Source organism: Rhinolophus ferrumequinum, chromosome 3 (assembly GCF_004115265.2).
Source record: "Rhinolophus ferrumequinum isolate MPI-CBG mRhiFer1 chromosome 3, mRhiFer1_v1.p, whole genome shotgun sequence".
Lineage (NCBI taxonomy): Eukaryota > Metazoa > Chordata > Mammalia > Chiroptera > Rhinolophidae > Rhinolophus > Rhinolophus ferrumequinum.
This window is the reverse complement of record NC_046286.1, coordinates 17,705,604-17,849,782: the sequence shown is the minus strand read 5'-3', so window position 1 is coordinate 17,849,782 and position 144,179 is coordinate 17,705,604. Positions and strand designations below refer to the sequence as shown.

The 144,179-nt window shown below is 38.6% G+C and overlaps 4 protein-coding genes across 10 annotated transcripts; 1 reads left to right on the top strand and 3 right to left on the bottom strand.

Moving 5' to 3' along the window:
• Positions 1-15,224: 15,224 nt before the first annotated feature.
• C3H6orf141 (chromosome 3 C6orf141 homolog) lies at positions 15,225-18,743 on the bottom strand. Of its 4 annotated transcripts, none has more exons than XM_033094964.1 (2): positions 17,388-18,743; positions 15,225-15,583 (listed from the first exon to the last, which is right to left on the bottom strand). In XM_033094964.1, the coding sequence occupies exon 1, from the start codon at positions 18,349-18,351 to the stop codon at positions 17,758-17,760; it is 594 nt and encodes a 197-aa protein (XP_032950855.1). In that variant the 5' UTR covers positions 18,352-18,743; the 3' UTR covers positions 15,225-15,583; positions 17,388-17,757. The 4 variants fall into 4 exon arrangements, with proteins under 4 accessions (XP_032950855.1, XP_032950881.1, XP_032950863.1 ...); XM_033094990.1 differs by having other exon boundaries at positions 15,225-15,519; XM_033094972.1 differs by having other exon boundaries at positions 17,455-18,743.
• Positions 18,744-33,431: 14,688 nt separating this feature from the next.
• GLYATL3 (glycine-N-acyltransferase like 3) lies at positions 33,432-48,630 on the bottom strand. Its single transcript, XM_033103460.1, has 6 exons — positions 48,534-48,630; positions 46,862-46,978; positions 42,570-42,677; positions 41,670-41,796; positions 37,433-37,559; positions 33,432-33,886 (listed from the first exon to the last, which is right to left on the bottom strand). The coding sequence occupies exons 2-6, from the start codon at positions 46,937-46,939 to the stop codon at positions 33,460-33,462; spliced, it is 867 nt and encodes a 288-aa protein (XP_032959351.1). The 5' UTR covers positions 46,940-46,978; positions 48,534-48,630; the 3' UTR covers positions 33,432-33,459.
• Positions 48,631-55,184: 6,554 nt separating this feature from the next.
• CENPQ (centromere protein Q) lies at positions 55,185-71,731 on the bottom strand. Of its 2 annotated transcripts, XM_033094182.1 has the most exons (11): positions 71,668-71,731; positions 71,307-71,406; positions 69,261-69,336; positions 67,418-67,559; positions 66,595-66,649; positions 65,415-65,541; positions 64,763-64,831; positions 61,188-61,317; positions 57,436-57,555; positions 57,224-57,298; positions 55,185-56,133 (listed from the first exon to the last, which is right to left on the bottom strand). In XM_033094182.1, exons 4-11 carry the CDS (start codon positions 67,517-67,519, stop codon positions 56,002-56,004), a joined length of 810 nt encoding a protein of 269 aa, XP_032950073.1. In that variant the 5' UTR covers positions 67,520-67,559; positions 69,261-69,336; positions 71,307-71,406; positions 71,668-71,731; the 3' UTR covers positions 55,185-56,001. The 2 variants fall into 2 exon arrangements, with proteins under 2 accessions (XP_032950073.1, XP_032950072.1); XM_033094181.1 differs by lacking the exon at positions 69,261-69,336 and having other exon boundaries at positions 55,186-56,133.
• Positions 71,732-71,842: 111 nt separating this feature from the next.
• Positions 71,843-112,141, top strand: MMUT (methylmalonyl-CoA mutase). 3 transcript variants are annotated; one of them, XM_033102720.1, is made up of 13 exons: positions 71,843-71,991; positions 75,520-75,944; positions 76,950-77,317; positions 82,548-82,705; positions 85,630-85,801; positions 87,043-87,291; positions 89,984-90,095; positions 91,212-91,327; positions 92,694-92,809; positions 102,229-102,360; positions 103,411-103,558; positions 107,117-107,284; positions 111,598-112,141. In XM_033102720.1, exons 2-13 carry the CDS (start codon positions 75,560-75,562, stop codon positions 111,724-111,726), a joined length of 2,253 nt encoding a protein of 750 aa, XP_032958611.1. In that variant the 5' UTR covers positions 71,843-71,991; positions 75,520-75,559; the 3' UTR covers positions 111,727-112,141. The 3 variants fall into 3 exon arrangements, with proteins under 3 accessions (XP_032958611.1, XP_032958614.1, XP_032958612.1); XM_033102723.1 differs by lacking the exon at positions 71,843-71,991 and adding an exon at positions 71,998-72,187; XM_033102721.1 differs by lacking the exon at positions 71,843-71,991 and adding an exon at positions 71,998-72,410.
• Positions 112,142-144,179: the final 32,038 nt, after the last annotated feature.

The window sequence follows — 144,179 nt, the reverse complement described above, 5'->3', positions numbered from 1 at the left end:
CATGTGTTAGTAAAATTACATAGATTTCAGGTGTACAATTCTGTATTACATCATCTATAAATCCCATTGTGTGTTCACCACCCAGAGTCAGTTCTCCTTCCATCACCATATATTTGATCCCCCTCACCCTCATCTCCCACCCCCCACCCCCCTTACCCTCTGGTAACCACTAAACTATTGTCTGTGTCTATGAGTTTTTGTTTCTCATTTGTTTGTCTTGTTCTTTTGTTGTTTTTGGTTTATATACCACATATCAGTGAAATCATATGGTTCTCTGCTTTTTCTGTCTAACTTATTTCGCTTAGCATTATACTCTCAAGATCCATCCATGTTGTCACAAATGGTCCTATTTCATCTTTTCTTACCGACGAATACTTTCCATTGTGTATATATACCACAACTTCTTTATCCATTCATCTATCAAAGGACATTTTGGTTGTTTCCATGTCTTGGCCACCGTAAACAAAGCTGCAACGAACATTGGAGCACACGTATCTTTATAGATAAATGTTTTCAGATTTTTTGGGTAGATACCCAGGAAAGTGATTGCTGGATCATATGGTAATTCTATTCATAATTTTTTGAGTAACCTCCATACTGCCTTCCATAACGAAGTGTTCCTTTTTCTCCACAGCCTCTCCAACACTTGTTACTATTTGTCTTGTTGATGATAGCAATTCTGACTGGGGTGAGGTGATATCTCATTGTGGTTTTTATTTGCATTTCTATGATGATTAGTGATGTTGAGCATTTTTTCATACGTCTATTTGCCATTTGTATGTCCTCTTTGGAGAAATGTCTCTTCAGGTCCTCTGCCCATCTTTTAATTGGGATGTTTGTTTTTTTGTTGTTGATTTTCATGAGTTCCTTGTATATTTTGGATATTAGCCCCTTATCGGAGACACTGTTTGCAAAACTCTTCTCCCATTCGGTTGGTTGCCTCTTTATTTTGTCAATGATTTCTTTTCCTGTGCAGAAGCTTTTAAGTTTCATATAGTCCCATTCGTTTATTTTAGCTTTTACTTCCATTGCCTTTGGAGTCAAATTCATAAAATGCTCTTTGAACCCAAGGTCCAGAAGTTTAGTACCTATGTTTTTTTCTGTGCAGTTTATTGTGTCAGGTCTTATGCTTAAGTCTTTGATCCATTTTGAATTAATTTTGTTACATGGTGACAGATAGCAGTCCAGTTTCATTCTTTTGCACGTGGCTGTCCAATTCTCCCAGCACCATTTATTGAAGAGGCTGTCTTTCCTCCATTGTATGTTTTTAGCTTCTTTTTCAAAAATTATCTGTCCATATTTATGTGGTTTTATTTCTGGGTTCTCAATTCTATTCCATTGGTCTATGTGTCTGTTTTTCTGCCAATACCATGCTGTTTTAATTATTGTAGCCCTGTAGTACAAACTAAAGTCAAGGAGTGTGATACCTCCAGTATTGTTCTTTTTTTTAAGATTGCTTTGGCTATTCGGGGTCTTTTGTGGTTCCAAACAAATCTGATGATTTTTTGTTCTATTTCTTTTAAAAATGCCATTGGGATTTTGATGGGGATTGCATTAAAGCTGTATATTGCTTTGGATAATATGGCCATTTTAACTATGTTGATTCTTCCAATCCATGAGCACGGAATGTCTTTCCATTTCTTTGTGTCTTCAATTTCTTTCAAAAATGTCTTATAGTTTTCAGCATATAGGTCCTTCACATCCTTGGCTAAGTTTATTCCTAGGTATTTTATTCTTTTTGCTGCAATTACAAAAGGAATTGTTTTTTGTATTTCTTTTTCTGAGATTTCATTGTTAGTATATAGGAATGCAATGGACTTTTGTACGTTGATTTTGTAGACAGCAACTTTACTGTATTCGTTGATTGTTTCTAATAGCTTTTTGGTGGAGTCTTTAGGGTTTTCTATATATAGCATCATGTCATCGGCAAAGAGTGATAATTTACCTTCTTCATTCCCAAATTGGATGTCTTTTATTTCTTTCTCTTGCCTGATTCCTCTGGCAAGGACTTCCAACACTATGTTGAAAAGCAGAGGTGATATGGGACAGCCCTGTCGTGTTCCTGAATGTAGAGCAAAGGGCTTCAGTTTTTCACTATTATGAGATTAGCTGACGGCTTATCATATATGGCCTTTATTACATTAAGGTATTTTCCTTCTATACCTATTTTATTAAGTGTTTTAATAATAAATGGATGTTGTATCTTGTCAAATGCTTTTTCTGCATCAATTGATATAATCCTATGATTTTTGTCCTTTATTTTGTTTATGTGATGTATCACATTGATGGATTTGCAGATGTTGAACCACCTTTGTGTCCCGGGGATGAACCCCACTTGGTCGTGATGAATAATCTTTTTAATGCAGTGTTGTATTCTATTTGCTAGAATTTTGTTTAGGATTTTTGCCATCTGTATTCATCAGAGATGTTGGTCTGTAGTTTTCTTTTTCTGTGTTGTCCTTACCAGGTTTTGGTATCAGGGTAATGTTGGCCTGATAAAATGAGTTAGAGAGTACTGTCTCTTCTTCAACTTTTTGGAAGAGTTTGAGCAGGATTGGTATTAGATCCTCTTTAAAGGTTTGGTAGAATTCACTAGTGAAGCCATCTGGTCCCTGACTTTTGCTTTTGGGAGGGTTTTGGATGACTGATTCAATTTCGTTACTGGTGATCAGTCTGTTTAGATTTTTCCAGTTCTTCATGGTTCAGCTTTGGAAGGCTATATGTTTCTAAGAACTTGTCCATTTCTTCTAGGTTATTGAATTTTGTGGCATATAGTCCTTCATAGGATTCTTGGATGATCCTTTGTATTTCTGTTGTGTCCGTGATAACTTCCCCTTTTTCATTTCTGATTTTGTTAATTAGTGTCTTCTCTCTTTTTATCTTAGTGAGTCTAGCCAATGGTTTGTCAATTTTGTTAATTTTTTCAAAGAACAGCTCTTTGTCACATTAATTTTTTCTATTGTCTTTTTGTTCTCTATTTCATTTAGTTCTGCTCTGATTTTTGTTATTTCCTTTCTTCTGCTGACCTTGGGTTTCACTTGTTCTTCTTTTTCTAGTTCTTTAAGGTGTAACATGAAGTTATTTATTTGGGATTTTTCTTGTGTCTTGAGATAGGCCTGTAATGATATAAATTTCCCTCTTAAAACTGCTTTCGCTGCATCCCCAAAATTTTTGTAGGATGTATTTTCATTGTCATTTGTTTCTATGTATCTTTTGATCTCTCCTCTAATTTCTTCTTTGACCCAGTCGTTCTTTAAAAGTATGTTGTTTAATCTCCATGTATTTGTGTTTTTTCCTGCTTTCTTTTTGCAGTTGATATCCAATTTCAAAGCCTTGTGATCAGAGAATATACTTGGTATGATTTCAATCTTCTTAAATTTGCTGAGGCTGATTTTATGTCCCAATATGTGATCTATCCTTGAGAATGTTCCATGTACACTAGAAAAGAATGTATAGTCTGATGGTTTAGGATGAAGTGCTCTATATATGTCAATTATGTTTCATCTAATGTGTCATTTAGGGCTGCTATTTCGTTATTTATTTTCTGTTTGGATGATCTATCCATAGCTGTCAATGATGTATTTAAGTCCCTTAGTATAATTGTGTTTTGGTCAATTTCTCCCTTTAGTTCCGTTAGTAGTTGCTTGGTATATTTCGGTGCTCCCTGATTGGGGGCATAAATATTGATGACTGTTATGTCTTCTTGTTGTATAGTCCCCTTTACCATTATGAAATGTCCATCTTTGTCTCTTGTTATCTTTTTCACCCTGAAGTCTGTTTCATCTGATATCATTATGGCTACATCTGATTTTCTCTGGGTACCATTTGCTTGGAGTGTCAATTTCCACCCTTTCACTTTGAGTCTATGCTTGTCCTTGTAGCTGAGATGTGTCTCTTGGAGACAGTATATGATTGGGTTTAGTTTTTTGATCCAATCTGCCTCTGTGCCTTTTTATTGGTGAGTTCAGTCCATTTACATTTAGGCTGATTATTGATATATGAGGATTTCCTGTCGTTCTATCTTTAGTTTTCTGGTAAGGCTGTGTCTCCATTGTTTCTTTGCCTTTTTGTTCTTGTCTATTATTTCTGTGTGGTGGTATTCTATGATGTTTCTCTCTGTTTCTTCTTTTACTACAGTATATATTTCAGTTCTGGATTTTTTTTGAGTGGTTACCCTTAAGTTTATGTAAAAGTTTGATATTTAGAGTATTCCATTTTCTTCAGCACGCTTACTTTCTCCATTCCCATATTCCAATTCAGGCCTTTACTCTCCCCCTTTTTATGTTTTGGTTGCCACAAATTGTCCCTGGTGATGGTGGTTGAATAGCCTCCTTTAGTATTTCTTGTAGTGCAGGTCATGTATTAGAAAATTCCCTCAACTTCGTATGTCTCGAAAGGTCTTTATTCCTCCTTCATATCTGAAGGATATCTTTGCTGGATATATTATTCTTGGCTCATAATTTCTCTCTTTCAATAGTTTGAATATTTGTTTCCACTCCCTCCTGGCTTGTAGAGTTTCTGCTGAAAAATCTGATGATAATCTAATGGACTTTCCTTTGTAGGTTACCATCTTCTTTTCCCTGGCTGCCTTGAGGATTCTTTCTTTGTCGTTGATTTTAGACAGCTTCAATACAATGTGCCTTGGAGAAGGCCTGTTGGGATTGAGGTAATTAGGTGTTCTATTTGCTTCTTGGATACGAGGATCCAGTTCTGTCCACAAGTTTGGGAAGTTCTCATTGATAATTTGTTTGAATATATTCTCTGTTCCCTTCTCTCTTTCTTCTCCTTCTGGTATGCCCATTGTTCTTATATTGCTCTTTCTGATGGAGTCAGAAAGTTCTTGTAGAGTTCTTTCATTTCTTTTAAGTCTCAAGTCTCTTTCTTCTTCCATCTGTGTAATTTCCAGGTTTCTGTCTTCGATGTCACTGATTCATTCCTCCATCTGGTCAACTCTACTACCTAAGCTGGTTATTTCATTCTTAATTTCTTCTATTGAGTTCTTAATCTCCAGAAATTCTATTTGGTTCTTTTTAAAAATTTCAATCTCTTTCGTAAAATGCTCATGTTGTTCTTTGATTGTGTTTCTGAGTTCTTTAAACTGCCTGTCTATGTTTTCTTGCATCTAGTTGAGTTTTTTCAGAACTGCAATTTTGAATTCTCTGTCATTTAAGTCACATATTTCCATATCTTTAAGTTCCTTTTCTGGAGACTTTTCACTTTCTTTCTGAGCTGTCTTGTTGCCTTGGTTATTCATGGCAATTGCTGATTTATTATTTCTCTTCCTAGACATCTACAGGAATGGCTTCTGCAACAGGTTGATAGGAAGAGGTCTTTCTTTTGTTTTCCAATACTTGTTGGTAGAATGTTTTATTTTCTCTCCGACTGTAGCTTTTTTTCTCTCTCACACAGTAGTGCTATGTTTTCTCTGCACTATTCCGCTTCTCACACAATGGGGGGATTCCGTGGGAGACGGGCTTCTCCTCGGTTAATAGTTTGATGGGTCAAAGGGCGCCGTGTCCGTGTGCGTATGCGGAGAGCTTTTGAAGTTTCAAAGCTCTTCCTGCACCAGATTCAGAGCCCGTATGTTTCAGCATTTCTGTTTACTCCTGCAGCTATCCGCCCAGATAGGTGGGGCCAGGGGCGGGGTGAGTTGTTAGATGTGGCCCAGAGAAATGTTGGCGACCACCACCACAGCTGGTCCTGCTTCCACAGCTCCCTCCCCTTTGCCGGAACTAGTTGGGCTGAGAATCTGTGTCTGTGGTCCACAGTTCTCAGAACAGCAAATATTCTGTTCTTTTGATCTGACACTGCTATTGTTCCGCTTCTAGCACCGGGCAGGTGGGGGCGGGGCGAGCTCTGGGAGGGTAAAGAGAGGGGCGTGGCTAGTCTCATTGCCTAAGGCTTCCGTTCTCTGCTCGGCAGTGAGAGCTTAAACCACCGTTTTCAGCCTTCTTCCCTCAGTCTTTGCTCCAAGGTCTCTGCCATGAGCGTTGGGTTCAGCCGTGTTATATGCTGTCCCCTCAGCCCTGTGGGCCGTAAACGGAGCCCTAGCAGTCCGAGTTCTTCCCTCTCCCGCAGCTCCCAGGATGCAGTGAGCTCGGAGCACTGAGCTAGGTCTGCGTCCTGCGCCGAGCGGCTCCGTCTTCGCACTTCTCCCTTCCCTCCTCCCCCACTCACGCGATTCGCCCACCTTTAGGTGAATTCAGTAGTGGGCCTCTTCGTCTTGCCTGTCTGCTGTGCAGGGAGTCCTTTGTGGAGTTATTGTTGTTCAATTAGTTGTAAATTCCAGGGGAGCTTTAAAGAGGCTCACCTCATGCCGCCATTTTGATGACATCTCTAACATTTCTCTTTAAATAAGATCATTTTCTATGCCTTCACCTACTTATCCTTAAGAGCAAACTAAAATGATACAAGGTTTATCTTGTTGGGTAGCTAGGTAGACTTTTATAATGAAACTAAATAAGGCCAAATATGGTGAGATAACACACCCTAAGTTGCTTTCTTTATTATCCAGTTAGATGACACCACTCAATAATGCATTTCTTCCTTGGCAGGTGGGAAGATCTGACCCAAAAAACTAAATTAGAAATTCCTTCCATGGGCTCCCTCAACACCCTATCATAGTTTGCGACACTACACAGAATGATAGTTACTTATTTCCTTCAGACTCACCTACTAGGTAGTAAGCCCCTTGAAAGCAATAGTTTCAGCCAAGTTCAATACCTGTATCTTGTATTTCAATACCTTTCACCCTAAAAAATCCTTGTTAGTAGGCATAGTGAGAAAATTATGGAGTTAATTTGTTCCCATTTGTGGAGCTAATCTGTTCCCTTGAAATCCTATGCAAATGAAAATGCTACTTTCCCTATGCTGTAAAATATCTACACTTTAATATTTTTCTGAACTTTGAAGTCTTCTGCGACTTAGTACACTTGCGAGTTATCTTCCAAATTAAATAAACTGGACCATCTACAATATTTTACTAGCAGTAAAGCAATACTTAGTTTTAGGATTTAGACTGGAAACAGGAAAGAAAAGAACTTGGTTGGGTTTTCTGAAGGACTGGAAGCAGAAACCTTTAATAATGCTACATCTCCATCAAATATACTACATTTGCTGTATAACACAACTAGAAAATTCATTAAATTGAAGCTGAAAATAAATGTATCACTCACAACACAATGCCTTAAGAAATACATATAATTATTAAGTCCCCTGTTGTTTTCATAAAAACTTACGTAGAAGACTACCTTCCTCTGCCTTACACTGCTTTTCGTATATCTTGACATTTCCCCCAAATAATTGATGTTTCAAAAGTAATACTAACCAAGTTTCTTTTCTTAAAATGCTTCAGCATGATGTAGTTTCCACTCATCCCTCTGGCCCCAGGTCAGATTCCCTACCTCATGCTCTGTGTTCTAGTCGAGTCAACTTTCTTCCAGTCCTCAAATGCATCATGAGCCCTCCATGACTCTAGATCACAGGAAGGAAGAAACTTTTCTATGTGTTCTCACGACACGCTTGACTTTACTCATCAAAACATTTTCCACATTAAAATGTTAATGTTTAATTGCTTGTCTTCCTCTGGGGTGCTCATAAGGTAGAACTGGCAGTACTTAATATCGTATTTCTAGTGCCTAAACTGGGAGACAAAGCCTATGAGGCTCAGAAGTAAGTGACCGACTCACACATTCTACAGTAGGAGAAATCACATGTGGATGGTTTTTCTCTTTATTCAGATTGTTTTTCAGATTTTTGTGCTGATATGTCTCATAATCATCCTCCATGTCCATCTGCCCAGGTCACTGGATGTGTGCTAGCGAGTCATTGGCCAGGATAGAGCTTTTCCTTTTCTTCACAAGCCTCATGCAGAAGTTCACCTTCTAGTCACCCCCCTGGGGTCTCCCATCTGAACCTGGACGACACCTCTGACATTGGTTTCATCACTCAACGAATGCCTCACAAGGTATGTGTTTTGTTCCAGGGCTAGGCTCTGCATGTGTACTGCAGGCTGTTCTTGGTGTTATCTTGTGGCCCTTTAGCACCAACTTCCCTTTTCTGTATTTTGCCAGCCACAATACTCTGCCAAGCACTTCAGCATTACTTAAGCAGTCCAGCCACATCATCGCAAAGGGTTCTCATGTCAGGTCAGACTGAGTTTCTATGCTAATCACTGTTGTAGAAACTTCATTACTGCCATTCTACAAGATAGAACAAATGAACAGAATATTTGACAAATAGAACCTTCATTTCATGCTCTAGTGTTTTGTCTTTCAAACTGAACTGTTCTTTTCCTCCAAGGCAAGTGAGACATCTAAGTAGCACCGATCAATTGGTTGAGACTGGGGGATCTTAGGATGCCCACGAGCATCTTCAAAACTGCATGAAGAACATTGAACTCAAGTGAGGCTCAAACTAAGCATAAGACATTTTGTGACTAATCAAAATAACAGACAGTTGCTTGTGAGTACAGCCAGTTTGAGGAGCTCTGAAAGTGAATGCTCCTGCTCCTGACATAATTGGAACATGAAGACCTCACATTCCTGTGCTCAGTGCTCTGAAGTCCCAGTCCAGACTTATGCCAGGGACCCTGTCACCAGAAAAAAGAAATCAAGTCAGTTCCTCTGAGACACAAAGCATCTATAGCCTTTATGAAGTCAAATCTATCTCCCCATCATCAACAGAAATGCTTCTCCCCTTCTCTTATCTGATCTTCGTCAAAGCAAAAATTGCACTGGACAAAGTTAAACAATCAAGGAAGACTTTATTTAAGGCTATTGCAATAGGGAGACAGGCCAGAACTTAGTCTGAACTCAATGCCACTGAAACAAAGGGGGGAAGAGATTTTAAGTGCAGAGGTGAGCAGATGAAGAAATACTGGAAGATGTTAGTAGGAGATTGATCAATGGGATATAGCCAGCACATAGAGTTACTCCTTAATTTGTGAATGCTTTTATCTGTGATTAGACCATCTGTGCTCTGTGTTTGTTAATTAGTGCCCATTGATCTGCTCACTCCTGCCCTTCCACAGAGACAGGGGTTCTATCTTCCTTGATGATTACATTGGGATGGTTCTCAGGTCCTTGAGAAACACATTCCTGCATTGTAAAACTGGCAAGAGATTTTTTAAAAGATTTACATCTCAAAGTTCAGAGAAAGAATTTACAATTCAAAGTTTTCTCAAGCAAAGGCTCGAAGGGAGCCCAGGGCCTAGCGTCAGGAAGAAGCCTGTCTAAAGTTTAGTGAAGTTGAGAGAATTATTAAAGCCTTCTTGGTCATCCCCAAGCCAGCATTGTCCACAAAGCCTTTTAAAGGGTAAATCAAATGGGGAATACTCAGATTCCCTTACTTCCCAGTTGACCGAAATGAAACCATAAATGATAAAGAAATAGGACCTGCTAATTTTATTGCTTGAACATATTCAAGAGGCAGTTGTATTTTCTGAGCTGCACGTAGTACAGCTCAGATTGAATTGTTGTTCAATCATATATCAGTTAATTCTAAATCCAAAGTCTAAATTAATTAGTGGACTGCTATCTCTTACACAGGGAATAGAAATAGCTTTGATTAGAGATCAGGAAATCTAAGTTTCAATTACAACCCTTTCAGTCCTCCATTTTTCTGACGTTATGACTATATACTGGCGGTGGCATCCTTAGTGAATCTGACACCAAAAGCATGTAATTTTTAACACCAATATGAAAAAGAAAGTTCAGTAATACTCCTAAAGTAAAACAAATAATAACTTTGATCCTTTGGTTAGTCTGATATAATTATGTAAATAATTGTCAAGTAACTAATAAGTAATCTTTACTAAAACTAAAATGTCTGCAAGAGAAACAGAACTACTAAATTGTACCACGCATGTTTTATTTTCTTGATTCATTCTTTAATTTTAAAATAATGAATAAAAAATAGTTTTCATGTTAAATATATTATCCAAGCCCAATAAACTATTTCATGTGTGAACTACATTTGTACTTATCAAGTAAAAAATGTTACATTTTACTGTAAATTTTACACATAAAAACTAACGTCAGAACTGAAGTAACTCAAGTTCTTTTTCTTACTTTTTTTTTAAGAACATTGACTTTTTTTTTTTAAAGAACATGGACTTTTTAAATTTTTATTTGGGGAAGAGGAACAGGACTTTATTGGGGAACAGTGTGTACTTCCAGGGCTATTTTCAAGTTAAGTTGTTGTCCTTTCAATCTTAGTAGTGGAGGGCGCAGCTCAGCTCCACGTCCAGTTGCCATTCTTAGTTGCAGGGGGCACAGCCCACCAGCCTTTGCGGGAGTCGAACCAGCAAACTTTGTGGTTGGGAGGATGCGCTCCAACCAACTGAGCCATCTGAGAGCTCTGTGGCAGCTAAGCTCAAGGTGCTGCGTTCAATCTTAGTTGCAGAGGATGCAGCCCACCACACCTTGCAGGAGTCAAGGAGTCGAACCAGCAACCTTGTGGTTGTCAGCCAACTGAGCCACCCGGCACTGGCCCATGTGGGAATTGAACTGGCAGCCTTCGGCATTGGGAGCACGGAGCTCCAACTGCCTGAGCCACCGGGCCGGCCCTCACGTTCTTTATTTTTAATCACTACAATAGTTATGTTACTGTTTACACTGAATCTACTCTTGAAATGCAAGAATATGTAGAGGTTATAGACACAAAGTACACTCCAAATTTGAAAAATTCTAAAGCTTTAGGAATTGATTCAAAATAAATGTATGTAGCTGATTCTCTCTCTCTCTCTCTCTCTGTGTGTGTGTGTGTGTGTGTGAGAGAGAGAGAGAGAGAGAGAGAGAGAGAAGAGATGGAGATTAGAGAGATTGATAAGGGGGACAACACTGAGAGTTCTTTACATTATTTTCCATATACAAAAAATAGTAACAAAAATGTGCTAAATTTGAAACTTACGGCTGTATTAAAATTCAAACAATAATCAGGTTTTTTTTTAGAATTTAGATCAACAATATTTATGGGGTTTTTTCCCCGAGAGTATTTTATCCCTAAGCACATGGCAAAAACAAGCAGAAAGACTTTTAGTCCATTTTTATCATTGTTTTCAAATTTCTAAAGATGATGTATTGCTTATTTTTCACTCCCGGAGCAAATCCTGCCTGTTGCCTATTCCTTGGCATTCCATTGAATATAGGTCACAGAATCTTTCTTCTACTCCAACATTTTGATTATAAGATTATTTCACTTGTAAGTTTGCACATTTTCCCACTCAGTTGTGTGGGATGAGAAGACTACATGGCCTTGAACCTTAGAACCTCAGGAATCTTTGTCAATATTGAGGTTGGCTTGGGAAGTCCGTAGGCATGCTCAGGGCTTCTCTAAGACATGGGCATCGGTTGTCAGAGAATCTTTACAGACATTGACTGTTCAGAAGCCCTCCCTTAAAGTTCTCTTGGTTTGTTAAAAATTATCTGGTGCCACTTATCTCTCTCTCTCTCTCCCCCAAGTTGAATTCAGGATATTCAACTGTAGCCACTTTTCCATGGACCTAGTAGGCTTTCAAAATAAAGCTTCACAAGATTTTCTGAAAGTAGGACGTGAGCCTAAGGATGACCCAGAGGGCATACAAATTAGCTCTAACACTCAAGGTTTTGTGCCTAGGGCAGTTTGTCCAATAAACCAGCCTTCAGATTAGGCTCATACACTCAGTAACCTCAGTGATCACTGGTTAATACCCCATGTCTAGGTGGACTCTACCCAGTTCTCACTCTACTCTCAGTAAGGTGTTACAAATCTATTTTATAGCATTTGGGTGGCAATAGTCAGGGCTGAACTATGCCAAAGCCTATTTCACCCCCATAAGAAACTACTTGCAATTGTGCATTCTGGATGTTTCTAACAAATAATGTGCTTACCTCCAAAAAATTCTGTGACTGGTTCTTCTAGTTTCTAACTCTGTCTTCAAGATAGTCCTAAAATTAATTACTAGACTGAGTATATAAATGGACCATGTACAGACCACAGATAATAATATACACACACACAAAATAAAAAAAGACAGAAAGGAGTCTTAGTAAAGACCACTGGCTTGCGTTTGATATAATTTATTGTGTTCTATGTCTTCTGCTCCTTTTTTTTTTAAAAAAAAAAAAGACTAAAACCTAGTTAGGATGAAAAGTGAACTAAAGAATAATAACAACAATAATAGCTAATTTTGAATATTGTATGCCAGGCACTGTATTTTGAACTTACTCCTAGGAAAAAAATCCTATGAGTTTGATGTTATTTATCAGATTGTAGAACTCGGACCTACAACATCTGGAGCAACTAGCCTGTGAAGCCAAACTATAACCAAATACAATCAGCCCAGAAAGATCAGAACTTGGTTAACGACTGTTAGCTTTCCTATTTGTTTGTGTGTGTATCCTTCCAACTCAGGACCCACCAAAGAAAGTCCTAAATCAATTATAAAGAAGCCCCTCTAGATAGCCTGCTTCCAGCTTCCAACTCTTCATAAATGAAGCCTTCCTTTTTTTCACTGTTGTCAAAGAAAAATTGCACCAAAGTTAAACAGGCAAGGAAGACTTTATTCAAGACTATTGCAACAGGGGAGACAGATTGAACTCAACTTCTTTGAAACAAAAGGTGGGAGAGTTTTTAAGCATTGGGGTGAGCTAGTGGAAAAGTACTGGAAGACAATGGAGGAGAAGCTGGTCAAAGCCTAAGCCATCTGTTTTTGCTACCTGATGCTTATGAAGTTGGGCTCCTACTCTCTCAGAAACTGCCTGTTAGGAGTCCTGTCTTTCTTGATTACATTTCAAAAGGATGGCTACCAGGACCTTGATAAAGACATTATCTAGGAAGCAGAGATTGAGAGATTTACATCTCAAAGGGCAGTGAAAGAATTTATACTTGCATGTTTTCTCAAGTAAATGCTCTAAGAAAAGGGAGGTCAGGAGCCTACAATTAGGTAGAAACCTGTCAAGTTTAGTCAAGCTGAGGATAACATGAAGGTCATTTTAGTTACCATAAAGCTTCCCCACTGCCCAGCCTGCCTTTGATTCCCAGCCAAGGACAAGTGATGCTGGCTGACTCTCTTCTATACCAAGCACTGAACAAACATCCTGTTGGTCCTATTTTTCTGAAGGCTGCAGTCTACTAAAAGTATTCATTCTGTCTTATACTCGGAATCTGAGTTAAAATTTAATTTCTTGCTTTGAAGCTAACCGAATCTTAGGCTTTGTTAACTATTGGCTATGTAGTGCTCAAGAACTGGTCATAATTCCTTAGTCTTTCCAAAGCAAACTGGACCGTTTCTTTTGTTCATCTACAGAAGTTACAAAGATCTTTGCTCTCCCTAACTAAAGATGAAAGTAGATTAGAGTTACAAAGATGTCCAGATGTTCAGCCTTTGTTTTCTTACCTGAATCAGTTGATTCAAATTCAGGTTCCACCTTTCCCCCCACACCCTTGCAATTCATTACAAGTGACTGACAAGCCCTGACTCCTGCAGAAGTGTTGCAAGTGTGCTTTCTTTAATGACTTCCTGCCTTTCTTCCCTTAGGGGTTTTTAAGACTTTTTTCACATTCTTAGATAAGAAATACATTTCTTAACTATAGTCCTGGGACGCCTAAAGATATTCGATTGAGAGGGACCACACATAAGGTGGTGGTCCCATAAGATTATAATGGAGCAGAGAAATTCCTATCACCAAGTGACTTCATAACTGTCCTAGAGTCATCCTGCAAAGCATTACTCACGTGTTTGTGGTGATGCTGGTGTAAATAAACCTCTTACACGGCCAGTTGTATAAAGGTACAGTACATACAACTATGTACAATACATAATATTTGGTAATGATAATAAACGACTATATAACTGGTTTATAAATTTACTATATTATACTATTATTTTACAGCATACTCTAAGTACAAACAAAAGTTTGCTATGAGACAGTATGCTGTTACGCCAGCAGCAGCCAGCACACATTTCGTGCTTATCATGTCTTGTGATTGCATCATATTTTCCAGTGCTTGATTTAATCTTGTTGTTTTGTAAATGTAGTGTAGCCTAAGTGAACGGAGTCTATAAAGTCAACAGTAGTGTACAGCGATGTCCTAGGCCTTCACATTCACTCCCCACTCACTCACTGACTCACCCAGAACAACTTCCTGTCCTGCAAACTCCACAGGGGTACCATTTTTTATCTTTTATACCATGTTATCACTGCCTTTCCTATATTTAGATACACAAATACTTGCCATTGTGTTATAAGTGCCCACAGTATTCAGTACAGTAACATGCTGGACAGGTTTGTAGCTATGAGCAACAGACTGTACCACATAGCATAGGTGTGTAGGAGGCCATACCGTCTAGGTTCGTGAGTGCACTCTGTGATGTTCGAACAAAGATGAAAACACCTAAAATGCAAAAACGCTTTTCTCAGAACGTATGTATCTGTCTTTAAGGCACCCACGACTATAGTTTTAACTCCAATAATCAATCAAGGTTTTAGTGGGGAAAACTTTAGAATAATAAGGCTTAAAAAAAAATCACAAAGCTTGTTAGCGATCTCTTTGCCAATTCACAAATCAGTATATACTCACTTTCACTCTTGTAATCTCTAAGTGTTTTCATAATTCTCCAAATTATTATTTTCATGGCATCGTTAACAATTAATGGGAAATATAAAAAAAAAAACTTTAGTGTTTGTAAGTGACAAAGTACGATACAGAACTATATACAGTTTACATGTCAATGTTTCTTAGACTTTAATGTGAATCACCCAGGAAACTTGTCAAGGTACAAACTGATTCAGCAGATCTGGGGCGGGGCTGACACTCGGCACGTCTACAAACTTTCTTGGAGATGCCTGTGCTGCTGTTCACAGACTACACCTTGAGTAGCATTGGTGTATTGTTAGTTTATATAAAGGCAATACTCACATTTTATGTATAATTCATGCTCAGAAAAGTGTTATATACGAGTACATATAAAAATAGAATAAAAGAAATAAAACCAGACTGCAAACACCAAATATTAAAAGAGATTTGGGGTTATGGGTGAGGTTTGTTTTTATTCCATTTTTCTTTTCCCTACAAAATAATAGTTCTTCAATTTTTCTGTAGTGAATACAAATTTTTCTTTTAATAGAAAGCTTTTTCTTTTTCTTTTCTTCTTCTTCTTCTTCTTTTTTAATTTTTTTTTTTATTTTTAAAGCAAGAGCCACATCTAGTCCTGGTGACAAACAACAAGAATAAGAGCAGCAAGTCAAATGTAATGAATCTCAAAGTGATGGAGGTTGTGGATAAAAGTTTTAAGAGAGGTTGACACTTGCCTGATCCATGGTGGTTATGTGACTGTGATATTTGTCTTATGGTCACTGGAGTGGCCAGGCGGCTTCTGGAAGTCCTTGCTGCCAATCATCCAACTAAGACAATTTCAGATGAGCACATTTTTCGGTGAGGTGGCGGTGAGACCAAAAAGCCAAGACCCAGCCATGCTCAGAGATTTCTTTGTACTGAGGATGCCCAAGTTTCACTTTTGGATTCACTCCCAGGACACTGTGAAGAGGAAAAGATTCCTCAGGCTCCTCCCACGACAGGGTTCTGCTTGGATCAGGACAATCTGTGAAGCAAATTCCACAGTACTTCAGCTTACTACTTTTCATACCAGTGAGGCATCTGTCTAAAGGAAATCTATGAGCATGTTGCAGGTAGTTAACAGAAAGGTTGGTAAGTGCTTTAAAAAGAATGTTTAAAGGAGATACAATTAAGCCAAACATATTTGGATTAAAGGAGTTAAGCTGACTTGAATAAATACATTTTAAAATAAAGGAGATAAAATGAAAACTATACCCATTCTGCTTTTCTGAGACAACAGGACATTAGATTTAAAATTCTGGAGGGAAAACAAACTACCCTGACAGGTTCTAAAGAAAGTATTCAAAGGTCCTGGGCCAACAAGGGCTAAGCAGAGTGAAACCACTGCAGACTCAGGCCTGGTGCAGGTTAAGCTTTGAACATTAGGCTGAATCTTTGTCACAAGCTCTGAAGGCCATTTCTAAGGAATTTAAGGAATGTATTTACTGATCCATTAAATGTGGGGAAAACTAGAAATAAGTCTTTTCTTTCAGCAATGCAGAAAAAAATAAAAGCCCCAGCTTGAGTTCTATATGGATTTCTTGTATTGTATGCTTTCTGCTGTTTTGGACTTGATGCTCTTGCAGGACTCAGGGACATCAAGGTGATTCTACTACTTCCCATAAACATGAGTCAGAAAAACCAGGAAGCCCTCAGTTATCTTTGACTCCTTAGAAGTCCTTCTAAAAGATATTCCAGTCTTCAGGAGAGATGATCCTATTCCTGTCTATTTAGCAAGCAAATGCCATTACTTGCTGTGTGCCCTACACAAGCCACATGACCTCTAGGTCTCACCTGTAAAATAGGGACATACCTTACCTATCTTGGCTGCTAGGAGGCAAGAAGTGGATTAGACATTTGAAGGCATTTCAAGCTCTAAACTGAAAACAAAGGGCAAAGAGGGAGGAAGAGTGGGGCAGGGGGAGCTGTTGAACAGTTGGGTACTCAAAAGCCAAGCCAAGTCCCATTCATCGCGGTACTTCTTCCAGTAACGGAAGCCTACCCCTTCAGCAGTGCTGTCGGGTCAAGCTGCTCATCTCCAGAGGGACTGCTCTGCTTCTCAGATTTCCAAACCAGACCACGCTACTAAAGGGTTAATAAAGATGGTATTTAATAAAAAAGAGTAAATACAATAAAAATGAGTTGTTTCCATAGCACCAGAAGAAACTTTTTTCAACAACATCAGAAAAGGTGTATTTTCAATCCAGTCTTGACTACAAATCTTACTAATAAAAAACTATGGACAAGAATAAGATATATAGTCATGTCATGGCAAAGTATTCATTTCTATCTATCAGAAGATTTATCTGCAGTGTTTTAAACATTAAAATAATTTAAAAATTCAGATTAAAGGCATTTTTATTGGACTAAATTGAACACTGCGGGTAAAGCCCTTTTAAATGGTATTTTACCGTCAAAGCTCAGTTTTCTGTTCTCTCGCTTTTTTTTCCCTAAGCTCCTCTTTTCCTAACACTTAAATGTGAAAAAAACCAGAAAGAAAAATGTGCACATCAGAAGAGTAAAAAGAAAAAAAAATCTGTTTACTTGCTGCTTCGTTTTAATTTTCCCTTTTCTCTCTTTCTGCTTTCTTTGTCAACTTTTGAAACAAACCTCTCTCCCCATTTACTCCCATTCCTTTTGCAGAGAACAGACCTCAAACTTCATTTCTGCTTTTAGGTCTTAAGAGAAAGTGTGGAGGCAGAAAAGAGATCAGTTGAGAGGTAGTGCAAAATGAGAATTAACAACAGATTTTATTTCGAAACTCCCACGTTCTGCTAACTTCAAAATACCTTTTCTTCCCCTCTTCTGAATGACTTCACAGTATTTAAGCCACAAAAGAGGTATTAGGTTGCTTACAGTTATTCTTCAATTTGTATTTGGTGCCATCATCAGCCTCCCCTAAGCGCCGCGCCAGCTCTTAAAAGGTCCTGGTTGGTGGTTAATTGCAGGTTGGGGTTTCCGGAAGAGCATTTTCTTTTCTAGAGGATTATCGCTCACCCACCACATTCCACCGGCTCCTCCTTCCTGTTTAATCTCCTCGGGGAATCAGGTTCTTGGGGGAAGTGAAAAGAGCGTCTCTGTGCGGCGTCGACACGGGGTGCCTCTCCAGGGTCCCTGCACCCCACAATCTCCAGGGGTCCCTGCACCCCACAATCTACTTCACTCTTTGTTGGTGCGAAAAGAGACGGCGGTAATGGAGTGCTCCTCGGTCCGCGTGGTCATGCAGCCCTTCGTCCACCCGGTCCACTCGACTTCTCGTGTCACATGATAATCTACGACCCGCACGAGCACGGATTTGGATGGGGCTGCGGAGTCCCGCGGCGGATCTCTGGAGGGAGCATCTGCACTGCTGCCAGAAATTCGCTTTTCTCGTGGTAAGAGAGGAGAAGGACAGTCAGATTCCTGGTCGTCTCCGCTAGCCCGGGAAAGGTCCTCCTCACCGGCCACTTCTTCCCGTGCAGGATCCCCTCGATACCCCAAACCCCTCTCTGGGTGAAGAAGAAAGAGCACTTTCTCTCTGACCCAGGACAGATAGTCCTGGTTCTCTCCGGCCCGAAGGTCCTCGTGGGCGCCGCCCGAGCTTCCGCTCGCCCCGGCAGCCGCGGGATTCCGGGTGCCCGCGGCCAGGGGAGCCCTGAGCCCCATCTCGCGCAGACGGGACCCCGCGCGCCCCAGGCGGCCGGCAGAGTCCGTGGTACACGTAGCTCCGCGGGGACCCAGGGCCCCCCGGGTCCTGGTAGGAGGATCATTCATTCGTTGGTGGTTTCACTGGTTCACGCAGCAAACTCCCGCTGAGTTCTCGTAAACGCGGGACGAGCAGCCCTGGGTGTGGTCAGCGCGGCCCCCCGGACGCCCCGCCCGGCGGAGCGGGAGAAGCGAGCAGCTTGCGGCCAATTTGCGGCTGAACCCCGCCCCCTCACTCCTTCCACTCTTTCCGGCCTCCACGGTGCAGCTTTCTAGCCATTTAAAAACAAAAAGCTTGACATCCCTGGATCGCTCCTCCTCTTTTTACTCTGGACCCTAACCCTGCTGCCTTTGTCGTGTTTCTGGTTCTATCCACTCTTACTTCTCAGCTCAGTTTCCACCTTCCGTGTTTCTCCAGAGCTGAGTCGCAAAGCACCCTCGTACTCTAACCTTTGAAATGCCCAACAAGTACGTCTTCCCAAGAACGCTTTTCCAAGTGAAGGAACAAGGAAGGTTAAAAAAATATGTTACCTGACTTAAATTCTTCTGGAAAAGGGTTTAGTGTCCGCGCTGAATCCACCCCCACCGTGCTGCCAAGAGATAATCGAATGTAGATCAAAAGATCAGATTGGGAAAGTTGAAGCCTTTGAGAAAAGACTTTTGGTTTGTTTATTCTTCCTTTGGAATGCGACGAGTTGTAGCACAGTGATTATATTAAATGCTTATCCCAGGAATGGGCCTAGTGCCCTTGATCAAACGGAAATAACAAAATTCTAAATGAACTTCAAGATTTAAAATTTTGTGTTCATGTCTTTTTTACAATTTTCCCCTTCACTCCTCCCACGCCCCTGTTCTTTAACTACAGGTGAAAATAACTGTATCTCTGTGTAGATCTTTGGAATCTACCTATTGGCCAGGCCCTCTGCTACACTCATCTTTGCCAGAGGTTAATGGGGAAAGCTGATACCAGAAAACGGGGAGCTTAGTTTGTGATTTCCAATCCATCCTTGATAAGAGGTGCTTGTTTTATTAGGAAATGCTCACTGCTTTCCCGACTGCTTCAGAAAAGTGGCGACAACAAGTAGAAATTTCTGCCCATAAATGAAAGATCAAGTAATACTGTGAAAGAGAGAACTTCTGATATCAGCCAAGTCATAAAACAAAACAAAAGAATGTTGTAGGAGGTGTGAGGAAACCTTGGTCAAATCTGGCTGATAGATGCCTGACCTTGGCCTGGTTACTGCTAAGTCACAACCCACTAAAGTTTTTGAGTGGTTTAGACTAAAATTGTTCTAAGCCCTCTATATATTTAAACTCATGTATTCTTTACAACAAACTAAGGAAGTAGTACTATTACTATAGTCGCCTTGAGAAGTTTGAAGAACAGGGAGGTTAAGTATTTGCTCAAGGTCAAGCACTGATGAACAGGGGGAGCCAGGATTCTAACACTTTAAAATGCTTGCTCCTATTTTAAAGTACCTTCCTATTTTAAGCCTATGACTTTATGTTCTTTTCTGTTCATTGACTTAAACAGTAATTACTGAGTGTGTGCTAAATGTCAGCCACTGTTCTAGGTGATGGGGATATCTGGGAGAACAAACCAAATTGCCTATCCTCTTGAAGTTTTCATTCTTTATATATAGTAACATACATCAGATCCTCTGTCCAGAAGTAGGAAATCATAAATTAACAGTAATGTGCATGAAAATCACCCGCAGATTAGTGTCCTACTTAATGTCAGATTCTGTTCTTACAGATCTGGAGTAGCGCTTAGAATGTGGATTTTTACCAGCAATTCTGATAGTGGTGATCCATGGTGAACATTATGAGTAACATCACCCAAAATCTGCATAGATAAACTCTGTGCCTTTTTTTGCTGCTTTCAAGTGGCAATAAGAACACCGTATTTTCCTTCCTTGCAGGAATATTGGGAGAATTGCGATGAGGATATCTATATTCTGAGGGAGACCTAATGTAAACCACAAGATTTATTGCCTTCAATATTTCAAAATTCAATATTGCAATGTTGGGAAATAGGGAAAACCTATTTGCTGAGGAATGAGACAGACTCACTGTCATATAGCATCTGAATTTCTAGGTGTCAACAAGTTGTGCATAAATACATACAGAGAAAATGCTAAATAAATTGAACTTCAAAGAGACAAAGTCTAAAAAGAATATAAGCCAGAGAAACAGGTTTATATGCTTCCAGGATAGTGGTGTCTGCTGTGTTTTAATCTCAAAGTACCAAAAAGGCTGATAAAGGTTGCTAAAGTGAACCCATTTTGCTTCCTCTCTGAATTGCCTATTATAGTTGCAAATATGCAGGCCAGTGAGGGATAGTAAAACAATCTGTATCTCTGGGGTCTGAAAAGTGATGGCAGACACTGCCCTGGCAGAATCAAAAAGAAGCCTGTCATTGATAACTCAGTCTGCCAAAGACCAGACCCTCTTATTTTGCCTTTTAGATTCAGAAGTTATTTTAAATTCTTATACTATACTATCATTCTCGGTTATTCTAGTACCTTTGCCTTTAGAAGATTTACCCTCCACTGGCAGAACTCGGGCTTTATTTTATACCCATAGTAATATCTTATCACTCTCTTCTTCTATCCAATTTTAAATTCTTGACCTTAAAAAGTAGTCAAGTAAACAGTTTTTTACTTGTGAAAAAGTAAAAACAACAACAAAAACAGCCCTACTGGCAGCCAGGCCATGTTGGTACCAACTGAACATAATCAATACTTACAAAATATAAACATTGTCCATGTTAAGGACACTCTGTGACCAGAGACAGGGAGGCTACAAAGCCATAAAAAAGATTAACCATCCTCATCTTATGGCTAACATAACTGACTATGGCTGCTTTACCAATGATGCCTCTAGTCTATTCCTGCTTCCTCTCATTGCCGAGATAAAAGTTACCAAGGTTCCCGTTCTCTGAGTAACCCCACTTCTTGACATCATCTAATCAAGCACTAGCTCCTCTTGCTTAGAGTCATCTAGCTTAAGTCCAAATCCTATGAGAAGTTCCTCCCAATTCCACTTAATGAGATGTCCCATAATTTCTCAAGGGCACATTCTTACTTGCTGAAGCAAGACAAATAAAGCTAACTTAATTTTTAGGGCAGGTGTGTTCCTGCTGGTCTTTGGCTTCTGCCACTTAACATTTATCAATTTGGAAAGCACATAGTGCCGTGCCGCCAAATGAAATAGAAATATATGTTGTGGTAGTGGGAGGGCGGGGTGAAAAATGAGGGGCAAACTGGGGCCAGAATGGATTTGTAGTTGTTTGGCTACAAACACCTCGAGGTGGCTCTGGCATTAGGAAATGAATCAATACACCTATGGAATCAATACAATAATCAAATAAAGTAATACATTAATCGTGTTTCACTGTTAAAACTTAAGAGATGCAGAAAGTTGTGGAAAATGGAGTGAGTGATAAAGAAGAATTTTTTTATTTCAGCATATTAGCTACAGTTTGCATTTCAGTATCTGCTTCTAAAGTTAACATGATCCTGTTCTATAGGGATCCTTGGTACATGGGCAAATGAAGAGCCTATTGGTGCCTTTGGCAACAGAATTCACAATTCAGGCAACAGTCATCTTTCAGCAAAGACTCTTAGGCTTACTTACTCTTATGGAGTCTGTTAGTAAATAAATTTGTTCAGATAATGCTTTTCATCTTTAGAAATAAATGAGTCTTCTATTAAGAAAGGTTGTGTTCATGCACACGTATCAATTGTATCAGGAAATAGGTGAATGGTGGTTCTCAGAGATGGCTGTTCATGAAGCTCTGGCCTCTCCTGAAACTGCTTCAGTAAGTCAGATGAGGGAGTTGGGGAAGTGCAAGCAGTAATATTTTTTCAAGCCACCCTGTCTGAAATGATTAATGGACCACTAGATAATGGAGCTTATTTATTGTTTGCTAGGTATGCATCCACCAGGAATAACTACATGAATAATTCTTGCTAAGCAAATGCAAGAATTTCTGTTTCTAGGAATTTGCAATTAGGTTGGGAAGACAAAACTAATAGACATGAAACAGCTAAATTTTCCAATTTGAATGAGATGAACTACATCATTAGTTTTCAAACTTGATTGCACATTAGAATCACCTGGGGAGTGTTACAAATTATGTTATCTGGTCCACCCTAAAAGATTTTGATTCAGTGAGACTGGGGTCGGGGTGGGAGGCAGCTAGGACACTGGGAAGTTGAAAAATAACTTCCCAAATGATTCTAACAGGCCACAAGGTATGGGAACCACTGAATTAGATTATCTTTAAGGCTATGACACTAAGGAAAGAAAAATTAAGCATAAGATGTACTGGGACCACAAATAGCAAAAATAATTTAAAGTGAAGAAATCTAGTAAAGGGATGAAAGGCTTTATGTAATAAGTGGAATTCCATCTGTACTGGTTTGGGTACTTTGGTTGGAAGGTATAGAAACCAACTTCTATGGTCTGAATTGTGTTATCCCCCAAATTCATACATTGAAGCCCTAACTCCCAATATGACTGTATCAGGAGATAGCATCTTTAGGAGGTAATTAAGATTAAATGGAATCGTAAGGGTGGGGCCCTAACCTGACAGGGCTATGGCCTTATTAGAAGAAGAGAGATCCTCTCTCACTACCATGTGAGGACATAGCGAGAAGGTGGCCATGTACAAATCAGGAAGGAAACTCTAACTACCCAACCATGCTGGCACCCTGATCTCAGACTTCAGGCTTCCAGAACTGTGAGAAAAGAAATTTCTGTTGTTTAAGCCACTCAGACTATAGTATTTTGTTATGGCAGCCTGAAGTGGTTGATGCACCAACTCTAATTTAAGGAAAATAGGCTTTATCATAAGGATATTAGGAGTGCACCGATTACCTGGGAAAGCAGGAGTACAAGACTTTAAAATGGGTAGAAATCAAAATTTTTGCAGAGGATAGGAACTTGACACCATAGGAACAGATTCCACTGCTGGGTTGAGTGAACTCCATCTCTCTCACTTGTCCTTGTGGCACTTAGGAGTCAAATTCCCACTCAGAAATATACAACTGGTTGAGTTTAGGCAACCTGCTTACCCCTTGACAATACAGGAAAGTAAAAGAAAATATATACTTTCCCTTTGAAGTCCTAAACCTAAACTGTCTCCCTTTCTTCGTCTACAATGACATAGAAGCCTCAACTACCCAATGTGTCCTAGCATCTCATATTCTAATTGTACCGCCATATGCACATATGCAATACATTGGGACATCTCTCCTGTTAATCTGTCTCATGCTAATTTAATTATTATTCCAGCCAGAAGAACTTAGAAAGGTGGGAGGACATTTTAGTTGCTCCCACAACTGCAAGGGATGACTTAAGTAGCACTCTGAGTAGTCGCAGCTTAAACGAGACTTTACAATTGTAACTCATTCTCAGCTGCTTGCATTATCCAAAGTTTTATCCTCATCCTGTGAGAGATGAGGATATAAGACAGGGCTGTCTCACTGAGTATGACTAAGGAACTGATTAAACAGAAAATTGTATCATTAGTGATGGAGGCAGCATTTAGTGATGAAGCAGATGATAATACACAACCAACATTCTTTACATCAATCTGGAGCATAAACAAAAGTTCAACACCAGCCTGTAGTGTTATTCCAGAGATAATTTTATCTTTGACTCAATATGGGTGAATTCATATTGATTAAATATGTTAAATAAAATAATCACTCGGATTAGTAAAATAAAGGCCATGCTCTTAATACCCAATTGTGATTAGATTATCATAAAGACATTTTAAGGGGCAAGGCAATTTTTCTACCAATTACATTATTATATTAATCAATGGACATGTGATCAAGTTAGGGCGATGACAGCTGTGGAAATCCTTAATAATATTTTACATCCAGAGAGACTTCATTCCCCAAGTAACTAAGCTGTTATAATGGGCTACGTTATATTGACAAAGCCCAGTGGGTGGAAAATACTGAATCTCTTGTTTAGCAAGTTTGCAACAAGTTGATCTGGAATGTCCATGAACTCAAAGAAACTGTTAGTAATAATCCCTCTTTATATCTTACACATATTTCATAATTCCCCCCTCCAGGGCAAGGCGTGGCCAAAATGGTACGAGTTGGTCATTAGTAACGCCATTGCCTATCTTTACGCCCCCCTCTTTCTCAACTTTTATATTAAAGACAATCCTATGTTCTTTTCTCATTTTCTCTCTTTTACATTTTTTTTTTTTTAAATTGGGGAATATTGGGGAACAGTGTGTTTCTCCAGGGCCCATTAGCTCTAAGTTGTTGTCCTTCAGTCTGGTTGTGGAGGGTGCAGCTCATTGGCCCGTGTGGGAATCAAACCGGCGACCTCGGTGTTAAGAGCACAGCACTCCAACCACCTGAGCCACCCGGCCACCCCTGGTTTAATACTTTTGATAGCTATCCTTTCCTCTGACTATGCTTTGTGTCTCTTTTGCCTTTTCTCTGCACCTTTTCCTCCTCCTCCTTTTTCTAAATTCTTTTTTTTTCTTTTATACAGGTCCTTCCTTACTTTCTAATGTGATATAGTGCAGAATTTAAGAGTGTGAATGGCAGAGCCAAACTCCCTGGATTTAATTTCTACCCTTGCTATATATTAGATGCACAACTTGAGGCAGCATACTTACCCTTTCTTGTACCCAGTTTACTCATCTGGAAAGAGGAGGTAAGAATATTACCAATCTCATAAGGTTGTTGAGATGGAGTTACTATATGTAAAGTCCCTAGAATAGTGTCTGCCACATAATAAATGCCATTTCCTCTAGAATGAAGGAAGGGATTTTTGTTTATTTTGTTCACTGAAATGTGAATCATCACTGCTATATCCCCAATACCTAAAACAGTGCCTGACGTCGTGGTTGAATCAATATTATATTTCTACTATATTTATTTTTATGTTTTCTTTTTTTCCTTTAGAGCCCTGCTTTGTCTTTCTTTCCTCTTGACACTGCTTTGTTTCAACTTCTGCATTTTTTTGTCTCTCATGTTTCTATCATCTATTGTTGACCTGAACTGTCTCCTGTCTGGGTTTAAGGTTTTGAGTAGAGTAAAACATAGCACTTCAATATTTATTAATAATTCTTAGTCATGAGGTTACCAATGAAAAGATAAACAAGAAATCTTTAGTCCAGAAAAGTGAAAATAAAATAACATTTTAAATATAATATTTTACATTAAATTTGTGGTGACTTGTTTGTCATTTGTATACAGTTTGAACTGCTGCAAATCTGCAACTTTTTACTAATAGTTTTATTTTGATTCAAACATAAAAAAATGGGTATAATAAACAGCTGTTGTACTTTTTATCTAGATTCACTAATATTAATATTTTATCATATTTGATATCTGTTTCGCTCTCTCTCCACACACACACATACACAACTGTAGTACATACATCTCTTCACTAGGAACCATTTAAAATGGTCCCCAAAAATCTGCATTTTAAATTTTATTCCCCAATCCAGAATTCAATAAATGTTCATGAGTTTCAGTTAGTTGTCTCTTTTAGTCTCGTATAATCTGGAAAGAAGCACTTACATCTTTTCTTTTTTTTCCCGTAACGTTGACTATTTTGAAGACTTCAGTTGTCTGATAGTATGTTCCAAATGTGGATTTTGCTGATTGTTTCCTTATGATTAGATTCAGGTTAAATAGTTTTAGCAAGAATTCTACATGGGTGACATATTGCACTTCTCATTGCATGTCAGAAGGCATATAGTGTTAGGTTGTTCCACATGGCTCACGCTAAGTTTGATCACTTGGTTAAGGTGATGACTACTAGACATCACCACTATAAAGGTACATTTGACCCTTTATAATTAATAAGTAAAACTGTGAGATGAAAATGTGATGCCATGTTATTATCCTGTTTCCCAACAGTCATTCATTCATTGATTTTATCATCCATTAATGATCTTTGCCTGAATCGATTATTAAATTGAATATTGCAAAACAGCAATTTTCTTATTCCTTCTGCATTCCTTAGTAGGTAGTCTTCTGTAAAGAAGGACTTTTACTTGCCACCCTATGCCCACCCTTCATTTTCATATAATTGTGGACTGAAGGATGTTTTAAAAATCCATGTATTATAATCCATTAACATTATTGTTATTTTTGATGGTGTTATATTTGATACCAAATTTGGCAAGTAGGAGGTTTGTTACGGAAGTTCTGTTTCCTTTTGACATAATCACATTTCCTTACTTTCTTGCCCAATAAATTCTTTCCCTGCCACAGACCTGAAATCAACCTTTTCTCCAAGAGTCCTATACCCTGAAAGGTATCTAGAAATTAAGATCTGAGCACTAGGGATGTGCATTGGGCATTCTTGTAGGCCTTTCAGTCAACAGAATGAGGCAAAGATGTTATTCTCTAAATCCCAGGTTTATGCATTATTCAAAAGTCAAAACTATATAACCAGGTTATATTCAGATATCTCCACTACTTCGAGGTCACTTAAAAAAATCAGTTTCTTCCATATCTTGGCTATTGTAAACAATGCTGCAATGAACATAGGGGCACACATATCTTTTCAAATTAGTGTTTTGGATTTCTTTGATAAATACCCAGAAGTGGAATTGCTGGATCATATGATAGTTCTATTTTTAATTTTTTGAAGAACCTCCATACTGTTTTCCATACTGGCTACACCAATTTACAATTCCAATAGCCAAGATATGGAAGAAACCTAAGTGTCTATCAGTAGACAATTGGATAAAGAGGAGGTGGTACATATATCCAAAGGAATATCACTCAGCCATATAAAAGAATGAAATCTTACCATTTGAGACAATATGGATGGACCTAGAGGTATTATGTTAAGAGAAATAAGCCAGACAGAGAAAGACAAATGCCATATGATTTCACTTATATGTGGAATCTAAAAAACAAAATACATGAACAAACAAAACAGAGACAAACATAGATACAGAAGAAAAAATAATAGTTAACAGATGGGAAGTGGGATGGGAAGCTCAGTGAAAAAAGGTAAAAGGATTAAGAAGTATAAATTTCCAATTATAAAAACAGTCATAGGGATGTAAAGTACAGTATAGGGAATATAATCAATAATATTGTGATATCTATGGTGTCAGGTGAGTACTAGACTTATTGGGGTGATCACTTCATAACTAATATAAATGTCTACTCACTATGTTGTACACCTGAAACGAATATAATATTGTATGTCAACTCTAATTGAAAAATTAAAAACAATTTAAAATAATGAAAAAAATTAGTTGCTGGTTTAATTCTTGTTTCTGTTTGCAAAAATAAGCAGAGATCTATGTTGACAGACATTACTATTATCATTTTTTCTTACAAACTCTTGTTATCTACCTTTTTCTTTTTAACCGAAAAATATAGCGTAGAAGTTACTCCAAATTATACCATAGAGAACTTCCTTATTACTATAGGTGCTCCTTTGTGTACATTCGACTAGACCCTCAAGGATGGGAATTCAAGTTATTTCCCAAAGTGTGCTATTAGAATAATGTCAGAATGAATAACCCTGTGCAAACATTTGTTTTATATTTAGGGAGGGATATTAAGGATAAATTCCTAAAAGTATAATTGCTTGAATAAATGCATATATATTTTATTTAGCTAATCCCCTCACTGGAGTTGTAACATTTCCTAATTCCACTATCCATGTATGAGTATACCTGTTTTCTACAGCTTCATCAACTTTGTATTTTGAATATTTTTTTTATGTTTGCCAATCTGATAGGTGAGAAATGGTATCACATAATAGTTTAATGGGATTTTTCTTTTGAGTGAAGTGAAGCATCTTTTCGTATGTTTAAAGGCCATGTTGTTTTCCTGTGAACCAACCATGTTCACATTTTTCTATTGGGTTTGAGTATTTTTTCTCCTCTCAACTCTAAGCACTCTTTACAAGTTACAGAAAATAGCCCTTTATTTGTGACATCAGTTGCAAATAGTTTCTCCTAGTTCTTATTTGTATTTTCACTTTAGATATGGTATTTTGCCATTGAAAAATCACACATATGCATGAATACATATATAATTTATTAAACTTAAAGTTTTTTATTACTTCTGTATTTGGAGTTTCTGAATTTAGAAAGGTATTTCTCATGTCCAGATTATAGAGGAACTAAACTAGTATTTGAATGACTTCTTTTCTTTTTAAAAGGATGAATGTATGTATGTATGTATACATACGTATGTATGTATGTATATCAGATCAGTTTGGAGTTTATTCTTGTATAGGATGTGAGGTATGCATCCAATTTTATTTTACTTTTTTCAAATTGTTACACAGTTGTCTTATTGCCATTTATTTGAAATTCCGTCTTTGACTCCAGGGACTTGAAATGCTACTTTGATTTTATTTCAAACTTTCTAGGTACTTGTTATTTCTGGACCTTTTTACTCCATCTCATTGTACTGTGTAATCATGTACCATTATTACACTTTAAATTATACAATCCTTATAGTATTTTTTAATATTGGTGGGGTTAATCTCCTTTCACCTTGCTTTTCCAGAATTTTATACTGCTATTCTTTGGAATTTTTTCCCCCTTATAAGCTCTGGAATAAACTTGTCTAGCCCTAGGAATCTGCTGAAAGGAAATGGTGCAAAATGTAGCAAAAATTCTAATGAAACAAAAAACAATTCAAGTGCTCTCTGAGAAATAATCTATAATAGAACTAAAATGTGACATCTAGTGTTCACTGCTATAACTGCATGGTACTAACTAAACGTCTGCTAGTCTTGTGATAAGCAATGCCTTTTAACAGTGTTTAAACCCTAGAGCATATTTTGCCTTGGAAAAACATAGATCCGTTAGCTGAAGAGAAAACTGCACATAAATTAGTAAAAGGAATACCTGGATGTTATTCTTATTTATAATTTTTAAATCATACGGGCAGGAATGGGGGAAGTGAAAAAAGTTCACTCAAGGATAAACAAAACAAAACAAAACGTTTACTCAACAAGGGAACAAAACTGGAACAGGGCTGGGAAAATGCATGACACCAGCTCTTCTGAGGTAGGAGGGGGTAAAGAAAAGAGGAGAGGCTGGGAGTGGCTGCCTTCCCTTTTCTATCTCACACATGGTACAATAAGTGTCACGATCAGAAAAAGCAAAGGGCTGCAGCAACTGGGTTTTATAGTTGGGGCTAAGATTTCTACCAGAGATTGAGAAACCTGGGCTATTAGAAATTTGGGGGATGGAAATTAGGCTGTTAATTGTAGCTATACTGATTTAGAAAAATCTCTCCATCTGTATTTTATTTATACTATTTTAATTATTCCCCTCTGAAATAACTTTAATGCAACATTGCAGGCTAGAAGGAAGAAATCGTGTTTGTAGTTGATGCTATGCTATTCTATCTGCTGTGTTTTCCTTTCAGTTTTATTTTTCCCTCCCTCTAGTGTTTACTGAGGTTAGGGCTATGGATATAAAACTTGAGGTATTGTCACGGACAACTTATGGAAATTTAATTCATAACTATTTCATGTTATTTCTCAAAATTCAGATATCAAAAAAATGTGTGATTAAAAATGTAAAATGAAGAAAATCTTGTAATATTAGATAAGATTCTGTTTTAGAGAATATATAAATGCCCACCCCCCACAATTGCACTGCCTCATCCTACTCCAAAAGTTCGAGCAGATTGAATTCTCAGTTGTCCCTCTCTATGTCCCCTTAGCAGATCTAAGGTGGAATGAATACTCACTCTTGCTAAAATGCAGACGCTAGCAAAACCTCGTCACCATCCACCGAGAGCTGAGCATGTTACCTGCACTGAATCCGTTCATCATCATATCAGCACGGCCACACCATGGACTAGTTGGTGTCTCTTACCAAAGGCTCCTCTCTTCCCAGTGAAAGCCATTAAGCTGCTTTCATAATTATTTACCTCTCTGCTCACTTGCTCCATCCTTACCTTCACAGCTGAATTTGAAATAGATGATACATTTCTGTGATTGCTGTGCATTTAGTATTATTATCACATATATAGTTTCTGTATTGGCTATCAGTTTTCTAGTGCCCCATAGAGTTCCATTGAATGGTTGTACTATCTTTAATCAGTGAGTTATTTCAAATGCTTAGTTCATTTTTGAAATCTTTACAAATAAGTCTCTAATGAACACCCTTTTATGTACATCTTTGCATACTTGCTGTTGTATCAGTAGGATACAGTTTGAGAAGTGGAATTGTTGGGTCAAAAGAATACAAGTCTGCCTCCTCCCACCCGGATTCCAGGCCGTTTTCTATTAATGGATATTTCATGTTGCCGTGTAATATACATATAGAGAAGTGCATAAATCATATTAGTATAGCTTGATGAGCTTTCACAAAGTGAACGTACCAGTGCAATCCACCCAGGTCAAGAATCAGGATATTTCCAGAAACCAGAAGCCACTTACATGCTGTCTTCTAGTTAATATCCTTCTGAAGGGTAACACTTCCTGACTTCTAAGGCTGTAGATTACTTTTGCCTGGTTTTGAACTTTATATAAATGGAATCATACAGTGTGTATTGTTTCTGGCTTCTTTTTGGTACACGTCTCTAAAATAGTTGATAGTGCAATGGAACATTTTCATTCCTTATGGGTTCTTGGCCTCATTGTAATTCGACACCCTCAACCATCCCTTAGCTTTGAATTTTTTCTCCTTTCTCTTCTGTGACAGACATCTCCTGGCTTTCCTCCTACCTTCAGGCTGCTCCTACTCTATCCCAGAACCTTCCCCTTCACTCAACTTTAAATCTTTGATGTACTCAAGGTCTAGTACAGGCAATCTCAGCCAAACACATGGCTTCTGTTACTGTCTATATGTCCACGACCCTTACCCTTATATCTCTATCACAGACAATTTCTCTGAGACTCAAATATCTAACTTGATCTCATTACTCATATGTTTCGAAATTCAACGTCCCAACCTGAACTTCCTCTGCTCCCAATTGCCCCAGACCTGGCACTGTTCCAGTGTTTCTATCTCAGTGAAATATACCACCAGGCACAGGTTTTATAACACGGAAATCTAGGAATCATCTTTGACATTCCTGTCTCATCATACCCTATACCCACTGAACCCTGACAACTTTTCCTCCTAAATAGCTCTGGTAAATGGTTCACTTGTCACCATCATCATTGCCAGCATTCAAGTTCAAGCTAAACTTGTCTCATCTCTTACTTAGACTGTTGTGATAGCCTCCCTGTTGATTTCCAAACATATTAATACTCTGCTTGAAACACCTCAACTTCTATATATTATACTGAAGAAGTTCCTTAAATCAGCACTAAGGTGTGATGCTGAGCTAGATCCTTCCTACTCCTTGAGTCTCTCTCTGTTCTCCTTGCCTGTCTCTTATTGCAGAAATTGCTCCACACATTCTTTAAAAGTTTCAGAAATAGGGCTAACCATAGAGCAATTATATCCAACATGGTTATCCGGAAGATAAAAGTAAAAATAATAATAATAATAAAGCTACAGGTGCAATTTGGTAGGAAAAAAAAAATTTCTTTCAAAATATGGAGTCCGTTGTGGGGTGGGGGTGGAAAATTCAGTAAGCAAAGGAATAATTGCCCCCAAAGAGTTCCACGCTGCTTAAGAGGCCAATTAGCATAATGACTAACAGTACAGGCTTCCAGCATCTGACATACCCAGGTTTTGATCATGTCTTGGCCACTTAAAACCTGCATAACTGTTGGAGAGTCATAAGACTTCTGAGCCAGAATTCCCACAATAAGACAATACCTTCTCCTTCACAGGGATCAAGTTATAGATCTCTACTACTTGGCACAATTATTTGCACATAATTAAACTTGAAACAAATGGGAGTCATCTTACTATTAGAAAGAAAATAAGGCTAATATATTACTGCCAGATCCCAGGCAGGAGTAACCCCTGCTTAATTAATGCCAACGATAATGAGCATCCCTGGGGCAGAAAATAGACCATATCCTCCCAAGAGCTCATGGACTTTGGTTACTTGGTGCTCTTCCCTCTGGTGCCAAGGAGACGTTTCCAGGTAACCAGTGGCTCAGGATGATGTAAGCATATATTCACTCACCAGGAATCTTATTTTTTATGAAATCGATGTTCTCCTGCAGCTAATTTGTTTACTTTTCTCAGAATAAACACCTAAAATTTGGATTTCCTCTTATCTTTGTAGGTGGATCTTTTGTGAAACTCTAATGGATAAGTAACTAATGCTTTCGATATGGCTAAGTCAACTTTATCCAGACTAGACAAATCCAACCATTGTGTTTGTGCCTGCTTTTATTGCAAATGGGAGAACACAGATTGTGGATGTTTACCTCTTCCTTTACTGTCCTTGAAAGATATACGTACACAAGCAATTGGAACCCAAATTAAAAAAAATATACTGACAAGGATAAAAGACTAATGAATGTATTGATTTAATTATTTAAGCATTTAAATTTCATTTACAAAAAAGATACATGATCTAGTGAAGAAAAAAAAAAAGATTGAAATCAAAATGACAACATCCTGGCTCAGCCTCCAGCTCAGATTACCTGTGTAATCTTGAAGTCATTTATTTACCTTGGTCCTCAGATTCTTCATATGTAATGAGATAATTAAAGTTTATTATCTTAACAAAATTCAATGTATTTACATACATATAGAAAATATGAAAGTATATCTATGCATGTGTGTTTATATACGTATGTTTATTTGTGCATTTGCATATCACATCTATATATGCATCTTAGTTTCTAATGAGAAAGCAAATTATAAACAAAGAGGCTAGAATAGGTGACAAGTAAGGTGCAGTCCTATGCTGACATCATCTATTTCTAGCATTCAAAACACCCATATCTTCATTCCTCCATCCAACGCAACTGAGTAGTGGGAATTTGTTTGAAATGTAAATTCTCCGGCTCTACCTCAGACTTACTGAATGAGGGACAGCGGGGTAGAGACTCAGCAGTCTGTGTAGCAACCTGCCCTACATACAGTGACTTACTGCGGAAACCTAAGAAAGGGAGAGTTAGGACTTCTCAGGCTGATCCTGCACGTCTTCTTCAGGCCCTTTTCAACAACCCAAGATTCTCCTCATCTGAATTTTAATGTTCTCCTCATTTGCAGCTAAGGAGTATGTGTATGAGTATGTTCAGGGAAAGGAAGAAAATTCCTAGAGTCTCACTGGGCTAGAGGTAAACTCGACCAGAGAAAGCTGCAGGGGTGAGAATAAGCCTATGAAAACGACAAGGCAAGAACTCAGCATGGATACTCTTCAGGAGGCCTATCGATGCCACGTTGTCATCAAGGACATTGCCCTGAGAGGGGAACCCCCGGCTTTGCAACTTCCTGGCCAGGGTGAGGGCCACCAGCCGGCTATAACCTTTTCTGCGATGCTCTGGCAGGGTGTAGCTGTGGCACATGGTGGCAAACTGGTCTGTGATGGACCAAGAGATGGGGTTTCCCTTGTCGTCACGGACACACACACTGGGGAAGCAGGAGATGAGGCTGGCGATGTACCGGAGACACTGCTCGTTGCCACCTCGTGACCACGTCCGGTTGAGCAGATCAGCCTCGGCAACACTCAGGTAGGTTAGTCGTGGGGGAGAACTCTTTCTAGAAGAAAACGGCATGAGCAGAAACGTGAACTGTGAACTCAGGATCGTGTGACTACAAACAACTACTCTTTTTATAGTGATTCAGACTGAGACCCTATCTATGGGGACAGAGCCCCAGAAAGCAGTTTCCAGGCTCTCAGACTCACGTGGAAAGGTGCAGTTTCCAGGCTGTCAGCCACCAGGTAGCAGATGGCCATCAGCTGTGGCTAATTGACCGTCAGCTGTAACCAGTTAGCCAATTAGCCCCTGATATAACTGCTGTGGCTGTGTTGGTTGGTTAGTCGGTTGGTTGGCAGGCAGAGAAGCGGACACAGGTCTCACATCATGTGGCTCCAGCCTCCAGCGAGACCTATAGTGGTACGACTCCCCTACCTATGGCTCCGTGGGTGTTCCTTTTTGGCCTAGCCACATCCTGAGTTCTTATGTGGGGAGCGGGAGCTGAGACCCTGCAGGCCGCCCCGCATGACAAATGGCGGAGGGAGTGAGCAGGGGCTCCCACGTGACACTATCCCAGAGACAGTGCCTAACAATTTTCCATGAATTAGACTTTCCCCACTTACAAACGTCTTTCAGGGCTTCATTTCTGATAGGATGGAATACTCATTATTGCACATTTAAGTCTTTCCTTCTAATTTTATGCCCATTTGTTATTGTCCTCAGTATAGACTAAGGCAACTAAGACAGTTCTTAGAATTCTCTAAGTCCTGAGTCGGCTGAAACCCTCTCTGAAGCCCGGACAAATGGGGCTCCCCACTTTTTCCTTGGCTGAAAAAAATGTTTTAGTATAGAGCTTCTCTCTTTATGTATCCATGGCGAGAAAATACAAATTACTTAACATTCCAGGCATATGTAGATGCTCAAAAGAATGCTACTTCTTCCAGACCTTCCCCTAAAAGGTTTAAGTAAAGAAAAGCACAGGGATTGGTGCAATTTCTAAGAACCGAGATGGATAACCAGCCTATGGGGCTGGTTGAGCTTCAGAATTTGCTTTTGTTCTTGAAATTATCAGGGTGGTGAGACCATCCTCAGTGACTGTTAATGTCATTCTAGCTATGATCTTCTTTTTAAAGCACGCGTTTGTGTTTTCTTTTCATTAGTGGTTCTGTAGGGTTAGCTCACATTCCAGGAATACTGTGGGCTCTGGCACTGGGACAATCAGCTAACCACTAACGGGTAAAGAATAATCAAATACAAGCAATAACTGACATAATAGAATTTTTAATTTAATGAACTTTAAAACAAAGGCAAAGAAACCTCAGGCAGAAATGTCAGTGCAAATAAAAACATTGCTAAGCAAGCATTTCAGGAGTAGTTGTACTAGAGACTGACCTTGTATCTGAAGGGCAGGGTATCCAAAATAAAGTGTACACTTTTGGGTAATGACTTTGTCTAACTTCAGTGAAGAAGGTAGCAACGTAAGTCAAAAACTGATTTTAAAAGGCTTGACTGGGAATAGAGGAAAATTTTAATTAATATCTCAGGAATATGACAGGAAAAAGACTGTGGGAAAACTCTAAATGTCTGAAGGACAAATAGCCTGGCTTCTTTAGCAAAAAGTAATACAAGAAATATAAAAGATGAAAGGGGAACCTATATGTCAAAAGAATCTTAAGAGAGATATTAACCAACTGCAATGTATGAACCTTATTTAGATGCTTATTCAAAACAAATAAACTGCTAAAATATATTATAATAATTTGGGAAATGTGACTACTAACTGGTTATTTTACTTTAAGGAAATATTATTAACAAAATGTTAAAGGGTCATACAGAAAAGAGTTAACACAGCAGGCTTGAGGCCACAATCTTTAGAGAAGCCTGCTTGCCAGGTTGGCCCTTGGCTGGTGTTTGGCAGTTTGAATTTCTGGAGGGTCCCTGCCATTCCCAGAACCGATATGAGTGGCTCACTGTGCTTAACTGTTTGTACAATCAATGTGGTTTTCGCTGAACACCTACTTTCCTCCTGGGGGTCTAGGATAGTGGTATATGCCAGGCAGGGGGTGCCTCCAATAAAAATCCTCATGTGTTGTCACAACTCATTGCTGGCGAAATTAAGAGTGTCCTGTGTGACTCCACTGGGAGAGGACTCTGAGAAGTCTGTGCCTGGTTTCCTCTGGACTTTGTCAATGCACCTTTCCCTTTGCTGATTTTGATTTGTATCCTTTCATTGTAATAAATCACATTACAGTCCTGACTATATATGTTGAGCCCTGTGAGTCCTCCTAGCCACTCACTGAGGTGGTGTCTCAGGGATCTCTATCACAGACATGATATTAGTATTTGTTTTAAGGATCCTTATCTTATGGAGATATATATTAAAATATTTAAGAATAATGGGGTAATGTCTGGTATATCTCCTTCAGAATAACCCAGGAGGTAGAATGAGTACATGGGATATAGATGAAACAAGATAACCCATGTATCGATGGGAGGAGGTTCATTGCAGTAGTCTCTCAACGTTTGTGTTTGAAAATTTTCATAAGTAAAAAATAATAAAGTTTAGTTGCTTTAGGTCACTTACAGTGTCCATTCTTTTTTAGGTTTAGTCTTGTTTTGCTCAATAATTCCTTTAACATATTCTACAGAAGTGAAGAAAACTAACATTCACCAAGGTGGGTACTTTTCAAGTATCATGTTTCATTTATTTACAAAAAAAGATATAGGAACGATATAGGTTAATTTTCAAGAAGAAATTGACTGAGATGCAGAAAGATTAAGCAGAAGGGAAGGTAACTAGTAAATGACAGAGCAGGGGCTCCAAAGTGAGAAGAAAAGAAGAATGCATTCATGAACCAACAAATGTTTTGAAGTATTGGATTCTGGAATCAGGTGTCTTGGGATTTATTTCCTGGCTCTGCAATTTACTCCTCTGTGTTACTTCAACTCTGTTCAAAAAGGGAATGAGTTGGAAGTGGGTAGGATTGAGAAATTGTAGATGTTTTTAGAAAAACTTGTGAATGAAAATGGATTCAAGTGTTTTATGTGAAGATATTGAGCCCTTTCTGTCATGCACTCCTGTCTCATGGCAGAAAATTTTGAAGATTAAATAATAATGAAAAAGGAATGATAATAGCACTACTTTACAGGGATGTGGAAAGGATTCAAAAAGTAATGTATTTAAAACATTTAGTGCCTGGCAGTCACACACCCTCATCTCTAAAACAACAACAAAAATCAATGACAACCACCTTGGGCTCAGACAACAGAGGTTGTTTAGAATTATTTGGGGCAGGAGGATGCCAAGGAATGATTTTTCTGTGTATACTGTGAAAATATAGGACTCCTAAGTTCATTTATTACTATAGAGAATGACTGATTTGATTTTTCAGGGAATTATGAGCAGTCAAGTACAGCAGAAAGGAAACAAACACACACACACACACACACACACACACACACACTCACATACACTCAAATTTAGACTCAATGGCCCAAATTCAAGGTGGCTAAATATCCCTTAATGACACCAAGTACTCGAGGTACGGCTCTTTGTACTTTTATAGCAGTAAGTCCTATCCCAAATGCATAAACTTGATTTACGTACACAATACTGGTGTCTGGCAGACTTGAAGTAGGAGAAAACCGCACAGCCTGGAAGGAAGTTAGCTTTACATCCAACTGCTTTGAGTCGGCAACAGCTTTGGAAACATCATATAACTCACTCTGCAACCCTGTATACAGAAAGACATAATGAAAGATGTGGGCATTTTATTTGAAAGTGTGAAAAGGAAATTTCTTGCACTATTTTTATACTAAGTATCATTAATACCACCAGTCTGCTAAATTGTGTTATCCAAACTACTGTGTATTTATATGTGAATTATTACAGCTATTCCCTATCTGATTTTCAAACTTTGTGTGGGATTTTCAAACTTTCTGTGGGATCTTCAAAGTCTCATCATGTTATCTGTCATGGTCATGATCTTCCAAGGAAATTTCTGATGGGACTATCCCTTAGGAATTTGGAATTTCTTGTGGGACTTTTGATTTTTCTAACTCCTCTGACTGGTCTTAAGCTCCTTAAGGTAAGGGATATTTTATAGCTCTAAAAGTCTACGATCTACCTTACAGCTAGAAGTGTAAAAGCTTAGATTTATTTGGCATGGCATTCTGTCTTTAAAGACTCTTTCAGCCTCTTGCCTAAATGCCCATTACAGAAAGATTAAGGTATAAACTTAGTGAATTTAACTCACCCAGATAGATCCTACTCATTCATCAAAGGTATACTATATTATCTATACAGCTTTATTCAGTACATGTTGTATGAAAGCACTGTGCTGGACGGTGCTTTGCAGTGTGACACAAGAATGGTATGGTCTGTTCTGATACAGCTCACAGCATGGCAGGTTACCTTCTGTTTACTTGGAGCTGATGTTAGGCTTCTCCAAATCCCTATCTGCTCTGTCTTTTCCACTCTGGGTCGTGATTGATTGAATCCTCTGGAAATTAACTTCCCCACTTCCTTCTACATCTAATGGCTTGTTTCCTTCTCTTGGAAGTCATTTTCTCTTGAATATATGAGTGGGAAGTCATGTTCAAAGATCTGATATCTGAGCTTTGGCTCCTCTTTCAAGGAATTAAGTCTAAGAGAAGATAAGGCAGGTTTTCAAATTAATGCTATTAAAATTATAGGTGCTGTGGCTAGCATCCTATATTATAACACTGAATTCTATCTGAGTAATGCAAAAGACTATGAGAGAAAAATAGGTCATGCTAACCAAAGGTACGGATGATAGTTCAAACAGCATTTCTTTCTCCTAAGTCAGACTGCACAATTGTAAAAGTCAGAATCACATTTCTTTAAAAAAAACCTTTTTTTAAATTATAAGATGCAACAGATACAGAACACTGCAAAAAATGCATAGCTTAATTATTATATATTTTAACTACATACTAGTAAAGCCACAAAATAGAAATTGATTAGCCACTTTCTATTTACTACTCTCCCAATCACAATCCCCGCTCTCTCCTTTAAAAATAACCACTATCATCATTTTTTATCATAGTTACTTCCTTGTTTTCTTTATGATTTTACTATCCACGTGTGCATCCTTAAACACCCTAGTTTGATTTTACCCATTTTTTGTCTTGTAAATCTTTTAATCTGCAGGTTTTCTTTTAATTCCCACGTCCCCTTTAAAAAAAATTCTTTCAATTTATTTGTTAAGGAATCCAGTTGTTTGCTGAGTAGCGTTTCCATGGTCGGGATTTTGCTGATTCTCTCTCCACAGTGCTGTTGACTACATTCTCCTGTCCATTGTATGGGTTACTACTTTTAACAAATGACTTTCTCCTTTCTCACTGAAGAAAAGAAATTCCACCTATTGTTCTGTCTTTGTCCACCCTACCTCCTTAGAAAGGGAGAAGTTGCCAGTGGGATAAGCCAGACTCAGGACATTTATTGAACCACGGTTACCAGAGGGTGGGCTTCTGAAACTCACGTCGGTGATCATGCAGACAATTTCTTTCTCACTCACCAGGAGCCTGGCCTGTTTGGGTAGCTGCATACTTTTTCCTTTCCTGCCCTTGCATGGCAAACACAAAGAGTTTGGCTCCTCTGAGTAGGTTAGTGGGTTAACCCTAACTTAATATTGTTTATGGAGGGCTCTTAGATTAAAAATGACAAAGGCACTGCTGTGCAGGGTGCGCTGTTGCTCTGCATACCCTGTGCTGAATGAAGTAGCTCCGTTCTCTCATGCTCCATCTGTCCAGGCAGCCAGCCCAACTAGTAGCTGCCACTAGAGCCTGCACTGTGACTAACTATAAAAGACTGAACATTTACATGGCAGTAGATAGGCTTTGTTCGTGGAATTGTGCATGATTTGGGGATGTCATGGAAACAGCACCTTTTTAGGTGCTCTGATTAAGAATAGTAAAGATACTGATCACCTCTTAGAAGCTATTCAATAGTCCAGGGAGATTACAACGATTACTACAAAAGCCGATAGTCAAGAGACCACATGAGAAGCCACAGGTAATATCTGCCCTGACTTACGTGCTAAACGAGGGTCCTTTACCAGTCCAGCTATCTTAGGTGCTACTAATTATTATCTGTCATCACTAAGCCTTCAGGAAGGACAATTGAGTTAATTGAAATGACTATAATTGACTCATTGCTATCAGCTCAGCCTTCTGAAAAAAAGAACTATTGGCAATTCTGGGGATATTCTCTCTATAATGATGGATTCAGGTGATTTGAGGGTAGTAGGCCTATAGCACCAATATCTGTGACGGGCCAGCCGCCACAAATCGAACAGTACCTGAATGGGGGAGTGGGAATGAAAAAGACACTCACACATGTAATGATGCGATCGATCGGACTCCAGTGATGCTGAAGCACCGCGTTTACTTTTCTTCACCAATTCATACCATCCGTGTACGTGCAGCTTAACATTCACGAGTGTGCATTACCTCATTGAGAGTAAATTTTTAACTTCTACATAGAAACTACAAAATCACTGAAACTTCCCCAAAGTCATTTTCTCAATGACAAAGCCCATCAATTACCCTGATAATCATCAGTCCTCTGTGTCCGGGAACCGGCCACTCCCACCTCATTCCTTAGCAGCTTGTAAGCACCCTCCAGGTGTAGGCAGAGACAATGCCTTAAGAACTAAAACAAGTTAACCATAAACTGAGCCAGTCTGCAAGGCTACAGAATAACAAGAAATTATGGCTCCCCACAAATATCCATCCAATTACTGCCATTTTTCATATCAAGGAAGAGTTATATCTATTTCCATGTTAAAGTAATACTGGTGAGAAAAATTTTCTCAATTGGCTAAGCAAGTGGTAGAACCATGTCTCACTTCTAATTAGCATAACGGGTAAATGTGTAAAGATGAGAGATAGTTTAGAACTTCCACCAAAGGTCTTTTTGAGCATTTGTAAATGGATTTTATACAAGATCCTGCATTTTCAGGTAATGAATATGCATTAGTCATTGTTTGTAGATGGACAGAAGCTTTTCCTTGTGAGAGGGCTTCAGCTGTTTCTGGCTGAAAAATAATACCAGACTTTATATTTCTAACGTGGGAATCCCTTCCTTCCTGTCAAATGATCAAGGGACTCATTTCATTGGGGCAGTCATATAAACGGTAACTTCATTGCGTGTATTAACCCCAGTCATTATGGAAAATTGAAAGAGTAAGTGATACACTGAAGCTGAAACTGTCCATCCAAACTATCAGAAACTCATACTCTGTTTCTGTCTTGGCCTAAAGTTCTTCCACTAGCATTGGTGGCCATTCAGTTATCTCCTTGGAGCTCACATATACTCTTTCCTTATAAAATCATTTCAGGATATCCTATGCAGATCACTTGATTGTCTCTTTCCAGAATTATTTACTTCAGAAAGAAGAAAAACTTACCTATTCTCTTAGTCTTAAATCAGAGTATTGAAAAGACTGTAATAGTAAAGAGTTAAGAGTAATAAGGAAAAATATGCTGTGATATTCAGTGATATCCATATCCATATCACAGTAACAGTTGAAAGAAAAATATCACTTAAAAGCAGCTCCATTTAAATGGTCTCCGCCTACCCCAAAGGTCAACTCTCTTTGGGCGTAAAAAATAAGTGTTCTTACAAAAATGTAAAGCATAAATAGTAAATATATAAAATGTATGGATATGTATTTGTGAATATATATATATATATATATATATACATACACATACACACACACACATACATATATATCATATGAAATGTCATATTTATATAGCGGGTATATATGACAAAAAGGATTTAATGACTGCCTAGATCTTGCACTTGACCTCACCTTGTATTTGAAACACTTGGTCCCAGTTGATAACATCACATTCTTCCAGCAGCCCTCGGAAAGCCTTGACATCCTTGTAGAATACAGCATAGGCATTAGTGTAATGGTCCAGGTCATCTGTCTCAGCCTAGGACAGAAGACACAATCATAAAAACATAAACATGTCCTCTAGAGAACTCCTAGATAGATTAGATACGATTAGCTATGCGTGTCTGAATAATTTCCATTAGCAAAATTAGCCACCTATAAACAATGGCTAACTGGGAATGTAGCTAATATACTCTAGTGAGGGAAAGGACAGAAATTTTGGAGGTTTTGCTTATTTCTTCTCATAGTAGGGAGGTTTTAAGACCCTTATTTCACATTTTTGTAGAGTTTTACTTATTTATAGAAACAAAAAGGGTATAACTCAATGGACCCATGTATAAGACCCAAATAGAACTCTCAGAACTTTCCTAATGTGGTCAGGGAGTGCATCTTTGATGAGCTGAGCCTCTCTTTGGTCTCCGAGGCAGAATGGGATAGAGGTTGTCTTTTTCAGTCTTCTTCCTTATTTACCCACATGACCAAAGTCATTGGTCGTAAGGAATCACCAACCCAGTAAAACACTAGTATGCTTCTAAAGAACATTTACATGGTTATGTAAATGGTTATGTATATTACAAGGTTATGAAACACTACAGAGATCCTTTACTGAATGCACTGAAACTAGAGGTTTTCCATATGTCTGATACTTCAAGGCCAGTGAAATTAGAAGCTAATGGTAAAATATGTAGCTTGTCAAGCTAAAGTATGACTGTGATGGTTATAATAGCACTTTTACCTAATCTTTCCAATTGATGCCAACATTTTATTATTATTATTATTATTATTATTATTATTATTGCCTTTCAAAACTACCTCTTTCTTCTGCCGAGTGATAACAGCTTTGAAGTGTGGCCATGAATCCAATACCACTTCCTTTTGAAAGGGATTTCCACGATTTATGTTCATCACTGCTCCATAAACCTGAATCAGAGAACGCAGAGATACAAGCCAATCATATTACCAGCTGTTTAAGTTGCGCTATTACCCTCTTTACTTTTTGATCTACTGTAGAATTATGGCCACCAGAAGGGAAATTATAAGTATATACACAGCATACACACATACAAACTTCTCTCTTGGCACATGAAAACTGGTAAAAATAAGTCTATGAAAGCCTAAGAAAACTCTCCCTAAACTTATATTTTTAATAGTACAATAGTGAGAGGTACTAAATCAATAGGCTTACCAGATGGGTGCTTGGCACATAGGTCAGCAATAAATACTGAATGAATCAGAATCTTCTGTATGGATTTAGGGCTCATACATCTTTTAAAAGTTCCACAGATAATTTTGATGTTCAGTTGCTTTGGAAGTGTATTATACTATCTGAAAATAATGTGTGAAATGCAACTACTCCTTCAATCCTGAATTACAATTAAACATCACTTGATGGTGACATAGCCCCCTCTCTAAATAAACCAAAAACACCCCCCTGCATTTCAGGTTTGATGGAGCAAGGCTCTGTAAGTATTCCCCTGAGGGTTGTAACTATGTGTTATTCATTATTATATCCATGAAACCTGCCATAGCTGATCAGATACTTTTTGACTAAACAATACTGAAGTAATATTAGAATTCTGTCCTGTGGCCCTTCACATTTATTTCTTTACTAAGAATCAAAGATGTCTGTCCCACAAAATAACCATATTTTGTATGTGTGCTTCTAGAGAAGAGGAAGTTGTGGAAGGAATGAGGAGCGCTGAGCTCTGGGCCAATGTTCATAGCAGCAATTTATAATAGAAAAAAACTGTAAACAATGTAAATGTCAATCAAAAGTGGAAAAAATAGTGGCCTAGTCATACTCTGGATTACAAAACAGCACACAATGTTGAGCAAAAGAAGCTACATTAAAAAGATACTTATTGTGTGATTCAATTGATATTATATACAAAACCACAGAAAGCTACCTTATGGCTTTAGAAGTCAGGATAGTGGTTATTTTTGGGGAGCAGGGAAAGGTATTGATTGGAAAGGAGTGTTGGGGCGGGGAAAGAGTGGCCTCTGAAGTAATGTTCTTTCTTAGAGTGGAGGTTACACAGATACTGGCTTTGTGAAAATTCACTGAGCTGCATAAGTATGTTACATGTACTTTCAAGTAGGTGTTAAATTTCAATGAAAAAAATTCAATTATAAGGACATTGGAACCTACATTTTACCTCCTTCATCACTATCTTAATAAAAATCCACTGGCTTCAATGCCTAGAACATTTCCAACTCTCTTCTGTTTTCCGCAATCTGGAACTCATTCAAGTCTCACAGAATGTGTCTTCCCAATTTAGTCTGGCCGATACCAGTGTAACATGGATCAGTCTTAGTGAAAATCAAGAACTAAAGTAAATTTGAATGGTCGTGGCTTGTTCTGTTAATCATTCAATTCTGGGGCCTGCTGGTCATACATTTACTACAGAGTAATAAATAAGTTTATTAAAATGGTTCCACATGAGGAAACCATACACCCTTATTCAAGAGTGGAGCTTAAATATGATTGGTATGTTTGGACAGTTAAAAGGAAAAAACTCTGTTCAATATTTAGATTCTGAAAGAACAAAACACCTAACTTGTTTGTCCAAGATTTGGAATCAGCTGAAAGATTTGGCATTGGTTGAAAACAAACAAATCCTCCCAATAGCTGTTTATTCAAGGGGTGAGTATTGAGAGCAGGTGGGGAGTGGCTAGGGGAAAGCAAAGATGCTGGAGGCGTGAGCAGTTAGAGCTTGTGAAGGACATTTGGAGAGATGTTTAATCACTTTAACACTAAGATGAAATTATAAAATGCATAGCCATGACTCCAAAGAATGGAAGAGAAATGAACAATAAAACTATCTTTTCTTTATCTTTTTTTTTTTTTTAATTCTTTAAAGGACACAGTGTAAATGGAAGGATATTTTCAAAGTATGGTCAGAGATCCAAAGCCAGGCATCACATAACAATTCAATAACTGAAGTAGGATAAAGATATCCAGGGAAAAAGAGACTCAGTGTATGGAAAATGAGAAACTGGGAGTACCAAGCTAAGCAGCTATTAAAGAGAAGATTATATAAGAAAGACATCGATTTGTGCCTGCCTGTTTCATTTCTTTAATCCTTACTTCAAATGGAGTTATGAGAGGCAAACATTTCAAAACAATGCTCAGTTTGGAATCTGATAAACTGGATTTAAATCTGAACTCTAGCACTTAGTGATGGGGAATTGACTTAGTAACATCATCTGTAAAATTGTAGTATAAATATCGGCTTATTCAGAGGTATTACTATAACACAGGGATTAATATTATAGAGCTATTATTATTAGTTTTGATGAAGCTCAAATGAGATAGCATGCAAGATTTTTTTAAAATTATATATGCTATTCAGATCAAGTCAACTAATCTGAATTCAGAAGCCTTTAAAATAAGATTTGAACAGATAGGGAATAAGTGATTATTGTATAAAGCTTCCAGTGACCAGTCAACATCAGCTTATTGAGTAATTAATATGGGCAAAGCCCATGCCAAGCACTGAAGGAGGAGTAAAAAAAAAAAAAAAAAAAAGAAAAAACATTCAACATCTCCATCTAGGCATCTGGTAGCTAGGTTGCTGTGGGAAAAGCAATAGATATAAAATCAAAGGAACTGAGATTGGACTCTGCTTCTTTACTTGCTGTTATTACGTCTCTGAGCTTCAATTTATTCATTTATAAAATGGGTTAATAAATCTCGTACAAAGTTGTTGGAAGGATAAAAAACTTGCAATTCCCTGTATGCTAAAATACTATGCAAATATACTAACTATAATTTAAGGTCCCATCATTTGTCTTGATGATTATAACATCTTTCATGACCCTGCGAAAAGTCACCAAAACCTTTTTAATTCTCTCGGCAAAAGAGTGAGTCAGACATTGTTAAATAAATGTAGCCGATCATCTCATTCCATCTATTCACCTCAGCTCCAGCATTCAGAATGGGAAAATTTGGGTTAGATTGCCCATTTGGTACTTTTTTAGCTGTATGACCTCAAATTAGCTCTCTGATTTTCCCTACCACATATAGTTTAAGCATAATCAATAAGGCAAGATGACTAGATTTAATCAACCCAGTACAGTGCATTAGGACTTTCTCTAATCATTTTTGGCCAAATTTTAGTGTAAATAAGGATTATCTAAGATATTTATTAAAAATACAGGTCCCTGGTCTCTATCTTCAGAAACTATGATTCATTGTATCTCTTCTAGGTTATTAGCATGCCTGCAACATTTGAAAACCACTGTTGTTGAGCTCTTTGCTCAAGAAACTCAGCCCTCAAAGACAATTTTATTGCATTCTGCATTTTTCTTCCAAGGGCTTAAAACATTTCTAACCTTACATTTAGTTGTAACCTTTGATTGTCATCTTCCACAATAACTGACCGTGTTTCCTTGAAAAAAAGACCTAGCTGGACCATCAGCTCTAATGGGTCTTTTGGAGCAAAAGTTAATATAAGACCCGGTATTTATATTATATTATATTATATTATATTATATTATATTATATTATATTATATTATATTATATTGTATTAAAATAAGACTGGGTCTTATATTAATTTTTGCTCCAAAAGACACATGATGATCCAGCTAGGTCTTATTTTCGGGGAAACACGGTGAGTTACCAGCAAGCGCTCTTAGACTTTTAGAAGATTTGAACAGATAGAAGCTTGAGGACCAATAAAGCCATTGAAAAAGCTTCAAAAATAAAGATTTTGAAATACACAGAAAATAAATTATCACAATCCCTAAACTTCAGTTCTATTGTGTACCTAGATTAAGTTCTTACCAGCAATATCACCCATTAAAAAAAAAAAAACAAAACAGAACTTGAATTTACCTTAGAAATAATCTAGTCTAGCATTAGCAAACTTTTCCCGGGAGTCATCTAGAGTAACTGTCAAAAATATAATTATCTGGGCCATATCCACAATCTGCGGACTCAGTCTCCAACAGGACTGAGAGGCTGTGTGTTTAACAAGGGCTCCCGGATAGTCTTACCACTAGAAAAACCTGAGAAACAGCCATTATTTTGAGACTTGAGTCTGGCAGGATTTTTACAGATTAATAAAATAAAGACATAAAAATAAAACAGAGTTATAGTACCTTGAGTGATTGAGGAAAGAGACTCTTCAACATTTTCTCCAGTATCAGTAATTTGGTAGAACAGTTTAGGACCAACATCTTCTCCAGAGCTCTAGCAATTCCACACCTAAGGAAAAACTTGAAGGTACACATTTAAATTTTGCCTGTGAACATTTGCATCTCCCTAGGAATATCCTTGAAGTCCTGTTTTCACGGGATATAACTCTGAATGCCATTGCTCCGTCTGAAAAGGGAAGACGGAAGAGGGGGAGGCACTGGGATGGTTAAGTCAGAGAAGACACGGAAATGGAGTGCTGATGACCGAATCCCGGGGAAAGAGGTCGGTATCTATCCTGGGTAAGTCTTCCTGTTGTACACATTCGTTGAGCTCTAAGCTCTTCCTTCAGGACACAGTAGCAGTTGTAACTTTACACTTATTCACGTTCCCTTTGATTTAAGTCTCTCTCAAGGAGACAGTGAGCTGCGAAAGGGAAGGGCCCACGTCTGCTTTGTTTTCCACTGTATCCCCAGCACCTATCACAGGGATTGGCACAGAGTAAGAGGCATCCTAAGTAGTCGTTGAATGGATGACATGAGGTTCAGAGTAAGAGTCTGAGGGTTAGATAGGGAAAGTTCTTTCTCACAACGCGGGACAAAGATGAGAGAAAGACTTAAGTGGGTCAGGTGTCGGGTGGTTATGAGAAACAACTTGGAGAGAAATACTAGATTGCACATGGAGAATTTAGTCAGATAAAATTCAGGAACCAAAAAAGTGCCTAAATAGAATGTATGCAACTCCATTCATTCTGATACAATTCTATTTTCTAGGTTTGGGGGCTCCATCTCCCCTGCTTTTTGTTCCCAAGAAAATTACCCCCTCCAACATTCCAATCAGGTCTTGACTAAATTAAAGACAAAAACCTATTTTTCTATATTCAATGTAGTAGAGCTTCCCTACTACTCTTCACAGCCAGGTACTAGGATGGCAAAGGGAACTCAGCTGCACATAAAAACCTAGTGTTTCTGGGATTGTGCTGGATTATTCCTTTACAAGACATTTTCCAGATGGAGAAAGCTACTTGATTTCCTTATGCGGCATCTCTGTGGCTATAAAATACTCAGTGTTCATTTGTGATTTACTTAAAATCCATTGTAAAACATTATCATACAGTTCATGTGAGTTTGAACTTCTAAGAGGCATGTTTCTTATGATCAAGCTCTGTGGGCTCCAGTTCACTGAGTGGCACACCTGAGACATTTGCCTTCTTTATAGGAGTCAGAAGAGAAAATCTGGCTTCTGGATCCCAGTATTCATAGTCTGGCGACGTTAGAAACTTTGAAAAGATCAAGTTTCCAGACTAAAGGTTGAGCAAAGAAAGAAGTATATCCATCAACTCTTCACCCTTGTATCTGCTTGACTTTTCACTCACTCATGTCATCTCTAAATAAAATTTTAACTTCGTAAGAGATCCTCATTGCGGAATTAACCCCTGGTCATTCACAAAAGGTGAAAGCATTCACAAACCCTACAAAGGAAATTTTTATGAAAGTTAGGGCAGAGAGAGAATGCCCACAGCAGTGTCCAAAGATGATGGCTGCCTCAGGGAGGAAGGAGAGAAACACCGGAGGGGGTGGGGGTGGGGGAGATCACTGGGGCCGAGTCCAGAACCTGAGAGTGGACAGCTGCACCTACCTTCAGGTTAGCTTTTTCTTATACGGGAAAGGGGGAGTCAGTCAGGCAGGTTGAGGGCTGACGTCTTCCTGGGGTCTGGTTTGTTTGAAGGTGATGTTATCTCCAGACTCTGGACTCAGACTTGGCCATCGAGGCCTGGGACTTTAATGCATTACCAGTAAAAACTGCAAGAAGTAGTAAATTGGTTGCCAGTGTCCGGGTGCCTGAGGATAAAGAATTTGCTCTTTTCCAGGTTAGGATGTTGTTAATTAACGAGGTATGGGTAGCCTTGAGAAAGGGATCAGAGTTCTTTAGTTAATCAGTGAGAGGAGAAATGAAGAGAAAATGGATGAATATCAGGATGGGTCAAACTGCAAACAAACTAAGACTAATTACTGGTAGCTAGATAGCAAGCTATGCAGTGAGTGCAACTGCCAACTAGCTAAGTCTAACTGAATTATTGATTCCCTGAATTTCATCCTTACACTCACGTTAAACACATTAATTTATTCTGGTCCATATCTGTTGAGAGAAAATGAAATTATTTCAAAGGGAAGCTGATCAGGTATCTCTTACTAGGTTTGATGCCTAGAGATCTTTTTATGTTCTAATAATGGCAAAGTAGCTAGTGCAAAGGGTAGGAATTCTAAGTACTGGGTGATGATTTACTTATTTATTGCCTAGTTGGTTCCCAACAGGATCTAAAACCACTTCGAAACATAGATAAACTGTATCATGAAATATTAAGTTTAAATTAAAATTCAGGCAAGGGGAAAAATAGAGGTACAAAAGTAATAAGGAGTCCAAGTGAGGTCCACACGCAAAGCGTATGGAGTACAATCCTAAACATAGAGTTGATCCTCTTTATGCATGGATTCCATGTTTGTGAATTCACCTACTTGCTAAAATGTATTGGTAACTCCAAAAATCAATACTGGCAGTGCTTTTGCAGTCATTTGTAGACATGCACAGAGCAGTGAAAATTTTGAATCTCCTAACACCACTGTTTTCAGTGTTTTGCATTTTTTGCTTTTTGTTGGTGATTTCACTGTTTAAAATGGCCCCAAAGCATTGTGTTTCAGTGCTGGTTAGTGCAAAAAGGCTGTAACGTGCCTTATGGAAAAAAATACACTTGTTAGATAAGCTTGCTTCAGGCATGAGTTATAATGCTCTTGACTGTGAATCCAGTGATAATCAATCAACAATATATATTAAATAATGTGGCTTTAAACAGAAATACATACGCATAAAACAAGGGTATGTGTTCATGGGCTGATGAAAATGTTGTGACCAGAGGCTTGCAGGAAACTAACCCTGTATTTTCCTTAGGGGTAATGGTTCAGAATTCACTAAGACAGTGTTCTCTGTGACTTTATTGAACATAAGGACCATGAACAATGAGAATCGAATGTACTTGCAAGAGGCGAGAGCTTCATTTTTTACTCTCAGCTTTCTAGCAGCTAACACAGCCAGAAACAAACATGATTAGTTACATGATTCGGTTTGCCCATAGAATTAATTATACTTATGCTCTTGACCATAACATTTGCTTGCCTTTTCACTTGTACCATCTCTAAATGAAGTCCAATTCTCTAACTTGTAAATATTCAAAACCCCACTTGATCTGGCTTTCATATACCTATCTAGACTAAGCAACTCTTTCAACTCACAAAATACTTAGGGTGGCAAATATTTGTGACATTAAAATCAGAGACATTTCTTCCAGGGGTTCACACAGAGAGGATACTATAATTAATGAACAACATTGGAGAGTATCCTTTTAGTAAACAGTGATGAATTTTATAAGGATCTTTCTCTTATTAAATACCAAGATAATTTTTAAAGGCCACAAAACAGGATGTAGAAAATCTCAGGTGCAGAAAGTATTTTTCATTTTTGAATTATATTAGAAAGTCATAATGACAACTATTAATGCTGAAAACTACAAGATCAGAATATCATGTCTTTACCTCTCATTTATAAATTCCCTGTAATTAATATGTGTCCTAGAATTGGAAGGCAAAGGTTTGTAAATCCTTTGATCCTTTACCAAACTATTATCAACAACAGACTCACTAACCGAAGTCTGTCAAAGAAAATTATCATGCTCATAGGACTTTTAGAAACTGAAGTTTCTTTGGGGCAAATGTCCATCAGCACACAATAAGCACCTAAAGTATTTTATTGCTTAATATTAACTAGACAATGAAAGCATGATCCTCTCCTGGGAGACTTTCAATTCTCATAAATAAATAAAACAGAAGATCACTATTTTTGTGGTGTAATACACCATTTGCAATACAATGGTGGATGTTTGTTAATGGAGAAAGTTACTTTTTATTTCTTAAAGCACTTGCAATCCAAAGCTAGCAATTATTTTTCAGATGATAGATTTTCTGCTTAGAGTCATCTCTTATTTGTTTCTCCAGTTGTGCCCATATCATAATGCAAAACATTATATATTTCATCATGCTTATTTTCCCCATATCAAAATTTAAGTTAAAAAACCAAAAGCACCAAACACCAAAACCAAAAAGGAAACATCTTTTCCTCTAAACCTATTAATCTTCCTGTGTAATGCTGAATTTCATCTCTCTACTTCTCCCATTTCTTGATGTTATAACCAATGATTTGAAATTTATTATTTTAATGAATAAATGCTTACCTGCTGTTGAAAGTTCAGCCTGAAACTGAGGTCTTTCACTGTGTAGTAGTGCAGTGGCTCCTTCTCCGTAAATGGTTGTTCTTTAAGCCTACTTCCCTAATTAGTCCTTAGTGGAAAGAGGAGGAATTGAAAAGAAAAAAAAAAAGTGTTCTCCTGTAGAAAGGGCGGAGTTTATGATATCAGGTGAAATTTACCACATATACAGGCCAAGTATTTTCACGCCATCTGTTCTTTTCTATCACATTTAGTCTTGTGGTGTAAAGATAATGAATAGTAATCTTGATTTGAAGATGGACATTTTTTGGACACAAAACCTATTCATCAGGATCTCATGGAAAAGAATAAAAAGGACTGGGACTCAGGCAAATGGGGTACAGTAAAATAATATAGACATTGACCCCTTATATATTTTTATTTAGTCTGAAGAAAATGATTTTGCTGCTCTAAACTTCCAAGGATACAAAGGGGTAATCTCTAGAATATGCTTATGAAGTACAGAGTATTTTTGAGACTTTTAATTCTTTTACCCTATTTTTTTAAATGAAGTTATTCAGAGCTTACTCCTCCCTCAAATGGCTGCAATCCAAGCCCCACAGAAACATTCACATGGACATCTCAGCACACAACACAATACCTGAGTTTTCAGAAATAATAAACAGTACAAATGTCTCAACGGCCTGTGGAGAGTGCTTCAATTTCAATGTGGTCACGTGGGAGGATACTGTTTACCACTGTTAGGTCTCATAAAGTCAAGATCAAATGAAGGGGTAGGTTAGGGCATTCTTTACTTGAAGATGCTGGTTAAAGTAATACAATGGGTAAATGGTAGTTGAAAGCAACTGGAGAAATTATGTTAGATGACAACTACTGGATGTAAAAATAAGAGCGTTTTTTGATCCTGGTATATTGATAACTTTTTTTTTTTTTAAAGATGTTACTGAGGGCAAAATACACCTGTACATGGCCCTAAGGATACTATATAAATCTAAGTCTTTTCTAAATATTATTTGAGGAAAATCAATTAAAAAATGAACATAACACAATGTGATGTACAGATGATGTATTACAGAGTCTTACCCTTGAAACCTACCGTGTTTCCCTGCAAATAAGACCTACCTGGACAATCAGCTCTGATGAATGTGTCTTTTGGAGCAAAAATTAATATAAGACCCGGTCTTATTTTACTAGATCTTAACAGTTACTTAGCCTCCCTATGCCTGATTCTTCACCTGCAGGGTGGGGATACTAGTGACTGGTATGGGGTTTAATCCTTCTAGTATTGTTATTATGATTAAACATTGGCATAAAGGCATGTATACATGTAATGGGTTTAGACTAGTGACTGGCATATAGCACACATCAATAAATGACAGACATTTTTATCAGTATTATTAGATAACCCTATTGTCCCATTTGAAAACCTACATTAACTTAAAAGACCTCCTTGGGGGTATAAAATGGGGTGAAATAGGCTAAGGCACATTAGTTTCTATTAATTAAAAACTGAACAATTTCATTTTAAAAAGGAGTCTATAATTTTATTGAATTTGGAAAACATCTTCTTCTTTGTCCAACTTTAACAACTATAACCAATCTTTAGATATGGCTGTTATAGCAATTTTACAGCCTTGATCACAGCAGAGGTCACTTTAATGAGGAGAGCAAATATGTAGGCCAACAGAAAGTGATTCTATGGTGGTTTAATATCGAAGAACTGCTTTCAATGGCAGCAACTCTTAACAAGAAAAGCCAAGTTATAACACAAAAAGGGCTCAGTCACTTCAGACATGATAAAGTCCAAATGGGAAATTTGATTTTCTCCCTGCTTTTGTTTTCTTTCTTTCTTCTCTCTTCCTTAAAGCTGAATATTTCTTGACAATGAATGAAACATGAGAGGATTTAGAAGACTTATGTTTGGAAACTAAGCTAACCTGAATGATTCAATACTAATTTTGACAGGTGCACCTGCATTTATTTTTGGTAAATAGACAATGCTAGGATTCCATCCAACCAAATAAGAGGAAGTAAATCCCTTAATTTTAGGTTCCAGTGCAGGTGTGTCATATTTAAACAAAACCTGTTTAACATATGCCCAAGTGAGAGTTGAGGAAAATGGAAAGGCTCATATAAAGTCCGAGTTTTAAATGACTGACAGTTCACCGAGGTTCTGCAACGTATCTATCTGTGCGGGCTCCCTTCCCCCAAATTCACACACACACACACACACTACACCCATTTACCTTCCTTCAGCAGCATTGTTGAGGACCCATTTTCCTGTATGTTCAGCAACTTTCCCTTCTAGTCTTTTTCAATCTGATAGGTGAAAACATTTCATTGTTTTGATTTGCGTTAAAGTGTTTTTGTAAGGTTGCACATCTTTCAAATATTTTTGACCATTTAGGTATTTTTGAGACTGACCACCTTCCTACTGCTATTTGTTACTGATATTTTGTTTCTATTTTTATATTTGTTTGGAATCTATTTTGGCATAAAGCAGGAATATAAAACTGCTGTCCCTCTGCCCCCGTTTCTAGTGTGGTTAGCAATTTTCTCAAGGCCATTTAATATTTTTCTGCATTTTATTTGAAATGCTATTTTTACCATATGCTACATTTTTTTTTTTTTAAATTGAGGAATATTGGGGAACAGTGTGTTTCTCCAGGGCCCATCAGCTCCAAGTCACTGTCCTTCATTCTAGTTGTGGAGGGTGGACCTCAGCTACAAGTCGTCGCTGTTTTCAATCTTTAGTTGCAGGAGGCTCAGCCCACCATCCCATGTGGGAATTGAACCGGCAACCTTATTGTTGAGAGATGCACTCTAACCAACTGAGTCATCTGGCCACCCCTCCAGAAGCTCAGCAGCAGCACGTTGTCTTCAATCTAGTTGTGGAGGGCGCAGCTCACTGGCCCAAATGGGAATTGAACTGGCAACCCTGTTGTTCAGAGCTTGTGTTCTAACCAACTGAGCCATCTGGCCGCCCTTATCATATGGACATTTTTACACTATATATCCTCCATTCCAAAGTGTGTATTTTTAGAATTTAAAGTTCCTGGCATTGGCCTTTATCCTCCCCTCACTGGACAGGAATTGTATCCTAGTTGGTATGGTCCATACATGTGAGAACTCAGATGGGTGTGGATACTTGCCACATAGGAAGACGACCATTTGAATTGCTAGAACCATGTGTAGTTGAATTTTAATTTTGAGTCTGTAATTAGAACTATTCATAAACAGTATACCAAAATTCAACCTTTAAAGAAAATATTGTGTATGTTTTGAATTGCCTCTTGCCTGCCAGAAGATACTGTTGATCTCTCAAAATTAGATCACATACTTTTAAAAGCTACAAATGGGTAGTATGGCCAGTTCTTGCATAGTGAAGAACTCTCACTCGGCAACAAAGGGAAGTGAAAATACTGCTTGAAGTTCAATAATCCATTAAACAGATGTTCTGAGAGAAACAGCAGACTTTTATGGACCTCCTCCCTCCCCGCAAAAGCTATTATAAATGTCATGATTAATGATCAAAATCAGTGAGTTAGGCCTGTATTAGTCACTCTAAAAACATGAAGATTTAAGTTTCCAAATCAAGAGTTTTTAAGTTTTAAGACATTTTGCAAAATCTTTTACTTTTAGTTGCTTTGCCTGACATGTAGCAAGTAGTCCAAAATACAGAAAAATGTTTCCGTTAAATGCTGCACTACAGGTTTCCTTTCCTGAATGCTTTCTTTACCTCCAGAATCCATAAATGTCCTTCTTGGCCATCATTTCTTAAGAGGCTATTGCTTTTAACCCCTTTACTGAGCTGCTCAGGGTTCCCACATGGTGTCTGGTCTCCCTCATGGCAATGAACACTAAACTGGATTTTTTAAATTAAAGCTGTGTTCCTGGTGGTCTCTGCCTGGAGGACATTAACAGAATAGTGGTACCTTCTCAATTAACTGATGAAATAGTCTAGGTGAGACAGAAAAATAATTAAATTGCAGTTATTTTATTTTATAAATATATAATATAAAAGCAATCCAGACAATATACTGCAGTTGGTCAGAAATGATTTTTGATATATTTTAGTGATCATTTATTTACATGTATATACATATTATCATCACAACGAGGAAAGGTTTAGAAAGGACTATTTTGTTTTCTCTTTTAAGGGAATAAATATACTTATGTTCCTTTTTCATAATTTTATGAAATTAAAGTATGCTTTGATGACTGGGAAAATAAATATTCAACATCTCTTCACTAACTCAACCAAAGAAATAAAACGTCCATGCTACCTCCCAAAGTTAAAGACACCTGGCAAATCTTAATTACACCACAAAGTCTAGGGAGTTATGTAAAAAAGTAAAGACATTTTTGGGTTTTTCCCAAGTTCCAGATGACCAAATAGAAAACGCAAGTCTTCAGCTAACTAACAACAGTAAACATTTATGAACTACTTTTTATGAACTAGGCACTATAAACACTTTACATACATTAAGCCACAGTATCAAATTTCCTAGGCACTAACCAATAAATAAATGAGCTCGATTCAGCCATTATAAATCATTGGATTGTGGCTGGTCTTATTTTATGGTTTCAGGCAAATAACTGGAAATAGAGCAACATAAATATGAACTCCTTGACCTGGCAACTGCTAAACACGGAGTTTTCAGGACTATATCAGATGCTAATGGTAGATTTACAGAGGCTAATTTTAAACTGCACATGAGGAAATAATAAATCCTGAAGAAGCCCTGGCCTATGCAATATCATCACAGGTTAATAGTTTTACACCTTGATCAACATTAAATTGCTATGGAACGATCTAAAACACACTCTTTAAGAGGCATCCAGTCTCTTATAGGCTTCTTCGATGAAAGTTAACATGTTCTTCATCTGCGATGAATTATGGAGGACATCCAAATCCTTCAGAAGAGGGAGCTGGTTTGGAATCTGTGCCAAAATTTCTTTCTGTGAGTACAGTAGTATAACTAGTTAAAATAGTTTTTATTGAGATATAACTGACATATAGAACTATATTAGTTTTAGGTATATAACATAATGAATCAATATTGGTATATATTGTAAAATGATCAGCATAGTAAGTCTAGTTAACATCCATCATCACACATAGTTACACATTTTCTTTTCCTGTGATGAGAACTTTGGAGATTTACTGTTAGCAACTTTCAAAAATACAATATTATTAACTATACAGTATTAACTATGGTCACCATGCTGTACATTAAATCATCCCCATGACTTATTTTCCAACTGGAAGTTTCTACCTTTTGGTGACCTTTACCTATATAATTAGTTTTTAACCTTTTATTATGAAAAACATTAAATGTGTTATTTAGAGAGAATGGTATAAAAAATCTCATGTACCCATCACTCAACATTAATAACCATCAACTCATTGCTGTTCTCCTTTCAAATCTGTATGATTCTGTTTTCCCTCTGCCCATTCCCTCTCCTTTCACTCTAGGTGAATTATAGGTAGGAAAATTTCAAATTACTTTTTGAGAACACATGAAGATTTTCTACCACTGTAAACATTTACACTATGATATCTACTGGGGTCCTTTGAAAAAAAGATAGATTACCAGTGTAGAGTCTACTACGAATAAGAAGTAGTAGTATTTTATGAAGTGTTTCATGCCATTGTTAGAAGAATAAACAAAAGCAACTGTCAGAATTTACTTCCAGAAATCCATCCTACAGTTATGACTACACAAATGTGTAAAAATATACATGTACAGGGGTTTACTTAGCATTATCTGTAATTGCACACATTATTTATCTCCATCAGTAATTCACAAATTATATTATGGTACATCCATTCAATGGCATATTTTAAGCTATTGATAAGAACAAGACAGATCTGACAAAGAAAAATGTTCATACTCTAATGTCAAATGAGAAAAGTAATTTTGTATAAGTTTATATAATGAATTCCATGTTTTTTTTAAAAACGAAACAGGATATAATAGTTTTATATATGCAATTCATAACTGGTGATACAGTCAGTATAGTAAAAATATAGTAAATTGGTACTTACCTGAAGTGTGGGTGCTTTGAGACTCTTCTGAGAAAGTTCTGGAAGAGAGAGTACCCCACTATCAATTTGAAATGTCTAAAGTAGAAAAAGAAAGCAATAGTTATTTCAAAAAACTGATTTCTCTCATCTTATTATACTAAAAAACTGTTGTGGTAGAATGCAAGCATTAAAAATCACACCCAGAGTCTAGCAATACATTTTTAAACCATTACCTGTTTTACCTTCTCCTCCTCTTCTTCTACCTCACTTGTCAGAATTTGAATTTTGTTCTTCAGGGTCTGAATATTCTCAGTCACCGACTCTGTGGTCTCTACCATTTTATCTATTTCTTCCTGAGTCAGAAAGAGAAAGTTGTTTTAAAATTAAACATTTTATTAAATAAACCCCCCAAAGATATTAATATACATATACATATTTTTAAAATACCTCATGTATTGGAACACTGCTAGAAGACACTGGCAAATATATTTTCATTTTTCTTTCAAAAAACAGGCTTCCTAGAAATGAATTTACCAATGTAATAATGCTTCATAAGGAAACTTAATTTCCCTGGAACAAAATGTACCCCATGTCCTCAAAAACTTAGGAAAGCTGCTAGTATCAGAGATTCTGGAAGACCCGTGTAACTCTAGCAGAGACCAGGGACTAACCACCATTGAAAAATCCTCTGTGTTCTGCCTATTCATCTCTACCCTCACCACACACTCCTGGAAATCACTGATATTTTTATTGTCTCTATAGTTTAGCCTTTTCCAGAATGTCATATAGTTGTAATCATATAGTATGTAGCCTTCTCAGATTGGCTTATTTCACTTAGTATGCATTTAAGTTTCCTTCATGTCTTTTCTGGTCTTCATAGCTCCTTTTAATGTTGAACCATATTCCATTGTCTAGATGGGCCAATTTATCCATCCACCTACTGAAGGACATCTTATCATTTTCCAAGTCTTGGCAATCATGAATAATGTTGCTACAAAATCCACATGTAGTATGCTGTGTGCACACACGTTTTCAGCTCCTTTCAGTAAATACCAAGGAGGATGATTCCGGGACTGTGTGGCAAAAATATGTTTATTTTTTTAAGAAACTGCCAAATTGTCTTCCAACGTGGCTGTTCCATTTTAACCTGTTCCTCAGCCCTAATTTCCTATTAGTTGGTTGTTGGATTTAGAGACTGCTGTTAAATAGAAATATAATGTAAACCGCATGTATTAATTTCCCGTGCCTGCCATGACAAACTCCCACAGACTTGGTAGCTTAAAACAGGAATCAATTCTCACACAGTTCTGGAGGGCAGATGTCCCAAAACAAGGTTGGCAGGCTATGCTTCCCCTGAAGGCTCTGGGGAGAATCGTTTCTTGCCTCTTCCAGCTTCTGAGGGCTGTCAGCATTCCTGGTAGCTACATCACTCCAATTTCTGCATTTGTTTACATATGGTCTTTTCCTTCATGTCTCTGTATCTCTTGTAAGGACACTTCTATCTCTTGAACACTTGTCACTGGATTGAACGCCTACCCAGGGTAATCCAGGATGATGTCATCTCAAGATCCTGAACTTAATCACACCTGGGAAAATCCTCTTTCCAAATAAGATCACATTTTCAGGATTCAGACATATCATTTTGGGGACAACCATTCAACCCATATAGAAGGGAATGAATAACAGCACTGAATGAAGAGTTAATATAATAAGGACTAAATTTTTTCATTATAAACTTCTTAAAATTAATTTTGTTCTGTTGCTTTTGTTATTTTCTTTGGGTATTACTACCATACTCATGTGGTACCTTCTTTGCCAAACTCTTATATTTGTCACTTTTTCTCTATACCTTTAAAAAAATCGTTCTGATCCTTAAAACTTTCTCCTTATTTTACCTTCTATTTATTGTAAGCATTATCTGTTGTGTTTGCTTTAGTACTCCTTCTAATTTATTTGGAGTATCTGAAAGACTTTTCTAATTCTTTCCTGAATTCTGTAACTTTATTTTTTTTAGTACAGCAAGTCCTCGAATAATGTCAGTTCTTTCAATGTCATTTCATTGTAACATTGAGAAAAAAAAAAAAATGATTCCCAGCTGGGGCCACCAAGTGTGTAGCGTTTGCACGCTTTCTCCACGTCTGTGTGGGTCTTCTCTCGGCACTCTCGTTTCTTCCCACGTCCCAGAGATGCGCATGTGAGGTGAACTGGCGTGTCTACATTGTCCCAGTCTGAGTGCGGGTGGGTGTGAGCGTGCCCTGCAATGGAACTGGTGTCTTGTCCTGGGTGGGTTCCGCCTTTTGCCCTGAGCTGCTGGGATGGGCTCCAGCTACCTGGGACACTGAACTGAAATATATGGGTTGGAAAGTAATTATCTTACTCGGTTTTATTAATATTTGTTAAATGTATATATAACTCACATTTATTTCAATGACTTAGAATTGTTTTGGGTCTTTATTTACAAGTCTGGTGATGTTTTTGTGACAAGAAATATGCCGTAGGAACTTAAATCTTGCTTATATCAACTGACGTATAGTAAAATTGGTTTTGTTATATGTAGTTTTGCTTCAAGTCAGTTTCCCAGAACTTACCGACTTACTGTATTTCTAAGAACCCAGAGGCTAAGAGTGGGGGAAATAGGCAGAGGGTGTTAAAAGGGTATAAACGCAGCTGTAAGATGATATGGTCTGATAACCTAATGTAAAATATGGTGATAATAACTGATAACACTGTATTGTGTAATTGAAATTTGCTGAGTCGGACTTAAATGATCTTATTAAAAAAATATATACATATACATACATATAATGTGAGGTGTTGGATGTGCTAATTATGTTAATTAGACAGGAGAATCCTTTTACAAGGAATGCATATATCAAATCACCACAACATACACTTTAAATATCTTACAATTTTGTCTATTATACTTCAATAAAGCTGAAATTAAAAAAATATGTATTACTGTCATCCAACTGTTCATTAAGTATTAGAACTAGTGCCAGTACTGAAAATATCTTTGAAACATAGTAACACTGGGATGAATATTAAACATCTCACATTATAAAGTGAGGCAAACACTGAAAAGTACCATCCTATTTTTTCATAATATAGGTAGATTTGTTGTTCAGAAACTAACCCTTCTAATATTATCTCCATTATATGGAAAAACTGGAATAAATTATTTGTGAATTTTCAATTATTAGAATTCCTTAGGAATGCATTCCTTGTCTAAACTACTACCATCTTGTAGTTACCAAACTGTTAACAAAGACCTACGCACCACATCTACGAACAATTTCGATATACAATCCAATCTGTTTTAGTTTTTGTAATTATTTAATGAGCCCCCTAAGGTTGCTTTTCTTAATTGTTCTAGTGTCCACTAATTAAAATGCTAAAGTTCATCATGATAGCTAATGTTATCCCCCACTAGCTTTCTACAGGATAATGATTAAGAACCATGCCAACATCGGACTGACTAGGTTTGCATTACAACTTAGTTTGTCTAAGGTTCAGCTAGAAATATTAGTATGTTTCTTTTTTACGTTTGTAAAATGAAGATAATACAGTATAGACCTCTTTTAAGTCGCTGAGAGCATTAAGGGGTATAACTATAAGTGCTTAGAATGGTGCCTAGAACAAAGAAAGCCCTGGTGATAAAATACCATACACAGGATGGGGAAACTAATGTTTTGAAATTCTATAGCATTTAGCGATGAGTGCCTGTAATTTGATAATCAAAAATACTAAGATAGTTCAGTTATAAAGTCTGATAGTAAATAATCCTACTACTTAATCACTAATATAATAGAAATACTTTTAACTTTAGAGGACCCAAGTTTAGGCAAAGTTTGTGCTTTAATTAAAAAAAATAAAATAAAAACGTTGTCAAAGATCTAGTATTTATTACTAGAATATCATAATGTAAAAACCTTTGTGGCCTCTCCCCCTCGCCCTTAATTATGGACTCCTTGTTCAAATTTCATACCTGCAACAATGCGAGACCTTCTTCATTAGCTCTGTGCTGTGCCTTTTCCATTTTCAGTAGACTTGACACATTACTTAAATCTTTCTGCTTTTTGGGAGGGACTTTTAGGGTTTCAAACTGTTGTAGCAATCTTTGAGATAGAATAAAAACATAATTATTTTCTTATTTTTTGAGTACCATTAGTACTATTTTTTTGTTTTTTGAAATACTGTTGTCATCTTTTTTTGTCCTATTAGTCCCAAGGGCTATTAATACTCTTTTATGAACAGTGACTAACCTTAGCAGTAAGTCTCCCCAGGAAAGACCCGACAAATCATCATTTAATCTTCCATTTTATTAAGATTTACCTCAAACCGTGGGACACTTGGGCTGCTTCATAAAAGGAAAATTTCCTATTTTACATATTTAACAATTATTTATATACATTTTAAAATCAAAATTTCCTTGTGTCTTCTAAATGTGTTTCCTAGACTATTCCAGCACCTAAGTTTATTATGTACTGTGAATTACTGGGTAAGAGATGGAGCACTACTGTGTAAGTCTCAACTATGACCCTGGACTCTAATCTCAGTTGTTTTAGAGAATTCAACCAAGGAAAGAAAACATCTGCATCAGTCACTAGAACTTAATGATTTTAAAGAAAACTGAGTCCCATTGACTTTAAGGCAAATAAAACACTGAGATTAAAGTGCTTTGTTCTAGAGTATTAACAAAATGAATAGTATTCAGTAGTAAAGGTGAAAAAACCACCTTCAAATTGGGTTGATTAGATCACCAACAGAAACGGAACCATTACTACCCTTCTAGCACAGAGCAATATAGTTTTTCTAGATTTGATTCTTGAATTCCGTAGGAAGAAACAAAGGAGGAAAATAAATCTAAATTTGGTTGCATCTACCTAGGAGCATTTTTGGGTTCTAAAAAGTCCTATTATTTAATTTGAACAATAGTGGAACTTAAGACTTATGTTCCTGGGATCTTATTCAAAATACTAATTTTTGTAAAGAGAAAGTAAGCAATATAAACCCCACCGGTCATAATTTTCATTAAGCTGTTGGGATAAACTGCAGTTATCCAGAAAATCATTAGAGCATCACGGTTAAGCCTAAAAACCTGTCTGTATAATATTCTCAAGAGGGGTAAGTTTTTGATTTCCCTACTAAAATAAAGTTTCAATTTATGAATAGTTTCTACTAAAAGTTTATTAAGTCAATTCTGTGGAAGGGTCATCTACTGTTCCAAATGTTCTAAGTAGTGGTCAAGTTCCAGGATTCTTACAAAATCCAATTAAGCTAAAAGTGTAACATGAATACACCCTCCTATATCTACACCTAATCACCATTTATTATAACTGTTTCTATAGGACAACTTTCTCAAAGTATGTTCCCCTAGAAACTGCAGTGGCTAACCATTTTGTCCGAATAGCAACGCTGTTTGTCCCATCATGGGGGTAGGTATATACCCCACTCTGTATCAACTGTAACAAAACGAATCCAAAGATAGGCACAGCACCCGAGCTGGGCCAATCAGTCCACCTAACTGAAGCTAAGAGGATAAATATTTTCTTTCTTCTCTTCCTTCCCAAGGCTAAAAAGGTAAATAGGGAGCCGTCTGTGCCTACAGTTCTAATGTAGTGAGGACAACCGGTGTAAAAGAATGAAGCCAAAATGCAGACAGAAGCAGAGATGAGACAAGTATATGACAAAAAGAGTTCTTGTGGTAAGTATCACTTTGGGAGATGCTATGTTAAGCAAAGTGAAGTACCTTTACTGCAGGAGTTTTCATGTGCTAATGTGTCCAAAATTATTCACTCTGTATCACTTCTATTCACAGAGCAGTTTTAAGAATAAGTGTTCCAAATACACTTTGAGAAATACTGCTATAGGAAAACTTAGTCAGAGATTCAATTACAATCAGTTTGCTAAGGTTGCACTCTGCTATATTAGTAAAAGTATCTTGAATATTGTTACTTTGGGAACAAAAGAAAGTGAAGTGTGAAGGCAAAAATGAAGAGACAACAGGCAGTATTTGAAATACATTATCTCCATGGGTGCTCATGGAGAGACAGCCGATGTATTCAACAGAATTTAACCATTCTGATGACCCAGGGATCACTGTAGAGAGCAGTTATTATGCACTGTGATAGTCTCATTTACACACCAAACATGATTATCAGCCCTATATTAAAAAGACCATAAATGGCTACCCTTTCATTATGTATTATCGTACTTATTAGCTTTTTCCTGCTAGGCTCCTTGGAGATACCAGGCTATCATTTCTGTAAGCCATTTATAAGCCTGCTTCTAGCAGTCTTTCTTTAATCTCTTCAACCTCCCTCCAAACTCCCAACCCCACCCATCTCATCCCATCCCATCCCACCCTTTCTATTTTGCTACTATCTTTAAGAATTATACTTAAACTAAGCAGAATTTGTGTTCAGCCCTCCCAAGAATAAAGCAGGTCACAAACATTTCCAGGCAAACCTATAACTAAGACACCGAACATAATTTGATGAAAAGAAAAACTTGTGCAAATATTAGAAAAAAATAGTCACTGCAAATCACTGGCAGTGGTGTGACTTTTAAGAACACAGGAAAAGAAACCTCCATTTGTGACTTGCCACAAGATGAAGAGCAGTAATATCCTGGAGAAGTATACCTGTTGCTTGTGCAAATAATGTAGCACAATATGAAGTGAAAAACACAGCAACAGGATAAATATCAGATAAGAGGTGAACTGTTAACTTCAAATTGTTCAAAATGAAGTTGAAAGGAGTTCAAGTTGATAAAATATATATATATATATATATACATATATATATATATATTTTTTTTTTAATTGGGGAAGGGGAACAGGACTTTATTGAGGAACAGTGTGCACTTTCAGGACTTTTTCCCAAGTCAAGTTGTTGTTCTTTCAATCTTAGTTTTCGAGGGTGCCGTTCAGCTTCAAGTTGTTGTCCTTTCAATCTTAGTTGTGGAGGGCGCAGCTCAGCTCCAGGTCCAGTTGCCGTTGCTAGTTGCAGGGGGCACAGCCCACCATCCCTTGTGGGAGTCGAACTGGCAACCTTGTGGTTGAGAGGACGCGCTCCAACCAACTGAGCCATCCGGGAGCTCACGGGCAGCTCAGCTCAAGGTGCCGTGTTCAATCTTAGTTGCAGGGGGCGGAGCCCACTATCCCTTGCGGAACTCAAGGAATTGAACTGGCAGCCTTGTGGTTGAGAGCCCACTGGCCCATGTGGGAATCGAACCAGCAGCCTTTGGATTTAGGAGCATGGAGCTCTTAACCGCCTGAGCCACCGGGGCCAGCCCCTGATAAAATATTTTTAAATTACCAAAACAGAAAAGTGAATTGTGGAAGTAGGCATCTTATCATTTTCAGATTCTTCCTTATATTCTCTTAAACTTAATTCAGAATCGCAGGTAGCAGAAGTTTAGGGTAGTATATTCCTAAATTATTCTTCTTTTTAAAACAACAAAAAACCCACATAAACAACTTTTGTTCTGGAAATACAGGAAGAGATTAGACTTTTACTAAATATATTTTAACTATTTTCTGTTGCATAACTACATTACCTTTTCTTCAGGCAGTTGAGATGATACTGAGTTTGTTCATTTTTAGTACGACTATTACTCAAAATTGTTCTAGGAAAAAAAGGACTGAATCAATATTAGCTTGTATCACAAATAATATAATCTGTTTACTTTCTCTGATTTCTCTCAAGTGTATCTCATTACTAGCCAGGGAGAATCAATCACTCTTCCTTTGATAGTAAACACATTTTAAGCAGATGTATAATCAAAGTCATTTTTATATTATATTGTTGTAACTAATTTATATTCCTGACTCTTCTGATGGGATTTCAGTTCCCTGATGGCAGAATCCTGTCTTATTTTCTTTGTAATCCCTCTGGCATGCTAACTTCCACAAAAAGTGTCAATTTGAACTCAATTTCTTCCTAAAGTGTCTCTCTTGACAGAACATGTCAAAAATTTACAGACAGATCAGGCCACACAGGCTTCATTTTTATTTCACTGATGGAATGATAAGTTTCTGAAATTGACAAAGACTTTTTTGCTAAGGTTAACGTCATTACAAGACGCTAGCTATATCTTCTTTTGAAACACACTCTATCACCATAAAATAGATAACTTTTAAAAGGACACAGTCTATAGGAAATGCTTAAGTAGAAATCAAAAGAGTGAAATGGAAAAAATTCATACTCACATTATTACTGTTTCCATAATAGTTTGCAAATGCTCTGTGCTACTCTTCGAAAGAGGCTGCCAGGTGTTTCTTTTGTTGGATGCTATCTTTACCAGTTTTAGACTAGTACTCTTTGTTTGTCCTGTCTCTGGTGAAATAAGACACTCTGGTCAGTCCAGAAGCTTGTATGTTTTTACTTTATACCTAAGTGATTGAAATATAAATTTATCTAAAAAAGCTAATGGGATTATGAGAACCAAAATATTATAAAGTTGTATAAACTGTTTAATTTCCTTTTTATTGCACAGCCATAACATGCCAGGTGTTGAATATGAATATGCTATCTACTGTTATGTTAACTAAAATATTAACTGATATTGCAGATACAAACCCAAGACAATTTTAAATTAAGAACCAAGCTACAATTATTAGGATTTGACAAAAAAGTTCTGGTTCCAAAAAATGACCTGAATTAAAGAGCTTCATTGGGAAGACTAGAAATGTATTTCTATCAAACATTGGATGACAACTGGAACAAAAGAGATTAACAAAACCACAAATAGATAGTGTTTAGTAGGTTGTTAATTATTCTACGTACAAGGGATAAACAAAGGAGATACACTATTGGTTCACATAAAGATTAGTTTTGGAGAGAAGGTAGGTTAAATAGTTGTAAGAATGCAAAGCATTACAAAAGCAAAAGTACTGTGCACTATGGAAGTATAAAACCAGAGGTTGTAGCCTGGTCTTAGGTGAGGAGAGTAGGGAATTCTTCCACAAAGAAGTGATGTTTAAGTAAAGATGAATAATCAAAACTAATTTACTCCAAACAAAATTAATTCCAAACTAATCTGTACAGTGGTGGCAGAGCAGAAGCATATTAGTCTTAAAGAGAAATCAGTAGGTATGTCTTATGTCACAGGTCAGTGAGAATTCAGACTGTGGGATAGACGTTTTGTTTTTTTCTAGTTCCTATCAATTTAGAACCCGACACAGTATTTTGCTAGAGGTGGTAAATAAAATTTCTTTTCAGTTGACCAAAATACCTGACTAACCAGTACCACTTATTCTTTAAAAAATGAGAATGTAGCTGTTTATTACCATCTTTTGCTTTTGCAGAACTCAAAAACAAGATGCTGATAATTTTTTTATGAATATAGGTAGCTTGAGAAAGGTTAAACCAAATATAGAAAAGCAGTACCTTCAGAAGACGGACGCTTTGGATGATTTTTATTTTTTCTCGCTGGTTTTCTAACCTAGAGGGAAAAACATGCACACATACAGAATTAAACTAAACATCAGATAAAAAGATATTGCTTTTGCAGTACTTTGTCATGTTGAAGGTATATACTTTCTGCTAGATAGAAAAAAGGAATACTGCCAATTCTGCAGAAGGGTATACATGTATCACAGGCAAAGTATATACTAAAGCAGTTCCTGGACAATGGTGATAATGTACAACAATTTCGTATGTTATCAAACAATGTTGTAAAGAAATCATTACTCATTTTGCCATTGAAATAGTGTGGCATACTTAACCTGCAAAACAGATAAAGGCATTGCCTAATACAGGATAAAACACAGAAAAAATTTTTGATTATTTCACTTATTCTTTTATAAGAGATAGGTAAAATCATGATAGGACTACGCTAATTCCTACCAAAATAACTTTTCTCTGTTAATAAAAATCTCCTTCACCAATGGAAAGATTTCCCTTGTATTTTAACATACAAATGCCACAGAATTTGTACACTTTATTCCTATTCTTCTCATTTAAACACCTTAGCAATCAATGCCCTATGACCCACTCTCCCTCAAAGAATTCTGATCAATATTTTCAGAATTGAAGTAAACAAGTTTTATCTGAGAACTTTTACAAATCATGTTGCAACAGCTCCCACATAACAATATCAATTACTATAATTTGCAGTAAAACTCACATTTAGTCTTCACATACTGCTTCATATAAACAGATGATATTTCTAACAAGGAGTTCTGGATGATAAACTAGTTATTTTCATTACCTCTTTCTCTGATGACTCCACTTCTTCATCATCAATTTTTCTTTTTGGATTTCTTTTTAACGGTTGAGACCTTTTCTTGGGAGGATTTGCTTTGCTAGACATCTTGATCTAAACAGAATAATTCTAACAGTGCTTCAAAAATCTGCAAAGATGAAAAGGACACAGAAAAATGCTTAAGACTTGCATAATACATATTTTTAAAAAGTCTACCTATAAATGTTGCAAATTGGCTTTTTAAACATTTAAACATATTTAAAAACAAATAACATTGATTCTTATTAGAGTAAGGATATCCAATTTCATTCCTAGAAATTTCTTCCATTTCTCTGGCTTTAAAAAAATCATTTTTAAAAATGCTTTTGCATCTAACTTTATACTTCCCCATACAACAACACTACTATCTCCATGTTCAAATCCAAGCAAATAGAAATATGCAAACAGTGTTGAATTGTCTTACTTTGGTTACACGTAACTGTGATATCTTGTTACCTTAACAGATACCGCTCAGGTCTCCTTGTTGTAAGCCTAATGGATTTATAATTCAACTTATGCCAAAGATGGAGGGAGATAATTTTTAGGATTATATCATGAATCTCTGTTGTGCAAATTAATGTGGTAAATTCACTCATAAGGATTTAAGCTATAACACTCTCTAGACTATGTACACTTTAACAAGAGCACAGAAGTATACTGATTCCCTTGTTCTGCCACATATTACAAAACAGGCACATGTATGCAGATGGTGATGTATATGACAACATCTTGGATAACTCCTTTTCTCTATCTAATAGTCCTTTATACCAAACTCATTTCTGTTAAAAGGGACAGAGGAATAAAATATATATTCTTGCATTACGTCATAAGGAGAGGTAGCCTTGAAGTTAGGTACAGTGTGAATATGTATATATACATATATATACATATATATATACACGCACACATATATACATATGTGGTATACACAATATACGTACATATTTTTAGGCATATATAGCTAGATACATAGATAAACCAGTCACCAGTTCTTTTCCAAAAATTCTGAGTTAATTATATTAACACAGTTTAAATATATATGCAGGTTTAGACAGACAATAAAGGGGGCACTCTGGATAAACCCATTCCCTCACATTTTAAAAGGAAAAGTTTCAAGCTGTGTCCTCCCTTCCCCGTAAGAAGGACAAAAAAAGTGGGAAAGAATTAGTTGAAAGATCACAAACTACACTTGGGGACTACATGTCAGATCAACTATAAAATGCAGTGGAAGCTAAGATATACTTTACGCTGCTCTTGAAAAACATGGTATCTTACTCTCCACCCAGTCTCTTCTGTGCCATTCCTGAACTGTCTAATTGTTTCAACTTGACATCATGCCCTTATACTTCCACCTATTTAAAAACCAATCCATATGAGAGTTTCACTTGTGGACCTCTTCTGGAAGGGCTGCCATGTACAACAGCTCAGGTTGTTCATTGAAAAAGACTATGCAGGTGAGGGAGCAAATTAGGGCCACAGTTTAGTCCCCATTCCATTTGGCAGATTTAAAATGGTGCAAATACCTTCTCACTCCTGTTACTGAAAGATGAAGTCTATGTCCCCTTGTCTTAAATCTTCACAGACTCTGTGACTATTTGAGCAAAATAGGGTGGAAATAATTCTGTGTCAGTTTGCTGGTCTACACACGAAGAGACTGGCAGCTGCAACCTCAGCTTGCTCAGAATATTTGCTCTTAGAACCCAACTACCATGCTAGGAGGAAGGCCAACATGGACAGGAGCTCCAGGCAAAAGTCCTACCTAAACTCCCTATCAATAGTCAGCACCAGCTTGCCAGCCTGGTGCACGTACCTGCACCAATATGCTGCAGCTGACACTGGGTGGAAAGGACGAGTCAGCCTAACCAAGTCATTTCCAATCCCAAATTCTGGAACAAAATAAGTGACTTTTTTTTTAATTAAAAGAAAAGAAACAAATCCTTCTCCAATACCTACCTTATAACACCCAAACTCTTTACCATGCCATTTACAGTACTTAACAATCTGGCCCTGCCCAACTTTCCATACTTTTCTCCCACTACTCCTTTTGAATCTCCCTCTCTAGCTAGATTTGATGATTTCCTAAACACATTTCAAATAACGCGCACCCTGTACCCTCCACCTGAGCTGCTCTGTCCTGTGTCTCTATCCACCCTCTCTCAGATCACGAGCCCCCTGCTTCTCAAAGCCTTCCTAACCATTTCACTTCATTGCTCTCTAACAGTCTGTGGACTCTTATGGTCTCTAACTCTCAGCTGGCACTTATTTATAGTTTAGTTGTTAATCATTTTTTCTTGATATTTACTCAATAATATAATTCAGTGTTACTCCAAATTTGATTCACAAATTGTTAGTCCTTTTAAGTATAGAAATTGAGAGTACTGATTTAGAAAGTTTTATAGCAATTTGACAATAATTTTGTGTATGTTGAACCCGATCACAAAATAACTGGCTTTGCTTTCCTTTTTCAATTTCATTTTTCTAGTAATTCATTTTTTCCCTAAAAAAATACTTTTGCAGAGCATGTTTTACGTTTACAGCAAAAATTGAGCAGAAAGTACCGAGTTCCCATCTCCCCATACTTCCCCCCAGCCCACCATCCTTCCCCACTATCAACATCCCACACCAGAGTGGCACATTTGCTACAATTTATGAACCTACACTGACACATCATATCACCCAAAGTCTATAGTTCACATCCAGGTTCAATTTTGGTTTTATACAGTCTGTGGGTTTGACTAGTAATTCATTTTTAATTTACAGAAGTGTCACAGTCTGAGAAGCACTGTTTTCATTGATACCTACTTAAAGCAATAAATCGTAATGCAAAAAGTTTCACTTTGGCACTATTAACATTTGGGATGGGACGACTCTTTGCGTGGGGGCTGTCCTGTGCACTACAGGATGTTTAGCAGCATCCATGCCTTTACGCTAAGATGTCAATAGCACCTTCCCCAGCTGTGACAACCAAAATTGTCTCCAGGTATTATCAACTGTCCCCTGCTGCAAAATCACCCCAGGTTGAAAACCACTGCCAAGACGAGCCAGGGGTGAGGATAAACTGCCCAGGATTTGCTATTTAACGAGCTGTATAGCCTTGGACAAATAAATTTGCTCACTTTCCCCACTGGTAAAACTGGCTCATAAAAATACCAACATCAAAGGCTTCTGTAAAGCTAAAATTTTGCGCAGATTACATAAAGTGCCTAGAACACTATTTGGGTCACGGTAAGAACTCAATAAACAAAAGCCATATATTCAATCACTATTGGGCTAGTTATAGCACATACAAAAAGGAATAGAAATTTTGCCCTGTTTTAGATCCACAGAAAACCACTGCCTACTGGTAGTGGGTAGACAGATATGAAAACAATTACTATAAATAATTATATACAATGTGACAAATGTTATAAGAGGCAAATGAGTGAATGACTATCAAAACGGCGTGTGAGTGTGGGCGGAATCTACAGTATTCAGAGAAAAAATTAGTATTTGAATTACATTTTGAAACACTGAGTCAGAGGGGAATGAAGTATTGGACAGAAGACAGCAAAAGCCTGATGGCAGGGCAGCTTGAAAGTAACTGGTGTGTTCAGTGGCAGGAAGAGATCAGCGAGACTTTTACCGTGTATGGGAGAAATGGACAGAAACGACTGGAACAGTAGTTTGCAGCCAGACTATCTACTGCAGTAAAGAATTGATTCTTTCCCGTGTAGGAAACGGGGAGGCATCCTAGGTTGTCTTGTTTTCCTTACCAGCTTGCTAAAACTCGTGGAATCCGAGTATCTCAAACATGACCTCTATGTGGGCAAAAAAGGTGAGCACGACGTCTGGCAAAACACAAATGCACAATGTTTACCTCTTGACACGTGACGCCGCCGGAGAGCGACGCCGCCGACCGCAGCAACCTCAAGGCCAAAGACGCCAATCTCTAAGGCTGCACTTCGCTCCACGACTGACTGCGGGACAGATGAAGGAACACAAGGACCAGTATGATCCGGATAAAGGAGGGAAGAACCATGCGTAGCTCTTCTCCCTTCTCGCGAATCAAGTAATTAAATCCTTGGCCTCGAAGGGCAGACCTGTTCGAATTTCCCTCCCTCCGGAAAAGCACTGCACGCCGCTCAAAAGCAAACCGCGGAGTTGGCCACAAACGCGTTGGCCGCAAAATTGTTTCCGCAACCGGACCCACTGGAAGGTTAAGCGTTTTCACTACTCACCAACCACACGCCTCTTGATTGAGTTCAGGGAGCCGCGCTCAGAGCGATTCGCGCCCAAACAATTGAAGCAGAGGGAACCCGGAAGTGGGCTGGTAGCAACCGGAAATGCCTGTAGCGAGAGGCGGGCAGCTAGCGTCACCCTTGACGTCATCAGGAGCGCGCCCACGAGAGAGAGAGGAGATTGGCTGAAAGGAGGGAGTTGTCGGCCTACGCCCCCAGACTCGTTGCCTGGCAGTTGAACTTGCTCGGTAGGGGGCCCAACTGGGTGCCACTCTGACTCGTAGGGCCGGGAACCCTCCGCCGAGGTCAGAGACAGGCCGGCCAGTGAGTGGGATTGTGCATCTTGGGGCACGCCAGCCTTTCAGATCCTCCCTTCTTCTGGCTCCGCTCTCTCCCGTAACCCTGTGCCCTGAGCTTCTGTCCTGTCCATCCTCTTAACTTCCTCTTTCTTTACCTTCCTACTTCGACGGGATCTCGCTCTCCTCTACCTTATCGTTAGGTTTAGAATCTTCACCGACCGGTAAGATCCTTGGGAATTCGGAGGTACCGTTGGAAAGAAGGTGCTGTTAACGCCTGACAGGCCTGTCGACATTTTCCGTGGTCACCTAAGCACTCCGAAGATCCTCTAGGCAGAGGTCACTTCTTGTACGATTCCAGACGGGTGCATTGGCTCCACATGTCACTGTGAGAGTTTTTTGTAAGAGGTAGCAGTACTGGAAGTGACTTTCAGTATACAGGTGGAGGTAAGGGTAACGGGCCGAATAGGAAAGACTGGTCTAAATTGATGTAAAATTGTAAAGTACTAACTTGTTCTCAGTTTTATTTAGAAAGAACATTCTTTCAGAAGCTCGAAACCGTAGATAGTGTGTGTGAAGTTTTAAACCACTTGATTTTTCTCCCAATATAGTCTTATGTTTAATGATTTATTTATACTAATATTAAATTTAATTTACATGCTTAATGTTATCATTTCTAACCCAAATTGGCTGAATATTGCAGATGGCTAGTTCTTGAAATATTAATGTGGAACTACATGTAAACAGTTTGACAAAACTGGAAAGTTATTTGTTTTGCACGTTGCTTCTTTGGGATGCTTGAAGCCTTTCTAGATGGATCTTCTGAGAAGGTTTAGAAGTCCTGTTGCCATCAGCAGCTGTTGTGTTCTTATCTAAAAACGACGTCTGTTTCCAGCCTTTACCAATTTGCCATGTGATTTTCAGGAAGTCACTTATGTAGGGCTCTTTCCAATCATTTGTCCAGGTTTAGGAAAGCCCTGTGAGTGTTTTGTTTGAAATAAGTGTGATGTTTCCTGTCAACAATATAGTCTCAGGCAGTTTTCAAATTACCTTTTATATCATTATTACCCTAATGGTTTAGTTATAACTTAATTATTTTTCTCATCCATCTTTTAAGCTAGTATATGTAGTGTATGGCTTGCAAGAAGATGGATGACAAATACCCCATGGATTTAAAAGAATAAAAATCATAATAGCTTTAAAAAATAATGGGAATTGTTTTTGTTGTATTTCCATTTACACTTTATTCTATGCACTTTTTACCTAGTTGAACATACTGCATTTATAATTTTTTATCCTGATTCTTTCCCTCAATACTTTTTGAGTCTGTCTCCTTTTTAAAATAAACTATGCATAATATTTTAAATTTTGACTTATATATAATACACTTACAGATAAATGCACATCATAATTGTACAGTTTGATGAATTTCCACAAACTGAATACACATAATATATCTATATATAATCAGCATTCAGATCAAGACCATCAAGACCCCAAAAGCTCCTCTCTTGCTCCCTTTCAGTACTAGCCACCATAAATAACCGTACTTCTGACTTGTAACATTAGATTAGTTTTGTTTATTTTTTAAACATTTTAATAGGCACATAAAATTCTATCATTTGTATATGCTATAATTTACTTACTCATCCTACAGTGTGGATGATGTTTCTAAGCTTTATTACAAGAAAAAAATATAGGGAATGTTTATTTTATATAGTAACGTTCCCCGAAGTGATGTTCCTTAATGGTATAATTATTTCTGAGACTTTTTGTACATATTTCCAATTTGTTTTCTAAAGCGGTTAAGTCAGTTAATACTCCCACCAGTGGTTTATGTCTTGTTTCACAACCCCCTAACAAAAGGTGGGTATTCTTATTTTTTTTTTAAGCTTTACTAAATTGATAGGTAAGAAATGGTATGAGAAATTGAATTTTAAGCTCACATTACTTGTTGACTTAACAATATGGCACGATGACTATGTTAATAAAATTTGCATCTCAAAATGCTTTAAAATACTAGGTTTTAACAACCGTAGAAAATAAACCCCAGTTAAGATTGTCAACCAGATGGACGCATTTAGTACATTATAACGATGTTCTAGAAGAAGATGACATGACTGTGTTTGAATAAATGTAGATTGTTGTACATGAAAAAATACGACATCACCTGAAAATACGCCCTAATGCATCTTTTGGAGCAAAAATTAATATAAGACCTGGTCTTATTTTTGGGGAAATATTGTATAAGATTTGGTCTTATTTTCGGGGAAACACAGAAGTAATTCAGGTGAACAGTTGATTACTTTGCTGTTGGAATTTTAATCAAGCTATTTTATTCTTTATTTCTTGACCTTAATTTCTACATATGTAAAAGGATGAAATTGGGCTTAATTGGACATAGACACCTAGTGTAAGACTCTGCTGGTTATAAGGAATATCCAGCTCTAATGTCAGAGCGGTGTCTAGCTTAGCAGAAATTATATATACGTATATATATACACACACACACACACATATATAGAGAGATGTATACATGATTTTATAAATACATGTATTTTATATAAATATTAAATATATCTTACATAAATACATGTATTTTATATAAGCATAAAAAAAACACTGTTCTAATATGTTGTCCTGTGGGAGACAATAGATGTATAAACAGGGAAACACAATGCTGTAGATTACTGAAGAGGCCTTTTGGCCCCACTGGTGGATTCAGGGAGAGGCTGTGACTGTGTTAGTTAAATGCAAGATCTTTGAAACAGGATTGCTTAGGTTCAAATGCTGGCTCTTCTGTGCCTTGGTTTCCTCATCTGTAAATGGGGATAATATTAGTACCTATCTCTTGGTTTTGTTGTGAAAATTAAAATTGTTACTCTCTATATAAAGTCCTTAGAGCAGTGCCCATAGAAAGCCCTGAATATTGGAGATGATGCCTTAGCTGAATTAGCCAGAGAAGAATATTCTAGGCAGGTGGCAGAGCAAGAGCAAGTCACAGAACTTTGATATATGCAGGGAACTGTAGTAATCCAGTATTTTTATAACACACAATGTGTGAAGGACAAAGGCAGAGGTGAGTCTTACAGGTAAACTGGGATCAGGTCATAGAGGGCTTGAATGCGTCTTGTTTAACTCTTTCTTCTCTAGCACCCAACACAATGACTGTCATAAAGTTAGTGTTAAATGAAAACCTGTTGAATGAAAACAGCAATTAGGAAGCTGTATATTATATCCTCTACATGACGCAGACAGAGCCTTTGAAAAATCTTGAGAAGCGTGACATCAGATTTGCACTGGTGTCAGTATGTAGAATGGATTAGAGGGGCTAAAGCTGGTCAGTCAAACCAGCTAAGAGGAGGAAGCCTGGATCATTAACAGTAGTTGTGGAGAAGAGGGGCCAAAGTTATAAAATACGAGGTACAGGAAGTGGAAAAGGAGAAGAGATGAAATCATTCTAATGTACCTTTTCCCTTCTCTTTTTCTCACCAATAGCTCCCGTTTTGCCTGTCTCTCATAGATAAATACATATATACTGTGCTTCTTTTTCTAGGTCAGTTTTTGTTTCCGTGGGGTGTTTTCCATGATCCATCATGTTGAGGGCTAAGACTCGGCTTTTTTTGCTTTCACCTCATCACCTGAAGCAAATAAAAGAGTCATCAGGCTCCAGGTTTCTGTGGCAGCGACTTCTACACCAGCAACAACCCCTTCACCCGGAATGGGCTGCCCTGGCTAAAAAGCAGCTGAAAGGCAAGAATCCAGAAGACCTAATATGGCGCACCCCAGAAGGAATCTCTATAAAGCCCTTATATTCCAGCAGGGATACCAAGGACTTACCTGAAGAACTTCCAGGAGTGAAGCCATTCACACGTGGACCATATCCTACCATGTACACCTTTAGGCCCTGGACCATCCGCCAGTATGCTGGCTTTAGTACTGTGGAAGAGAGTAATAAGTTCTATAAGGACAATATTAAGGGTGAGATTTTAATATGAGATACAATACTTATGATCAAACATGCTTTCTAACCTTGGCTTTTTTTGAGGGGAGGCCGGTTAACCTCTATAAAAGTAATAGTCATTTTATGATTTTGTAGTTTAGATTATACTCTGAAAAAAATGAATGGTTTTCAGCTTTCAGCTTCCATGGTCAAAAGAAGGTGAGCAAGAATACTAAATTCCTGAAAGCAGACAAACTTACACGCACATTGTGTAGAAGGAATTAAGTGAAGTTGTATGAAGAAAAGAGAGATTGACTTTACCTTTGAAAAGCTTTTAGTTAACATTGTTAGGATAGGAATTGGAGGAGAAAGTAGTTTAAGTTATGCCCCAACTAAGTATAAATATGTTCAGTATAATCTGGCATTCATTCTCTGAAAATTGTATTTACTTTTTCGTCTTCTGATCTATAATAAAATCATATTGTTAGAATGCTACATCTGAAGGTCTTTAAGTTTGTATTGGCCATGGAGAACTGAGCTTATATTTAGTGTAGAATGTTTTAGTTTTTTGCATGATTTTCATAGTTTCCCAGAATATTTGAATAGTTAAGACATCCTGTAATGACTATATTAATAGAACACAAATAAGCAAGCATACAAATACTAAATTATGTTAACTATGTATAAACAACCAGAACTTTACATGAATTTAAAAAATATTTCTATTAAAAATTGTTAAGGTAAAAATATCATCAGATGGGCATGAGATAAGTGAGATGTTTTGGTTTGTTCCTTTTATCTTCTCTTACAGTGAGGTCTGGAACTCAATTTGTGTATTTTATATTTTAGCATAAGGAAAACAACTGACTCTCAGGAAATAAAGTATCCATTTAAATTTGTTTTTACATGTATGAACATAAAAATACGTTTGTTATAAAAGTATACTGTGATGAGATGAATCAGCACTTTTAGTAGTGATAGGTAAGTCAGTTTCCTTATATGCCCGACTCTAATCCTACATTATTTTTTCTTTATTTATTTAGCTGGTCAGCAGGGATTATCAGTTGCCTTTGATCTGGCAACACATCGTGGCTATGATTCAGACAACCCTCGAGTTCGTGGTGATGTTGGAATGGCTGGAGTTGCTATTGACACTGTGGAAGATACCAAAATTCTTTTTGATGGAATTCCTTTAGAAAAAATGTCAGTTTCCATGACCATGAATGGAGCAGTTATTCCAGTTCTTGCAAATTTTATAGTAACTGGAGAAGAGCAAGGTGTACCTAAAGAGAAACTTACTGGTACAATCCAAAATGATATACTAAAGGAGTTTATGGTCAGAAATACTTATATTTTTCCTCCAGAACCATCCATGAAAATTATTGCTGACATCTTCCAATATACAGCAAAGGTATATTTTGTAGTTAAGAAGGTTTTGTTGTAGTTTTTAGAATGTAGGAATTTTTGTAAAATACCGTATCCTAATTTGAATTTGGTAACTGAGTCTGAGTAATAGTTATAGTATAAAGTCAGGGTGTGGGTTTTTGTTGTTGTTTGTTTTGTTTTGTTGTGTGTGTGGTGTTAGTTTTTATTTTTTGGTCTTTAATATACTAATTTTATGGTCTTTCATTACCTGTAGTAATCTGGGCACTAGACATTTACTGTATTTTCTTTATCATTAAAACTTTTATTCTCTGACAATTGTTATCAGGGAGGGCTCATAATTTATTCTTCTTTATTTCTCTTCGTAGGTCAGATTCATTTGTGGGTAGACACTAGTGTCAGACAGATGGAGATCAAAATATAAGTTTTATTTCTGCTAAAAACTGGATTAGAAGCTATCACTTATTTCTGCAACCACAATGAGATCCCTAATATTTCACCCCAGAATTAGGTTTATCTTCCCCAATCAGAGTAATAGGAAAAAAAGTGTCTTAAAGTGTCCTTATATTAACAGCAGTCCTCCATAGGGAAAAATAGAGCTTCATTTTCCTCTGAGTAATTCATACCGGGAGTGCCAAAAAAATGTATACATATGACTTGTATTCATCTTTTGTTATTGGTATATATTGAATATTACAATTTTAATACAGTTTTTTCCTTTCTTAAAATGTGAATACATTTTTTTGGCACCCTCTTTATATATATTTCCCCCATCATACACACTTTGCCTCTTACTGGCAATGCTGTCCTCCTTAGCAACATTAAAATTAGACCATTATTTCATAGCAAAGGGCAAATCTCTCTTCTACCATCAAACCTTTATTTCTTTCACCTCCTACAATTGCTATTATCTCAGAACTCTTGCAAGCATTGTCTACTCTCCTCATTTGATATTTAGTCTTTACACTTTGCAATTTTATTTATTTTCATAGACTCCATCTGCCCATGTGAATTGTATAGTATAGAATTGTACATTTCTATCACCTTTTTTGATTTCAAGAACATAGGCACAGGAGGAGTGCATTTACCAGCTTATGACAAAGATACACAAAAAGCAGTAGTTTAAACTAAATAGGAAGCAGTTTTCTTTCATGTAAAAGAAGCTGTAAGGTGGGCTGTCAGGGGCTTGGCTGTATGCAGCCACTACAGCCATCAGGGTTCCAGTGCCCTTGCATCTTGCTTTCCTATTGTTAGTGTGCCAGCTCGTGGTTAAGAAAGTAGGTGGCCAGGTGTGCTTGTGTGAGGAGAGGGACCCAGCTCCTCTGATACAAGGTGAACTTCCACCTATTATTTATCTCAATAGTGAGTGAAGATTGAAAATGTAGTTCTTGAACTCTGAATTTATGGTTCAGGTATTACAGGAGAATGGAGAATGGTTATGGAATAGAGAGTAGCAGTCTGTGCTGTAATGTACTTGGGCATTTCACCTTGCAAAAGACCCTGATGTCATCTACAAGTTCAAAACTGCTTCACATTCTCCCTTCCCTCCCCTCCCACTTCCTTCATAACCACCCTTCTACTTTCTGTCTCTATGAATTTGACTACTCTAGGTACCTCATATAAGTGGAATCATATAGTATTTGCCTTTATGTGATTGGCTTATTTTACTTAGCATAATGTCCTCAAGGTTCATCCATGTTGTAACATGTGTCAGAATTTCCTTCCTTTGTAAGGGGGAAAAATATTTGCATATTCCAGTATCTCTATTATTCTTAGAGAAATTCTGCTGCTATACTCTTCTCAGTAGAGAAACAAGCTACCTATTTGTTTCCTTGCTTTTCAAAAGTAAGACTCCAAATATACTCAGGTAGTATGTCAATTTCAGGTGACTCAATCCCCTTATTTCTTTTGTGATGGTGCATTTAAAAAAATTATTAAATTTATTGGGGTGACATTGGTTAGTAAAATTACATAAGTTTCAAGTGTGCAATTCTATAATACATCATCTATATATCACATTGTGTGTTCACCACCCAGAGCTAGTTCTTCCATCACCATATATTTGACCCCTTTTTCCTCCTCTATCATCCCCCTCCCCCCTTACCCTCTGGTAACCACTAAACTGTTGTCTGTGTCTGTGAGTTTTTGTTTGTTTGTTGCTTTCAGATTTATATCCCGCATAAGAGTGAAGTCATGGTTCTCAGATTTTTCTGATTTATTTTGCTTAGCATGATAATCTCAAGATCCATCCACGTTGCCACAAATGGCAGTATTTCATCTTATGGCCGAGTAATATTCCATAGTATATATGAACCACATCTTCTTTATCCAATCATCTGTTGAAGGACACTTTGGTTGTTTCTGTTTTGGACACCATGAATAATGCTGCAGTGAGCATTAGAATACATATATCTTTACGGATTAATGTTTTCAGATTTTTTGGGTAGATACCTGGAAGAGGGATTGTGGGTCATATGGTAATTCTATTCTTAATTTTTTGAGGAACTTCCATACTGTTTTACATAGTGACTGCATCAATCTGCATTCCCACCAGCAGTGTATGGGGTCTCCTTCTCCTTTTTCTCCACAACCTCTCCAACACTTTGTTATTATTTGTCTTGTTGATGATAGGTTTTGATTTATGTTTCCCTAATAGCTAGTGAAATTGAGCATTTTTTCATAATCTGTTGGCCATTTGTATGTCTTCTTGGGAGAAGTGTCCAGGTCCTCTGCCCATTTTTTAATTGGATTTTTTGTTGTTGTTGAATTATGTGAGTTCTTTGTATATTTTGGATATTAGCTCTTTATTGGAGATGTTGTTTGCAAATATATTCTCCCATTCTGTTGGTTGCCTCTTTGTTTTGTTGATGGTTTCTTTTGCTGTGCAGAAGCTTTTTAATTTGATACTGTCCCATTTATTTATTTTTGCTTTTATTTCCCATGCTTTTGCAGTCAAACTCATAAAATCCTCTCTGAACCCAATGTTTGTAAGTTTAGTACCTGTGCTTTCTTCTATGCAGTTTATTGCTTCAGGTCTTATGTTTAGGTGTTTGATGCATTTTGTGTTAATTTTGGTATATGGTGACAGATAGCAGTCGAGTTCCATTCTTTTGCACGTGGCTTTCCAATTCTCCTAGCACCATTTATTGAAGAGGCTGTCTTTTCTCTATTGTATGTTTTTGGCTCCTTCATACACTGTTGGTGGGAATGCAGACTGGTGCAGCTGCTATGGAAGGCAGTGTGGAGGTTCCTCAAAAAATTAAAAATAGAAATTACCATGTGACCCAGCAATCACTATCCTGGTATATACCCCCAAAATCTGAAAACATTTATCTGTAAATATATATGTGCTCTGATGTTCATTGCAGCTTTGTTTATGGTGGTCAAGACATGGAAACAACCAAAGTATCCTTCCATACATGATTAGATAAAGAAGATGCGGTATATATACACAATGGAATACAACTCTGCCATAAGAAAAGATGAAATAGTGCCATTTGCGACGACATGGATGGATCTTGAGATTATTATGCTAAACAAAATAAATCAGACAGAAAAAAGTCGAGAACTATAAGATTTCACTGATATGTGGAATGTAAAATGGAAAGCAACAAAGGAACAAGACAAAGAAACAAAACCTCATAGACGTAGACAATAGTTTAGTGGTTACCAGAGGGTAAGGAGGGCGGAGGTGGTAGATGAGGATTAATGGGATCAAACATATGGTGATGGAAGGAAAACTGACTCTGGGTGATGAACACACAATGTGATGATGTATTATAGAATTATACACTTGAAACCTATGTAACTTTACTAACCATTATCCCCCCAATAAACTTTAATTTAAAAAAATGTCGTATAGTTGTTACTATATAGGAATGCAATGGCTTTTTGGACATTGATTTTGCATCCTGCAACTTTACGTATTTGTATTTGTTTACTGTTTTTGATATTTTTTGGTGGAGTCTTTAGGGTATTCTATATGAAAAATCATGTCTTCTGCAAAAAGTGACAATTTAACTTCTTCATTCCCAATTTGGATGCCTTTTATTTCTTTCTCTTGCCTGATTGCTCTGGCTAGGTCTTCCAATACTCTGTTAAATAACAGTGGTGACAGGGGGCATCCCTGTCTTGGTGATGGAATATTTTTTAAGAGCTTTTGGTTAGATGTAAATAAAATATTTGCAAGGTAAAATGTAGATAATCCATACCATATGCTAACAACAAGTGATGTTTTTTGAGTGTTTACTGTGTACTGGCCTATGCTAAGTGGTTTAGATGAATCATTTTATTTAATGCTACAACAATTCCATGAGGAAGGTACAATTATTATCTGCATTTTATACTTTAGGAAATCCTGGAATAACAAGGTCGAGACATTTACCTACAGTCTCATGGCTAGTTGAGTGTCAGCTGGAATTGGAGCACTCTGACTCCAGAGCCCGTGTTTTTAACCACTATGTTGAGTTTTTGCCACTTAGTTTTTATTATTTTATGCTTGGTTAATTCTTGGGAAGGGTAATAACTTTTTGGTTCTGCAGAATATATATGATACTCTACTTAACATGAAAATTTTGGAATAGTGGAAATGCTGTTTTCTTAGTGATTATAGTAGGAAAAAAACCTGAGATATGTTTAGCATTAACTGTCACAGTAAATCAAACCGAAATGTTTGAATTTTAAGCCATGCGTTTTATCCTGTTTTGCTTTGATATACTAAGGGTTGAATCATTTTCCTTTTTTCCCCCTGCAATGTGTTTTTATTTACGTTCAATGACTTCATTCAAATGAGATAATTAATGACTAGTAAATAATAATTAAATTTATACATTGTCAGCAGATTAGCCCAAAGTTATGAGGTTTTAGGACAATGTATGGGATTGAAGTCATTCGTTTTGAATTAAAGATACCTTTATTCAGTTCTCAGGGTAAAGGTTACGTTCCTGACCTCAGCCGGCTATTTTGAAGTTTAAACTTTGAGTGCTAAAGGATGGTTGGTACAAATTCTTTTCCAATAGAAAAATAAAGCAGGTACAATCCTTATGATGTTTCATTGGATCAGTCATTTAATTGGAAAGTAAATTAAGTGTAACAAAGTAAACATTAAATACTTTCAGTTATTAATATAAGTTCCTCAGTATCTCTGAGTTGAACATTATTTTAAAAAAATATTGTCTTTTAGAAAATATCCTTAATGAAAAGTTTTTATATTTTTATTCACTGTTGTGTTTTTTTTTTGCTTGGTTTTTGTTATACAGCACATGCCCAAATTTAATTCAATTTCAATTAGTGGCTACCATATGCAGGAGGCAGGAGCTGATGCCATTCTGGAATTGGCCTACACGATAGCAGATGGACTGGAGTACTGCAGAACTGGACTCCAAGCTGGCCTGACCATTGATGAATTTGCACCAAGGTGCGTAAATGAAACTCAGATATTGTCTCAACAGTAAGATAATGCATAGGACCACTTTCTGAGCATACAGCAAAATATATTGATAAAATGAATATTTACATATGAATGTTATACTAGATTTTATGTTTTATCTCAGTGATAATCATTGAATAAGCCAATACTGCTTATAATTAAAAATTGGAATTAAATTGGAACATATTTCTTGGTAAATAAGAGGAATCTTATCTCCTGTTATTCAGAGAACATCATTAATTGGCACATTTTGACACGTAATATTCAAATGTAAACATGATGTTTAAGACAGTCTTTTATTTTTTTTCATTTTAAAATACAGAAGTCATCTATTACATTTTATTATGTTTTTCTGTTGCACTTACAAATGTTTTGGAATTCATAGTGATATTAAAAACATCTTTGTTTCAAAATTCTTGTTAATAAAGTTGTATAATAAACATGGAAAAACTTAAATGAAGTTTATGAAGTATTAATATTTAAATTCAGGATAAAAAATTAGTCCAATGAGCAATTACTTGCTAAGCTTTGCGCTGGGCCAAGCACTAGCTTATGTGCTGGGACTACAACATGTGAAAAATGTGGGTTCTACCCTCAGAGAGTTTGTAGACTGGTGAATACTCCTTATACCAGGAATCGTTGCATATAATGCCAGCAATTCTCAGAGAGTGGTCCAAGGACACCTGGGAGTCACTAAAACCCTTTCCTGGCTTTTACAGGTCAAAATAGTTTTCAGGATTATCTTAAGACTTTGCCTTTTGCATTTTCATTCTCTCAAGCGTGTACAGGGGTATTTTCCAGAGACTATATGATATGTGGGATTGTAACAGATTGAATGCAGAAGCAGACATGTGACTCCAACTATTTTCTATTCAACCACACATTAAAGAGATTTGCAAAAATATAAAACAATGACATTTTTGTTATAATTTTTCCTTTTATTATTAGTATTACTTTTTTAATAATTATTATTTTTGATAATACTTTGACTCTTAATTCTGAGTCTGGCTCATTCACTAATTTGTCTAATGTAGACTTTGGTAAAGAAAGGTATTATTTTTCATAAAAATTTTACTAATGTTAACATGTTGTAGATTTATTGTTATTTCTAAATGAATTGATATGTAAAATATTGATAGATATTATCCAAATGAAAAAGTTTTCTTTAAGTGATTGACTCCAGGGCCAGAGCTGAGAAAAGTATAAGTTGAGCTGGGAATGTTTTGTACCAGAAAGCAAGGAACTGCTCAAACAGTGAGGAGGTGTAGCATGCCAAAGAGAATGGGAACCTGCTTGAATGAGCTGCTCTGGGCAAGTTTGGGACAGTTTAATAATTGAAAAGGCTAGTCATGAAAGTGAGTTATAGAACTAAGTAAGAGGGAATTCGTGCATCTACAGTGAATTTCAAAAAAAAAAGAAGGAGATAAAGTTTGGGCAAAGTGCATGTTTACAAATGGACACTAACAGATACAGATGGAACGATAAAATTGGAAACTCAGAATTTTTAAGCCCACAATGTAAGAATGTTAATAAGCTAGTGGGAATATAATTATTGTACAGTCTAAGAATCCATGCTACAGATTATTAATTACAAAAGGGTGAAGGTCCTTTTAAAATGGAGAGTTCCAGCAGTCACTACCCTCACCAGGAATTCCCACACTTTGTGGCACAACCTGAGGTGACAGGCCTCCTGGTGCAATGCTATAAGAAGTACACGACACCCCAGCAGTCTCCTTGCTAAAAAAGTGTTAGCCTGGCTCAAACGTATCACATGGACTGATGAGATTGGGGAAAGGGGCCGATATAAGCACTTTTATAAACAAATTTAAATATGGCCTGAATATTAGGTTACATTATTAAATTAGTGTCATATTTCCAGGGTGTGATAAAGGGAGGTGATGATGGAACAGAAATGCTGATTCTTAGGGGATGTTTGCTGAAATGATTGGGTGAAGTGCATTACATCTGCAAGCTACTTTCCAACAGCTCAGCTGACAGATTGGTATATACATACAGTAAACAATTGGAAAATGTTATCAACCAAGAGGAGAGTTTTCTCTGACAAATTTCTTCAAAAACACTTAGGACACACATTCCTGATAGCAAATTCAAAAATGAAACTATAGCTCCCAGTGCCAGGCCTGCTCTCTGTTTCTTAGAGATTATTTTTAAATTGTGCTGCAGTTTAGACTCAAGTAAACATTTATTTGGCAATGATAGAAAAAAGTTTCCTTTAGTAATTTTTAAGAGTGAAAGGGATCTTGAAAGCAAAACATTTGAGAACTGTGTTTTAAGAACTTCTTCCAAGTGTATACTCATATCAAGAATTTTTTTTAAGTTTTAGTTTTTTAAGGCTCACCTTGTTTTATGTAGGGATTGACAACCTTTGTGCTTTTAGATCAGGCAGGTAACCTAATGTGTACAGGATATAAGGTAAAAGAGTAGTGGATTGGGAACAGTTGAAAAATACATGCCTAGACTAAATACACAGCTATTCTTAAAAAAAACCCACAAACAACAAAAACAAAACTGAATTGCTATCCAAACAAGTTTGTTTTATCCCCTTTGTAGGTGACCTATACCTTTGGGTATTCTTGAAATACATATGTATTTAGAAAGTGAATTATTCTTTAAGGACACAGAGGAGCTTCTTTCCTAAAGAAAACCAATTGTAAAGTGAATAATTCTTACCTAAAGCACATAATCACAGCTATTTCTACTGAATGCATAAAGCTGTACTTTTTTATGTTAGGTTTAAAGTTACTGAAGTGTATATATGCTTTGATTTTACTTTGAATTAATTTGTTTGAAATTAAAATTGGACATTGTTTTAGTGTGTGATGCAGTCAGTTTTATTTTCCATTTTATATCGCTAAGTGTATTAAATTCTGGACTTACCATTACTATTTTAGGTTGTCTTTCTTCTGGGGAATTGGGATGAACTTCTATATGGAAATAGCAAAAATGAGAGCTGGGAGAAGACTCTGGGCTCACTTAATAGAGAAAATCTTTCAGCCTAAAAACTCTAAATCTCTTCTTCTAAGAGCACATTGTCAGACATCAGGATGGTCACTTACTGAGCAGGTATGTATATAAAGTGCAGAATTTTAATGAAGTCATAAAGTTACTTCTAAGCAACATGACACAATCAGGAAATAGATATAAGAACCTATCTGCTAATATTTGAAAATCATAATTATTCTGAAGCATCATTCATACTTAAGTTTGGTTTTACACATATTATAATAAATAAAATTGCCTCCCTCTAGTGGTTAACAATGTAAAATTATTTAAATCTTCGCTTACATGTAGTGCTGTTTTATTTAAAAGTGAAAAAAAATGTGATGAGGAAGAAATACAAATCATAATTCAATAACTGTTATCTTAAATAATTTTGAGTTAAAATTCATAACATAAAGCCGCCTAATTAAATTTTATTTCATATGTATATTTTTAAAATTATAGTTATATGTTTAAATAAGCATGCATGTGACAGACCATTTAAAAACTATCATCACTTGGGTAATTTATTTTAATTTAATTTCATTTTATTAAAAAATTGTATGATGACCTTTTTTTACATGGGTTTTCTTTATATATTTTGATGCATTTAAAATAATTTATAATTTTAAAGTTAGATTGCTTTCATACATTAAATAGTGAATAAACACTAACGTACTCCGTATTAAATATAACTTCATGTTCTTATAAATGAAGAAATATAGATTTCAGGGTTGGAAGGAACTTTAATAATTGTTTTTATCTTAAACACCTTATTTTTACACCTGAGGAAATTGAAGTTCACAAAGGTCCAATGACTTGCCTAAATCACAATTAGGAACTCAGTAAACTAGAATCCAAGTTTCCTATCTCATAGTCCATTGTTCATCTGTGTTTTATTAATAATTTGTTAATAAATCATTTACTGAGTACCTGTTTTGTGTACATCCTTGTGGTAGATACTTCAAGGTATATAAAATAATTAGGATATAGTAAATTATGAGATGAAGGATGTCATAATTTAAGTAGACAAAGTATACATTCATGATATACTTACAGATGAGTCGGCAATTCAAAAGTAAAATTAACAAATATTTAGTATTTCAGGGATTATAAGAAGCAATATTCTAAACACAGACTAGACACTTTGACTCTTAATTCTGAGTCTGGCTCATTCACTAATTTGTCTAAATTTACTTCATATTCTGAAGCTTAGTGTAGACATTGGCAAAGAAAGTATACAGCAGCCACTGCTTAATCATATCGTCTTTTTTTGCTGTTATATGTATAAACTGTTGCATTTTTTTTTCCATCAAATGTTTTAGGATCCTTACAATAACATTATTCGTACCACAATAGAAGCGATGGCTGCAGTGTTTGGAGGTACTCAGTCTTTGCACACAAATTCTTTTGATGAAGCCTTGGGTTTGCCAACTGTGAAAAGTGCTCGAATTGCCAGGAACACACAAATCATCGTTCAAGAAGAATCTGGGATTCCCAAAGTGGCTGACCCTTGGGGAGGTTCATATATGATGGAATCTCTTACAAATGATGTTTATGAAGCTGCCTTGAAGGTCAGTTTCTTCTCTTTGAAACTTTTGCCTTCAAAATTTACAGGCTTATAAAAATTTATAGATGATTTGATTTGTGTATCAAATTATAGATTTATATCAAGATTAATACAATGTCTGAAAGAAAAGGGAGATTTTAGATTTGACTTTTCTAGTATTCGAAACTGAAACTTAATTTAAAAATTCATGTGTGTTTGTATTAAAGTAGTTTATTCAGAGTTAAAAAGACAACTAATTTTAAAAGGCTTACAACAAAAAACCAGCAGTCCTTTGTCCTCCATTTGCTTTTGTCCTGCTTTCCTGTGTTACCTATATCTTTTGTTTTTATCTCCATATTTAGATTTGCAGTTGACCCTTGAACAACAGGGGCTAGAGCTGCGCAGGTCCACTTACCTGTGGAGTTTTTTCAACAAATACACAGTCGGATGCAGAGGACCAACTGTGTGCATTCTTCTATGCCATTTTATATAAGGGACTTGAACATCTATGGGTTTTGGTATCTGTGGGGGACCCCAGAATGAATACCCCCACCGCCCCCACCGTGGATACCCAGGGGCGACTGTAGTTAAGTTTTGGGGAGAGTCATACATGGATTTTCGACTGAATGGGGGTTGGCGTCCCTAATCTCCATGTTGTTCAAGGGTCAACTGTACCTGTATATACTGTTTGTTCTAATACTATCCATTTTGAACATTTGCTAGCCTGGTAATTTAATGTTTTGACTGATTCATAACCCTTTTCCCTCTCGTCCCATACTACTAATATAACTATATCTCAATAACAATTTTCCCTGAAGTTCTCTAATGTTATTTGATTCAGACTGGTTTCTCTCCAGACCACTGCTGTCCTTTTCACTTCTTTTTGCCATTATCCTGGGATTTCCTTTCATCTGCTGTGTTAATTCTGTATCCTGAATCCTGTGTTGATTTATCCCTTGTTATTAAATCACATCTCATAGGCACCTCCTGAAAAACGTGCATGAGAGATGAATTATTTGAAAGTTTGGATGTTTGAAAATGTCTTTATTCTACTCTCGTGTTTGATTGATGGTCTGACTAGGTTTGCAATTATTTTCATTTGGGAGTTTGTAAGCAAATTTATAAATATTGATCTATTTTTTATTGTAGCTTTTTATTCTAGCTTCCAGTGTTTCTGTTCAGAAATCTGATGCCATTCTCATTCAGTATCTTTCTTTCTGAAAGTTTCAGGATCTCTTCTGTGTTTTTGTGTTGATGTACCTTGGTATGTGTGTAGTTCCTCCATTGTACTGGAGCTTTGTGGGCCTTTTTCATGTCCTTGTAGCTCTGGAAAATTGTCTTGTGTTGTTTCTTTGATAATTTTCTCCCTGCCATTTTTCTGTGGTTTGTTTTTCTAAAACTCCTAGTTATCAAATAAGGAAGGACCTCCTTAAATGATACTCTGATGTTCTTATCTGTTCTATAATCCATCTTTGAGTGTTCTGTTTTCCTGGAGAGTTGTCAACTTTACCTGTCTATTTAAATACTTCAAAATTCATGTATCTATTTTTAATTTCCAAGAGCCCATTTTTGTTTTCTAATTTTTCCTGTTGTATGTCATACTATTTTGTTTCATTAATACACAATCTCTTATTTTTCTGAGGATATTAATTTTTTTGAAGTTTTCTTTTACATCCTGTATTGTCAGTTTCCTCTGTGTGCCTTTTGTCTTTAGTCTTACCATTCAGAATATGGGTTTTTGTTTCAGTAAGACATCTTACCCCTTGCCTCATTCCCTAGTTCATTTTCTGTAGACAATAAACTTTGCTTCTCTTGACAGAATGGGAGATGGGTAGTTGCAAATTCTCAAGTAGTCCCTGTCTTTTTAGCTTCTTATCTTATCCTTGGCTTGTGTTGAATCCAATATAGATTCCTCTTTCTTGAATTCTTTGGGGGGAAGCAAGTTTGCCTTGCTCCTTTCTGCTAAGTCATGTACTATTCCACCATCTCTTTTCCACCATTTCATTTATCATGAGGCTGTGATTGAAAGTTTAGATGATCCCTGGTGTCAATAAAGAAGGAGTATAGCATTATTCTGTTGCTCAAGTCAAAAGTAAAATTGCATTTTGAAATATATCTTTACAGAGTATTTCTGTAACTATGAAAACTTTATTTTATGTAACTAAAAATAAAGATCAAAGAATTGATGTTATCTTTAGTTTTCTCCCAACACTTGAGTAAAAAGTTTGCTTTTCCAGAATATACTTGTTATTTTCTGTTGTCTTTTCAAGTAACCTTAAACACCAAATTTCTTTCTTTCTTTGAAAAGGTATAATTGACATATAACATTTTATTAGTTTTAGGTGTACAACATATGATTGGATATATGTATACATTGCGAAATGATTATAGGAATAAGTTTTCATTTGGGAGTTTGTAAGCAAATTTCATTTGGGAGTTTGCATCCATCATCACACATAGTTACAGATTTTTTTCTTAAAAGGAGAAGTTTTAAGATCTAGTCTCTTAGCAACTTTCAAATAATAATATAGTATTATTAACTGCAGAATTTCTAATTAATGCTCTTGATGTTAACTTAATTCTTTTCTTATGAATCACTAAATTTACCAGTAAAATGGTTTAATATTGGTAGTTATGTAACATAACAAAGTTGAATAGTTTATAAAACTATTTTTATTTTCTCTTCTCGTTTTATTAATCTGTGTTTTTCTTATTAGCTCATTAATGAAATAGAAGAAATGGGTGGAATGGCCAAAGCTGTAGCAGAGGGAATACCTAAACTTCGAATAGAAGAATGTGCTGCCCGAAGACAAGCTAGAATAGATTCTGGTAAGATAAAGTAGAAAAGTTTATGTGTGAAATTCAGTTTTTAAAAAGAAATATTAATTTCTGTTTTAAGATAACATACATAGTTCATAAAGCAAAAATGATGGAAAAATGAAACTTGGGAAAAATGTTTCTCATCTAAATCTGTCTATCTGTTAATCCCTCTCTGTGTTTGAATTCTTGCATGCATGGATGCACGTGGGCAATCATGTGTACGAAGTATAGAAAGTATGTGTGGAGGTATGCCTATTATGTATATAGTATACATGTGTGGGTGAGTAGCTTCAACATTTTGAAGATGACATCGTCAATTGGTCATTGTGCTTTGCATTGGAGTATTCATTCATTCATTCATGCATTGATTAATTAATTCATTCAATCAGTCAATACTTTTTTAGTCTTAAGTGTTTGAGACACTGCTCTGTGTGGGCATACAATTGTAAACAGGGATAGACCTAGTTTCTGCCCACATAGAGCTTACATTTTTTAGTAAGAAAGAGAGAGAAATTGAACAACTAAACAAGTAAATAAAAATTATAGATTGTGATAAGTTTTATGAAGGAAATGAGAAGGGATACAATCTGGGGTAGGAGTGGTAGGATGTTTTTAGATAGAATAATAATCTGGTAGTTTGAGGCAAAATATGTTCTTTGTCATGTTAAAGAAATGTCTATAATTCTGGTTTATCATTTACAGATTTTAAAATATATTTTGCTTAAAAGCGATTGGCTATAAGAGAATTGAAGAAAATATTAGAAAACCTGTTGGGTGTTGGGTATTAATCCTCTACCTTATAAATCTTAGATGGTAACTGCTATTAGTGTTCTGATTTTGTAAAAATGTTAGAAGAGGGTTTATCAGAAACTCTGGGAAAGCATATCATTCAGGAGAATAATAAAAATCTGCCCTTACAGAGATTCTGATATATACCTGTTCTTTCCCCTCCTACCCCCATCTCAGATTGGGATTTGCTGATCTATATTGAAGTTTCATTAAGAGTTAAGAATACTACTTCAAAATATTAAATTTGTAAGGAAAATACATGATGATCAGATTATTACTATTGGCAATTATTTCTGAGTTGAATCTATATACTATTTTTCTCTGGGAAATTAACAGGTTCTGAAGTAATTGTTGGAGTAAATAAGTACCAGTTGGAACAAGAAGAACCTGTGGATGTTATGACGATTGATAATACTTTGGTGCGTAAGAAGCAGATTGAAAAACTTGAGAAGGTAATAATAGCTATCATGTTTTGGGTGCTTTCTATATTCTGGGCTCTGGCTAAGCCCTTGCATTGTCCTGCTTCATCCTTTCAACAACCTCATGAGGTGGGTATTATTTCCCAGCAATTTAAAGATGAGGAAACTAAAGATAAGGGAAATTGAGAAACTTAGATAAATAACTGAGCAGCCAAGACTCAAATCTAAGTCTGTTGACACCAAAAACTCAAGTTTTAAATTATAATATCTGTCTCTGGGAAACTTATATGTTATTAAAAACTGCACCATAATAATACCTCCCATAATTTACAGATTAGAACTAAGGCTTAGATGGTTATGTAACTCAGTTTAAAAACAAAATAAAGTCCAAAGTCAGTGTTTGAACCCAGGGCTTTGCACTGTAATTTATTTCCATTAGAGAATGGTTTTGCTTTGTTTTGTCCTGATTTTTTTCCTTTTTTTTTTACATTCAAAATGAGCAGGAATTATTTTATTTTGTGGACCTGCAGTTCTCATGTAGAGTAGATTCCTGGGGGTGGACGGAGTAGGCCTGGCCAGGGTCCACCCCCATCAGTCCAATAATGGAATTGGGTTTTTCCTTGCCTTTAATATAAATTTTCTGGCCCGCCTCTGCTTATACATACTATATCATTTTAGTGACCTTTGGAGCAGTATAATATTTTAGACTCTTTTACAGGTAGTAAAAACTTACAAAAAATTGGATTTTAGTTAACTTTGTTTGGATCGACAGAGCAGAGTAGAGCTAGGACCTGAGAGAAAATGTTTTTGACCGTGCTTTTCACTGTCTTTCTCTATTGCAGTATTTCTCATGCTCTCTCTCTCTCTCTCTCTCTCTCTCTCTCTCTCTGGATTATTTTTAACTACAAAGAATAACAATGTACATACATATTAGGAATATATTGTTAATTAAGCAAATCTTAAAATGTAACTAAAATATTCTCTAAATTGTAATTATTTTTCTCTTCCTTGTCATTATTAATCTTTAGTGTGCCTTTGAAATTCCTCATATAAAAGAGCCACTTATTTTCAGTGTATTGCTACATTAGAAAAACCTAAGTAGCATGTGCTACTTGGTCAGCACTATTTTTTGCTCTGATTGTTTCTGATTTATCAGGGTTTTACAGAATTGAGTATTATTTTTGCAAGTCCTTAAATGTTTATGGAATGAGTAAATAAATAAAGGAATATCAGACCTAGGATATATGTTACGCTCTTCTTTTTTTTTTTTCCTTCTTTTGTTTTTGAGGTTAGGATTATGGGAAAATTACCATATGATGTATATCAGGGTCTAATTTCCTGATCTCTGTTTTATTCTCTATTCCCTTAAATCGTCCCTTTTCTTGACCTTTTGTATAAGGTCAAATGTAGCAGGGATCAAGCTTTGGCTGAACGGTGTCTCGCTGCGCTGACTGAATGTGCGGCCAGTGGAGATGGGAACATTCTGGGTCTTGCAGTGGATGCAGCTCGTGCAAGGTGAGGATATGTAAGTTTAAAGATTTCCAAACAGTAGTAGTTGACCAGTTTAGCTTTTCAGAGTGGACTAATATAAAAGGTTGATCCTTTAAATCATGGGAGCCTAAAAGAAAATATTAGAAACCAAAATAAAGTTAATTCTTGTTTTTCTTAAACATCTATGCATTTAAAACATTCATATATCTTGAATGGAGTATACTGATACTTGTGTATTTCCCTGTGGCTCAGGACATTTGACGTTATTGTAACAAATCCATGTCGCTTATTTGCAAGTTGAAGTTTGGTGTACTTTCAAGTATAGGGAGACATCAGTATGTAGGAAAGCAAACTTGTCCTTTATCCAGAACTAGACTGTATGTCAAGGCTATTCACTATATGGACATCTTTGAACAGACAGTCCAGAATAAAGGGCAGTCACTGCTTTGCCATGCAGGGCATGCAGAAAAGCGAGTGACCCACAGAAACTTTTCTCCCAGGGTGTAATAATGTTACTAAATAAATTATTTTTGCTTTTATTACTCATTGCTTAAGATAATGAACTTTTTAAACATGTTTCAAGTGTTTAAGAGGTAGAGTGAATAGTATGTGGGTTGATTACTTGTTTCAGTTTTAATTTTTTAAGAGAAGTACCTGCTTTAAATCCTCCAATTAAAAGGAACCCTCCCATTCCTTTTAAATTAAAGCTTAGTCTTACCATAACCTGCACAACTGTGCTGCCTGTGACTCTGACCTACCTCTGGCCTGCTTCCTTCACTATGCTGTGTCCCCAGCATAGTCCTTTCTAGCTTTAGAATACAAAACATGTCTTGCTATCTTCTGAGCCTTTGCATTTAGTGTTTCCATTTCCAAATTCGCTTCCCCTTTATGTTCTCCTTCTCATCACTTAAGTCTTAATTCAAAAGTCATATCTTCTGTGTCTTTAAAATAGCTTTCGCAGCCACCCCATTCTATTTTGCCTGTTTTAGTGTCTTCGTGGTACTTGTCTTATGAAATTATCTTACTAATTTATTTGTTTGCTTGTGTATTGTTTGTATTCCCTGACTAGGTGATAAGTTCTATAAGAGCAGGTACTTTTCTATCTTATGTATTGATGTATCTCTATCATTTACCAGTACTTGGCCCATACTTGGTACTCAGTACATGGTAAATGAATTAATAAACAAATAGATGGAATATGCTAAAAAATTTGCTTTTTATCAAAAAGTATCAGTGGGAATAGTGCTCTTTACCTATTTATATTGTTGCGGTGAATTATGCAGTAACCTCTAGATATGCTTGTCTATTTATAGTTCTTAGCACAGTCATTTTTTCGTTGACAAATGTTGAAAAGAGATTACTATGTATAAAGGCATCCAGAATCAATATTTATAAGTATTCTGAGGAAAGATGTTTTCATGAATGCAGCAAAACATATTCTTTTTTTTTTTTTTTTTTTTAATTTATTGGGGTGACAATTGTTAGTAGAATTACATAGATTTCAGTTGTGCAATTCTGAATCACATCATCCATAAATCACACTGTGTGTTCACCACCCAGAGTCAGCTCCCCTTCCATCACCGTACATTTGATCCCCCTCACCCTCATCCCCCACCCCCCAACCCCCTTACGCTCTGGTAACCACCAAATTACGTTCCCCAGATTAATTTTCAAACCCCGTGGCCATCCTGTGGTCACCGACTGCCCTCCAATCCCCTCACCCTCCCCCCCACCCCCCACTCCCCCCGCCCATCTAGCAACCCTCAGTTTTTCCTCATTGTCTCCCAAACAGTTTCTGATTAGTTCATTCACTTATTCTTTTCTTTAGAATCCGCAAATAAGTGAGATCATATGGAACTTATCTTTCTCTGTCTGACTTATTTCACTTAACATAATGTTCTCTAGATCCATCCATGTTGTTGCAAATGGTAAGATTTCTTTCTTCCTTATGGCTGCATAATACTCCATTGTATAAATGTACCACAGTTTCTTAATCCAGTCATCTACCGATGGGCATTTTGGTTGTTTCCATGTCTTAGCTATTGTGTATAGTGCTGCAATAAACATAGGAGTGCATAGAGATTTTTGAATTGAAGTTCTGGATTTCTCCGGATAGATACCTAGGAGTGGAATTACTGGATCATAAGGTAGTTCCATTTTCAGAATTTTGAGATACCTCCATACTGTTTTCCATAGCGGCTGCACCAGTCTGCAATCCCACCAACAGTGCACAAGCGTTCCCTTTTCTCCACTTCCGCGCCAGCACTTGTTGTTTGTTGATTTATTGATGATAGCCATTTTGACTGGGGTGAGGTGGTATCTCATTGTGGTTTTTATTTGCATTTCTCTGATGGTTAGTGAGGTTGAGCATTTCTTCATATGTCTGTTTGCCATCTGTATGTCCTTTTCAGAAAAATGTCTCTTCAAGTCCTCTGCCCATTTTTTAATTGGATCGTTTGTTTTTTTGGAGTTGGGTTGAGTAAGTTTTCCATAGATTTGTGATATTAATCCCTTATCAGATATATCACTGGCAAATATCTTTTCCCATTCAGTAGGATCCCTTCTTGTTTTATTGATGGTTTCCTTTGCTGTGAAAAAACTTTTTAGTTTGATATAATCCCACATGTTTATTCTTTCTCTTAGTTCCCTCGCGCGAGGGTGTATATCAGTAAAAATCTTACTCCGGGTAATGTCTGAGAAGTTTCTTCCTATATTTTCTTCTAGGTATTTTATGGTTTCAGACCTTACATTTAAGTCTTTAAGCCATTTTGAATTTATTTTTGTATATGGTGTAAGGAGGTGGTCCAACTTCATTTTTTTGCATGTGTCTGTCCAGGTTTCCCAGCACCATTTATTGAATAGACTGTCATTACTCCATCGTACATTCTTGCTTCCATTGTCGTAGATTAAATGGCCATATAGGCGTGGATTTATTTCTGGACTCTCTATTCTGTTCCATTGATCTATGTGTCTGTTTTTATGCCAGTACCATGCTGTTTTGATTACTGTAGCCTTGTAGTATAATTTGAAGTCAGGTATTGTTATACCTCCCACTTTGTTCTTATTTCTCAAGATTGCCTTTGCTATTCGGGGTCTTTTATGGTCCCATATAAATTTTAGGATTATATGTTCTATTTCTGTGAAAAACGACGTTGGCAGTTTGATAGGAATTGCATTGAATATGTATATTGCCTTAGGCAGTATGGACATTTTAACTATATTAATTCTTCCTATCCATGAACATGATATGTGTTTCCACCTATTTATATCTTCCTTCATTCCTTTCATCAGTGTCTTATAATTTTCTGAGTATAGATCTTTTACTTCTTTGGTTAAATTTATTCCCAGGTATTTTATAGTCTTTGGAGCGATTGTAAATGGGATTGTTTTTTTAATTTCTCCTTCTGATGTTTTATTATTGGTATATACAAATGCAACTGATTTCTGATTATTAATTTTGTATCCTGCCACTTTACTAAATTCATCTATCAGCTCTAATAGCTTCTTGGTGGAGTCTTTAGGGTTCTCTATATATAGTATCATATCATCTGCATACAATGATAACTTTACTTCCTCCTTACCAATCTGGATGCCTTTTATTTCTTTTTCTTGTCTGATTGCTGTGGCAAGAACTTCTAGAACTATGTTGAATAGAAGCGGAGATAATGGGCATCCTTGCCTTGTTCCTGATCTTAGGGGGAATGGTTTTAGCTTTTCCCCATTGAGTATGATGTTAGCTGTGGGTTTGTCATATATGGCCTTTATTATGTTGAGATAAGATCCCTCTATTCCCACTTTCTTAAGGGTTTTTATCATAAATGGCTGTTGGATTTTATCAAATGCTTTTTCTGCATCTATTGATATGATCATGTGATTTTTATTTTTCATTTTGTTAATGTGGTGTATCACATTAATAGATTTGCGGATGTTGAACCACCCCTGCATACCAGGAATGAATCCCACTTGATCGTGGTGAATGATCTTTTTAATGTATTGCTGAATTCTGTTTGCTAATATTTTGTTGAGGATTTTTGCATCTATGTTCATTAAAGATATCGGCCTGTAGTTTTCTTTTTTTGTGGTGTCTTTGTCTAATTTTGGGATCAGGGTGATAGTGGCTTCGTAAAAAGTGTTTGGGAGCCTTCCCTCCTTCTGGATTTTTTGGAAGAGCTTGAGGAGAATTGGTGATAATTCTTTTTTGAACGCTTTGTAAAATTCACCTGTAAAGCCATCTGGTCCAGGGCTTTTGTTTGTTGGGAGACTGTTGATTACTGATTCAATTTCCGTGGTGGTAATCAGTCTATTCAGGTTTTCTGTTTCTTCTTGAGTTAGCCTTGGAAGGTTGTACGCCTCTAGAAAATTGTCCATTTCTTCCAAATTGTCAAATTTGTTGGCATATAGTTGCTCATAGTAACTTCTTAAAACTCTTTGTATTTCTGCAGTGTCCGTTGTCACTTCTCCTCTTTCGTTTCTGATTTTATTAATTTGGGTCCTCTCTCTCTTTTTTTAATGAGTCTGGCTAATGGTTTGTCGATTTTGTTTATCTTCTCTAAGAACCAACTCTTGGATTCATTGATCTTTTGTATTGTTTTTCTGGTTTCTATTTCATTTAATTCTGCTCTGATCTTTATTATCTCCTTCCTTGTGTTCCCTTTGGGCTTATTTTGCTGTTCTTTTTCCAGATCCCTTAAATGTGAAGATAAACTGTTGATTAGTGATGTTTCTTGTTTCTTTAGGTAGGCCTGCAAAGCTATGAATTTCCCTCTTAGGACTGCTTTCGCGGCATCCCAAAGATTTTGGGTCGTCGTGTTTTCATTTTCATTTATCTCGAAATATCTTTTGATTTCTTCCTTGATCTCCTGCTTGACCCATTCATTATTTAGTAATAAGTTATTCAGCCTCCATGAATTGGTGTGTCTTCCCGTTTTTTTCCTGTAGTTCATTTCTAATATCATAGCATTGTGATCAGAGAAGACAATTGGTATGATTTCAATTTTCTTAAATTTATCAAGACTTGTTTTGTGGCCTAACATATGATCTATCTTGGAAAATGTTCCATGTGCGCTTGAGAAGAAGGTGTATTTTGCAGCATTGGGGTGAAATGTTCTGAAAATATCGATTAAATCCAAGTGGTCCAATGTATCATTTAAGGCTGTTGTTTCCATATTGATTTTCTGTCTGGAAGACCTGTCCCTTGTGGTCAGAGGTGTGTTGAAGTCCCCGACTATAATAGTGTTACTGTTGATCTCTGCCTTTATGTCAGTCAGTACCTGTTTTATATATTTAGGTGCTCCTATGTTTGGTGCATAGATGTTTACTAGGGTTATGTCCTCTTGTCGGATCGATCCCTTTATTATTATATAGTGCCCATCTTTATCTTTTAGTATGTTCTTCATTTTAAAGTCTATTTTGTCAGAAATAAGTATTGCAACTCCAGCTTTTTTCTCGTTTCCATTTGCATGAAATATCTTACTCCAACCCTTCACTTTCAGCCTGTGTGTGTCTTTTGTTCTGAGGTGAGTCTCTTGTATACAGCATATACAAGGGTCTTGCTGTCTTATCCAGTCAGCCACCCTATGTCTTTTGATTGGAGCATTTAATCCATTTACATTTAAAGTGATTATTGATAGGTACATAGATATTGCCATTTTTAAATTTGTAGTTAGGTTGTTTTGATCTTTCTTCTATTTACAGAAGACCTTTTAGTATTTCTTGCAATGCTGGCTTGGTGGTAATAAATTCCTTTAGCTTATTTTTTTCTGGAAAGCTCTTTATCTCTCCATCAACTTTAAATGATAGCCTTGCTGGATAAAGCAATCTAGGTTGTAGGCCTTTGTTTTCCATCACTTTAAGTATCTCCTGCCACTCCCTCCTGGCCTTCAATGTTTCTGTAGAAAAATCATTTGATAGTCTTATGGGAGTTCCCTTGTATGTAACCCTCCGTCTTTCTCTTGCTGCTTTTAGGATTCTCTCTTTGTCTTTAAGCTTTGCCATTTTAACTATAATGTGTCTTGGTGTGGACCTGTTTGGGTTAATCCTGGTTGGAACTCTCTGCACTTCCTGGACTTGTATGTTGGTTTCCTTCATCATGTTGGGGAAGTTTTCAGACATTATTACTTCAAATATGTTCTCAATCCCTTGCTTGCTCTCTTCACCTTCTGGTATTCCTATGATGCGCATGTTGTTGCGCTTGATGTTATCCCAGAGGTCTCTTAGGCCATCTTCATTGTTTTTTATTCTTTTTTCTTTTTGTTGTTCCGTTTGGGTGATCTCTGCTACCTTGTCTTCTAAGTCGCTGATTCGATCCTCTGCTTCATCTAGCCTGCTGGTAATTCCTTCAAGTGAGTTCTTAATTTCGGTAATTGTGTTCTTTAGTTCCAACTGGTTTTTCGTTATGATTTCTACATCCTTCTTTATGTTTTCTCTAAGCTCGTTTGTTATGATTTCTACATCCTTCTTTATGTCTTCTCTAAGCTCCTTAAACATTCTTATCACCAGTGTTCTGAACTCTGTCTCTGAGAGGTTGGTTACGTCTGCTTCATTTGGTTCCAGTTGTGGAAGCTTCTTCTGTTCTTTTATTTGGGACGTGTATCTTTGTTTCCCCATTCTGGCTGACTGTGTTTATTTTGATATATTAGGTAGATCCCCTAGAGTTCTTAGTTCTTGCTAGGTTATCTTGTGTAGTATGTGTCCTTTATATTTGACTAGCACCACGTCGTCCTCCTCTGCGTGTGCTCCAAAGGTGAGTCTTGTGTTGTGTACACTGTCCCGTTCAAGAAGATCTTTAATTGCTTCCCGCTAATGAGCAGGTGGGGTCAACTCCTGGGCTGACCTGCCGTGAGACTTGGCTCTGCCCCCCGCAGGGCACTCTGCTGCGTGAGGGTTGACCACCCCAATGTGATTTGGCCTCTATGGGCTCCAGAGCCTGCCGAGAACCCCCTCTAGGTATGTGACCTGCAGGTCAACCCCGGCTGCACTCCGATTTGGTCTGGAGTTGGCCCCCAGATATGCCGAGTCCCGTGCCACCCAAGCTGGGCCCCGGCAGGGAAGTCCCAGAACAAGGCAAATCACCAAGCACAGCAGCAACGACAACAGCAAAGAAGAAAAAAAAAAAAAAAAAAAAAACAGCCGATAACCCCCGCTCGACACAGGCAAAGATATCAAAGATACAAGATAAAGCAAAACAAAACCAAGCAAAGCAAAACAAAGCAAAACAAAAAGCAGCGACCGTCTCGGCCTGAGCCCATCAAGCAATGACCAGGTTGTCCTCTGCTGTACCAAAGAGCCCCCTGCTTATTGCGCAGGCAGAGCCGGTCACCTGGTGCTCAGAGAGACTTTGGGACTGCAGACTTAAAAGCGTGGGCCTGAGGGGTCTGGATGATAGTCTCCACAAAGTCAGTGCAGCTTCTGCCCTTGTCCGCACGTATGCACACCGAGAGGAGCACCACCAGTCCTTTGTCCAGAGCTCGTGAGTCCTAGGGCACTCCTTCAGTGTGTGTGTATGGGTGCGGGCGGGAGATTTCTGATCTGCTGACCGTGCCTCACAAGCTGGGCCCCGGCAGGGCAGTTTCAGAACAAAGCAAATCACCAAGCACAACAACAACAACAACAACAAAGAAAAATATCAAATACGTTCACATGCAAAAACCACCTGATAACCCCACTCGACAGAGGCAAAGATATCAAAGATATAAAGACAAAGCAAAACAAGACAAAACAAAGCAATACAAAAAGCAGCGACAGTCTCGGCCTAAGCCCACCAAGCAATGTCCAGGTTGTTCTCTGCTGTACCAAGGAGCCCCCTGCTTATTGCGCAGGCAGAGCCGGTCACCTGGTGCCCAGAGAGACTTTGGGACTGCAGACTTAAAAGCGTGGGCCTGAGGGGTCTGGATGATAGTTTTTACAATATCAGTGCAGTTTCTGCCCTTGCCTGCACAAATGCACACTGAGAGTGGCACCACCAGATATGTGACCAAAACTCTTGAGTCTTAAGGCACCTCTTCAGTGTGTGTGTGTGAGTGCGGGCAGGAGATTTCTGATCTGCTGAAAGCCCAGAGCTGCGCCTGCCTCACTGCTGATCTCCGGGTGTGTCTCGGCCGCTGCACCCACCCCACCCTAGGCAAGCCAGGAAGGGTGGGGGCTGGAGATGGAGGGGTCTTCACTCTCCCAGCCCAGCCGTGTGTCGCCCTCTTCCCGCAGGCCAGAAAAGGTGGTGGCTGGGGGTGGAGGCGTCTCTTCTCTCCTAGCGCAGCCAAAATCACGCACACTGCCCAGTCTGCCTGGGTCAGGGCTGCCCGTCAGGCTTCCCAAAGCGTGAGCGTTAGATACCACTTCTCGGTTCAGGGGCTGGTTTAAGTCTCTGGAAGGGCGGGGTAGGATTGGGAGAGCAGGGCGGGGGGGAGGGGCCTAGGTATGGAGACTGCGCCCCCGACCGCCGCAGGGCGCGCCGCCTTCCCGGCTGGAGAAATCAGCCGCGGGACGCAGGGAAAGAGCCCGCCTCCGGGTCTCTGCGCTCTCCGCTCCGCCTGGGCCCCTGTGCGCGCCCGGCACCGCGGGGCTGCACCGCGGTTTCCAGTCCCAGCCTCTGGAAGGGCGGGGTAGGATTGGGAGAGCAGGGCGGGGGAGGGGCCCAGGTATGGAGACTGCGCCCCCCGTCCGCCGCAGGGCGCGCCGCCTTCCCGGCGGGAGAAATCAGCCGCGGGACGCAGGGAAAGAGCTGCTTCCGGGTCTCTGCGCTCTCCGCTCCGCCTGGGCCCCTGTGCGCGCCCGGCACCGCGGGGCTGCACCGCGGTTTCCAGTCCCAGTCTCTGGAAGGGCGGGGTAGGATTGGGGGAGCAGGGCGGGGGGGAGGGGCCCAGGTATGGAGACTGCGCCCCCCGACCGCCGCAGGGCGCGCCGCCTTCCCGGCGGGAGAAATCAGCCGTGGGAGCAGGGAAAGGGCCTACCCCCGGTCTCTGCGCTCTCCGCTCCGCCTGGGATCCCGCGCCTGCCCGGCTCCGTGGTTTTCGGTCCTCGCCCCCGCCAGCTGAGGCTCCGCTGGGGGCTGGGCTCTCCCGCCGCTGCCGGCCGGGCGCTCCCACGCCGCTTCTCCTCCTCCTCTCCTTGCTCCGTCCAGTTAGCTTACCCCCAAGAATTTCTTAGCTTCAAGTAATCCACGAATCTCTCCACTATATTGTGTGGTGAGCGAAAATTTCCTCGATGGGTTATAGTTCCCGTTTGCAACAAGATCTGGAGGAGAACTCAGAAAGTGCGCCCTGCTGCCGCCATTCCTATGACGTCCTCAAAACATATTCTTATTTAGATTTTTTGCAGCCTAATTTTTACTTAGGTAATAAAATATCGAATTATATTGAATATTAAGAAAACTCGAGTTGAATGTTAAGGTAAATAAATATTTTTGCCTCAAATAATGATGTTAATCGGACTTCCATGTAATATTTTAGATGTACAGTTGGCGAAATCACAGATGCCATGAAAAAGGTATTTGGTGAACATAAAGCTAATGATCGAATGGTGAGTGGAGCCTATCGCCAGGAGTTTGGAGAAAGTAACGAGATAACATTTGCTATCAAGAGGTAATATGTGAGATTTCTTAAACCAGAGTGTCATCTCTTCTTTTAACACAATCCCCATGAATCTACTGCAGCCTTAATTTTTCATATACCCCTTGGAAAATATTTGAATTGACTTTCCTGTTAGCCTGTAGTTTTACTAAAATAATATTTTGAACTTTACCATAGTTCCCTTTAGGAGTTTCTCATTTCAAACAAATGTTTCTTTAACTAACATTGATATTGCTTCGTCTCCTCCAGGTACTTAAATTTCATTCTCCTTACTAGAATACACTTCCATATTTTCTTAAGTTTATTTATGTTGTTTAATTGCCCAAATAATTATAAAATCTTAATTTTCCTATTTGAAGGTAAATATGCGGTTGCCATCTATATGCATAAATTGAAATCAGTCTTCACTGACCTGACAGTAATAACACTGTCAAACATGATTTGGAAATATAAATTAATGTAAATTGGTCATACTTCTCAAGTATAAGAAATAGCTTCCTGGTGATTGGTTTTCTGAAACTTTGTAAGAAATTTCCAACTAATTTCATGTGCACTATAAATTTATATATTTAAATAAGCAAGTATTTTGATCATACTTCATTATAAAACACTGCTGCAGTCTGCTTGGGGGAGTTCACACTTATGAAGGGTGGGTGAGAGATATGGACGGTTCAAAACAGCTAGTGAGTCACATATATGTATAAATAACTTTGAAAGGCGCTTTTCCATTTATATTTAAATATTTTTGCATATTGTACTCTGGAGACTGGCTTGAGAAGGTGAAAAGTTGTCATTTTCTCATCTTTCTTCACTGTGATGCTCAGTGTTATGGGCTTACAGACTATGTCATCTTTCAAACTTTCTTCTAAGGGGGCAATGGTAAGCATATTCAGGCTTTAATGGAGTTCTCAATGTACAACAGAGATGTTAACAAAATTTTAGTAAACAGATTATATCTTTTTAAATAAACTTGAAAGATTTGCTGTGACTAAATTATAGTTTTTATATTTTACCTTTGGAAAATTAATATATAACTGTTGTTATATTTAAAATGTTTTTTAGGGTTCATAAATTTATGGAACGTGAAGGTCGCAGACCTCGTCTTCTTGTGGCAAAAATGGGGCAAGATGGACATGACAGAGGAGCAAAAGTTATTGCTACAGGATTTGCTGATCTTGGTTTTGATGTGGACATAGGTCCTCTTTTTCAGGTACTGAGAAATGTTGGGGGAATTTCAAAAAGTATGTCATAAAATCACATTTAGAAAAAAATCATAAAAAGATAATAGATCATGATGATGTTTTAAAGTTGAAATGAAGAATTCGAATTCAATAAATTCCCTAATTTATTTTTGAATGCATATCATCTAATTAATTAAGACAGAAATAAGAATAAACTAAAACTCATGTTAATTTACTTGTTTTTGTAAAAATCATTTTCAGTTTGTAAAAATCATTGTCAATTCCAAACTAAAACTTTTATGAGGCTTCTGAAACTGTGAAGATTACTTTCGAAGAGCTTACTGTACTACTTATTGAGAGTTAACTAATCTTTTGTGGGAAAGATAGCCCACATTGGATTGATGGAAAGTGTTTTGAAAAAGAAATGAAGCATCAGAGTGAGCTTGATTCATAATTATATTTTCTCTTATTTTCCTCTTTAATACTATTTTATTTAATCACAGAATATTAGACCTAGCAGAACTATAATTTATTGGAAGTAAATGAAGCTGAAATTCTCTATAGAGTGATGAGACATTAAGCATTCACTCCAAAAAAATCTTTGGCTGAGGTGTACATAGTAATACTTTTTATAGCAATTAGTAATAATTTTTATATAAATATGTAATGGATAACATACTTATTAATCATCTACCAGACGCTAGGTTCTGAGTTGAGAAAGATATGATTTTTGTGTTCAAGGAGGTTACAGGCTCCTGACAGAGATTTACTTATCTGTAATCACAACACAGTGATTATTACTGTAATTAAAGTTGGGGCAAGGAACTCATCCAAGTATCCTAGGAACTTATGATTGAGCTGTTCCTTTCGGAAGCCTGGAGAACAAAGCAGGGAAGGGCCTCTGAAGAAGAAGGGTTGGTTTAAGCAGAGGTGCAGAGGTACAGAGCTATGGAAGGCATGATGCCTTCAGGTAAAATTAGAGTACAGTGCTTGGGATGATGTGTAGGTTATGACGAAGAGCATGGATGCCATTCTAAGGAGTTTGAACTTTATCCCAAACAAGTTTGGGTATAGTGACACAATCAAATTTGTACTTTAGGAAGCTCACTTTCTAGTAAAATCACTTTCTGAAGTAGATTGAGGGGAGCTGTGACTAGATGCAAGGAGTCCAGTTAAGATATTCAGTAATCTGAGTGTGAAACAACAAAGACCTTAACAACAAGGTAGTATCAGGGTCTTAGCAGAAACAAAAAGTCAGCTGGAATTTTGAAGCAAATTTAATGAAGGGACTGTTTACAGATATGCAGGCAGGAGATATGCAGCTTGTGGAACATTCGAATGAAGATGACAATGTAAATTGGCTGTATATGTCCAGAGCATTAGCAGAGAGGTCTCAATTATAGCCAAGATTTTGAGACTCATCATTATATGCATGTGATTTAAAACCATGGAAACAGATGTAATTTTCCATGCAGAGTATCTACAGCAAGATGAGAAAAGAACTTGAACATTAAAAGGAAATAGAGAAGGAAGCAGCAAAGGAGTGAAAGGAAATGGGATGAGCAGTGGAATAAAAACTAAAGGAGAACAGTTTGAAGGAGAGGGAAGTACTATTATTACATGTTGCAGAAAAGTCAGCTAAGATGAAAACTAAAAGAGGAATCATTGCATTTTTACCAGTCAAGAAGTAAACTTTCCCAAAGAGACCCAGCCTTTGTAGAATCTCCCATAAGAGTTTTCCCTTCTGGAGTTGTTAAATATTAACCTAGAGAGTCTAGAGGAAATTGTTGCTATAAAGAGCTCAAATTTCTGGAGGTATGTCCTTGAACTGTGTTGGTGGGTAAATTTATTAAAGTGTTTAGAGTCCTATGCTTTTAAGGTAGGTTTTATTAAGAATCTCAAATGTATTTTAGGTTAAATAAATATATAGATTTAGATTTCTTCATTGTTTAAGTTGAATACTTTTCTATTTCCTTTATTTATGTTCTACTACCATTTTACTTTAGTTTTTTTATTTTTTATTTTTGTTTTAAATAGTAATCAAATATAATGCATTTCCAATATTTAATAGTTAGCTTTTGGGAAATATTTTTTCGTAAAATAAAAATAGTTAAAAAAAAAATTGTCGTTAGCCATTGGCACCTAAAAGAATTTTTCAAAGAACTGAAAGTTCATTTCCCCATTATATCCCATTCATAAAAATATAATTTGCCTTTTAGTACCACCAGTTTTGTTAACATAATACTGTGTCATTAAAAGAAAAAACTTATCTGTGGATGAAGGTGCAATCCTGCCATTCTCTAATGACTGATTTAATCAAAATTATATTTTAAGATTTAAATTTTTCCATGTAAAATACAGTTTAATTTATATTAGCATGAAGCATGGAACTAAATTATTTTAATGGAATTTTAATCTAATGTATTTTGGTAACGTGGATAATATGAATGACAAATCATGCTTAACTCAATTTAAGTTTCTTTAAGAAATCAATGGCGAGACTATACATGTTTTCTTTAAATATTTTAATTTAATGTGTTCATATTTTTCACAGATTCAGGGTTCATCTATATATTGTGTGACTTAGAGAGATCTTGACTATGGCCCCATTACTGAGAGTTTTATTTCCACACTAAAACGAAGAGCCTTTTTTTTTATTTATTATTAGTTTCAGGTGCACAAGACAAAGGAATACTTAAAATCTTGCCAAACTCAGAAAATTCACAGATTTTGATAATTTTTCTGTACTTATAAGTGTGCAGTGTTTTCTGAAGTGGCCTTATCCTTCCCAAATTTCTCAATTTGCATTTTATTCACAATGAGAAACTTAGACATCTTTTATATGAATTCATTTAAATACATGTAGCTTATTAAAGCAATGTCATAGACTCATTGCAGAGTGTGGAAATGATTTTCCTGGGTAACTCACCTGATAGTATCCTAAACTGGTTAAATCCAGTTAATTAGTGACACTGTCCCTTGTTTAAGCACTCACCTGGTTGCTGTAGCCCTTTAGCTAGCTTCTAGGGTTCTCACAACATTATTTTGGTCCACATGTTGCTGTTAAGTCAGTGTCTTCTCCGGAGAATTGAGTCCTGGAGCTTCCTAGTCCATCATCTTGCTAACATCACTGTTTCCCGTCCTTTCTCCACTCTTTCCCTAAGACTCACTTTTTCACATTGCATGTTATGTTCAGTCTTTGAGTTCTTCATAGATACCATAACATGTTGCCTTGTATGGCACAAAAACTGAATAAGTATTAATAATGAAGACAACATACGTATTTTTAAAAAATTATAATGAGATAGTGTACTTCGCCTACGTGAAGATTCTTTTGGGGAATCATATTTTGATGTAACTTAAACCTAATTGATGAATTGCAGTGCTGGAAGCAAATTACAGCACTGGTGTTTACTGCATCAATTGAATGAGTTGGTATATATGAGTTGAAAATGACGAAATGTGAAGTTATAATTCATTTCAAGATTTTCTAATGAGGAAAATTTGGAATGTCGATTAAGTAGATAGCACTTTTCAAAAGTTTTTGGAATAAATGATGACTTGTCTCTGCTTTCTGATTGTTGAAGACTCCCCTTGAAGTGGCCCAGCAGGCTGTGGACGCAGATGTGCACGCGGTGGGTGTGAGCACGCTCGCCGCTGGTCATAAAACTCTGGTTCCGGAGCTTATCAAACAGCTTCACTCCCTCGGGCGGCCGGATATTCTTGTCATGTGTGGAGGGGTGATACCACCACAGGTATTTTTCCTCTCCTGTATTTTTCTAATACTATGATGGGAATTCCGAGTAACTAGCTTATATGTAATTCCTTAAATGATTGTACACTTTTACTTAAGACAAATTTATTTTGTAGATTTTCAGCCAAATTATTTCCTGGTGATTTTACCAAGTAAATTCTACACAATCGAAATGTGGGCAACTCTTTTCTATTCAAGTTATATTATAATTAATTGTATATAGTTTAATATAAGAACTTCCAAAATTTCTATGAGAGAATTACCTCCTTGCAAGCTAGTAACCTAGATAGAGATCTACTGTCTTCATATTCAATAAACAATGGTGGCAAAGGAACAGGATAAAAGGAATATAAAATCTCACAGCTAGAATAGGGAAGAATGGTAAACACACTGTGCATATGTCAGCCCCTAGCTAGAGAGAGATACAGTGAGCATTCCTCGTCCTGGTAGTCAGGTGAGTGCTTTGTTAGCCGGCCCGCAGCACTTGCTGCTGTTGTTTTACAGTAGCTGTCTTGTCCATTTCCTCCATGTTCCCATCCCTAAATGTGGCCCTAACTCAGCCCTGTATCATTACATGGTCCTATAAAACCCCTTTTTTATTAAAGCTAATTTGATTGGGGTATAGTCTTCTTAGAGCCAAAAATATCCTAAATTGGATATAAATGGAATTAGCCTGTCCTGAAAACTGTTGGTTGAATGGAGAGGAGGTGGATATTTGAACAAAAATGTACGTCCTCTTAAGAAAGGAGAAATGGATGGATGCTAGGTAACAATCAGTGATGTCAATTAATTTACTAATGGGGTGGAGGCACCGTCCACAGATTACCTTACCTATAAGTTAAAATAATTAGTTAAGGCATGAATTGCATCTCCATTTCCAGTCCCAGTTTTAATTAAACCAAGCTTTTTTTTTGAATGGAGGAAATACTGAGTTAGATGAACTGTATATGAGATTGCTCTAAGTAAATGATTTTTAGCTGCTATAAATCATTTATAGCAGGAATCTATCAGTGAAATGTGATCTTATGTCCAGGTCTTCAATTATTATTTCCTCCATTACAACTCAGAATATAAATAGTGACTACATCCTACTTAGGAAATGAGAAAATATGTATGCAGTTGTGAGATTGGTGATAATACGGGGCTAGCAAACAAACTACGGTATGCTTTCTGACACAGTACTTCAAGGTGACATAGTCAACACAAAACTGCTTTTGTTAACATAGTTGCCTATTTTTTCGTAAATATAGTTTACTATTTCGGAATACAAAGGCTTTTATTTTTTATTGCTGTCTATCTGTGGACTACTTCTAACTGTACTGCCATTTTAGACTCTGTAATATCTAAGTTCTTGGGCTTGATATTAAAATTTAAGAACCAAAATCATTAGGCAGCACAAAATAGTGGAATTGAAATATGAGTTGAGAAAAAAAACACAGGCCTATTTGCATAAGTAAGCTGACATTTGCAAGAAATGCATTTCACATAAGCTGTAGTAACCCTTTGAATGTTTGAGTTACTTAGAACATCTGTAGGTGTTTGCCATACTTTTTCCCCATGAGCTTAAAGACTAAGGATCATGTTCTGTAATGATACACTTGTGTGTTAATAACGGGAATCCTTTATAATTAAGCAGTTAACACCCATGCATTTTTCTCGTTATTTGTTTGCAGTAATTGTTAATTGTTTGCAGTAACAAATATGTAAAATGTTGTTATTCATTTGAAAGACACTTAGATTTTAAATTAGAAAGCACCAACAGATGGTAGTTAATCAAACAGATTTAGCCACTGCCGTTGTGCTCACAGTTTCTGCAGCCCAATTCAATAAATAAATATGGTTTGTCATCACCATGAGCATCTTAGTAACAGCAATGGCTTCCAAGCATTTTGGGAAAGGTTAGCAGCCTCATAATGCCTACTTCTCATCATGAAGCGGGCAATGTAATATGCCTGGCCCAGCTCAGTGGACAACATTTTACAATAATAACTTTTTATTTAGAGATAATTTCAAACTAATAGATAAGGGACAAAATTAAAGTAGTACAAAGAACACCTATATACAGTTTGCTCAGATTCACTTGTTTCTAGCATTTTATCCCCTCATTAAAATACATTTTACAAGGCTGTGTAAGGCTTAGTGGAGTCAAGAACCCTTTGCCCAGTTGTAACATTCTGCAGCCCTCTCTCAGTTGAGTCTTTCATTCCAAATCCATAACTCGGGTGTCAGAACAAATGGTACACAACATCATTAGGAAAGATAAAAAAAGATAACCTATCAAGCTGTCTTATGAACTTTTAAACCTCTAGCACCTGCCCAAGAACAATGACGTGTTTTGAGTGCCTTTATGTATCAAGTGCTGAGAATATAAAGATAATTAGACATGGTCCCTGTCCTTAGAAGTTCATAGACTAGAAGGAGAAAAGTTCAATAAGAAGTGTTAAATGCCATTGCAGAATTATAGTATTACAAGAATATCACAAGGAAATAATAGAGACAGAAAACAAATAGTTCGGAGGTAATTAGCTGACCATGTAATTTATCATCCAAATGTGATCACTTTTGAGAATGAAAATGGATGCATTAAAAACGGTGCTGCAAAAACCAAACAGTCTGATTGAAAAAATGGGTAGAAGATCAGAATGGACATTTTTCCAAAGAATACATATCGATGGCAAAAGGCACATCAAAAGGTGCCCACATCACTAGTTATAGGAAAAGTGCACATCAAAAGCACAGTGAGATATTACCTCACACCTGTTAGAAGAGCTATTATCAAAAAAGACAAGAAAGAAGTGTTAGCAAGGATGTAGAAAAAAGGGAACCTTTGTACACTGTTGGTGGGAATGTAAATCGGTACAGACACTATGGAAAACAATATGGAGGTTCCTCAAAAACTTAAAAATAGAACCGCCTTATGATCCAGTAATTCCACTTCTGGGCATTTATCTGAAAGGAACAAAAACATGCACCTCCATGTTCATTGCAGCCTTATTTACAATAGCCAAGACCTGGAAACAACCTAAGTGTCCATAGATGGATGAATAGATAAAGAAAGTGTGTGTGTGTGTGTGTGTGTGTGTGTGTGTACACAATGGAATATTATTATGTATAGAAAAGAATGCAATCTTGCTATTTGCAACAACATGGATGATGGACCTTGAGGGTGTTATGCTAAGTGAAGTAAGTCAGACAGAGAAAGACAAATACCATATAATCACACTTACCTGGGAAGAACAGATTGGTGGTTTCCAGAGGTAGAGGGTGGGTGAAAATGGGTGAAGGGAGTCGAAGGTATAAACTTCCAGAATAAATAAGTTATAGGGATGTAATGTAGGGCATGGTGACTGTAGCTAATAATATTTATTGAATATTTGAAGATTACTAAGAGAATAAATCTTAAAAGTTCTCAACACACACACACACAATTTTGTAACTCTGTATGATGATGAATGTTAGCTGGACATACTGTGATCATTTTGCAGTATATACAAATATCAAATGATTATGTTATATACCTGAAACTAATATAATGTTATATGTCAGTTATATCTTAATCAAAAAAAAAAGTCTCATAAGGAAAAAAAAAGGGTGCTGCATAAGCACAAACCAGAATGTCCTGAAATATAGAAACATCCTAGTGGTTGAGGATCAGGGCTGTAAAGCATTTCCTAAACTTGGTATTACAGCTACAGATTTTCCGATGTTAAAACAGCTTAAAGTTTGGTGCAATAGTTGTACCCTGGGGATATTTTCTTTGTGTTTCAAAAATTGTGTTTAAAATAAACTGCATCAACAACAGAGAATTTTAAAACAAAAAAATGAGTTAATCATCATTTATAAAAAAATCTAATTTCACCATGAAGTCAAATTCAAGTACCACCATTCACTAACTGCAGACAAAATATCTTCAAGAAAATAAATAGCGTTGTAAACTCAAAGTTGTAATGTGATACTAAATTTAACACAAGTAGTGACAATTTAGGTGGGAGAAAATTATGGTTTAGGGCTCAGAAGTTCTTAAGCAGTGGCTCATATAGCTCTCACCACTAACAACACTGAGGGAGCTGGAAAATGGTCAGAGTGTGTTTTGTTCTTTTAATGACTTGTAGTGTATGGGTGGTACCAATGGCTATTAGTCGCAGTCCTAATGAAGGAAGAATTTTCTCCCCCAAATGCCAATAGAGTACCTATCGAGAAAGTTTGGGGCACTGGGGACAAAGAAGAAAGAAAAGTGTGTATTGCCCTTTTGTTTCATTTCCTTGAAATTATAAATATTGTTACTTTTACTAATTAAACAAATTCTTTCAACAGGATTACGAATTTCTGTTTGAAGTTGGTGTTTCCAATGTATTTGGTCCTGGGACTCGAATTCCAAAGGCTGCTGTTCAAGTGCTTGATGACATTGAGAAGTGTTTGGAAAAGAAGCAGCAATCTATGTAACATCCTGTTTTTTGATGTAGTTTTTTTCTAAAATATTTTTTCAATAGTGATCAAAGAAGACATTTTCAATGTAATTCAACACCTGATAGATGCTTTCCTAAAAGCTCTATGTTAAAATAAGAATGTTGTTATGCTGTAAGTGTATTATATACAGTTTCACTTAAAGTAAATTATCCTTAAAAACTCTCTATAATGCATGCTCAGTACTTTACCAGAAACTCTAGACAAAGGTATTCTTTTAAAAACATCATGATATTTATTTGAAATATATTTATAAATCTATTTGCTTTCTATTTTAATAACCAAATTGTACCTTAAAAAATCTGCTTAGTTCCATTTTCAGTTTAACATTACATTGATTTGAGCACCAGAAGATAAAATCCACATATGAATAAAATAATAACATTTTATCTTGGGAAAAAATAGTGGGAGAATATTTATGTACGGAAATATATTGTGGTTGTGGTCCTCGGCCAATCTATTAGAATTACCTTGCTATGAGTATTAAATCAGACCCAACAGTTGTCATTTCTATTAATTAAATAAATTCTTTCAACAGGATTATGAATTTCTGTATGAAGTTGGTATTTCCAATGTATTTGGTTGGAACAACAGGGAAATGACAGAATACTTCTCCTGGTCTAACTCTGCTTTCTTCCTAGGTATGAATATGTGACCATGTAACTGCTAGGCTTGGCTCGAGATCCAGGAGAGTGGATGTTTATGAATATCCTAAAATGAAAGTGCTTTGGTTGTTAATATGGCTTCCTCCAGAATGATGATATAAACTGGGAGTGTAGAAGGGCAATGATATACATACATCTATCTATCTATCTGTCTATCTATCTATCTATCTATCTATCTATCTATCTATCTATCTATCTATCTATCTATACTTCAGTCCAAGTGACATACTTCAGTCCAAGTCTGAAGGCCTTAAAACCAGGGGAGCCATGTATAAATCCCAGTCCAACGGCTGAAGAAGATGATAGGAGAGTCCTTGTATGTTGCTCGTGGGAATGTACAATAATGCTGCTGCTGTGGAAAATGATAGTTTTTGAAAAACAATTATGAAATGGCCCAGAAATTCTGCTTCTGGGTATGTATCCAGAAGAATCGAAAGCAGGGACTCGAACAGATATTTGTACACAGCATTCAGCAGCATTATTCACAATAGACAAAAGATAGAAGCATTCCAGGGTCCATTGACAGATGAGTAGATAAACAAAATGTATTACTTAAAGTAGAATACTATTCAGCCTTAAAAAGGAAGGGAATTCTGTCACATGTAACAACACCGTAGATAAATCTTGAAAGCATTCAAGTGAAATAAGCCAGTCACAAAAGAGAAATACATGATTTAATTTATATGGGGTACCTAGAATAGTCAAATTTATAGAGACAGAAGGTAGACTGGTGGTTGCCAAGGCCTGGGGAGGGGAGGGAATGAGAAATGGGTGTAGGGTTTCATTTTGGGGAAGAGGAATAAGTTCCAGAGATGGATGGTGGTAATGGTTGTACAGTTTGACCGTACTTAAATCCATAGAACTGTACTCTTGAAAATGGTTAATACGGTAAATTTTATGTATATTTTACCACAATAAAAAAGGTATTTAGGATAGTCCTGACATGGTACATGTTTTATAAATGTTAATTGTTGTTATTATTGAAAAGAAATGAATGATAAGGCATGAAAGTGGGAAGGTAGGTGGGCCAGATTATGTATACTCATAGAGGTTTGTACCGTTAAGGGATTTGGATTTTATCCTGAAGATAAAGACAGAGAATCATATAAGGGTTTTAACCACAGAAATAATCTGATAAGATTTGTGGTTTAGTACAGCAGCTGTGTAGAAGATGCCTTTTAATGGGTGCATAACAGGAGATAGAGTTAAGAGACTTACAATAATGTAATAGAGAAATTCTAAGAATCAACACTTACCTGCTTAGATGCTATTCAGAGATGGCAGAGATGGAGAGGATATGATCTTATTGTAGAAGATTGAATTGACAGAATCTGGCTTTTATCTTTAAAAAATAGGCTTTTGATATTTAGGTATTTGCTATATGGAATCTATGTCCCCTCACTTATTTTGGTAGTTCTTTTGTGGATCTTTTTTGGATGTGCAGCGACTTCATAGCTGGATGCACTGGAATGATATTAAAAGCAGGAAAAGGTAAAATCATGGGATGTGTTTTTCCAGTGACCTTATTGTTGATACTAGAACTATGAAAGCTTTTCTGGCTTTGGCAGTACACTAGAATGATGTCTTTAGGGTACTCTAAAGACATCAAAATCCTTTCTTTGCAACTTAATGGGAATTTAAGTGTTATATAAATATTATAATAGTATAGGAAATGGAGGAGAGGTTTGATGAGACATCCTTTCTGAGCAAAACCTGCACATAAGTAGGAGAGATAAAGTAGCCAAACAACAGAAAACAAAATGAATTCTCCTTCCTCTGACTTCCATTTCAGGGAGGGGCAATTCATGCAGTGGAGAGGAGAGGTGGGGTTGGGGGGAGGGAGGAGGGTTGTTAAAGAACTCTAGATCTGTCCACAGGCAAAACGATGCCGTGTGCCACCATCACCCGCCACTAGTATCGTTAAATTCCTGTGCACTTCATACGAAAAACAAAAACATTTTAAAATAAAAAAAGGGGTCTAATAAAACCATTTATGGGGCAGCCTGTTTGTTCAATTGGTTAGAGCGCGATGTTCTTAACAACATGGTTGCTGGTTCTGTCCCCTCTTGGGCCACTGTGAGCTGCGCCCTCCACAGCTAGATTGAAACAACTATTTGACTTGGAGCTGATGGGTCCTAGAAAAATACACTTCAATAAAATCTAAAAAAACCCTAAAACATTTATGTTAAGACATAAAGGTATGCTAATGTAGAATATGTTCATTTTACCAGGGCTATTTTATTTTAAATTAAGAAAAAACACTTATCAAAGGAATGAATAACGAACTATACTTACTGCTATTTGGTAGACACTTGAATAAAAATGATGATGATGATGGTAACTACTAATGTCGTTTCTACTAATAGGTAAATCCTGACTTATTTCCAAAGAATCGTGGACCATCTTTTAGGCCATTAGACAAAGCTTGATTTTATAAGTAGCCTAAAGGTGAGAGATAAAATTTTAAAAATCTATATATCTATATTTGTTTTTTATTGTCTGATTTGTGCTTATTCTGAAAAATGCTCTGAGCATTCAAAAATATTTTCCAAGAAAAATCATTTTGATTTTTCTGATTAAACATAATGCTATTGTTTTCTGGTTCTCAGATTCTCATTTTATTTCTTTATTGTACCTGTAGGTGTCTCCCTAAGTCCAGGATTATTTTATATTCTTGAAATAATATTTGAAATGATATAGATCCTAGAGACCCATGGGTGCTATAAATACTCTCAGAAAAGGCACATCTCTCTAATAATCAACTTGGATGCACCTCATGTCATCCATGTGATTGTCATTTGTGATCAGTAAAACCAAATGTTGATAATTGTTCCTAAACTGTGCTGCATTTGTGTTAAAATGATGAGTTCATTAGCAGTGATGCTAGAATATGACCTTGGACATGAGGTTATTATTGAATTTTGTTTAGTACATCCATCCCTAATTCACATCAGCTCATTTTAAGTTACTAATTCTTTATGGCCTATTTCTTCCCTCTGCATTCAAACCTCTTATTGCCATACTGACCTCCTCTTACCATTTACCATGAAATCAGGGCAGAAGAGTCATTTACACAAAACACAGTACACGCATACCCCTGAAGTCCTTTATAAAAGAGAAATGCAGAATGTAATAACTTCTTTCAGAATTATTCTAATACCCCTTCATTTTTGAGATCATGAACAAAATATTATTTTAGATAAATGCCATGAATTCATGTAATATATATTTTTATTGGTTGACGATCACTTGTTAAATTCTAGTAGCTATTATTTTTAGAAAATAAAACATACAAGATTTTATGGTGTTTTAACGCAGAGCTTCTCATGGCAAATAAGCATTACATATGTCTCTAGCAAAAAGACATTTTGCTGTTCAGTTCTTTCTGTGAATGGAAAGCTTAGCCCAGAGCTTGCTTAGGAGCGTAAAAAAGTAGAGTAACAGTGATGATGTTCTCTCGCTTTCTAGACTGTTTGCTTCACTTCAGTCTGTCCTATTGTCTCCTTTACTTTTGTTATTCTCATTGGATCATATGGTCAATCAGAGCAATTTTAATGACAATTTTCTGACAGAATAAATGTTTATTTAGACATTAAGTTTTGAAGGACACTAAGCAGGTGGCCCTTTTTGCCTCTAACATGTTCTTTGGTGTAAGGCATCAAGACCTGTGAAAATATTCTTTAAAATTGCAAATATGTCTGCTACAAGATTAATAATAAATTGAACATTTAAATTTATTCTGAAACCATTGACTGAGAGGGCCATTGCTAATTGTGCACAGGTTGTGCACTGCCCAACTCCAGGGAGAGCCATTTATTTTGCAGTCACACACTGTCATAGCTCTGCATATTTCATGCTGCCGTTTTCCATTTTAAAAGAGGAACAATGATTGAGCCCATGTGAAATGTTTGTTTTAAGGGTTCAGTGAAATAATGCAAGTAACCTGCTTTGAATTGTGCAACATACAGTAGAAGACCAATGAATGTTTTCTAGGCTATTATTATACTTTATGCTAGCCGCACTACTGGCCCTTGGTAATAAAAATAATTTATGCACATGACATGGTTCTTCTTCTCAAGGAGCTGGTAGCCAATTTGTGGAAGATGAATTCTTAAGAAGACTGTGACTACATGTTGTAAAGGAGATCTCCACATAGTGCTATAAGGACACAAAAGGAGTTGCTAATTTTCTCCTGTGGGAGAAATGAAAGCTACAAGGAGGAGACAACATCTGGAGCTAAAACAATGCGAGAGTTTAAGTGGGCAGAGGTATGAGTATATATAACAACTCTGAGGAACAGTGTCAGGGAAATGGGAGCAGTTGATGTGGTTGAAGCATGAAATTCATGATAAGGCTGAAATATAGGATATGGATTTTATCATTTATTAACATCTTATTGTGAATTCTTTTTTAAAAAATTGATTTCCTCCAGGTACTTCTTTGATTTCAAGTAGAAGATATTTGTATATTATTGGAGTAACCAAATGATTTTATATTCTTTTTCTAAAATTTGAGCTATAAGACATTTCTCTCCCCTCACATTCTTTCTATAACTAAGGCCTTGGTGATAGATAATAGCTTTCTTAAATGCCAATGAAATAAGGGACAGGGAAACATTTTGCATTTCCTTTTTGCCTAGAGTTGGCCAAGACATATTAGATGTTTATCAAATTGTGGCTGATGGCCCACTTGCTTTGGAATCCTTTATGACTGCTTACTAAAAATGAGGTTTAGCTCAGAACAGACCCGATACTTCCAATCCATTTGGTAAACCCCACTCTCAAACCCAGGGTCATTGTACTAAATATGTTATTGGTCACAAAGGAATCTGTTAACTGGATCACTGGAAAATCATTCCATTGTTTTAGGGACAAACAAACCAGATATGTGCCTTATATATTTAGTAAGACTTCACTTAGTGTCAAAAAGTTCTGGGAAACTGCAACTTAGGCGAAATGATGTATAATGAAACCAATTTCACCATAGGCTAATTGATATAAACAAGAGTTAAGTTCCTATGGCCTATTTCTGGTGACAAAAAACATCCCCAAACTTACAAAGATTCAAAACACTTGTAACATTAAACATTGAAATAAATGTGAGCTGTATATACATTTAAGAAAGATTAATAAAAACAAGATAATTATTTTCCAACCTGCTTATTCCAGTTCAGGGTCACAGGTGGTGGGAAGCCCATCCTCTCAGCTCAGGGTTCCAGGTGGGCACCCACCCTGGACAGAACACCCATCACAGGGCCACTCACACACTCATTCAGACTGGGACAATTTGAACACGCTGATTCACCTAACATGCGCATCTTTGGGACATGGGAGGAAATGAGTCCCCAGAGAAAAGACATGAGGAGAGTGTGCAAACTCCCCAGGGATGGTGGCCCTTGCCAGGAATTGATTGTTTTTCCTCTTCATTATAATGAAACAACATTGAATGAAATGTTGTTCGAGGACCTGCTGTACTTGAGTTGGCAGCATCATCTATATAAGATGATTCAAAGATGGTGTCTGCTGTAGGCCAAAAAATTAAAACAAGCTGTGTTCACTGCCTTTTCAGGTGAGAGAATTCAATCACTTCCTATTTTGGCTTATCCAAACAAAGAGACATTTCCCCCAAAAAATTAGTCTTTTAGGCTAGAGGATTAGAGCATTTATTTTAATTATCAAGCAAAGATTGAAGAACAGAAAGGGATTTTTTTCTTGTCTTAAGATACAAAGTGAGGTTTCTGTCCCCCAAAGTGCCAAACCTTATAGAAAACATTGGAGATAATTCTAGACTTCCCTTTGCTAAGAACATAGCTAAACATTCTTTAAACATCTAATTGTTAGCCAATCGGTGAATATGAATCATTCTTCAGTGGGGTAAAAATGGTTCTATGAAATACTCCTCCATTGTTTTTCTGAGGATGTGGCTAGTTGGGATTACCATGATTTACTGGATAGAAAATAGCATTTTACTCACTCAAATCCTCTGACTCATCAAAGTCTCAATTCAGTTAGACAATAAATTTGTAGACCAAGAAGAGAAATACTCAACTTGTTTGATTTCAAAGATGCTGCCCCAAAATAAAATTTCCTGCATACTCAGTGGTGCTAAATAGACAGACACATCTTTAGTTCCACTTAGAACTGAGAATACACTGTAAGTAATTCTGGGAGAGTTATAAAGGAGGTAAGGGTGTGAAAAGGATTTGTGTGAGTAATATAACTGGGGAAAGGTAATAAGGGAAGATAGAGGCACATTCTTGCAATGGGTTTTTCTGAACAATGAAATTGGCAACAAAGTTTTTTTTTTTACTCACCTGTGTACAGCTTATACTTTCATTTGCCCTACTACTCAACCCTTTATTCACAATTAAAATAGGGCTTTACTGAGCCCAAATTTTATTCAAGAACAAGAAGAGCCCAACCTATGTATCATAGGACACTTCCTGAAAAGAATGTCAGCAGAAACCCTGCTCTCCATAGGGAACCAAGAGTGGAAGGAAAGTAGCGTGCTAAGGGATGCTGCATGTACACTTCTGTATAGACACATTTCTGCTGTCAAATTCCTTTGTTTTCATTACATAATTTGAATATTTTTAACAGGTGTGTATGTGTGTGTTTGTGTGTTTATGCACCTGTGGGGTGTGTGTGTGTGCACGCAGGGCTGAAAAGAAAACTTTATATCTTTGCTGAGGGTCCAGTAAATGGTAGTGAAGAAGTGCAGGTGATGCAGAAGTAACCTAATTGTGGGTATTGATGGGTATAAGGTTTTCTATTCTAAGATTCTGAGTCCAATTTGAAAACACATTTCCTTTTCATGCTGTCTGTCCAGTTGATCAAGCTTCCAATCTAAGCTTTTATGGTTGTGCACCCAGGACATTGCATCTCATCTCAATCTCAGTGACCATATTGAGCTGTGAAAAGAGCAAGAACTGGGGATATGAGACTGACCCAGTTCTAGTTCTATTTCAGCCTCTTACCAGATATTGGATTCTGAGCAAGTTATCTATTTGTCCTGCTGAGCCTCAATTTTATTAATACTTTAATACCCTTCTTGAATGTTTTTTATGTGAATGAGTGTATTAGAGTAAACACTGAAGAATGTTAGTTTTACTTCCCTGAGGGAGATAGAAAAAAGTGTGGGTTCTCCAATAAGACAATGAATAAAATTTTTCATTCAGCTAAGACTGGAAGGAAAAAAAAATCAGATTTATAAATTTTACCTTGACTATCAAAGATATCAGAGGACATTGGTACATAAGGTATGATATTTATTTAGTCTGTTTTCAAGGTGTGGATTTGTCATATATAGAAATCTACAGCAGCACATCCAAAGTAAGCTCTATAAATGGATTTGATTTGAGTCACCTTGTCAGTTTAGAAACAATATCATAAATATAAATGACAAAGTCCCAAGGAAAGGCAACAGACATGCCACTTTTCTAGCTTTCACAAAACCTAATTTTCCATACACCCTCTAGTGCATTAAAAAATGAAATGTAACATCAGTGTTGAAGGGTGTCTCCAGATGGCCTTTTATTAGCTCCTGAAGAGGCTGCTTCTATTCTGCATCAACTGCACACATCGCAGCAACAATTTTCACCTTTATATGCAATAAGCTATCATTGTTGCATAAGATACTAAATGACACTTAGAGGACTGTGCCTTGGAATATTTTTTGAAATGCCATGTGCATGGCATAATTCATGTGACCACAAATTTGGATTTGCTTTACTTGAAGGTCAGACAGTGTTGGTTTGAAACCGTGAGAGCTTTGCAGGTGAAATGTGGAATTGGTACCTATGTATGGACGGCAAAGAGAGACGGAAGAGGCAGACCACTGCAGACTGGTATGTGGCAAGGGAACATCCATGTGAGGCTTGCCTTGGGCAGCTGCCAGACAGTAGATCTTCACACCCGACCACCAGAACTTTAAACGTTTATATAGAGGCCTTAAATGGGTTCAGTCATATACACCATCCAATGATGTCAGCATCTTACTCTCTTAAGGTTGCACCCTTGAAATGGCTTTGGCTGTGGGAAGAGTGGGCAGAACGTACATTCCAAGTAGTGGGGAAAGAGTGGGGATCCTCCAATTGTCTGGGTCCGGTTTCAGGGTCAACTGGTGGTCACTTACTCCAACAGGGGGATAGTCCAGAAGATACAAGGACCTGACTGAAACATAGTGAAGCAGGCCCAGGATACTCAGAATATCCTTAGGATACAGGAAAATCTAGTTTATTCAGGGAGCTGTGGATTGGGTACTACAAGGGCAGATGGAGCCAAGGAGCTGAAACGTACAAGCACAGATCCCTCGAATTCAACTTGACCAAGGTATGTGACATTTTCTCATAATTGCTCCCCTCCCCTCTCTTTTTCTAACATAAGAAAACCAACAGAAAGGTGAAGTAAATTCCTGAACATTTCATAGCCAAAGTGTAAGGAAGTAATGGTTAAGCCCTGAGCTGCCCATATTAAGCTGGCAATGTGAAGCAGGACGAAATGTTGACAGCTGCTGCACTGCACTGGGACCAGAGGTCACCTCAGTGTCTTTTATTTATCTTAGGAAATTCTCCATTATTTATCTTCCATTCTCTCCCTAACCTTTCATTTCAGGCTCTCCTAACTGTTCAGACAAGCCAGACTCTTGCACATGGCCCTTCTTGGTCAGTCCTGCCATGTCACTGCTTATGTACAGATATAGAATCTTTCTCTCAAGTCACACAGATGACACACTATATAAAATGCAAACAATATGGAAGCATGTAGAGAAAATGTGAAAATCCTTCTTCATTCCAGTCTCCAAATACATTCACATTAAGATATGAGCATAATTTGTGTATGTTTTTACATAAGTAGGACAATTCTGTATGTATGGTTCTTTGAATTGCCTTTTGTAAAAATACATCTTATGTCAGTGTGTGTGTATCTACCCATTGTTTTTAATTCTCCATGGCATTTCAGAACTATTGTTATGGAACAACCCTTCTATTGATAAACATTTGGATTGCTTCAATGTGTGCACCTATCTTAATATTTATTTCAAATTGACTCCAAATGGTTGGTTCAACGCTTTTTAGCATTAACACTCATTATTCTATTAAAGAATAGAGAAAGCCTCCTCTCAGTGCTCTAAATGTGAAGGGAAAAGCTATAATGGTATGCCACCATGGTCATTCATCATGGTCATAAAAGATGGAGTGAGGTGGCCTTGCACGGGGTGACCAGTAACCAGGTTCTATTCTTAGAGTGTTTCCTCCGATGATTTTCTCTGTATCCACCTCTCCTAAGACAGCTACAGTCACTACTGCCTAGAACTTTGAAGTACAAGAAAAACCTCACTTATGGAGGCCTGAAAAACCAGTGCAAGTAAATTATGATTATTCCTTAAAGTTACCTTGAGTTGGAAACAAAAAGGGATTGTTTTAGACACACACTGAACGGCTCTTTGTCTTCTGGAGCCTTATGGAGAGTATCAGCAGAGCAATACTGACAAAAAGAAGGGAGTCTAGTATTCCTGATTTTGGGTCAAGAATTTCCCAATACACCAAGATGATGTACTCAATGATATTTTCAGCTTGTTCTGGAGTTTGTATTTCCTAAGACAGATCAGAGCTGTAAAATCAGAGGCATCATTCAGAGAGTAAATGCTGGGGGAGAGGCTCGCTGTTGCAATAGACTGACGTTCTTGCAGAAGTGACTGCAGCCCAGAGAGTCCAACTAGGCATCAGTTCTGAGGGGCCACGGAGTCATGTGTATTTAACTGCCCCATTTCTGTTTGGCTACGTCTTTTGGATGTTTTCTTTCATGGAGTTGCTCCCCAGCGAAAGGTCACTTAATTTCCAGAGAATTATTAACTGAGGTTTGTGATGACACACCTAAGATGCCACTCTCTATCCTCTCCCATCCATCAATTCCTACCTCCGCAAACATTCTGCCTGTCCTGTTAGGTTCCCCTTTCTGTTCTTCCATACATTCCAGTCCCTGTTATTGTATCTTTGCTAATAGTGTCGCCTCCACCTGTGCCACACTTTCTCTTGATCTGCATCCTTTTCTTCAATGTTAAGTGAAGGCGCTGCCTCCTCTCTAAAATCTGTGTATATTCTTCCATCTTTCTCCCTCAGGTATTCATGGAATATCGAGCTTCATGTTCTATTAGAGCATTTACTAACTGGTATTATATGACTCTGGTCTTAGAAGGTAGACACTAAGTCTAATTCATATTGATTTTCTCCACAGTCTAAACAGAGAGTAAGCAGGTGCCCAATAATGAAACTTCTCAGCTGATTTTGCATTCATGGTCCTGTCTCAGAATTTATCCATTTATTGGCTGATAAATTTTCCTGTTTGCTAATTTTCTCTTTTCCTAGACCACAAGTTAATTCTGGGTAGAGATCTGGCTATGTAGGGCCTGGTTTCCCTGACTCAGCCTGTGGTCTTAATGTCTCCATTCCAATTCTAATCGATGTCCATGGATTCTAAGTTTGTATACCACTAGGCTTACGAAGTGGAAGGAGGCTTGATTTGTACTATATTACTAGTTTTCTATACTGAGATTCACGTTCCTCATTAAAAATATAGAAAGAGTGATTTAATCTCTGTTGCAGGGTAATGTGACGATTCAGTGAAGTAATTTATTAGAAAGTGCTTTGTGAATGTCAATCGCCACGCAAAATGATGTTGGTAACAGTCCGTTGTAAGCTCTTTGTTTGTGCCATGCACCTGATACCGGTGTCAGGTTGTTGATTGCTCCTGCGCCAGCTATCTGCACCCTACGAGCTCCTTCGTGCTTTTTGGCCAAAAATGCCTAAATGGTATCTCTGCCAAATCTCTGCCAGCTAGGACTTGGGCCCATGAGACTTGCATGAAATCAGGCTCTATGGATTCTGAGAAGTATTTGACTTGCTAATGAAAAAGGAAATGTAGGAACATAAAATCCCGTTTTCTGCCTTGCTGTGGTTTCTAGGACCTATGATGGCTATCTTGCCACCCCAAGGAGAAAAGCCAAAAATGAGAGCCAGTTGTCTAAGGGTAGCAGAGGGGAAAGCTGGACTAACATGGGTCTCTGACTTTATTATTGACTCTGGCAGGGCCTTGCCTCCAGAACTTTTGTTACGGGGAAAATAACTGTTCTTACCAGTGAAACCAGTTTTAGCTGCATATTCTGCTCCTTGAACCCAATGAATTCTAACTGGCACATACTTGTGTTGTATCCTTCACAGTCAAGGCCTAGTTTAGGGTCTTAAATTCTTCTTGCTTGATGATAATTATATTCTTCTTCATTGCATGTTTTTGTGTAATGGGTACTTATGCTTTTAGACTCCTTGCAGAGTGAAGAAATTGCACCCTAGGAAAACGAAGACAGATTTTTCATGACCATGTCATTAGCAGGAGTCCAAAGGCCCAAGGCCTCACATAAACTAGATTTAAATCGAGAGCAGACATGCTGTAGACAAGCTACAAAGATCAATGAAAATGAAAACTATGATCTAAGGCAATGCTTCCAACGGTGGCTTTGCCCGTGGGAATGCAAAGGCTCTCGGCCTCTTGCTTCTCCACACTTGCCTCATCCTGGTAACTACTCGGTTTCTTCTCTACTTCTTCCTTCTCCTCTTTCTCATTCCAGAGGTCAGTGTATCAAATTTGTGTAATTTAAGGGGCTATATCATAATTTAAATTCAAAAAGACTGACCACAAATATGCTCAGAAACACTCAAAGTCATGTGTGTGCTTTCTCAGGGAACTGCCTTTAGAAAATCTCTGGCTGTGATTGAAAACCTGTGTCACCTAAAATAATCCAACTAAAATTGTTTGTCAGGCTAAAGCATAATACAAATTGTGTGTGTATGTGTGTGTGTGTGTGTGTGTGTGTGTGTGTGTGTAACAGGACACATAGGAAAATTACAGAATTTTTCCTCTTTAGTTTAAATTCTAGTTAAGAAAATAACACGTGCAAAATAACTTTAATAAAAGGCACACAGTGACATATACCTTCAAAAAAGTAAAAGAATATTTCATAAAGGAAAAAACATTTCCTTTATTCTTATATCCATTTATTAATTTAAAAACTCTACTGAGTAAATACTCTTTGAGCCATACGAGGTGCCAGGCATTGTGAAAAAAATAGGCATGGTCTGTTTTCTCACAGAGCTTGCAGTGCAGATCTGAGACAGCAATTCAATGCATAAACCCATGACTGCGTACATAGTTACAGTGCACCTGTTGACTCCAACTAAAGAAAACAGACTGCTGTCAATCAGAGGAATAAGGTGGGCTTATTTAGTCTGGGATGTTGGGAAAGGCGTCTGTCCAATTGACATGGAGGTGAAGATCCCGTATTGAGGAGGAGTTAGCTGGACAAAGCCTGGGAGAAGAGCTAAGCAACGGCAGGACTCGAGAAAGCTTATTGCTGAGGAGAAACAAAAAGAGACAAAACTTCCTTGACATGTTGGACACATGACAGGTGGCCACTGGAGTAAACAAATCAGGGAGCTGCACGGGGAGGATACAGGGGAGGCAAGCACTAATGGGGTGAGCTGTATGTGATGGAGTATTGCGGAAATTGATACAAATGGAAGAACTTTCCCCTTCATGACAGCTGAGGTAAAAGCACTGAGTAACCATGAGCCTAAAAATGGAAATTGTGTTCTACTGACGCTATCGTGAGGGAGTATTTAAAGTGTATTGTGTACCTACTAAGGGTACCTACTATGTATACCTACTAAGTGTATTGGTGTATAGTAGCTGCTCAACAAATCTTAGCTCCATTTCTCCCCTCCCATTTGCCTCACTCCCTTTCACAGTGCCTTGCTCTCATTCTTCCTTCTGGAGAAAGGAAGAGGCAGAGCTGGATGGCTTAGTGGCATCAGATGTTGTTGAACACCTAGGAAGAAGGAGGTATACAAAAACGGGAGTGGGAGGTCTCTAAAGACAAGCTGATCATCTGACTGTGTGTGGCCTTGGGAGTCAGCATGTGCCATGGTTAAGACCAGGGGATTTGGAGTGTGGGACTTAACCCTGGCTCCTGTGAGTTGTGGGATCGTGATCAGCTAAGCCTCATCTGCAAATTGAGATGCGTATCTCTATCAACATGGTTACTGTGAGAAGAAATATGAAAAGGTAACATATGTCAGGTAGTTAGCACAGTACCAGCACGTGGAGGTATGGCAGGTATTTCGAGCTTTGCTGGAAATTGATTTTCCCTAATGGATATCATGTTTCTTCTTGCGTATGAACTTGGCACGGCCTTCCTTCAAGGATTCTTCTCAATGGGCCTCAGGAAACTCTCATTCGAGCCTTTAGGCTTCTAAGGTGCAATAGTCCCAGCAATTATTTGTGGCAAGAGAGAGAAAGAAAGAATGAAAGACGGAAGAAAGAGAAAGGTAGAAGTGAGTTAATTCAGAGAAATGGCTTAACATCTCTGTTTCAAAAATGCTCGTCTCATTTAATGTATCTTTTATTTATTTTATTTTTATTAGTTTTTTAGAGGAACAAGAACAAGGCTTTATTACACATTATGGAGAAGAAACGGTGTTCTGAGAGGTAACTGGGGAAAAGGAGGAAATGTCAAATGCAGGGTGAGGGGGTGGCTGCCTGCTGCAGGACTGGAGGGAAATGTGACAAGGGCATCTGTCTACTGTCCTGAGGACCCCAACTGCCTCAAACCACCCAGATTTGAGGGAAAGTGACGGGCAGGGCTGGGAATGAGATGTTCTATCTCTGGGCACCCAGGTTGCTTCCAGATCACAGAGGTCAGGGTTAGACGTGAGTTGAGTGGCTAAATGGGGGGGGGGGGGGCTGCAGTCCAGCTGGGAGGAAGGGGGACATGTTTTTCTGCAGGAAGTTGTTCTTACAGTCCTGCCTTTTCCTCTTCTGCCCCAAGAGAGTGGATCCTGACCTGGAGGAAAGCGACTTGGTCGATGGCCCAACAGTTTTGTGTGCAGCCAAGCCCTGGACAGGCGCTGAGGGCATCATCCGGGCACGGCTCCTCCTGCCTGTGCCCAAGGCAGAGGCGGAGGCTGGCGGTGGAGGCCCGGACAGATGGATGCACCCCTCAAGGCAGACTTGCTGGCAGTGGTGCTGGGCCCTGGGCTGGAAGGAAGGGGGCTCTGCCTGGGTGCACCACCACAGATGTGACCTGAAGTGGGAGCTGTAGTGCCTGCAACCACCCTGCTGTTCTTAGCCCTGGGTCCCGGGGTCACCATGGTAGTGCTGTGGCGAGAGGGCCTGCAGGTGTTGAGGCCCGACCTTCCTCTAGAACGGTGTTTGGTGCTCGGGGCCCCACTGGTTTTCTCTGTAATGCTGAGTTCTGCAAAGATACAGCTCAAATCTTCAATTGCTGAGCTGGTCCTAGACTCCCCGGGTGCTGAGAAATCCCCGACTTGAAGGGGGCGGAGCTTGTGCTTCCCCTTGTGAGGGGTCCTGTGAACTGTTGGGTCCAGCATTGGTCACAGCACAGGGCATGAGTGTGGCAACTGCAAAGCTAGAGGCAGTGGCTGTGCCAGAGGTGCGTACAGCTGGGATGGTAACCACGGCCGGCTGGTTGCTGGTGAGGGTACCTATGGTGGAAGTTGTGGGTAACAAGTCCCCTGAAGCCACTTGTGTTGCACTTGCCAAGGCTTGCTGGCCTGGAGCAGAGGGTGGGGCCTGAGCCTGAGCCAGAGCTGGAGTTGCCAGTTTCAAGGCGTGGAGAGAGCTGTGCAAGGTGGTGGCTCTGTGCTGCTGCCCATCAGGAGCCCCAATGACGAGCTGGGAAGGTGGAGTGCCGTCCATGGAGGGGACCTCCGTTTGCGAGGTAGGCTGGGGAGCCAGGCCTGCAGAGGAGCTGGTTGAGGGGCTGGCACTGACTGTCGAGTGATTGGCAGGCCGGTGGAGGGAGAGGCACTAGGATCAGTGATGGGAGGGGTCTCCGTGAGGAGACAGGAGAATCTCCAGACATCTGTGTGGGAGACTGTGTTCTGGAGGTGCTGGGAGCAGCGGGGAAGGTGGAGAGTGCCATCTGTGTCCATGATGAAACCCAGGCTTTGGTTTGCAAAGGGTCTCCTTCCCCAACATTCAGAGAGGGCTCCAAATGGGCTTTGAAAGAAGGGGGAGTTGATCGTGCAGAAGCTGTGGGAGCAGGCCAGTAAGGAGCTGAGCTTTGAATTGCACAATCTCTGCCTGATGGACGGGCTGATGGGTTTGTGGGCCCTGCAGACAGGTCAGTCCTGCCGGCCACCTGGGAAGAAGCACAGATCAGCGAGGGCCTCTGACTGGGAAAAGGGGGCCTGGTGAACTGTGCTTCCTTGGTGACAAAGGATGCACAGAGGCAGCCCCTCAGCATAGTCCAGGAGAGCCCCTGGGCCTGAGGAGGCCTGCTTCCTCCTGCTGTGGTTTCCTGTTGGGGGCTGGAGGGACAGCTGGTGCAGGAGCGGTCCCTGCAGCAGGTGAGGCGCTGCAGTCCGTGATGGCCTCTGGCTTTCTCCGAAGGGCACTGTTGATGCGCTGGAACGCAGCTTCCTTCTCTGAGTCTAGGTCTTCTGCAGTGACTCAGAAACACACCTCAGGCGGTGTGGGCAGCCTCAGAGGGTCCCCTCACTTGGGCGGCAGTAGAGAAGCCTTGCGTTTTCTGCACCTGATACTGTCACGTGTGGGTGAGCACTTTGTATGCTTCTGCCGCTATGTTGCATCTGCCTCCTTTTCATGCTGGCGCTTCCTCTGGGAAAGTACTGATGCTGAGGAGGGAGGAGAACCCTCCTGGCTCACTTTTTTGAGGACTTCTGGAATCACCGAGCATGGGATGTAGCTGGATGCCTCGTCCTCAGCACTGGCGGGAAACCTCTGTGTTGCTGCATGAGCTAGTGACTGCTTGTCTTTCGGGGCAGGAACTCAGCACGGAGGCCTGGCATTTCTCGTTGCACATGTCTCCTGAGCTGTCCACATGGAGGATTCTCTGCAGAAGCCCAGGCCTGGCCACGAAGGAAGAGAGGCCTCCCCGGACCCTCAGGTGCCTAAATGCAGACTGTGCACCACCAGCACCATCGGGGTTCCTTCCCTGATTGGCCCGCTTCTCTCTGATTGCGGACTCTTCCTCCTGCTTGGTTCCCTTTGGCCCTCAACAGGACCTGCTCTGTGTAGGTGTCTTGGGTACACCTGGGTGTCGTGAGGGGCATGTGGGTGACTACCTGCTCCTGGGCCACACGTGAGTGTCTTTGCCCACTAGACACACTGAGCTACAGGCCATGTTTGAGTGGAGAGCAGCCAGCACCACTTTCCTATGATGGGCATCCTGCAGATTGGGGTGAGGAACCCCAGAAAACAGTGCAGTGTCTGCATGATACTGGAATATTCACTCCAAGATGCTGTGAAAAAGCGCAGGGGCAAAGTCACTATACTTGCAGTTTTGCAGGCGAGAGGACAGAGGGGCATGGACAGCGGGGTGAGGCTGGAGGGCCAAGGGAAGGTGGCATGCTTGGGGAGCGCAGCGCTGGTGGCCCTTGGTGCCCGGGTGGGGGTGGGGGTCGATCCTGCCTAGGTAACTGCACATGGGGTGCTTGGGTCTGTCCTTGGATAGAGAGCAGGCTCCAAGTGAGCTCCTTTAGGGGCCAACACGGCCGAAGGCCAAGTGCCCACTGTTGGGCCTGCCGTCTGGATGCACTTGCAACGTGCTAGGGAACAGTGGGCACGCGTGCCCGATGCCGTCAGGAGCCCACGGCACAGAGAGCCTGGGGGCCAGGGGCACACAGAGGATGTGCGGGGACCAGGGACAAGCAGAGGTGTGGATCCACCCAGGATGCTCAGACACTCCCAGATCTGCTCAGGGAAGGAGATGTTTTCTTGAGGGCCAGGAGCCTGAGCCTGTTGGCAGGCAGCAGCCCCTTCTCCCCTGGAGGCCACACAGCTGAGGGGAACTGACAATGTAGCAGGGGGTCCCTCCCAGCAGAAGGGGAACCCCGAGGAGCAGGATGCCTGGCCCAGCAGTCCCTGCATGAGGTGGCAGCTTTGGAGTCAGCGCCTGTGTGTCCTCCTGCCCTTTTCTCTGGTCACCCCAGGGTAAATGTATCTTTTAAAGAATTTGTTTTACTTTGGAACAGTCTACGTAAAGAAACATTGAGATGATCATACAAAGAGTTCCCATATTTCCTCTATTAGTAATACCTGACCTTACACATATATGTGTTACAATGAATGAACATATGGAATATGTTCCAGACTAATATGGAAACATAATTATTAACTAATATCCCTACTTTATTCATATTTCATTTGTTTTTTGAGTGTCTTTATTCTTTTCTGGGGTCCCCCGTAGGCTATCACTTTACGCTGTTTATCAGGTCTGGCTCGGTTCCTCTTGACTGGGACACTTTTACAGACTTCCCTTGCTTCGGGTATGCTTGACACTTTTGATGTCTACACTTCAGATATTTTGAAGAATGTCTCTGGGTTGGGATCTGTCTGATGTTCTTCTCATGATGGCTGTGGTTCTCTGTCTTGGGGAGGTTCACTACAGAAGTGAAGTATGCTTTGATCACATCGTATCAGGAGTGTAACTGTCACCATGATGTCACTGTTGATGTCTGTAGAGGACAGCAGGGACCCATTGGAGGGGACTGCAAGGGAACCAACACTCATTGAGCATCTCGCCAGGTCCATTGTACTTATTACCTCCTTCAGTGTTCACTGTCTCTTTAAGAGGTAGGTTTTAATAATTACCCTCCTATAGTGGAGGAAACTGCTTTTGAGAGATGGTGACAAACTCCCACCCCAGCGTGTAAAATGCAGACTTAGTATTCATAAGACTCTGTCTGTCTGGTGTGAAAACCTGCTTTCTTTCTACCATATCGTTTGTGTCCCTTGTAATTGGGCCAGATCTCCAGTGCTGGCTGGACTTGAGATTGATCTGAATACAGTTACAGGTGTTGTGTGATATGCTCTTTGATACACTGCGTAGGAAACGTGTAGCTTCTTTGATATTGGATCCAGATGCAAGTGTCACCTGGAGACACTTGTTACTGTCGGAGCGTACCTCGTACGGACTTAGTCTTACGTGAGAGCTCTGTTAACACACTGAGGTGAGCAAACATCATGTTAGATATCTTTGCAGTTTCATAAATAGATGAAATTCCTTAGACTTGATGTAGAATCTTGGTAAGTAATTGAAATATTCAGGGGAAAATAACCCTATGATTTGCTCATGCCAGTTTGTTCCTTCGGGTGAGGGATTTCATGGTGCCAGGAGGAGAGTGGGGGTCTGCCCACGAGCCACTATGTAAGTGCTCTGGGTCGGTGTCCTGTGTCCCTGGCAGCAGTAGTGTGATCAGTGAGGCAGTGATGCCCCAGGAACACATATACGAGTGTGAGGAGTTACTGAACCGGCCGGATACACCTGCCTTTAACAAATTGTGAGGTGTTGGCTACAAAAACGTTCTGTCATCACTACTAGATACAAACTTTACCTAAACGTTGAATGGAGATAGCCGAGAATAGCGTTGATAAAAGGGAAGTAGGAATTTCACTGATCTCAGAGTGAATGATAGATATAGGTATCAGGAATAACCACAAAGGAACAAGGCTCACCTCCAAATTTTTAAATTAATATTGTAAGAAGAATGGTAACTGGGCTGAGTGTACTAAAGCATTTGCAAGTATGCCTACAGATAGTTGGAATTCTGTAGTGGAAACATTCTTGTCCAACGTTTATTTTCCTCATACTTCTTGGTATTAATATCCTGAATTTCGTTTAAAGAAAAACCTCCACTTCCAACCCTGGTCCTCAAACTTGTAGTTTCAAAAGTTGATTTTAGGAGGGGGGTTAAGGAAGGATGAAAGGGGAAGGGATTAAGACGTTCCAGAGTGGTCATGAGGTTGTAAGGTATAGCGTAAGGAATATAGTCAATAATATTGTTATAACTACGTATGGTGCCAGATGGGTCCTAGATCTATCAGGGTGATAGATAAGAATGGGTTTGGGGGCAGGGTATTAAATACAAATTGGTAGTTAATACAGTATGGGGAATATCATCAATAATGTTGGAAAGATCATGTAAGGTGCCAGATGGGCACTGGACTTACCAGGGGCATCAATTCATAGACTGTGTAGACGCCTGACCAATGCACTGTACCCCTGAAGCTGAAGAAGAATAATATTGAATGTCAGCTATCACTAAATATATAGGTATATATAGTCACGGGATGTGGAGTACAACAACATAGGGAAGGTAGTCGATGGTATTGTAACAACTCTGTGTCAGAGGGGTAGTAGCTTGGGGTGTGGTTATCACTTTATGAGGGGCTTAAATGTCTATTACGTTGTTTTGTACACCCGAAACTAATAAAAAGAATTTTTAAAAAAGGTGAATTCTGATTGGTTTAAATAAATCACGATAGCCCTCCATAGTCAGATTGATTGGTTATGGATGAATACGTGCTGTAAAAGGTCCAATTAGAGTAAATCTCACACATTTCATTTGAAATGACGAGAATGGCATTGTTCTGGTATTGAGAGGAGAAGCTTAGAAATTGCTGCATTCACAAAAGAAAGAGCGTGTAGTCCTTGGGGGTAGGGTGGGGGCGTACAGAGTCACGTATATTTAACTGCTCCATTTCTGTTTGGCTGCCTCTTTTGGATGTTTTCTTCCATGGAGTTGCTCCCCAGCCAAAGGTCACTTAATTTCCAGAGAATTATTAACTGAGGTTTGTGATGAGACACCTAAGATGCCACTCTCCATCCTCTCCCATCCATCAATTCCTACCTCCGCAAACATTCTGCCTGTCCTGTTAGGTTCCCCTTTCTGTTCTTCCATACACTCCAGTCCCTGTTATTGTATCTTTGCTAATAGTGTCGCCTCCACCTGTGCCACACTTTCTCTTGATCTGCATCCTTTTCTTCAATGTTAAGTGAAGGCGCTGCCTCCTCTCTAAAATCTGTGTATATTCTTCCATCTTTCTCCCTCAGGTATTCATGGAATATCGAGCTTCATGTTCTATTAGAGCATTTACTAACTGGTATTATATGACTCTGGTCTTAGAAGGTAGAGACTAAGTCTAATTCATATTGATTTTCTCCACAGTCTAAACAGAGAGTAAGCAGGTGCCCAATAATGAAACTTCTCAGCTGATTTTGCATTCATGGTCCTGTCTCAGAATTTATCCATTTATTGGCTGATAAATTTTCCTGTTTGCTAATTTTCTCTTTTCTTAGACCACAAGTTAATTCTGGGTAGAGATCTGGCTATGTAGGGCCTGGTTTCCCTGACTCAGCCTGTGGTCTTAATGTCTCCATTCCAATTCTAATCGATGTCCATGGTTTCTAAGTTTGTATACCACTAGGCTTACGAAGTGGAAGGAGGCTTGATTTGTACTATATTACTAGTTTTCTATACTGAGATTCACGTTCCTCATTAAAAATATAGAAAGAGTGATTTAATCTCTGTTGCAGGGTAATGTGACGATTCAGTGAAGTAATTTATTAGAAAGTGCTTTGTGAATGTCAATCGCCATGCAAAATGATGTTGGTAACAGTCCGTTGTAAGCTCTTTGTTTGTGCCATGCACCTGATACCGGTGTCAGGTTGTTGATTGCTCCTGCGCCAGCTATCTGCACCCTACGAGCTCCTTCGTGCTTTTTGGCCAAAAATGCCTAAATGGTATCTCTGCCAAATCTCTGCCAGCTAGGACTTGGGCCCATGAGACTTGCATGAAATCAGGCTCTATGGATTCTGAGAAGTATTTGACTTGCTAATGAAAAAGGAAATGTAGGAACATAAAATCCCGTTTTCTGCCTTGCTGTGGTTTCTAGGACCTATGATGGCTATCTTGCCACCCCAAGGAGAAAAGCCAAAAATGAGAGCCAGTTGTCTAAGGGTAGCAGAGGGGAAAGCTGAACTAACATGGGTCTCTGACTTTATTATTGACTCTGGCACGGCCTTGCCTCCAGAACTTTTGTTATGGGGAAAATAACTGTTCTTACCAGTGAAACCAGTTTTAGCTGCATATTCTGCTCCTTGCACCCAATGAATTCTAACTAGCACATACTTGTGTTGTATCCTTCACAGTCAAGGCCTAGTTTAGGGTCTTAAATTCTCCTTGCTTGATGATAATTATATTTATTTTCATTGCATATATTTGTAAAAAGGGTACTCATGTTGTTAGACTCCTTACAAAGGGAAGAAATCGCACCCTAGGAAAACAGATATTTCAAAAAACATGACCATGTCATTAGCAGGAGTGCACAGGCCCAAGGCCTCACATTAACTAGATTTAAATCGAGAGCAGACCTGCTGTAGACAAGATACAAAGATTCAGTGAAAATGAAAACTATGATCTAAGGCAATGCTTCCAACTGTAGCTCTGTCCCTGGGAATGCAAAGGCTCTCGGCCTCTTGCTTCAATGGCGCCACACTTGTTTCATCGTGGTAACTGCCCCGTTCGTTCTTCTCTACTTCTTTCTTCTCCTCTTTCTCATTCCTAAGGTGAGGGTATCAAATGTGTGTAATTCGAGGCGCTATATCATAATTTAAATTCAGAAAGACTGATCACAAATATGCTCAGAGACACTCAAAGTCATGTGTATGCTTTCTAAGGGAACTGCCTTTAGAAACTCTCAAGGCTATGATTGAAAACCTGTGTCAACTAAAATAATCCAACTAAAGTTGTTTATCAAGCTAAAACCATAATATAAATTGCATCAAATACATTTTACCAGTTGAATAATCTTCATTGTTAAAGCTTTGCTTTCTAAGTCTATCCTAGCCAGCAATTGACTCTGAGCATGAAGAGAAAATATTTCTTTGATGACTGACCAATGCCCTTGTGAAGTGATTGTACTGGGCTGGTTGCGTTGGTGGCAGGAAGTCTAGCTGGTCCTTAGTGGCTACAACAATTGGATGACTCATAAAATCGCTTAGTAGTAGATTGTCCGTAGGAACTGACCAAAATGAAGGCTGTGTTGTCAACCATCGCTGGAGACCTCTCTGGAGCCTCCTTTCAGATATTAGAGCCTCTTCCACTGAAAGTTCCCCAGAGCGACTGATGGAATTTCAGACATCCAACGGCCCAGCCTTTCTTCTCTCATAATTTATATTGCTGCCAAATTCAGTTGTTTTATCGTCTAGTGTGGAGACTCATAATTATCAAAGTGATTCTTACTGTTCCATTAGGCAGAGGGAGGACACAGGTGTGAGGAGAAGGGTGTGAAATCAGGGAACACAGATGAGAAAATTCACATTTGTGATGGAAACCCAGTCTGCAATAACTGCCTGAATCTGACCACAATAGAGAAATCGCCAGTGCCCAAGGTTGGGTGGTGAGAGAGCTCTTCAGAGTGTCCAGCCATTGTGAATTTGGATGTGTATAATGGCCAGACTGACGTTAAGGGGATTTGGGATTGCTGTCAGTGGGTCCCAAGCAGTGCTACCTCTCAGGCACCTCTGGTCATTTCAGCTCATCTGTGACAGTGAAGAGAACCCGTTGACAGCTGCCTCAATACTCAGCGTGCTATGGTTGGAAGAATTGTAATACCAGAAATGGCCAGGAGAGGTCAGCATTCAGGAAGATATGGCAATGCTACTATTTGGATATTTGGGAAAGCTGTGAGAGCCACAAGCAATTAAAATGTTAAGGCGATGTTTGGAGGTGTAAACCCGCTGCCTTCTCAGACGTCCGGTGCTCTGATAATAAACACTTATTCTATGACAACTCCCCCCCCCCCCCCGCAAAAAAATAACAAAACAAAAAAACAGTGGTAGGAATCTCAGACACAGAAAGGAAATGTGTGGTTTTCTCACCGGGACTTAATGCAATAGGCTTTTGGTGAGTATAATATGGTAGGATTCCCATGGGCCCAGTCTTTTCCTTCATGGCCAAGACGAGAGCTACTTATTTTCTTTATAATGGCCTGTCTCCTACCACTCCTCTTTCTCCTCGAAGTTTATGCTCTTTTTCTTCCGTATCTTTCCGTTATTAACGACTAGCACTTTACACAATGCCTTTCTGATACACACATAGAAGAACACGCAATCCATGTATGCACATAACATGATTGGGTTCATTTCTGACAATGTTTATCTTCACGTTTTCAGCTAATATGATGTTATTTTGTCATGTCATTAAGTACTTTTAAAAAACAACTGTGAATGACTGCTTCCTGTTGCGTTGACTGGATATAAGTAATTCATGGGTAATCGTTGAGCTTTTATACTGTTTCCTGTGGTGTCTACTTGAGCTCAATGCCCTCCTTACACAGGCAAGCTCACATACTTTCTGTGTTTTGAGAACAGAAAATCAAGGAACCAGCTTGGTATAGTAGAAGTTGCCTAGGATCTGTACTCAGCAGATCTGGATTTCCATCTTGTAGTCTGCTCTGTCCTAGGCAATCATGTAACTTCTTTTAACTTTAGTTTTCTCACCTATAAAAATAAGGTGAAGACTATATTCTTTATAAGGCTATTCTTATTATGCTATAATCAATTACACTGATTGACTTTTCAGATGTTCAATTACTTGGTCATGGTGTGCAATTCTTTATATATGTTGTGGATTCTGTTTGCTAGTATTTTATTGAGGTCTTCATTTTCTTTGAATTTTTTTCTGTTAATCTGTCAAGGTTGAAAGGCTCAAATTCTCAACTGGGATATCTGTTGGCTGATACTATGCCTGGCAGCCATGCTCTGGCTGCCAGAGAACTGGGAAAGACAATATCTTTTTTTTTTTTTTTAGCTTATAAGAGATGGAACCCCACATCTACTTTGAGATTCTCCTCAAATAGAAAAAAAGATTGCATACTAAACATCCAAAAAAACAATAGTGTTTATTATAACATTCCATACAAACATCCACATCTTGGAAGTCATTATTTTGTGTTATTTGTATTCGTATTTATAAGCATATACTGTAATGCCACGAAAGGGCAGGTTTCTTTTATTTTGTCAGGTGAATTGAATCATACCCTGTTTTGCATTTTCACGTTGATGTGCAGCCTCGGCAGGGCCTCTGGGCTAACCACGTGGGCATGGGGGGAGAGGTTTACTGCCTACAGCACAGATGCCAGTGGTAGCATGTGGGGTGATTTTGGGTGGAATGAATATACTTCAGGTAGTGAAGAGCCTCTCTTTTCTTTTCAAAGCCACTTCCTGCTTCCGGGTAAACATGGTAACACCCCATCTCAGGAATGTCAGCTGTCCTTGTTTATGCCCACTTAGTTCCCATGCTTCTTTATCAGTTCTTCCCCTTTGCCCCATCCTTCCCCTCTCAACACACATATCCAAGTGTACTGGCAAAGCAAGTGTGGAGACCCTCACCATCCCCGCATGGCATTGGAAGATGAGTCAGAGAGAGGGAAGCACCACATCTGAGCTCTTCTAGCACAGCTGGAAATCACCAGTGAGGTGCTTAATGAATGCTTCTGAATTGATTATTATCTTGAGTACTAGGGAAGAGCAAAGCGTTTCATACTGTGCTGAGCAGAATTCACTTTTGAGTTTAGGTCACAAAACCAGCAGCCATGGAACTAAGGAGCTCTCCTCCATTACCCTTCAGTTTACACTCAACTGAGGGCAAGGCATCACTGATAATTGGACCGATTAATCTTTTGGTGACAGGATGATGTTACTTAACATCCAGCCCGTCTCCCTGTGTGCTATTCAGAGTGAACGAGCTGATTCTCTGAGTATAGAGGAATACAAGATACTCTGCTCTCCCATTTTCAACTAAATTGTGCATTTTTTCTTGGTAATTAACTTAAAATGGTCAGATAGATGTTTACTTGATACAAGCAATGCTTCTGAATCTCCCTGGAGGAACATCAGACAAGGATTTCCTTCATCATCAAGACAGAAGTGGGGAAAACGGGGTCATGACTGAGCAAGGAAGCTGCTAATGGTAGCTTAGAGACGTTGAGCAAGACACTTACCCTCTGGGTGCAAACGGTGGGATTTAAGGACAGCATAACATCCTAAAGTAAAGAATAGGGAAGCGGGATGCTGTGAAAACCCTTTCAAGGTCAAGTACAGTTTTTGCAAACAGAGCCAATTTCACATTTAGGCCAATACAAGCGGCCTACTTATGGAATGGGATTTGAAAAAAGGGGAAGATGGTCTCTGATCCCTGCAAAACCCCATTAGTTCATCATTAATAATTCAAATACCACTACTCCAACTCATTTTTTGGGGTTTCCAGCATAGCTCTTCAGGGATGGTCTTTTAAATTTCAAATATTCCAGGGGAAAAAAACAAAAACATGTGAAACTGTAGCCAGCTTTTCTCTACATACATTATTTCCCCTCATTTATTTAAAACATCATTATTTGGCATCTACCACATCAGATTTTCTTGGTGTATGTGTGTGTGTGTGTGTGTGTGTGTATGTGTGTGTGTGTATGTGTGTGTATGTAACAGGATACATAGGAAAATTACAGAATTTTTCCTCTTTAGAGCTCAAAGTCTAGTTAAGAAAATAACGCGTGTGCAAAATAACTTTAATATAAGGCATATGCCTTCAAAAAAGTAAAAATATTTCATAAAGGGAAAAAACATTTCCTTTATTCTTATATCCATTTATTAATTTAAAAACTCTACTGAGTAAATACTCTTTGAGCCATACTAGGTGCCAGGCATTGTGAAAAAAATAGGCATGGTCTGTTTTCTCACAGAGCTTGCAGTGCAGATCGGAGACAGCAGTTCAATGCATAAAGCCATGACTGCGTACGTAGTTACAGTGCACCTGTTGACTCCAACTAAAGAAAACAGACTGCTGTCAATCAGAGGAATAAGGTGGCCTTATTTAGTCTGGGATGTTGGGAAAGGCGTCTGTCCAATTGACATGGAGGTGAAGATCCCGTATTGAGGAGGAGTTAGCTGGACAAAGCCTGGGAGAAGAGCTAAGCAACGGCAGGACTCGAGACAGCTTAGAGCGGAGGAGGAAACAGAAAGAGACAAAACTTCCTTGACATGTTGGACACATGACAGGTGGCCACTGGAGTAAACAAATCAGGGAGCTGCACGGGGAGGATACAGGGGAGGCAAGCACTAATGGGGTGAGCTGTATGTGATGGAGTATTGCGGAAATTGATACAAATGGAAGAACTTTCCCCTTCATGACAGCTGAGGTAAAAGCACTGAGTAACCATGAGCCTAAAAATGGAAATTGTGTTCTACTGACGCTATCGTGAGGGAGTAATTAAAGTGTATTGTGTACCTACTAAGGGTACCTACTATGTATACCTACTAAGTGTATTGGCGTATAGTAGCTGCTCAACAAATCTTAGCTCCATTTCTCCCCTCCCATTTGCCTCACTCCCTTTCACAGTGCCTTGCTCTCATTCTTCCTTCTGGAGAAAGGAAGAGGCACAGCTGGATGGCTTAGTGGCATCAGATGTTGTTGAACACCTAGGAAGAAGGAGGTATACAAAAACGGGAGTGGGAGGTCTCTAAAGACAAGCTGATCATCTGACTGTGTGTGGCCTTGGGAGTCAGCATGTGCCATGGTTAAGACCAGGGGATTTGGAGTGTGGGACTTAACCCTGGCTCCTGTGAGTTGTGGGATCGTGATCAGCTAAGCCTCATCTGCAAATTGAGATGCGTATCTCTATCAACATGGTTACTGTGAGAAGAAATATGAAAAGGTAACATATGTCAGGTAGTTAGCACAGTACCAGCACGTGGTAGGTATGGCAGGTATTTCGAGCTTTGCTGGAAATTGATTTTCCCTAATGGATATCATGTTTCTTCTTGCGTATGAACTTGGCACGGCCTTCCTTCAAGGATTCTTCTCAATGGGCCTCAGGAAACTCTCATTCGAGCCTTAGGGCTTCTAAGGATCAATAGTCTCAGAAATTACATTTGGGGAAAGAGAGAAAGAAAGAAGGAAGGAAGAAAGAGACAGGTAGAGAGAGGTAAGGTAATTCAGAGAAATGGTTTAACATCTCTGTTTCAAAAATGCACTGTGTCCCATTTAAATACATCTTTTATTTATTTTTAGTTTTTTAGAGGAATAAGAACAAGACTTTATTACAAGTTATGGAGAAGAAACAGGGTTCTGAGCGGTAACTGGGGAAAAGGGGGAAAGTCAAATGTGTGTGGCGGGGTGGCTGCCTGCTGCAGGACTGGAGGGAAATGTGACAAGGGCATCTGTCTACTGTCCTGAGGACCCCAACTGCCTCAAACCACCCAGATTTGAGGGAAAGTGACGGGCAGGGCTGGGAATGAGATGTTCTATCTCTGGGCACCCAGGTTGCTTCCAGATCACAGAGGTCAGGGTTAGACGTGAGTTGAGTGGCTAAACGGGGGAGGGGGGGGCCTGCAGTCCAGCTGGGAGGAAGGGGGACATGTTTTTCTGCAGGAAGTTGTTCTTACAGTCCTGCCTTTTCCTCTTCCGCCCCAAGAGAGTGGATCCTGACCTGGAGGAAAGCGACTTGGTCGATGGCCCAACAGTTTTGTGTGCAGCCAAGCCCTGGACAGGCGCTGAGGGCACCCTCGGGGCACGGCTCCTCCTGCCTGTGCCCAAGGCAGAGGCGGAGGCTGGCGGTGGAGGCCCGGACAGATGGATGCACCCCTCAAGGCAGACTTGCTGGCAGTGGTGCTGGGCCCTGGGCTGGAAGGAAGGGGGCTCTGCCTGGGTGCACCACCACAGATGTGACCTGAAGTGGGAGCTGTAGTGCCTGCAACCACCCTGCTGTTCTTAGCCCTGGGTCCCAGGGTCACCATGGCAGTGCTGTGGCAAGAGGGCCTGCAGGTGTTGAGGCCCGACCTTCCTCTAGAGCGGTGTTTGGTGCTAGGGGCCCCACTGGTTTTCTCTGTAATGCTGAGTTCTGCAAAGATACAGCTCAAATCTTCAATTTCTGAGCTGGTCCTAGACTCCCCAGGTGCTGAGAAATCCCCGACTTGAAGGGGGCGGAAGCTTGTGCTTCCCCCTGTGAGGGGTCCTGTGAACTGTTGGGTCCAGCATTGGTCACAGCACGGGGCATGAGTGTGGCAACTGCAAAGCTAGAGGCAGTGGCTGTGCCAGAGGTGCGTACAGCTGGGGTGGTAATCACGGCCGGCTGGTTGCTGGTGAGGGTACCTATGGTGGAAGTTGTGGGTAACAAGTCCCCTGAAGCCACTTGTGTGGCACTTGCCAAGGCTTGCTGGCCTGGAGCAGAGGGTGGGGCCTGCGCCTGAGCCAGAGCTGGAGTTGCCAGTTTCAAGGCGTGGAGAGAGCTGTGCAAGGTGGTGGCTCTGTGCTGCTGCCCATCAGGAGCCCCAATAACGAGCTGGGAAGGTGGAGTGCCGTCCATGGAGGGGACCTCCGTTTGCGAGGTAGGCTGGGGAGCCAGGCCTGCAGAGGAGCTGGTTGAGGGGCTGGCACTGACTGTCGAGTGATTGGCAGGCCGGTGGAGGGAGAGGCACTAGGATCAGTGATGGGAGGGGTCTCCGTGAGGAGACAGGAGAATCTCCAGACATCTGGGTGGGGGACTGTGTTCTGGAGGTGCTGGGAGCAGCAGGGAAGGTGGAGAGTGCCATCTGTGTCCATGATGAAACCCAGGCTTTGGTTTGCAAAGGGCCCCCTTTCTCCCCACCCCCTCATTCAGAGGGGCTCACCTGATAGATTTCAACATGAAGGAGTGAGGGGTTGCTGCAGCAGCTCCAGGAGACCAGTGAGGAGCTGTGCTTTGGATTGCAAAGTCCATGCCTGGTGCAGGAGCGGTCCCTGCAGCAGGAGAGGCGCTGCAGTCCGTGATGGCCTCTGACTCTCTCTGAAGGGCAGTGTTGATGCGCTGGAACACAGCTTCCTTCTCCGAGTCTAGGTTTTCTGTACTGACTCGGGAACCCAACTCAGGTGGTGTTGGCAGCCTCAGAGGGTCCCCTCACTTGGGCGGCAGCAGAGAAGTCTTGCATTTTCTGCACCTGATACTGTCACGTGTGGGTGAGCACTTTGTATGCTTCTGCCGCTATGTTGCATCTGCCTCCTTTTCATGCTGGCGCTTCCTCTGGGAAAGTACTGATGCTGAGGAGGGAGAAGAACCCTCCTGGCTCACTTTTTTGAGGACTTCTGGAATCACCGAGCATGGGATGTAGCTGGATGCCTCGTCCTCAGCGCTGGCGGGAAACCTCTGTGTTGCTGCATGAGCTAGTGACTGCTTGTCTTTCGGGGCAGGAACTCAGCACGGAGGCCTGGCATTTCTCGTTGCACATGTCTCCTGAGCTGTCCACATGGAGGATTCTCTGCAGAAGCCCAGGCCTGGCCACGAAGGAAGAGAGGCCTCCCCGGACCCTCAGGTGCCTAAATGCAGACTGTGCACCACCAGCACCATCGGGGTTCCTTCCCTGATTGGCCCGCTTCTCTCTGATTGCGGACTCTTCCTCCTGCTTGGTTCCCTTTGGCCCTCAACAGGACCTGCTCTGTGTAGGTATCTTGGGTACACCTGGGTGTCGTGAGGGGCATGTGGGTGACTACCTGCTCCTGGGCCACATGTGAGTGTCTTTGCCCACTAGACACACTGAGCTACAGGCCATGTTTGAGTGGAGAGCAGCCAGCACCACTTTCCTATGATGGGCATCCTGCAGATTGGGGTGAGGAACCCCAGAAAACAGCACAGCGTCTGTGTGATCCTGGAACATAGACTCCGAGACGCTGTGACAAAGCGCAGGGGCAAAGTCACTATACTTGTAGTTTTGCAGGCGAGAGGACAGAGGGGCATGGACAGCGGGGTGAGGCTGGAGGGCCAAGGGAAGGTGGCATGCTTGGGGAGCGCAGCGCTGGTGGCCCTTGGTGCCCGGGTGGGGGTGGGGGTCGATCCTGCCTAGGTAACTGCACATGGGGTGCTTGGGTATGGTCTGTCCTTGGATAGAGAGCAGGCTCCAAGTGAGCTCCTTCAGGGGCCAACACGGCCGAAGGCCAAGTGCCCACTGTTGGGCCTGCCATCTGGATGCACGTGCAACGTGCTAGGGAACAGTGGGCACGCGTGCCCGATGCCGTCAGGAGCACATGGCACAGAGAGCCTGGGGGCCAGGGGCACATAGAGGATGCGCGGGTACCAGGGACAAGCAGAGGTGTGGATCCACCCAGGATGCTCAGGCACTCCCAGATCTGCTTTTCTTGAGGGCCAGGAGCCTGAGCCTGTTGGCAGGCAGCAGCCCCTTCTCCCCTGGAGGCCACACAGCTGAGGGGAACTGACAATGTAGCAGGGGGTCCCTCCCAGCAGAAGGGGAACCCCGAGGAGCAGGATGCCTGGCCCAGCAGTCCCTGCATGAGGTGGCAGCTTTGGAGTCAGCGCCTGTGTGTCCTCCTGCCCTTTTCTCTGGGGTTACCCAGGGTAAGTTTATCTTTTAAAGAAAATGTTTTACTTATTATTTACCAATATCCCTATTTTATTAATATTTCATTTGTTTTTTCAATGTCTTTATTCTTTTCTGGGGTCCCACGTTGGCTATCACTTTACGCTCTTTATCAGGTCTGATTAGGTTCCTCTTGACTGGGACACTTTTACAGACTTCCCTTGCTTCGGATATGCTTGACACTTTTGATGTCTATACTTCAGATATTTTGAAGAATGTCTCTGGGTTGGGATCTGTCTGATGTTCTTCTCATGATGGCTGTGGTTCTCTGTCTTGAGGAGGTTCACTACAGAAGTGAAGTATGCTTTGATCACATCGTATCAGGAGTGTAACTGTCACCATGACGTCACTGTTGATGTCTGTAGAGGACAGCAGGGACCCATTGGAGGGGACTGCAAGGGAACCAACACTCATTGAGCATCTCGCCAGGTCCATTGTACTTATTACCTCCTTCAGTGTTCACAGTCACTTTAAGAGGTAGGTTTTAATAATCATCCTCCTATAGTGGAGGAAACTGCTATTGAGAGATGGTGACAAATTCCCACCCCAGCGTGTAAAATGCAGACTTAGTATTCATAAGACTCATGTCTGTCTGGTGTGAAAACCTGCTTTCTTTCTACCATATCATTTGTGTCCCTTGTAATTGGGCCAGATCTCCAGTGCTGGCTGGACTTGAGATTGATCTGAATACAGTTACAGGTGTTGTGTGATATGCTCTTTGATACGCTGAGTAGGAAACGTGTAGCTTCTTTGATATTGGATCCAGATGCAAGTGTCACCTGGAGACACTTGTTGTTACTGTCGGAGCGCATCTCGTATGGACTTAGTCTTACGTGAGAGCTCTGTTAACACACTGAGGTGAGCAAACATCATGTTAGATATCTTTGCAGTTTCATAAATAGATGAAATTCCTTAGACTTGATGTAGAATCTTGGTAAGTAATTGAAATATTCAGGGGAAAAGAACCCTATGATTTGCTCATGCCAGTTTGTTCCTTCGGGTGAGGGATTTCATGGTGCCAGGAGGAGAGTGGGGGTCTGCCCACTATGTAAGTGCTCTGGGTCAGTGTCCTGTGTCCCTGGCAGCAGTAGTGTGATCAGTGAGGCAGTGATGGCCCAGGAACACATATACGAGTGTGAGGAGTTACTGAACCTCCTTTCTCTCTCGGCCGGATACACCGGCCTTTAACAAATAATGGGAATATTGGCTACAAAATAGAAAGATGTCTCTTCATTACTAGATGCAAACTTTTCCTAAACATTGAATGGAAATAGCCGAGAGTAATGTTGTTACCAGGGAGGTTGGAATTTCACTGATTTCAGAGTGAATCATAGATATAGGTATCAGGAATAACTACAAAGGAACAAGGCTCACCTCCAAATTTTTAAATTAATATTGCAAGAAGAATGGTAGCTGGGCAGAGTGTACTGAGGCGTTTGGCATGTACAGTTATTCCTCCCGATAGCTGGAATTCTGTAGTGGATA

Excerpts from the sequence above, each read along its gene's own strand:
- C3H6orf141 (XM_033094964.1), bottom strand. The coding sequence starts at position 18,351 with ATGAATGATCCTCCTACCAGGACCCGGGGGGCCCTGGGTCCCCGCGGA.
- GLYATL3 (XM_033103460.1), bottom strand. The coding sequence starts at position 46,939 with ATGTTGGTCCTAAACTGTTCTACCAAATTACTGATACTGGAGAAAATG. Across the intron at positions 41,797-42,569 it reads TCACTCGGCAGAAGAAAGAG|GCTGAGACAGATGACCTGGA; the intron begins GTAGTTTTGAAA and ends CTTCTGTCCTAG. Across the intron at positions 37,560-41,669 it reads CCAAGTGTTTCAAATACAAG|GGTTGCAGAGTGAGTTATAT; the intron begins GTGAGGTCAAGT and ends TTCTGTATACAG.
- CENPQ (XM_033094182.1), bottom strand. The coding sequence starts at position 67,519 with ATGTCTAGCAAAGCAAATCCTCCCAAGAAAAGGTCTCAACCGTTAAAA. Across the intron at positions 57,299-57,435 it reads AGGAGGAGAAGGTAAAACAG|ACATTTCAAATTGATAGTGG; the intron begins GTAATGGTTTAA and ends TTTCTACTTTAG. Across the intron at positions 56,134-57,223 it reads TCAAAGCACCCACACTTCAG|AAAGAAATTTTGGCACAGAT; the intron begins GTAAGTACCAAT and ends CTGTACTCACAG.
- MMUT (XM_033102720.1), top strand. The coding sequence starts at position 75,560 with ATGTTGAGGGCTAAGACTCGGCTTTTTTTGCTTTCACCTCATCACCTG. Across the intron at positions 91,328-92,693 it reads AGATTGAAAAACTTGAGAAG|GTCAAATGTAGCAGGGATCA; the intron begins GTAATAATAGCT and ends CTTTTGTATAAG. Across the intron at positions 92,810-102,228 it reads GTGGATGCAGCTCGTGCAAG|ATGTACAGTTGGCGAAATCA; the intron begins GTGAGGATATGT and ends GTAATATTTTAG.